Source organism: Colletotrichum chrysophilum (genome assembly GCF_026319265.1).
Source record: "Colletotrichum chrysophilum strain AFK26 chromosome Unknown scaffold_130, whole genome shotgun sequence".
In the NCBI taxonomy this organism is placed as follows: Eukaryota; Fungi; Ascomycota; class Sordariomycetes; order Glomerellales; family Glomerellaceae; genus Colletotrichum; species Colletotrichum chrysophilum.
The window spans coordinates 1-129,676 of NW_026517417.1; the positions used below are offsets into that span (position 1 = coordinate 1).

The following is a 129,676-nucleotide window of genomic DNA, read 5'->3' on the forward strand; positions in this document are numbered from 1 at the left end:
ACAAGGGTAGGCACCTAACAGCGGTGAAGCAGGCCGGGTTAGGCGGCGTACTGCGGCAGAATAGTGGGTCCAACGGAGCCGGATCTCGGTAACTGCTCCGGCGAAGCCGGAGATATCAATCCGGGCTCTAGCCCGTGACACATATTTATAATACATAGGAAGACCAGATAAAGGAAAAACACACAATAATATCCATCATATCTTCATCTCGCTTAAATGACAAAGACAGCCAGCGCCGCGGCCATCATGAACGCGCCTGAGCTAAGCTTGCCTGCGCCGGCCTGAACGGGGCCGGTGGTAGTAGCAGGGCAAGCAGAGCCGATGCAGGGAGCGGCAGTGCCGGTGGGGAAGAGACCGGTGGGCAGAGTACCGTTGTAAGGAGAAGAGGGGGCAACGACGAGAGTCGTGGGCATCGCGGTGTCAACGGGTGTCTCAGCCACGGGCTTCTCGGCGGAGTTGGTCTGGCCGGCGGCAGGAACGCTGGCGGTGGTGGCGCCGGTTCCAGGGACCACCGGGGCAGTGGTGGCGGGGGACTCGGCGCCGGGAACAGCGGGCGTCTCAGAGCCGGGGACAGCGGGGTTCTGGGGGACGTTGGTGACGGGAACACCGGCAGCGGGGGCAGTGGTGGTGATGACGGCGCTGGTCACGATGGTGGTCTCCTTACCAACAGGGCAGTTGGTGACGGTAGGAGCGCATGAGGTGATAGTGTGGACCTCGGTCTTGTAGGTGGTCAGGACGATGGGGACGTCAGGGGCCTGAGTGGTGACGGGGACGGGCTTCTCGCCCTCGACGGTGGTGGCAGGGATGACCTCGCTGGTGACGATGGTGGTCTCCTTGCCGACGGGGCAGTTGGTGACGGTAGGAGGGCAGGAGGTGATGGTGACGATGTTGGTCTTGTAGGTGGTGATCTGGCCGGCGGGGGGCTGCACGGTGATGACGGGCTTCTCAGCCTGGGTGGTGGTGCCGGCGGCGGGCTTGGTGTAGCTCTCGACGGGGATGGCGGCGGTGGTGGAGATGACCTCCTCCTTGGTGATGGTGGTCTTGGAGCCAACGGGGCAGTTGGTGACCGTGGGTGCGCAGGAAGTGATGGTGTGGACTTCGGTCTTGGACACGGTCATCGTGGTGGGGACGTCGACGACGGGGCAGATGGTCGTGGTCAGGGGGACGACCTCGGTGACGATCTGAGGAGTCTCGCGGGCGGGGCAGTTGGTAACAGTGGGAGCGCACGAGGTGATTGTCTTGACGTTGGTCTGGTAGACAGTGGAGGTGGCCAGGCGGGTGGGCAGATCGGCGATCGGGGTCTCGGCGGGGCCGGCGGAAGCGGGGACGGAGTGGGTCTCGGCGCCGGACTCGGTGGCGATGCCGGTAGCAGCGGCAGTACTCGACACAACGATATCGGACGCAACAGCAGTGCTGGCGACGGCAGTGGAAGAGGCGACTTGGCTGGTGGAAAGAGTAGTGTTGCTGGCCTCTCCCATCTGGTAGATCTTGATGGAGCTGAGCTTGAAGTAGACGTCAGCAAAGGCGGTCGGGTTGTTGGCGACCCATTCCTTGCAAGTGAGACCAGTCTGAGCCTCGCAACTATTGTCAGATCCTGACCAAATACCTTCGTTTGAAGCTACGCCGCACAGGTTGATATTCATGATCAGCTTCGCCTCGCCAAAGACCTTGGAGGCTTCGCAGACGCTGGTGGTGAAGCTGGGGGTTCCCCAGTTGTCGGGGTTGGGGTTGTTGGCAATGTCGGCGGGGACGTTGGCATGCGTGAAGCCCCACACCTTTATGGCAGTGTCGGTCCATTCCATGGCGTAAACTCCGCCCTCAGCAGAGCCAAAAGGAGCGGAAGAGTCCAGGCCGGCGCAGCCCTCATTGTCAGACTGACCCGCGGCATAGTTGGCGCAGTTGGGCTTGCTGACGGTGCCAGTCATGCCAGTGCCGTCTATACGGCACTCACCAATGTCGCCGTCGGTATGGAGGACAACCTTGTTGACATTGTCCAGGTTCCAGGTCTCGACAATATCGATTTCACCGGCAGCAGGCCAGGGGTTGCCGACGGTCCAGCTTGGATGATACCGTTAGCACACTCATGAAGCACGATTATATGGCATCCTTTGACTTACAAAGCAGGCCAGGCACCACAGGTAGGCTTGGGGAAGTGAGAAAAGTCGGCGACGAAGAGACCCTTCTGGTACTGGCTCTTACTCTCGATACGGACAGAGTTACGGCCGACGCCAGCGGGATCCAGGGTTGTCGTGGAGTCGACGCCGAGGTAGAGGTCATCGTCGACGATCTTCAGAAGGCCCTGAGCCTGAGCGTTCTCAGCAGACTGGTAGTTGACGTATCCGCTCGTGGGGTCGACATCGTTGTAATCGCCGGTGGAGTAGTCGCTCTGGGGAGAGAAAGGGATCGTCAGTATATGCCGATCACATCATCGACTATCATGAGCCTGTATTGTGGGTTTTCTTCTTGGTACTTACGGTGAAGAAACCAAACTTGTCCAGAAAGTTTGTAGAATCGTAGGTGTCCACCAGCTGATATGACTGGGTGGCAGAGACAGTAGTGCCCAGAATGAGGGCGGAAGAGAGCGTGGAGAGAAGCGAAGGCGCCATTTTGGGCAAGAAACAATGGACACTAATAACAACAAGAATTAACTATTCAAAAACACGCGACACACAAAAGCGACTGAATTCGATCTTCAAACTTAGAGAATGAAAGAATGAAGGTCGTGTTTAAAGAAAGGAGTGACTAAGATACCAAAGAGGAAATCTCGAAGAGGATAAGAGGGAAAAGGCCTAGATGCCCAAGGCGTGTGTCCCATGGGGTCGCCCATCCATCTTATACCGAGCCGACTATACGGTCGACCCAGAACTGGTCCTGGCCTGTCGATTTACCTGCAGGGCCATGAGATGAAATCCCTCAGGGGTTCAGCCCGCTCGTCCGTTTTCTCCAGCATTCCCACTCATTGGGTCTGCGGGTTCCATCAAGAATAGCCAGAGCCTTGGTAGGCGGGCAAGGCAACTTCACAAACGGTGGTTCTCGTCTTGGTTGGAAGAGGGGCCGTAAGCGAACCGGGAGGAAACCAAGAAGAGAGACTAGAACACAGCCCCCCTGACAAGCCTGCCATTTCTGGAGATATCCAAGGAGTTTTCCGCTCCAGCTGGTCTCATGGTGTGGCCGCTAGGTGGTCCCACCGATGAACATCTGGGAGTCTCTGCGTGAAGACTGGAGAGGCGTGGGAAGTGTGAGTGGGAACTCTGGTTTCTCCTGCACAATCCAGGCAAGAAACAGACGGCAAACAATGCGCCAATACAGATTCAGGCTAGCAAGTTTTCATCCCAACCTGAAAGGACGCCCAGGACAGGAACGGGACGGCGGTTGGCTGGCGGTTCAGGCACCGTCCGGGCGTGAAGAAGAGCGGGTGGTGGTCGTCGTTCCCGAGGCCAATCGAGTTGTGAGGACCACATGCGTCCGAACCTCACACCCTTGTCGGTCATGCCAGGAACAGACCCTGATGTGGGTGCTGGCGGGCCAAGATTCCGCGGTTCCCCTATTTTCTGCCCGGAGCGCATTCATGGCATTTCGGCGCTAGGCCATGCGGCTTGTAGGGGTTTGCTGATGCGCTCTCTGCTCAAGCCGCCGAGATCTTGATGGCGCTGTCACTGTTTCGGACATGATTGGCACAGAGATCTCCTGCACCGTTGCATCGAGCCCTCTAGACCAGCGGCTGTTCTTTTTATACCAACCAGAGGACTCGAAAAATAGACGCAAGAAGCCATGGGAAAATGTTGGCACGAATGGACGTCTGACGCGCCGTCGCTTTTTTAGTTGCGTTACACCAGAGCGACGGGCCGTACATAAGTCTGGCTTATCACTTTTTTTCCTGCACATCCCGCGGTGCATGCCAAGCTCCAACCGTTTTAATCCACGCACACCAAGAAAACGTGGTTCTCATTTTTTTTTTCTCTTTCGCGGTTTTCATCCGTCAACGTCCCGCTCAGGGGCTCGCTCCCGTTTCGGAGGACAAGGTCCAATCGGGACGGCTGCAGGGCTGGAATTCGCGGCGTAGCGGCGGAGGTTTCGTTCAAATGCGTTCTAGCGGAGGGTTTCCGGTGGAGCACGGAAAGCGGCACGGATTGAGGGTGGGTATTGTCTTTAGTCGTTGACGCCGCGTATTTGGGGGCAAAAGTCCACGCACGACCGAGGTCGATGGAATGGATTCGTATGGGCTATGGAGCCTATCCATCACGTAGGGTCGAATCTGCACAAAATGCACGAGATCCTCCAGAAAGGCCCCTCACGCTCACGAACATGCCTTGTCTTCAGCTGCGATACTGAACGGATCATGTCTCGCTTGACGAATACGTGCTCCGCTTTGGTGCTCGCTTGTTCTTCTTGGGTCCTGTATCAAATTGATCGAGCTGGATTGGGGGACAACAGTACCATGGGCCGGGCAAACTATTCTTGGTATTCCCTTCATCTCCTTCACCTTCGCTGACCGACTTTACGGCACTGACTCACCGTCCGATGGATGGCCTCTGGTATTTATTGTAATTTTACTGAGCTGCGCCTCGCCAAGATGGTACGTTAGTGCGCCGTCATTTGCGTGTTGGTAGTTGGACACCGGACATGAGTTGCGACAGGACGATATCTTGCCAACCGTTGCCTGCATTGTCAGCATTGTTATGCGCAAAGGCATTTTGTTTACTTCCCAGTCACGTTCATTTGAAGTCCTGATCATTGCAAGCTAGACGCTGGAATTCCATATCGACGCCCTTCCACGCAAGCTTCATCAGTTCATAGGCCCAAAACGCTGTCGACTGGGCAGCTTGAGGATAGCGCTAAAAAGATCCCACATGCCGTGAGGCTCGATTATCGCGCAATGAAGATCGCATAGGCGCACCGACGCAGAGATCGTCGCTGGTCGATTCTGCACGGGCGAACCGGTTGCTAAACGTCTAGACCGCGCATCGCCGCAGTGGAGACATCAGGCTCCTCCGCCTAAGTAGATTCCCCTGTAACGGCACTGCTTCGGATGTCGACGGTTCTGGAATTGATCGTCTCTTGCCTTGTTTTCAGCTGTTTTCACATTACATTCTTTCCCTTGACGACCAGTATTTTCCTTGGCAAATGGTGACGATGCATAAGGCTTGGACAAGCTGCCATGATTAGGATGACAGGTCAACCAGACAGGACTTCTGTTTTTACGTCACACTTTAGTTTGTGTAAAGTGCTGCCAGCTTATGGATGTTTTAGGAAGTTCTAGACATGGGCATGAACAGTCGCAAGCGGTCCGGTGGGCCACATAAATACATTCGCGTGGCTCAGGGTATCCACATGGATCGGAATCGCTTCAAGTCCTACACAGATGAACTTAAGGCCTAATCACTACACCTGGTCGAAAAATAGGTGACTTTCGTTCGTTTTGTTTCAACAGTTCATTGCGTTTGTCTCCACGTTTTTCACGCATGTTTCCAGACGTTGAAATAAGACTGCTGTCACAGATGAACCGAAACTCTAATTTATTGCAAGCCAAGTCGTTTGACTCGCTCCCACCACTGGCCGAATAGTGCCACCGCGCATCGTCAGATGAGTGGAAATTATTCTAGATTGAACTTCATCGTTTTCAACTAGTATTTCGATGTTACCTCACAACATTTAGTAGTTGGGTGAAGTTTTACAAGCCGGGTAATGTCTACACACACGCTTGTAATCCGGATATCCTACACTGAAGTGATCATGTTTCCTGTGTACTTGCTTTCGTTGTCGTCATTGTAGTCGTCGTTAACGCTGTCGCTGTCGCTATCGTCATTTCTATCGTCGTCTATTATCGTTGTCTATTGTCGTCATCTATTGTCATTATTAATTGGCGTTATCATTATCACTAGCACTATCGTTTTCTCCACTGCTGACGTCCTTACAGAAGATTTAGGTGTGCTACAATACTGCCCGGTTAGTAAAACTGTTTAGGCAAGTAGGCAAATCCTCAGAATTTTTGCCTCATCCAAGCGTACCCCTTGCCCTCATTGGTATCTTACCTATGCTCCTCAGAAGGTTGCTAGGTTGGATTCTGCCCTGCATCCTCAAGGTACTCTTAAGGACTAAGCCTTCGATAACCTCTTCAAATCTTGCACGTGCCCTCAACCGTGCTTCCACCAAGGTCCCCAAGAACCTTGTGAAATGACCAATATTGTCACATATAAATAGTCGGTTGCCTCACCGAACCAGGCAGATCATTCCCTTATTCCTCCGGCCTAGCTACACCCTCTTGAGCAATTTTTGAGTAACGGAGCAGTTTCATCATGACAACTACAAACAATTCTACAGCACGCCTGAAGTACGGTCAAGACTGGCCCAAATGGTTTTTGCAGCTCCAACTCCGGGCGCATGAACAGAACGTTTGGGAGCATATCAACCCAAAGGCAACCAATTCCAATGTTCCTATGCATCGTTCGCCGCTGGACGAGGCAATTACGACGGGTCAGACGCAACGCACCGGATCAGACGTTCACCAGGAGTATCCAGATTGCTTCGCAGAGGATTTCATGGCTGCTAACGAAAGTGAGGAAGTTCGAAGGGGTTGCCTTGTCTTGCGGAGATGGATTCACTCAACAGTCGACACCAGGGTTCTGTACGCCGCACAAGAGATAGCCGCCGGAGAGGGTGGCAGCCTGCAGGCTGTCGTGCGGGCTTTACCAGGCCAACTTGCTCTCCCCAAGAGGAAAGTGATGCAATCGTTTTTCTCATTGAAAACGAAAAGTCCACAAGAATTGGCTTTGTTGATGAAGAATACAAATTTGGAAGCTTCACACACAAATGAGGCCTCGGTCGGTGGAGCTGATTCAAACTCTCTCCAGAATACGACTTCGCACAAAACACATTGTAACCCAAGATCAATCTTGTCGCTGTTGAAGCGAACTAAGGCAAACACAAAATCGAGCCTTCTGAAGCTGCCGAACGGATTGCTGCTGAATATCGTCAAGTGCCTCGAGCTACATGACGAATTTATTCTTGGCCAGACTTGCAAAGCATTTCGGACCATCGTCCAAAAAGATTGGAACGTTGTTTTCAACTGCCTTTCATTAGCTCGTAAACAAAGCTTTTTGACTGGAGTTGCCTTCATCTCACCTGACCACTGGATTTATGGGGTTTGTGACAAGCTTCATCGTCTTGAGAAAGGCGATGTACCTTGGCAAAAGCCCTGGAGAAAAGCTCGATCTCACTGTCTATTTGACAGAAAAGGTTCATTTGACAGAAACGGGGCGAGCTTTGGCGCTTTAGGCTTTGAAATTGAAGAGAGGCATTTTCAGCTTGCTCTGAAGTTGACACGACTCAAGAATGTCAACCAGAAATACCTGAACAAGATTATGGCACCTTTCAGCGACGAGTTCAACTCCGACAGAAGTCAAAAGAGCGAGTACTTCCGAGCTTCGCCCAAGATTATTCGGGAAAGATTCATCCTATATACTCAGCGCGACATCGTCTATGAAGCCGGCCTTACTCTGGACAGTTGCGACAGGCAGGAAATCTGTCCACATATGGTGGTTTACTCCAACGACGACATTCACGACTGGTTCTCTGGCCCCAAGAATTTCAGTAACGACGTCAGAACGGCACTTTCACAACTCTACAACGAAATTACCGGCCATTGCCCACGTTGCCCAACTGATTATGCAATTACTGCCGGCCCTAATGGTATAAGAATTCAAGCGTGGAAGGATTTTGGATCATACAAGTCTCCAAAGGATGAGTCGTGGACGGTACATGTTTGGAGCCAGCAGAACTCGAGGACAAAAGGTCCGATCATGCATCATGATCCTGGCAGTATTCGGAAGCTGTACGTCACGGGCACTGGGGAAAATAAGACAACAATAGAAAACAGCGACGGGCGATGACTACCACAGACGACAATCACAGACAACGACGGCAGACGACGAAAACAACGACACTGATAGTGGCAATAGTAAGAGTTCTTTATTTCTAAAAGGCTATACTAATCACATTCATAGAGATGCTCGCAAACTACGAAGGGAAGGAACGTACCTTGTCATGGTTGTCTCCTCTTGGTTTCACCTCTCGAGAGAGGCTACTCAGCCCAGCAGCCACGTCAAGGCGGGAGACTTCTGCTGGATGCCGACCACCCACCCCCCGGTCTAATATTTTATGGCCCGACCGGGAAAAGCCCCCCCTGATCCTCGTCAGCTTCCATCTCAAGATCAGCAGCCATCTCCTCACGGAAGGCAGCAAACTTCATTTCAAGCTGGAACAGCTTCTCACTGTGCCTGTTGAGCTCTTGTTGTACGTACAAAAATACGCAGAAGGCCATAGCGGCCACAGTGGGCGGTGCCAATGCGATCATCCAATCAGTAATAGAAGACATGATGTTGGTATTCGTTGCAGTGGGCTTGAAGGAGAGAAAAGAAGGAGAAGGAAAAAGTCCGAAAAGATGCAAGAACGAGAGATTAAATACCAGAGTCATGAGCCTGCGTATACAGTCAGAGGAGTTTAATCCGGAAAAGAAAATTGTCTTTCAAGGTGTTTTACAAGAAGGGGTTATTTAGGAAGTGAAAAGTGACTCTCGAGGAACCCTTATGAGAGGAAGCCTTGCAAGGCAACCATTGCCTATACGTGAGCATTCACATAGACAATAGTAATAGCGGACGGTAAGGATCGGGGGACGACGAGGATGACGGACGACGAAGGGGACATCGGCGGGAGCGGCGAAGAACATAAGAGTTGTAATGAATAAAGGGGAAAAGGGATAATCATTGGACTCAGGATAGAATTATTAGAGTAAAACGATACTAACGGTCCAGTCACTAGGTGGGTAGTACACCGCTCAGATGGCATAAGTCTTTAATTTCGATGTTTATATCGTGTATCCATAAGCTTCCTTAGAATTAGAGATTTTGCCTAACTCTGGCAAAGCCTAACTGGGAAGATAGGCAACGTACAGCAAGGGAAAAGCGCCTTTATCTCAGCTTCCATTACGGCACCATTTCTCCACAGCGACTCAGTGAAGGAGCGGGATCGTGGAAAGAGTGTCTTCACACGTAGCGTGACCCAAGATACGTAGATCACGAGTAGTAATCCTACATTTCTTAACCGTGTTGCAGCGGTTCTCTTTCCTCTCACCGAATCTACGGACGGATGGATGTATATAGCCCCGGAGATTGATGATTCAGTAACCCCTGTCTTCTTTTCTTTGCCTTTGGTTTGTTGGGATAATGGTACATACATCCCTTCTCTAAAGCCAAAGTAGTCACGGACATGAGAGAGATCTAGTCGCGCATGATCTCAAAGGTATATGTCGGTCACCAAAAACGCGGACGGGGCAACCATAAGGCAACGTGTGACATAAAGCTTAAATCAAAAACCGGGAATCGGGTCGACAAGTTTTATTTCTACTGACAAATCCATACCCCCATACTGCAAGCGATTTCTAGAAATGTCAACGACCGAAAAGGTAACCGGTCCATCTCCAAATCGTCCAGGTCGCACATCGCGAACAATGAGGGTATCTCATGCAAAAAGTACGACACGCTCGCTCAAAATCAAACCACGTTCCTCAAACAAGTATGGAGTTATGCCTCTCGAGAGGCAGCCGTCGCCTACATCTAGACGGGCTGGGAAGCCATCGGGACACCGGGAGAGTAGCCGCTAGTGATCAAAGACGATGACAGGACAAAAGCAGGGTCAGCGACAGTAATCGTGTTTGGAGCAACCATGGATGCGTTGAACCTTGATTTTGTTGCTTGCTTCTAGCAAAGCCTATCAGGGAAGATAAGCAACGTACATCAGGTCCTCGGGGAAGAGGCGTCTTCATCTCAGCTTTCCCCAAGGCAGGATCTCCTCCCAACAATCGAGTGAAGTGATTAGATCACGGAATGCATCTTAGATTTTCAAACTATTCTCAGCCCTCGTAGTCTCATATACATCTAGCGGAGGTTCATTATGAGCACCTCACGAGTTGCTTCTCACTTTGCTAGGAAAACTCGGGAACTCACTATCAGAATAGCAGAAAATATGACCTTGGAATAATCGTATGGCTAGCATACTATTTCAAAGGGACATCGTGAAAAGACTACCTTGGTGTCTTTAAGAGCTTCTTTAAAAGTTGAACACTACCTATGGGGTGAAAACATATATGTTATGGGTGAGAACTTTATTAGCTAGTAAGTTCTATAGATGACCGTTGTGAAACGGCCTAGACGTCCATACTTAGCTTACGAAAACCTCGATCATCTGAGGTAGTGAGTAACATAGAGACACGCTTGGTGATTCGGACTACAACACAGGGCAGGAAGTAAGACTTATGGGGAGAGCCTGGCAAATCCAATTCCATGATCTCATGCTGTCTGAACAGTAGTCCCTAATCACACAAACTCCTCAGTAATCAAATTACGCACTCCTCTTATACACGGTCACAGGAACTTCCTTCCGGGTAACAACGCCCGCATGGTACTGATACTTCTCATCATCTTCCAGCCCCGTCCGCGCCGGCTCAAATTCATATCGCTCAAGCACCTCCTTCATCATGATGCAGATAGCCTCCTGTGTGAACCAACGTCCCGGACAAGTATGAGGCCCCTTGAGTCCCCAGGTGATGAACTCCTTGCTACCAATATCAGGGCCAGAGGTGAGGAACCTCTGCGGATTGTACTGCTTCGCATCGGGGCCATAGTTCTCAGGCATACGGTGCGAGTAGAAGGAGCTTAGTGTCGCAACTTGCCCTGGAGGCAGTTTAACGCTTGGGTCGGAGGCAAGGGCGAGGTCGTGGGTGGATGAGATGATGCGAGCTGGACCAGACGCGGGACCGCAGAGCCGGATCGACTCGAACATTGCTGCGCGAAGGAGGGCCCAAGGTGATGAATCCGTCCTGGTGAAGGTGTTGAGCGTGGAGAGGTCAGCTTTGACACCTCTGGCAGGTCTGGAAAGAGACAAGTTGATTTGGTCTGCAAGCCCTGGCACGTCGATGATATCAAGCAGCGTGGAGAGCAGGGTGATCTGCAGGTTGCGCAGGCCGATCCAGACGGTAATGGTGACAAGATCTGCGGCGCGCTTGTCGTCATCAACGATGTCGAGGATGAAGCTCTTAAAGTCGATGAAATCGTTCCCTGTTTCAGCACCAGCCGCAGCGCCGTTGAGCTGCTTCTTCTCTTCGAGCTCAGTGCGGCGCTTGGCGATAATAGGCAGAAAGACCTTTCGGAACTTGTTGTATCCTTTATTCATAGGAATATTCGCAATAAAGCTCATCCACGACGGCAGCAATGAGCCCAGTCCAATGACTTTGTCGACCTCCTCGTTAAACTCGAGAAACATGTTAATAAGCTCTGGGTGCTCATATGCTTCAGGACCGACCATGCATCTTGCGCAAACACTCGTGATGTACTGGTTGATGTAGGCCGTTAGACCTTCCGAGTACACGTGTGAGTTGGAAGTTGCGGGAACAAGAGGATTAATCTCCAGGAATCGAGTTGCAGCGGCTTGCATTGTGCGTCCAATCTGCTTTACTGTTGCGGGATCGCCGAGATGGGTGCGTATCAGGTTCGTGTGCTATTGGGACAACGTGAGTAGGTTGCAAAGCTTGTCAGGGAACCTCCATCCTGGAACCCATGAACTTACCAAGTTGCTAGCAAAGTTCACCTTGCGTAAGATAATGGGCATATTGACAGCCTCGAAAAGCTTGCTGAGGGTGAACTTCATCTCATAAGGAGCATCGTCAATCATGCTCTGAACGTCCTGGGGATTGGAGATGACATAGTGCGTCAGCGATGCAAGATGTATGCCAAAGACGCTCGGGACTGAGCGGTCGCCAAACTTCCGAAATCCTTCAAGGACGACCGCCTTGGCATCTTTCTGGAAATCAAGCGCCTTGCCCAAGAATGGCAGACCACCGAGAACCTTGGGGTATCCTCTTGCTGCGGCGTTGACCTTGTTGTACAGCCAAACAGTGATGATCACGGCGGCAATTGTAGCAATGATCTCTACGTAGTGAGTCTTGATCAGCGATAGCGTCACTTCGACACCGGTCGATGCCAAAAGCCTGATGTCGACGCCGCTCTCGGGGAGAGCGCAGAGAAGCGGGTTGGTCTTCTCATCCAATGGGAACAGAGGGTTCTTCTGAAGACAGTTGATCTCGCTGTTCTCTGTGACGAGGCGCCAGAGCAAGTTTTGGCCATGAGCCTGGAAATCGAGCTCGGCCATCCAATAGTCATCGTAGAAGCGAGCATTGGGGAAAGCCTCGTTCTCGATAGGCTTCCAGAGGAGCTCCTCAAGCGCATTGCTTGGGTGGCAGTCCCAGGGTTTATCCACAAGTAGGCAACGCATCGCGGCGAACCCAATCGAGAAGCGGTCCGAGTTACCCATGCTGATCAGACTGAACAAGCTGATGATCAGGGATGAGGTGGGTATAGTGGCGTGCGGAAACATGGTCTCGTCGAGCTGGCAGCCGACCACGAGATCAACCTCGTCAGGGTTCTTATAGAGTCTCTTGAGCTCTGCAACCATCTTTGGGTCTGATGAAAAGTCTTCGAATCTCTTTCGGATGGGCACCTGGACTTCTGGCGGCTCTTGGCCTGGGTTGCCCTTGTTGTATGCGGCAAAGTACTCATTGAAAGTGGGCAATCCCTGCTCGCGTTCGTGGACAATGGACCAGACCACGATGTCGAAAGGAGATCCTTTGTACTTGCCTGCAGATCGGAAGTCTTCTTCAACTCCACTCTTGAAGTTGGGGATGGAGGAAGCGACAGTGCCACGCATGATGTTCTCCAGCCCAGCATCGATGAATCCTGTCGCATTGAAGGCCGTGGCGAAAAGATTCTGGTCCCACATTGTGTTGTTGAGCGCATCTTTGATGGGGAATGTCTTGACGATGAACTCATGGAAGCGGTAGACGACAGCCATCTCAGCGCTCACAACCGTAGGCTTCCCCTCTTTCGTGACGAGGGGCCAGGGGTAGTTGTTGGCTGGATTGATCTCTAACCAGCTGCTACCAGACATCTCGCGGTACAGAGGGAAACCGTCATCGTTTGGCCATGGCATGTCCTTGAAGTAAGCCATCTGATAGGCATTCCCGATCAGTGAGAATTTGGCAGACATGAGCAGGCGGACCGTCTGGTAAATCTCCTCGTCATCGTACGCAGGTTTCTTAGCCTTCAGCAGGCCACACATGCGGTTGTGTTCGCGCAAAAGCAGAGTATGGACACCGAGCATGATCCAGTCTTCGTTGGTGCGAGGGTCGCCACCTGCGAAGAGGGCCTCTGGGCCGACTCCAGGTCTGGTCTGCACTGGCACGCCCATGCTATTGAATGGTAGATATGAGGCAGCCTTCTTCGTGCCTTGGACTTTGACCTCTTGTGTGAGAAGCTTACCATCCTTGAAACTGCGCAGCTTCATAGCGACCTCGTGCGTGCTGCCGTACAACGACGAGAGATCGAGCCATGTGGTGGCACGATTGATGTTCTCGCGCGGGTTCTCTCTGGAAGTGCCCGTCTCGGGGGCAGCTTCGGTGCGATGGACTCGGAAAGTCGTGTTGAGTGGGAAGTCCTTCTCGTCATCGGGCACGGGCACATCAATGTACTCATCTCGGGAATCGGAAGACCACGTGATGTCGTGCATGATGAACTCGACAAGTCCAAGGAGGAATGGGGTGTGTTCATAGTACAAAACCTCCTTGCGCTTGAAGAAGGCGTTGCTCACAGCTCGCGGGTTGGGGCCCTCACGAGGCATGGATATGCCATCTGCGTAATGGTGCTGGCCGTAATCTCGCGACTTGGCTACACCGTACATGCCCTCGTTCATCTCGCCGTTCTTCAGCCAGTTGCAAGAGCCGTCATATGTGCGATACCACCTATTGCACGCATCATGAAAGTTAGTCTCTCGAATATTCCCTCTGCCAAGTTCGCCTGATTCTCCAGAAGCTTACCACTGATCCTTGGACGCAGTACATCGCTGATCCAGAGGCCATGGTAGATGACCTAGAAGGGCTTCCGCTTCATTCTGGGGCCAAGTAGCCTTGTAGCTGGGTGGGCGTGTCGCATGAGTTGCGTTGGGGGGAACCTCTGGCGTTTTGATATTCTCCCAGATATCGTCGAATGACGGGTGCTTGGGAAGACTGCCGTCTGTGAATATCTCCTGCAGGCCAGCGACAGTTCCCTGGTTGACGAGACGTCCAAGCCATTCGCCAAACTGATTACCTGGGCCGCTGTCCTGATCGCCGAACTCCGGCTGCGCCTTATCGGCTACAGGGTCGCCTTGCTTGTTTGTCTTTGGATAGTAACGCTCATACGGCCACTGGTTTGCCAGCACCTGGCCAGTGAAGCAGCCCAAGCCGATGACCGTGGCAGCAGACAGCTTCATGGTCACCAACGCGGTCAACCAATCGTCTAAGAAGATAAAGAACGTCGATTGCGATCCGGTGCACAAAGTGACCAACGCAAGTCATGCAGCAAGTAAGGGTCGAAAAGCTTGGGGCACTGCGTTTGTAGGTCTTGGCCTCTTATTGATGACATGGCGCTGAAATCGTCCTCCAGTGGTACCTTATATGTGTAGTTACCTCGCCTCACAGCTCATCGTAGCCAAGATATTATTTTGGCAATAATCTACAGGCGCTTGGTAGCTTGATAGACAGCTGACGTGAGTCCCAGCTGAAGGCATTGCATCGGCAGCGACTCAGCCGTGATCGAGTTGCCTTGAACCCGTGCCGCCTTCACGCCACAGTGAAGTGGAATGCTGGTGGCTGCAGGTTCACATTTGTCTGGTCAATGAGCAGGGCAGTGATCCCAAGGATTCAATAATATCCCCCAATATAAAACGAGTCCTCGCATAAGTTCAGGTAGTCTTGCCGGTTGCATTGTCAGCCAGCCTCCAACGCTACCTTATGCACACAGCTATAGGCTGAGATGCGTAACCCAAAGTGGCATAGCGCTATAGGGAATAGACCCTTTACTTCGTTCATTAGCCAACGATGAGTGAGTCGAGACATTTGCCTTGCACCAATGAAGGACTTCGCATTTTGTTTCGGTAAGCATGCATGTCTTGTGACGAATGAAGACCGAGGTTCGCGCGCCCAGGGCGGCTGCCTGGACTGGTCAGCCTCGCAGGCCTCACTTTAGCTACACACCACATATGTCTCAAATGAAGGAGTGGCTCCACTGCTACAGGGCGGCAATTTTCATGGTCGGTCTGCCTGCTGTAGTACTTTGCGTTGTTTCTGCATTTTTTGTCTAAGGTTCTACACCTGTCTAAGCGTCTGAAAGGTCAGCGCGGGTTAACTATTTCAGAAGTACTTATTATACTTAGTTAACCTCTTGGTAATCTTATTTATTCTAATCTATAAAGCACTACGGTAAACTTTCAGATGCTCAGAGAGGAATATATCCCGTGCTGCAGGAAGGGAGAAGATGGTGGCATAGTCCTGCAGCTTACGGGCGGAACTCGCGTACCCGTGGTCCCATGGTCCTTGACCCTAGTCGCGAACAAGGGCTTATTTCAAAAGCTTGGCAGGGCTGAGAAAGGATACATGGGTTGGTGAGACTGGCTGACTGTATTTCAAGCTATAGCCATGGGCGTCTTGCATAAGGTCACATCGGGTGCTGCCTCGGCGTAAACGTTCTGTAGTCAGTCTCCAGAGTTCCTCATTGGGCACTTCACGAGGCAGTGAAGGTCTCTTAGACAGAAGTCGTGTCGTAGGAGATGCACAGCACGTAGTGAAGTATGGAATGAAGTATACCAATACGAAATGAATTATTACAGTTTTCTTTCGGTAAGAACGGCAATGGTGTGCACCCATGCCACGCCACGCTGCGCCCGTGTTCGTGGTATGTTCGGTAGCAACGCAGTCACGCTCCAGTCCGCTTCGAGTATCTTGTCGTCTTTTGTTTTGCGTAAGCACAGCACTCGATAGCACGCTTCTGCACGTTGAAGGTATCATTGGGCCCATGAGCCCCCCCCCCCCCGGACAGTGGCAGTGCTAATGTGATCCATGTAGTGCAGCAGTATCCAACATTGCCTGGCAAGCTAGGTAACACGAGCAAACACAATTGCAAGACGAGCAGCTGGATTCCGTCTCGACATGATCCAAAATCCCGCCGAGCCCTGAACTTGCTCGCTTTCTCACGTTTTGGCCAGTTCTTGAGGACTTGACGTTTCAATATTCCACCCATCCATTCATCCATCAATCCGCAAAAGGAAATATTATCATGTTCTCCTTTCCCGTCCTCATCTTCACAGCCCTGGCGGGGGCAGGAACAGGAGCAGCATCTTCCACTCCGCCATCACTTCGCGAGTGTCTTGACGGGGCTGGTATCCAGGACTACGCTTTCCCAAGCCACCCGCTGTACTCGCTTCTCAAGGTCAAGCGTTGGAATCTGGACATTGATGTGACTCCCGCCGTGGTTACGGTGCCCGAGACGGCCGAGCAGATAGCCGCTATAGTGGCCTGCGCGCAGGAGAGGGGTCTGAAGGTACAGCCCAAGAGCGGAGGGCATAGCTTTGGTAACTACGGTGAGTGAAGGCTTGGGGTATTCCTTTGATGCTAGTTTTCCACAATGCTTCGCCTGCGTGGCTACTGATTGGGGAAACCATGTTGTGAAAACAATCACGATGCTTACTCTCTGAGGTTCGTGAGCAGGTCTCGGCGGACACGACGGCGCGGTAGTCGTCGACCTCAAAAAGTTCCAACACTTTTCCATGGACGAGAACACCCATATCGCCACCATCGGCGCGGGCACTCGCCTCGGCGACGTGACGAAGAAGCTGCACTCGCACGGCGGCCGGGCCATGAGCCATGGGACCTGCCCGTCTGTCGGCATCGGCGGGCATGCCACGATCGGCGGCCTGGGTCCGACCTCGCGCCAGTTCGGCTCGGCGCTGGACCACGTCGAGGCCGTCATCGTCGTTCTCGCGGACGGCACCATCACGCGCGCCTCGTGGACAGAGAACAAGGACCTGTTCTGGGCGCTCAAGGGAGCCGGCGCTAGCTTTGGCATCATCACTGAGTTTGTCGTCCGCACGGAGCCCGCGCCCGGCAACCTCGTGCAGTACTCTTTTGCGCTCCACCACGACGATAAATACGCCGACATGGCCGATGAATTCAAGGCGTGGCAGCGTATGATAGCGGACCCGGCGCTGCCGCGCAAGCTGGCTAGCCAGGTTGTTGTGAACCAGCTCGGGATGATTGTGTCGGGCACATACTATGGCACGCAGGAGGAGTGGGAGTCACTCGCGGCCGAGCATGATTTCTTCCGCCGGCACAACCGCAAGGACGAGTACTTTGTGCTCAACGACTGGCTGGGCCACATGGCGCACCTCGCAGATGAGGCTGTGCTGCTCTTGGGCACCGGGCAGCCGACGCCCATCTACTGCAAGTCCCTGGCCTTCACGAATCAGACTCTCATCCCGGATGACACCATCGACGACCTGTTCAAGTACTTTGACGACGCGCACAAAGGCAGCCCGCTGTGGTTCGCGTACTTTGACCTCGAGGGCGGTGCCGTCAACGACGTACCCCCCGATGCGACGGCATATGCCCACAGAGACGCCCTGTTCTACATGCAGAGCTACGTAATTGGCCTTGACTGGGGTCGAGTGTCGCCCACGAGCAAGAAATTCATTCGTGGCATCGCAGACACGATCCAAAAGGGATATCCCAAGGGTGAGGAATTCGGAGTATATGCAGGTTACGTCGACCCAGAGCTGGAGAATGGGCAGAGGAGGTACTGGGGCAAAAACCTGCCGCGGTTGGAGCAGGTCAAGCTCAAGTACGACCCTGAGGATGTATTTTCCAACCCGCAAAGCGTGCATCCGGCGGCGGTTAAGATTGAGGGGATGGCGGAGGGTCGGACAGATGGTGCGAGTGCGTCGGTCAGTCACGACGAACTGTAGTGAGTTAGCTATCAGGCACACAAACATGCAGGCACAGCCATGATTTCCATATTTCATGGTGATGAAAGAATACTCTCATTCTCATTGGAGTCGCGGTTGAACTTTAGATGCAACCCTTCGAAGAATCAAAAACTCTTTTGCTTACCAAGTCTGCCCTCAGTCGAAGCCATAATGCCCTCCCGCAGCACCCAGGCCAAGCAGAGTCCAGCACCAGGGCCTAGAACTGCACCGGCTGCAAGACTTAGAACCGCAAGCCGCCACCCAGCCTCTGCGAACATCCAGTAGGCCACGCTCAGCCCGATGGCAGTGAAGTCCGCGATAATGAAACCCAGGGCAGCCCTGGTGGTGTGTGATCTGTCATCGGGGACAAAAGCAATGTTGTAGAGAAGCAACCAATGTGCGACCACGGACCACAGCATAGGGACTAGATATAGCCAGAGGATCGCAGCACGGCTGGATTCTGGGTGCAAGTTGCTACCTGCAACAGCGCCAGGTGGGTTGGCGGCTCTGAGCAGCCCACGCACAGCAATGCGGACAACAGAGCTGTAGGCGGGGAAGAACAGCCACGCCAGGATAGAGACGGTACCCGGGGCGAGGACAAAAAGCATGCACGGGACAAAGTATCCCAGGACCACCCCGGCCGAGATGGCAGGCAGCTCGACAGGGTCCAGATGGCGGTGCATGTGTTCATGCTGCTGTTGCTGCTCCTGGCCCTGTGGTCCAAGTAGTGCCTGCTGCTCCTCCGAGGATTGTCGCTGACGCTTCCTCTCGTGCGATAGAAATGTGGGAATGATGACGAGTTGCCAGACAACAGCGCCGCCCGCAAGGTTGAAAAGCAGCCAGGACGGAGTCGGATTGCGGATGAGCGAGGATGACTGATTGCATGCCCGAGCGGATTCGAGTGTGGTCACCGTCAGGAGGGCGCCGACATATGAGAGGATCTCGCCCATGATGATGGCAGAGCGGTGGGAGTCGAGCGCGGCGCGAAAGAAGGAGACGAGGCAGCAAACGGGTGGGCCGACGATGGGGATAGTGGCGAGGAAGGGCGTCGTCGTCTCACCATCGCTACCATCGCCTGCCCCATCACCGTCAGCAAGTGGGAAACATTTGGTGAAGACGGCGCTGACACTGGGGTCGGAGTTGACGAAGAGGATCCAGGCAGTGCCAAGCCCCAGCAGTACAAGAGGCAGCACGAGACTGGGTAGACTGTGCTTGTCGACAGCACGACGCTCGCTACCTTTGGCGATAAAGCTGCGAACAGGCATAGTGGTCATCTGTGTAGAATTTTGTCAAGTGTCGATGTCTGAGTAAGATGGGCGGGCATCAGGGAGTGGTAACTGCTTTGGCGGGAGGATCGACACTTAAGAGGACCGCCGCAGGGATGCAGGCAGCAGCTCAGGTCCTAATTTATCGGTGGAGGCTAGACATTCATTCATAGCGACCTAAGCAAATGGAACATAGTATATAGTTATAATTAATTGTTATAAACTAAGTATAATATGCATAGTATTTTTATGAAAAAAATAGAGATTAATTAGTTAGAATATTATTAGGTTAGAAAAGTAAGTTAGAGGTAAGTTAGTATATACTTTCTTCTAAGCGTAAAGCTACCTTAGATACTTAAGGGTATCACAATAGTACTAGGTATCTCATACAAAAAGTACAACACGCTCGCTTAAAACCAAAAGCCTCCCTCAAATAAGAGCCCAAACCAGCACCAAGGCAACCGCAGCCTTACCAACCCAGTGCCTCCCCAGCGTCGCCGCGCCACTGCCCGTCCGATCGCCGCCCCTGGCCGCCGCAAAGTCGTTGGGCAGCACGAGACTAGGCAGCGTCCTGAAAGAAGGCGTCTCGAACACCGTCACGGGCGTGGTCGAGCTCTCCACCGTCGGCGTGACCTCTGGCTCCGGCGTCGTCGCGGCAGCAGGCGGTGGTTGCGTTGAGGTCGGGGCATCTTGTGGCGGCGGTGGTGGTGGTGGTGCCGTTGAGGATGTTGATGAAGTCGAGGACGTAGACGGTCCCGCGGGCGCTAATGCCGGGGGCACTAACGTCGAGAATCCGCCCTGGGCTGGGTTCGCGGCCGGAGGGTCCGTAAGAATCGCCGGCGGTGGTGATGTTGTCGTTGTCGTAGTAAACAAAGAAGAAGTGGCCGGAGGCGGTGGAGGAGCAAACCCGCAGTCGGCCATGATCTCCCTGATATCTACCTCCCAAGTCAGCCTCTGCATCAACACCCTCCCTCAACCAGGCAAACTCACCTTCATTCGCCTCCACGGCCGTCACATTCGCCGCAATACATCCCGCGCACCCATTCATCGCTCCAAACACATCAAACGACGTATCCTGACACACGCACTCCTTCTCCTCCCTTTCCGCCGCCGCCACAACCTGCGGCGGCGCCTCGTCGCCGCTCGAGTCGGAGTCGCTGTCCGACTGCACCTGCCGCCTCCGCATCCTCTCCTCCAGTCGTTGCCTCCTCCTCCGCACCCTCTCCGGCGCCAAAACGTGTCTGCGCCGCGCCTCAAAGTCCACCGTTCCGTCGTGGAGAAGCCGCTTGTCAATGTCCCCGAACCGCTGCTTCGTCTGCGCCTCGCACCGCGCCGTGAGCGCCACGATCGACGCGCAGACTGGCACGCACTCGGGCGGCACGTCCTCCGCGTCGAGGTCCTCGGCCCCGACGAGGATGGGCAGCTGCGCGACGGAGGAGAGCGCGGCGAGGGCCGTGAGATGCAGCGCCAGGCTGTTCCGGCGCGTCATTGTCGATGGTGGACCATGCAATCAGCGGTTTGCAGGATAGGAATAAAGTAAATGCCGTTGTGAAAATAGTCGCCGGTAGGTTTTCGTCCAATGTTTTGTCCCTTTACACACTCAAGCGCAGTCGTGACATCTGTCATCCAAACTCTGCATCACCAACTCTAAAAAATCCGTGACGTCCCCTTCCCAACACCAAACATGAAGAAAAGCTCACCCCAATCCCGCCCGCGCGCCCGGGGGCTCTACCACGTTTTATTCGCCCTCTACCGGCTTTATCCCGAAGTGATCTTTAATTTTTCCCTGGCGCCCTCAACAGTAAGACGGAAACAAAAAAAAAATCCCCTAAAACACATCCGCGTCCCCCATAATCCCACCATCCCCAAACACTTCACGTATCACGACTACCCTCACCCCACAACCCGAGCGTCCAACCACACATCTGACAGGTCGACAGCGCGGCTACCGTTGATAAGGTCCGACGCAGTGACCTCCTTCTCGAGAACCCATCCGATTTGATCGTCGACCGGGATACCAGGGTTCTTTTCTTCTAAAGCTCCTACAGCTGCATCGTTGTAAACCATCGAGTCATTCGTCATCGCCAACCGAGAAACTCTAATCCCTAAAGACCGACTCTATCGTACGCATCGTCAGCATTCTAGACAACTTCGAAAAAGCCAAGATCTATGCCAGCGGGTCCGAACCCTCAGCCGTCTTCTCCGCGGTCCGTAAGATCTGTCACTGCCTTCCCGGCCGAGCCCTCCTCGACGTCGGTACTCAACACGCATACACAATCCAACACACAACCTGCCACACGCCAAGTCGTCTCGCCAAAGATGCTTATAATCCCCCCCTCCCTGGCCTTCTTTCCACTTGGCTTCCCATGCCTCGCTTGCGTTCGCTTGCTGACTTGACTGCCCTTGGCGGACCTTCTCACGCATCGCAGCCGTCTTGGCTCGTTCGTCTGCCGGCCTCCCGAGGTTTTGGCCTGCTCTGTCGCTTCCCGATCAACATGCCCAAGAACACAAGCAATGCCTGCCCCTCTTGGCTGCAAATGCTTACTTACTGGTAGAGCTGTCCCAAAAAGTCTGGGCATTGACAAATCTTCACGGTCGTCGAGTCACAACGTCATCTAGAAATAGCCGCGTCATGTCTTGCCTCTGTGGGGGGTATATTTCTCTAAACTATAACAACAATGTGAAGACAGCGCCAATCCATCCGATCTACACGCACACATTCCCCTCTCCTTCCTTCTCTCAGCAACGGGAAAGGGGAAAAGGACAGGATGATTAACCCCAGGTACCGCCACCGCCGCCGCCACGTCCAGCCTTCCTCTGCGCGCTGAGCCTCCAGTCGTCCTCGCCGGCGTACTTATTATGCAGCGGCTGGATCCTCTCCGCCTTCTTCCTCTTGGACAGCCGGTCCGTCGGCGCGACCTTGAAGAACGTCGGCGCCGCGTCAACGAGCCACTTGGGCTCGATGCTCGTCGTGCAGTGCATGTACTCCTTGGTCGTGAGCACCAGCGTGTGGTAGATGACCCACTCGGCCTGCTTGCCGAACAGCGCCGAGCTCGGGTGCAGGTACACCGGCGTGCCCTCGATGAGCGTCTTGTAGCCCTCCTGCGGGTCCTTGCGCGCGGCGTTGCGGAAGAAGCCCGAGCAGAGCGCCTGCCGCACGATCTGCGTGTTGCGCCCACAGGATGCGACGGGGTGGCGGTAGCGGTCCATGATCTTGACGAGCTGGTCGTGCACGTCCTTGGCGCGCTTCATGGAGCGCGCCTGGATGAAGTTCTCGAAGCACCACGGCGCCGAGTAGCCGCTCTGCTTCCATGAGTTGTAGACGTTGAGGAGGGTGAGGTGGTCGCCGTGGGGATCGTGGAACTTTGCCTTCTTCTGGTCCGCCTGGGATTGTTTCTCCTTGGGACGGTAAAAGACGTTGGGGAGGTTGAGCATGGCGACGATGATGAGCATTTCCGCTGAGCAGTGCATGTCGACGGAGATGATGAGGACCTTTGCCAGGGATGGCTCCATGGGGAAGTCTGCCATTTTTCGACCGAGACGGGTCAGCAGGCCTTCGTCGTCGAGAGCGCTGAGAGCGTAGAGTTCTTCGAGTGCCGTAAGCATTGTGTTAATTGGGGGAGGATCCATGAAGTCGAAGTGCAGCAGGTCGTTGATGCCCATGGCCTTGAGCATAAGAATAACGTGGGACAGGTTTTGACGCTGGATCTCGGGAATGGTTGTAGGCAGCATCTCAGATTGATACGCGGCTTCGGTATACAGACGGAAACACTTTCCAGGTCCCGTACGACCGGCTCGTCCGGCACGCTGGTTTGCTTGTGCCTGGGAGATAGGCGTGACGACCAAGGAGTCCATACCCAACTTAGGATCATAGGCGTTTTGCTTGACGAAGCCGGGATCGACAACGAAGTAAATATTGTCAATGGTGATGGAGGTTTCGGCGATATTGGTTGCGATGACTACCTTTCGGCAGCCAGGCGGCGCAGGGTCGAAAATGCGACTCTGCATTTCGTTCGGAAGGGCGGAATACACGGGCAGGATGATGAGCTCTGGGACATTTGGCCCTAGAGCTTTCATGCGCTCGTATAAAATCTCGCATGACGTGTCAATCTCTTCCTGGCCTGTCAAGAACAATAGGATATCTCCGGGAGGTTCTGTCAGGTGAATCTGCATGACGGTGACCAGTGCGGCGTCCAGGTAGTCAGATTCTGGCTCGCGAGAGTAGAGGACCTCGACAGGGAACGTTCGACCCGGAATAGTGAAAATAGGGCAGCCGTCGAAGTAGGATGAGAATTTGTCCGCATCCAGGGTTGCCGAGGTGGCGATCACCTTCAGGTCCTTGCGGCGCTTCATCGTCTTCTTCAACAGCGCAAACAACACGTCCGTAGAGATGGTACGTTCGTGAGCCTCGTCCAGCATAATGACCGAGTACCGCTTCAGATCCGGGTCCACCAGAATCTCACGCTGAAGCATACCATCCGTCATATACTTGATCTTGGTCGCAGGACTAGTACGGTCCTCGAATCTGATGGTGTAACCAACGGCCTCACCCAGCGGTGTGCCGACTTCCTCGGCTACACGCTTCGCAACGGACATGGCCGCCACACGACGAGGCTGGGTGCAGCCGATGACACCGTTGTTGGCGAAGCCATCTTCTGCAAGATACTGCGTAAGCTGAGTCGTTTTGCCTGAGCCAGTCTCTCCAATGACGACCATAACCTGGTGGTCCCGGACGGCATCCAAGAACTTTTGCCTGAAAGCATACACTGGAAGCGTCTCTCTCTGCTCCTTGATGCTCAAGTTTGTCCGCCTGCCGAAGGATTGGTCCTTGGGTGCTACAGCACGCTTCCACTCCGGCACGGCGTCGGGCTTGTTCTGATTCATCTGCGACTTGGCGTTGCGTAGATCGCTGGCGAACTTGCGCTTGTCGGGGTCCGCCATGGGGTCGTTCCACTGAGCGGAGAGATCGACCTTGGATTCCTCTGCCGCCGCAGCTTCCGCTTCTTGCTGTTTCAGCTCCTTTCTCTCCTTGGCCAGCGCTGTGCCCGACATCGCAGCACGGTTCATCGACCCATCAGGCGCTTTCACGACTCGGATGGGCGACAGTTCGAGAGATTGCTTCGTCTGACCAGCCAGGAATGGCGGCTCCTCCTCGCGCACTTCGATATCAACATCCTCTTCCAGCTCCAGCTCGGCCTCTCCCCTAAGTGTCGCATTGTAGTCCTCTTCCAAGTCAGGGTAATCCGAAGCCTTCGCAACACCCGAAGCAATCAGCTGGCGGATCTCCCATCGCTCAGGCGATGTCATCCGCTTCTTTTGCCGGCGCTGTCCGGCCTGGTGTTGTGGCGGTGGCATAACTCCGTTGTCGAACATGTTTCCATCCCGGCCACCGCCAAGAGCCTCCATGTTTGCGCCTGACGATATCCTGTCCTGTGGATGGAGGTCCATGCCGGTTTCTTGGTCGACCTCCTTCATCGACAGCCCTATCCTGTTGCCCTCAATGTTGACAACCTTGACCTTGACATCCTGGCCCCTCGTCAACAGGTCGGAGGGGTGGTTCACACGCTGGCCCTCGACCAGTCTCGAGATATGCACCAAGCCATCCACCTTGCCACGCACGCCATGCAGGTTGACGAACGCGCCAAAGTCCTTGATGCCAGTGACATGACCACTGTAAACCTTGTGAAGTTGTGGCGCATCGTCGACCTCGGGTTCTGGAGCTCTCCTAAAGCGGCTGTCGTCTTCGTCGTCGTAGTTGCGCCTTCCCCTGCGTTGCTTCAGGGAGGGCCCGTTCTCGTAGTCGTCGACAGATCTCGACCGCGACCGGTACTTGTCTCGTTTCCTGCGGTCCCTCGACCTCGATCGATCCCTCCTCTTCCGCCTCGACTCCCGACCATCGTTCGGACTGCGACTGCGTTTGCGCGAAGACACCTTCTCGCCCCGGGCCTTGCCCTCCAGCCCCTCCAGCAGCGCCAGTGTATCGTCGATCGCGTCGCCGTCGCCGATGCTGTCGTACGCGACGGCCTTGTCGGGAACCGCGAGGCCCTTGAAGATCTGCTGGTTCTCTTCCGCGCTGCGGTGGTGGTGGTCCTCGCTGCTGTCGCCGTTCTTTTGCGCCTTGCCCTTGAGCTTCGGGTGCATCGTGAGCACGAGGCGGTCGACGCTGTCGACTAGACTCGGGGGGAACTCGGCGCCGATGGCGGCGAGCTTCTTCTTGAAGGCATCGTAGTCCTCGGCGTCGACTCGCTGGGCGATGATGAACTCGGCGAGGGTCTTGTCGGAGACGCCTAAATGGTTCTGCAGCTCGGAGGTGACCTTGGAAACGAGCGACAAGAGCTCGAGATTCAAAAGGTCATCCATCGTCGCGATATTGTTGTGGAGAAAAAGAGCAGTTGCCAGGACCTCGTTGATGGTCACTCAGGCCTCAAAAAAGTTCCCAGCTTAGTTACACGCTGCGCGACGCCGGGAGGCATGACGGATTGGCTGACTGGCGTTGTCGGAGGAAATAGCCGCCGCGTTCCGGCAGCACCTGGGGCACGGACCCGGTTTCTCAGCGGCTTTCAGCAAAACTGCAGAAGTACTCCAAGTACCTTGCCAACAGCTGCAGATGTGGAGAGTTGAAGATATCCACTGCCGGAATAAAAGAGTCAAGATTCTGCATGTGAATCTTTGCGTGGTCGCACTAGCCCTTTAGTCATGGTTGTTTGAACACTGATATGCTGCAATTTAAAGAACTCTAAAGTTATCGACTTCTGAGGAACATATCCCTTCAAGCTTCAAAAGCACTTTGAATACTTGCCGTTTGAAATCCCACCATGTCACCCCCGTCTCTACATAGGTCGAGCAACTAGAGTAACCTCCCCGTTGCTTTGGTCCATGTGGGGTTTCCCGCGACCTAACGAGATGGCCGTCCGTTCATCTGCATCCTGCATTGGCTTCATGCAGGTCCATCGGTGATGTCAGGTAACTTTAAGCTTCCCTGCCTGCCAGAGATCATACAATCGAGCACATCGACAAAGACATAAGGCGAATGGAAACGTATGCTATGTGGTATTGAAAGAGACCCCGACGCCGGGTGTAATGATATCCTTGGGTCATTATCATGGATGCTAGCCTACTGTCCACTGAGGAGCGACTTCTATTCGCACTCATATCCGCGCAACTGTATTTGGGTATTTTGATTGCGAGCAAACCGTGCTCGTCTGATGCCTGCTGATGGTCCTCTTGATCGCACAAATCATGAACAGTAAAACTTTTGTGTCGCGCCACGTGAGCTGGGTCCGTCGTGCCTCTCTGCTCCCGTGTTCTATCGAACCAAAACGTATCGTGAGGATCGGTGTCTTATTGCACCAGCTTCTCGAAAATGTCAATCAGGCTTCGTACGCCCTTGAGGACGTTCTCGTCAGGGCCCTGGCCAGGCACCCACTGCGCATGGGCAAAGTCGATGAGCTTCAGCGAGTAGATCTTGGGCAGGGCAGGGCCGTCGTCCTCGTCATCGTCGTCTTCGGCATCGAGGTTCGCGTCTCCCTCAATCAGCTCAATACCACTGTCCACTCTGGCCGCATTTCCACTGGGCTTCTTGCCCTGCGCGGCCTCGTAGCTGTCGGCGGCCGCGTTGTTCTGCGCGATGGCTTCCTTCAACTTGTCGCCGTCACCCTCAAAGACGAACAGCAGACTGGCAGAGTACATGCGACTCTCTTCGGCGGCGAGGACGCGCTCAACGTTGCGCAGGTCGCGCAAGAAGACCTGAGCGACGGCGTTGCCAAGGTCGTCGTCGATACCGGCGGTCTTGTTGAAGATGAACTTGCGGAAGTTCTCGACAATGTTGTCGGCGTTGACGTGGATGCGGCCGTAGTCCTTGTCATAGATCTTGTAGTCCTCGGCATCCAGCTCAGACTTCATGGAGGACCCGCGGTAGACCTTCATGCCGGCGATTCTGAAGCCCAGGGGACCGTGGGTGGTCTTGGAGGTGATGTCGTCGAAGCGCTTCTTCTTCTCAGCAGGGGCATCGTCGGCCCACAGGCGCACACCGAGCTTGACGTCGAGGATGTTGGGAGAGGTGAAGCCAGCTCCCGAGTTCTCGAGCACGATAGCCTGGTCCGTCTTGATCTTCTTTGACTTGTTCTGCACCCACTTGTCCTTGTCCTGCTCGGCGGGAGCCTCACCGGTGACAGCCTGTGTCAGTTCCTCTTTGGCGGCTTGTGTCGCGACGGGGCCAGGGGCACCGTCTTCAATGGAGCTGAGCTCTGCGCTGTCGTTGAGCTGGAGGGTGCCCATGTACAAGGGCATCAGCTCGGCGAATTCTGGGTGTGCTTCGTTGGCGGAGTTGTAGAAGTCGACCTCTGCGGTCGTGCAAGGCTTGATGAAGAGCTCGCCAGACTCGTCGCACATGGTTCCTGCACTACATTCGAGGCAACGTTAGAGACACGTCCCAAGTGATGTTGCCCAGCCGGCGCATGGTGAATCGCGAATAGGGGCAGCATTATGGCGACTCACTGTCCAGCAACGGTGTGACCGTAGTCGACGAGCTCGGCTTTTGTGGGAAGCGCCTTCTTGCCCATTGTGTCTGCGCTGTTGACGAAGGTTGGAAAACAAAAAAGAGTGGTGTTCAAAGTCGAAGTCGAGTCAACCTCAAAGGTAGTCAGGGGGGATCCTAGGATTGTCTCGCGCGCGCGCAGGTAGAAGTTGGGGTAGCGGGCTGATTTGTATCGGATTTGTTGCAAGCGGCAGCGGCAGCAGCAACGGCGTGCAATGGAAAGGATTTGGGGGCAAAATGCACAGAGCAAATGTCCAAGAAATCAGTTTCCGGCAAACGGCAGTGTGAAGGCTTGGCGACGGGAGCGAAACGAGGCACAGGAGGAGCGGATCGACAGTCTGAACAGACGAGACGAGGACGAGGAGGGAGGGGGGATCTTTAAGGTGCAGCAAGACGGGGACAAGGTTATCTGAGAGAGAGGGAGAAGACTAGGGACAGAGAGAGAACGAGGCGTAGTCACGATGGATGGAGGGATCGATGGAAGCTGGCCGGGAATTCGAGGGAAAATGAAAATGGCATTTGGGCTGGGTCTGATTGATTGCGCTCCGCATTGCAGATACAACTGCTGCAGGGCACTTTAAGCGTCCCCAAGTTACTTTTACAGTGGACACCGCTGTGACTCTGGTCGCAGCTGCCAATAAACGTGTGGAACTGCTTCAGATTTGATGGATGCCCGCGCATGCGCGCTTCTGCGCAGGCGGCGTGTGGGCGGCATCACCCTCACCTCACCCACCTGCCCAACCGCCTCAGGGCCTCCTCCAGTGTTCCTGGCCCAGCCAGTAACCGCCAGGCGTGGCCGCGGGAGGGTGGCAGGGAAGGAGCCCTGAGGGAGGGAGCAAGAGGGGGGCACAAGCGTTCTTTCCCACCTTCTCCCAGGGATCTCCGCCTGCGAAACGACGCTATTTTTCTGGAGACCCCTGTCCGACGCGTCCCTCGTTTCTGTGCCTCCCTCCCGCGCTTTTTCCACTGCGGCCTGTTCAAGCGGTCGTGCAGAGGCAAGAGAAAAAAAAAAGGTGGCGGATGTCACTCAGCCACCAGCGAACCTCGTTACGTCTTACTCGCGCGAGCTCTCGACCTCCTCTTCGACCCCTCGTTCGCTCAGCTGCCCTGTCGATCCTCTCTCCGGTTCTCCTCCCAGTCCGCCTTGTCCAGCTGTTGGCCCTTGTTGATTCGTGTCCAAGGCGCACACGCTCTCGCAGAGGTGAACCATTGGCCTCCGACTCTCGGGGAGTGGCTCGAGAGCCACTCCCTGAGCAATGGGGCAAATAACCCAACGTTGAAAGCCGCAGTTCGCTTTCGCTGTCGGCCGAGTCGGAATACTCTAATTCTTATTATTGCGTTGCATCGACAGTCTACCAAGGTGCCTTACTCAACCTTGCCCCGCCTAAGTCGACATCTTCTGAAATTTCAAGGACATTAGTACATAAGGATGCTTTCGCAAACGAGAGATCGCCAGGGGTGTCGAAAGCGCCCTGTTCGGACTCCAAGGAAGGATACAGATACGTAGGGTGGTGATGTGCAGCCTGCAGGTGATGCGTCAGACCCAATGATACCGTCGACAAACACGCTCAGCCGGCCACGATCTGACGCAGAACAGAGCCTATCCGAGGTGCCTTCCACTCTCCCACTTTCCCTTGCTCTTGGTCATTCGTCGATGGTGGCATGACCGCATGCGATCGATGACGGGGAATCTCGAGACGGCGACTTTTGTCGACGAAACGTTACTGTCCAGCTTCGCTTTCGCCGGATTCTGGGACGAGAAGCACGTTGGACAGGTGTATCGCGACACTATCCGCAGTGCGTTTCATCGCCACTTCCAAGATGACCGAAAAAACTCTATTGGACCATCGCAGTGATCTCTGATGGTTCTAGAAGCAGGCCGTGAATGGGAATTCTCTTCTCACCGCCATCGGCAACGACTCCCACATCAAGTGATGGACAGCCCGCCAGAGGATCTAGCAGTTCAGCCATGGATTTTCTTGCGTATGCGAGCCAGGTGAGCTGCCTGGCGTGCTGCGCGCCTTCGTCAGCCGTCATCCACTCCTGCGGCGCGTTACGAAGTGCATCCATCTGCACCGCACCAGAGACTCCGCCCCAGCTTCCGCCTCAGGAATGAGTTGGCAAAGCCGTCTTGCAGACTGCAGCTCGCTTTCTTCCCGTCGCGTCCCACAAACTTCCAATATCTCAAGAAACCTGCATCTGTGCCTCCTAAGCGAATCCCATGCTGCTGGTTTTCATTGGATTGCTGCGAGCGTTTGCCTGGCGATCACTTACACCCGATAGTGGGAAGCCACGATGCGATTGGATCGCATGAAATCCCAAGATGGAAGCCTTGGGTCCGATCTACGACCAACACCGAAATTCCCGTTTGGCATTTGCTACAACGTAGAGATGCGGGAAACTTTCGACTGGTGTTTTCAGACAACGTCAAAACCGCACTCACTGGCATGCTTGTTGCTTGCCAGTGTGGTTCGCTACAGATTCTTGGCAAACGGAAAAGCCGTATGTGGTTTACCATCGTGATATCAGTCTATGGACTTTCTTAAGCTCTTCATCTTATTAGTAGAATAACTTGCAAAAGAATCAAGACTTCGTTAGGAAGTCGCTCCCCCGAGTCAGGTTTGCTTCTTACCTTGCCTAAAGTTGGTAAGGAAAGTGCGCAGATATACGCGACTTCCTTCTAGTTCTTAAATTCTGGCTTCATTGTCCGTGATCTTTACTTAACGACAGGATCCTCTGGTATCCTCCACTTCACCTCGAGCTTCTTTGAGCAGTCACCTACAAAAGGGACTTCTAGGTCATCGAACGGTCCAACTTCTCCAACCCACACCACCCACCAACAGCCAACCTTCACCATGGGCGGCAAGACCACGGTTAGCCGCGGGCCTACGGCTCTTCCCAAATCCCGTGGCACCGGATTTGAGGGTAATTGCTGTTCCGAATATCACCACCAGTATTACTACGGCTGACTGTTTCCAGAGTATTTTGCCGATCCCCCCATGACACCTGCCGAGGCTAAGGAGGAAAGAGAAAACATCTACACCCCGTGAGTATCCTCGAATACTTCCGTTTCGGACCTCATACTAATCATTCTCAGTCTTATACCCTTCGTCGAGTAAGAATCATCCTCAGCACCTTCCTGGACGGGAACTCTTGACGTTGTGACTTCTGACAAACGCAACAGCCGCATCCAGTCATGCATCCAGCGCTTCCGCTCCCGTCGCCGCATCACCGGCACCGAGCCAACCCAGCTGTTCAACCAATACCTCTTTCTCGGCGGCGTTGACACCTCACCCCGCCTGTTCGGCGGCAACATCGACGCAGATACCGAGGGCATGACCCCCGACGAGCGCCGAACTGCAACCGCAACTGACGTCGTCTACACCTCCGGCGGTGGCAGCCGCTTCTACAACGCAGATGAGCCTGAGGGCTGGGACGTCGACTTCGCCGGCGTGGCCGCGGGCTTCTTGTCGGAGAACCTTCCTGCCATGGCTAACTGGGACTACTTGCGAATGGGCAAGGCGATCGGAATCATTGAGAACTTCCTTACCTACATCCTGCAGCACGATGTCTGCCCCGAGTACACCGCCAACATCAAGGAGGCCATGGCCCTTTGCAACTTGGCCAAGATCGATCTGCCTCTGGCGCACCAGGCTCTCATCCACTTCCCCGGACAGTTCAACCTGGCGCTGTCTGAGCTGTTTTGCGAGGGTTTCGACTACATCCATGACGACGACACCGCTGGGTTCGCCCGCCCCAAGGACTTTGACCCTACTGCGGTGGTGAAGCTGGCGATGGGAGTCGGCATGATCTGCATGGGCGTCGACAAGACCAAGGCAACGTCTCTGATCCATGCGGTCAACAATCCCAAGACGAGCAAGGTCAAGATGATCTACGAGGAAGAAATCAGCATGGAGGTAGTCAACATTCACCGCGCCAGCTCCTCTGTCCGCGAAATTATCGCTGGCGTTCGAACCAACGGAGGCATGCCTAACGGATTCGCCCCCATGGGCAAGCTTGTGCTTAAGCCATGCATCATTGAGGATGGCTATGATCATGGAAACTACGCAGACGCGTCCGACGACGAAACTCACACTTTCCTTGTGGATGACGACATCCTGGCTCGCATGATGCCCGGCTTCAAGCTGCAGCTGTGCGTTGTCCATCTCAACAATGGCGTGTCGTTCATCAAGCAGGTCAAGGCTGTTCTGGTATCGTGGCACACGTACCTCCCCCAGAACCTCATGACGCACTTCAAGGAGCCCGTTGAGAATGATCGACCTGCTCCGACGGTGAAGAACCCCAACGCCGAGGATTACAATGACTCGTTCGACAAGAGCTTGTCCGACGAGTAGGCTGTCTACATGTCACTGACTGGAGGAGAACTCTATGATATAGCCAGGGACGGGAAATGGACAAAAGGATGGAAGCATGGTACTGGGGAAAATCAAAACTTACAACAGGGTTGCATGGGTGGCGTTCAGGGACTATCTAGATACCCCATCAATTAACTGACGACGGCGATATTCAGGATGAAGACGAAAGAAGCGATGCAGCCATTGCTTGCAGTGTATTAAAATCCATAACTCGTACACAGCGTGATAACTCATAAATCCATAACGCCAAAAACCCGGCGGAGAAGTTTCACCAAGAAAGTCCACCCCACCTTCAAAACTCGAGATCAATTTACACAAGTCAGCCCGTCTATGACATGTCCAGGACACCCCACATTCGACGCTTCAAACCCAAGAAACAGTGACGGATGCAGCCAGCAGATGTATAGACCAACACCCTGCGTCTAGTGTCCACGACCGAGCGCCTCTAATCTCTCGTCTGAATCTTGTTGTCGCCCGCAACGGCCTGGGCGTAGCTGGGCGGCACGGCGCCGTCGCTGCTGCCCTCGCCGGCGCCGCCCTGGGGCTGCTGTCTGGAGCCGCCGGCGTTGTTGTTGTTCGTGGTGCCGTAGGTGACGTTGGCGCCCTGCTGGTGGTGCGAGGGCCGCGGCTGCTGCTGGGGCTGGCGGGTGTGCGGGGCGTTTCCGTTGCCGTTGCCGTGGACGAAGACGTACGTCACGCGGCCGCCCTCGCGGTCCTGCTGGGGAACGGACTCGTACTCGTAGTCTGGCTCGGGGAACTTGGCGATGATGTACCAGGCGTGGATGAGGCCGGGGATCTGGGACGGGGTGTTAGTTTCGGGGGAGTTGGGTGATTGGGAGGATTGAAGACGTACGTAGCCGAGGAGGCAGAGGAGGATGTTGATCATGGAGTCGGCGGAGCAGATGCCGCGCTTCACCCAGACTGCAGATTCATTGTTAGCTAGCTGTTCCTCTGGTGCAAGCATCGTCTGATGCGGGGAGAAAACGTACCGGGTAGAGGGGGGAAGAGCAGGGCCAAGAGGCCGAGGAAGATGTCTGCGGAACACATTTCAGACGTTCGCAACTGTCTTTCGAGATGTGGTGTGAAGATTTGGTGTTGTTGAAGGTTGTATGTTGTATTCGAGAGTCTGCGCGGAGTTTGCGAAGGCGATAAAGGGTTCGGAGGCGCGGGCGAAATAAGGTAGGTAAGGTGACGTCTGGGGCCTCCGGCGTCCGAGTGGCCGTCGCAAGGTCAGCAGGTGAGCAGCGCATATGGCCGGTCGCAGAGCGCCACTGAGGAGGCAAGGCAAGGCAGGCCAGGCAGCGAGGAACCGGTGGGCGTGGCGGAGCTTGGAGGGGACGTGGGGGCTTGCGTAATTGGCAAAGAGACGCAGGTGAGAGGCGCTATGATTGGTTGGCGCGGGGGAATGTGAGACCGAGACGGAGCTTTCCGAGCTGCTTGACGCGGGAGCGAGGGTGCACCCTTGGAGATGTGCTGGATTCTAGACTTTTGCTGCGATTCAGTGGATTGGATTTTGCCCGTCACCAGTCATTGACTTACTTTGAGTTGGTATTGTTGGCTGGGATGTTATGTCAAGATACCTATAGGAGTGATATCTCAGGTACGGAGTCTTATCTTATCTTTGACTACAGAGAATGCGCTGATGCAGGAACGCTAGCGCCCTGAAAATCGGAGGAGCCCCGCCAAATAAACCCCCGCTGAAGCTCCCGCACGGGCCAGCCTGAAAGGAAACTTGTGATGTCAAGCAGCTCCCAGCAGTGTGTGGGTGCGTCCAGAACAGTTCCACGCGACTCGTTGATTCTCCATCCAACTTGCACCTTGCACGTCGAAACCGCTCCGTCACCGACGACCACCACAGCTAATACCAGCATCCCCTCGATGACCGTCAGATAGTCCAGCATGTCGATTCCGGGTCTGGGCCAGCTGGCAGCGCCGGTACGGTCCCTTTTCACACACCCTCTCTAAAGCCTGAATACAAAGGCACGAACCCATACTGACGGAGGCAACACCACGAACAGCAGCCGGCCAACGCATCCCAAACCCGCACAATCAGACTCCAGCCCTTTTGGGAATGGCGCTTCGAAGTCTCCTTCGGCACCGACCTCACCTTCAAACTCCTCTCCGGCACCGCAGAGAAGGACGGCACCGAGCTGGCCCTGCACCATCTCTACACCTTCTCCGGCACGAAATCCAAGATCCTCACGCTGCAAGGATGCGAGTTCGAGATCGAGGGCAGCAGCCCCGCCGCCGAGTTCCTCGCCGAGTATCACCAGCCGCAAGACAACCCCGCGAACGCGTACCTGAACCTGCACTTCCAGCTCACCGCCATGCGCCAGCGCGCCGCCGCCGAGCGCCGCGAGGGCCCCCGCATCGCCGTCTGCGGCGCCCCGACGGCGGGCAAGACGACGTTGTGCAGGACGCTGGCGAGCTACGCGACGAGGGTCGGCGCGCAGCCGATCGTGGTGAACACGGACCCCAAGGAGGGCATGCTGAGCCTGCCGGGGACGCTGAGCGCCGCCGTTGTGGGGAGCGTGCTGGACGTCGAGGCTGTTGATGGGTGGGGGACCACGCCGACGAGCGGGCCGAGTCAGGTGCCGGTCAAGCTGCCGCTGGTCTACTACTACGGACACGCGAGGGCGGAGGAGGATCCGAGGAAATATAAGCAGCTCGTCAGCAAGATGGCGGCTACTGTTACCTCGCGTTTCGCGCAGGATCCCGAGGCTAAGAGCGCGGGGATGATTATCGATACGTTTGGGATCAGTGAGAAGAGCACCTCTGGCTTGGATTTGTTTGCTCATGTTGTGGAGGAGTTGTCAGGTATGCAAAGAAGAAATATCACGCGAGGTGGGGTTTGGATCGAGCTAACGGCATCCAGCGAACATCATCCTTGTGTTGGGATCGGCTTCGTTGAATGCAGAAGTCCAAAAGAGATTTGCATCCGAGAAGACGAGTCTGGGCGAACCGTACAGCATTGTGCTCCTGGACAAGTCCGAAGGTGTAGCCGAGAGAGATGAGGGTTTCATGCAGCAAGTCTGCGAGGCATCGATCAAGGAGTACTTTTTCGGCACAGTCGGTCGGACATTGAGTCCTGCGACGCAGCAAGTCGACTTTGATAGCCTGACGATATACCGCCTAGGCGACAGTGAGTTTGCTTCAAGATCCGGCGGTAATGCAAAGGTTCAACTGACACTTTGCAGACTCTACGTACGGTGGTGCGGACGACGGCCTCACGCGGGTGGACTCGTCCCAGCTAATGGCGCATTGGACGCTGCCCGTCGTGTACGCCTCAGTTAGGGACAGCCCCGAGACGATTCGGACGTCGAACATCATGGGCTACGTCTACGTCGCCGACATTGACAAGGAGAAGCGCAAGTTGAGGATTCTGGCGCCGGTGGGCGGACGCCTGGGAGACCGGCCGTTACTGATGGGCAAGTGGCCTGAGCCGTACATTAACTTGTTAGGATGAGATAGAAATGATACCACGAATTCTTTTTTTACAGCACACCACGGAAGGATCAATCACACTGCCCTTTCGGAGTTCCGACGACTTTAGAATCACGAACTGAGGCGAAGGAAATCCATCTCTACGACCCTGTGCCCAGGTGCCTGAAGCAGCCTGCCGTGGCGATGTCAGCAATGATGACTGAACCAAAGCAGGGATCCAGGGATGAGCGAGAGAGTGACAGAGAGACCCTGAGTCTCGTAAGGCTGAGTGTCGCATTCCAAGGACGTGTGATGCGATGGAAATCAGGGGGTGTCAGCACTACTCTGTACGAGCTTTCCAATCAAGCGGGATGCGAAGAGTCATGTCTCTCTCTCTACAGTGTCTAGAGAACAAAGGAAACCGTCCTTCTTCTCTCCCAAAGTCCTGGGAGCTGGAAGATCTTGGTGTAACGTGATGGGCGAAAAGAAATGCATGCGATTCGATGCAGCTACGCGCGATGCTGCCTGGCCAGTCCAGGCGGGCCCCTCCATGATGCATCCCACCATCCCCATTCCCAGCACCGCCGCCTTGGGTAAAGTACTGTAAGCCTGGAGCGAGTCTGAGTGGGTGGTGATCGGCCGCTGGGAATGACCCAGAAAAAGACCAGAGTGTGTGACATTGGAACCCTACGTCAGCTTACTACAGGATTCCACCGAACTGGATATTCCAGGCACCGCTAGGCTGATAGCGACATCATCTGTCTGCGTCTGTCACGGCCGAAAGTCCAAGGGCCGGAGAGAGGCAGCGACACTTTTTGTTCTCTCCCGCCGTCGGACTTTCCACCGGTCTGCCGTGCCTCTCCGTGCCTCTGCGGCATCGCTAGCCCACGGCTCTTGAGACAATGTCTTTATCTCATCATTCCGCCTCCCCCCCGCCCGCGCGGCGATAGGCGAAATCCCCCGTTTAGGCAAACCGAAGCGGCGCAAGAGGCGCGGAAAGCCAAGCGACACGGAGACGTGCCCGCGACATTTGAAGGAAGGAATGATGACCCCGACGAAGCCAATGAGGACGCCGAGGGCCGCACACCACTCACTACACACCACAAGCGCTCGCCAGGTCCTCGTAAGGCTGAGCGGCCGGTGAGTCGGGATGGAGCCGTTATTGATTGTCGACAGGGAGGCGGAGGAGGGGAGGGGTAAGGTAGGGACCCGATTCCTTCTTCAGCGGCAGCATCGCCTCGCTGCCAATGAACATTTCTCGGGCATGCGCTCGTCATCCGCTTTCTCACTCATCCGCTCTCTGTTTCTGGGCGCAACAGTGTTCCCCACGTGCACTCACACTCACCGGAAACGGCCCCCCCCCCAGCAAGCCTCATTTATCGACTTCTGTTTTTTTTCGGCTCGGCGCTGTCAAAAGATGGCTTGAGCCGCAGCACCGGCAGGCAGCGAAAACGGTTCCCCCGGCCGGTAGCCCAGGCGTCAGGACGATGTCAACGGGGAAAAGGCGCATGGTGGTTGTGGGAATTTGGGAATCAGACCCCGGCGAGCGAAACCCCACTCCTCCATCTTTCTCATCCTCATCGCAAGGGTCAAGTTAGCTGAGGAATCATTCGCAGTGCCATTCCTGCCTATGAACGAGAGGGGACTGCTTCGTGTGTTTCCTCATTAGGAAAATGCACTCCCCATCCCACCCTACCACCAAGGCCTCTCTCTCAATAGCCTTCCGCTCTATCAAAAAACCCAAGAGAGTCGTGCCGCAGTGGAATCCGGAGCTAGGCACCTGTTCCATCACCGCCTCCACACCCGCGCGCTGGCTGTGGCAGGGGGATGGATGGAGGGCAGGGAAGGGTGTGTGTAACGCAGCCTTGCGACCAATGGGGCTCCACGGCGGCCATCTCGACATTTCTGTGATTCTCGCAGGAGGATGAGGCTTTCCAAGCCAATTGGCGTTGTGACGAGGAACCAACAGCGTTTTTTCTTGCGTGCGAGATAGCCCAAAAACGATAATTACGTCCGTAAAGAGTGTAGGCCCAACCCCAAAACCCACACACATTCTGCATTCTCGGTATGATTGCCTTCTTTTCGAGAAGGTACCTGGATCCTCCTGGCCACTGGTTTCCTGCTTCGCAACGGCGCAAGTTCTCTCGGCCGTCCTTTTGTTCTTCATCGGCTGAGCCGTACGGAAGGACCCTCCACCTCCACCATACATACGCCTCACACGCACCTTGAGTCACAGACCCCCAAATCCTGACTACCTACCTACCTGCCTCAGCTCATGTGTCTTCTTCTCGCTTGAGGCCACTTTTGAGATAGGCCTCTTCCCCGAATTACCGAACCTGCGAAGGTTTGTGATGGGACTCCGCTAAGATACGCCTGGTGCCGCGCCGTGGCTGGCTGGACCATGTGGATGTGGCATGGGGGAGGAGGGTGGCCGGGGGTAGAGGCGCTCCTCCCGTTCGTTCACGCAACGACGCAGTTACCGTTTACGGCAAACGCATATCTACCACTAAGAAGAGTCTGGTACTTGGAGGAGGAGTCCAAGATGTGATGGCCCCCAAACATCACATCCTATCTAGACCAAGACGAGCGATGATGGTGCCGGGAATGGGCGGAGGAACGCTGTCACTGGCACTGATGCTAACACCGCCTCCACGGTGATGGCGGCGCAGGATGGGGAGGGGCGAGGAAGGAAGGCAGCCATCTGACGGGAAGGAATTTGGTTCCCATCCCCGAGGTGAGAACCATATATGACTCCCTCGAGGCCGACGTGTAAGTAGGATGTCTGAAGGATGTAGACAAGAATCCATTGCTCTCCTCGATTCTTTGATTCCCCCCAAGAAGAAGCATTCTCTCTTGCTCTCTCACATATCTCCTACACTGTCACATCTTCGTGTAAGGATACTACACTACCATCAACCATGGCGAGGGTAGAAGTGCACCACCTCCACCCTACCAACTGGGAATCAGACCCAGAAGAAGAAATCTTCCCCCTCTCCACGCTGGACTACCTCTCGGGCCAGATCTGGTGCAACTACGTCCTCTTCTTCAAGCTCCCGTCCGCCACCACAGACTCCCAGTCCGAGCTCATCACAGTCCTCAAGGCCGGCCTCGAGAGGACCCTCTCCCAGGTCCGCCAGCTGCCCGGCGTCCTCACAAAACACCCCTCCGGCTCCGGGCTGTGCTGGCACAAGAAGAGAGAAGACGCGGTCGAGTTTCACGTCCAATGGCTTGACAACATCGCCGCCACCGGCAAGAACAAGAAGTATCCCACCTTCGCGGACCTCGAGAGGCAACACTTCTCCTCAAAGGCCCTCGGCGACCCCAAGACGTGGTCCGTCCACCCCTTCAAGGGCGGCCAGTGCCCCGAGTCCCACTGGACGAGCCGGCCCAAGGCCGCCGCCTACAAGGCCACCTTCATCCCCGGCGGCATGGTCTTCATGATGCACCACCACCACTTCTCGGGCGACATCATGGCCTGGTCCGGCCAGCTGCACCAGCTCGCCGAGAACTGCAACGCCATCTGGACCGCCCGCGGCACCGGCTCCGCGCCTAAGTTCCCCGCCTGGGACCCCGCCTGCCTCGACTTCTCCCTCACCACGAAGCCCGACCTCCCGGAGTCGCAACAGGTCGACGGCCCCAGCGCGGCGCCCGAGCGGAACGCCGCGTACCGCCCGTCGAAGCGGCTGCTCTTCCACCTGCCCAAGAGCAAGATGGCGAAGCTCAAGAAGCTCGCCGCCCCGCCGGATGAGGACGGCGAGGAGGGCAGGTGGATCTCGAGCTACGACGCGTACACGGCGCACATCTGGCGCGTGCTCTCGAAGCACAAGGCGGCGCTGTACGAGCCGGACCTGAAGGAGGCGCTGATCTGGGGCGAGGCGGTAAATATGCGCCCGCGGTTCCGGGACCCGGTCGTGCCGGCGCGGATCCAGAGTAACTTTATGTCGGTGGCCGTCAGCTTCCAGAGCGTGGTGCCGACGATGAGCGGCGAGGAGGTGATTTCCTCGGCGCCGTTTTGGAAGTTGGCATGGTACGTTCTTCTTTCCCTCTGTCTGATGTTTGAAAGATTTGCTAATAATGCGATTTCAGGTACATCCGCCAGCTCACCAACACGGTGACCCAGGACTACGTCAACGCGATGCTGGCCTCCCTCGCGCCGATCCGCGACAAGACGACGCTCTTCATCCGCGGCGACGCCTTCCACCCGATGACGACGCTCTTCACGGACTGGCGCGACACGCGCCCCTGCGAGGCGGACTTCGGCTTCGGCGCGCCGTACGCGTTCCGCTGGCTCTTCGAGAGCGTGCAGACGGGCATGTTCGTGACGTACCCCGCGCGCGTCAACGGGGCGCCCGCGGGCGCGGACGAGGGCACCGAGTTCAGCCTGCCGGTCGAGCGGGAGGTGGCCGCGGCGCTGCTGGCGGACCCGGAGTGGAGCGAGTACTTTGAGTACCGCGGGGTTGAGAACGATGTCGATGATGTGGAGGGCCCGCAGGAGACGGAGAAGGAAGAGGAGGAGGAGGCGGTGGCGGAGGTGGTGAGGGACAGGTTGAGCAAGGTGGAGAGGGATACGGTGGTGGTGGTCAGGGGCGTGGCGGCGCGGTGTCGCAATGCTTCTGTCCGCGTGCGGGATGTTTGTGGCTGGCTGGTTACGGTGTTCAGGAGGGTCATGACGAAAGGATTATGAGCGGGCCTGGTTTCTTCGTCTTTTGTGTAGGATACCTATCTGGTGTGGTCTTTTGTCTGATTTTCATATGTAGAATAAGCAGGCGGTTGGAATTAACAAACAATAATGACTATCAACAAGACTTACACCACTCAAAAATGTGGAAGAAGAGCGTGATACTTGGACCTGAAGACTCAGACTGACAAAAAGAAAGCAGGAGGGAGGAATTGAGCCTCACGCGGGGGTCGAACCCGCAACCTTGAGATTAAGAGTCTCACGCTCTACCGATTGAGCTAGCAAGGCCTGCGAGATATTGATTGTTGACGATGGCAGGCGTGCGAGGGACCAAGAGCCAAGTGGAGCGGTAGGGCTAGAGCTGGGTGAGTGGGAAAAAACTTCATCGTGAAATCGCTTCTTGTTAAAATTCCTCTCGTGAACTAGTGGGTTGGCCCCGAAAGCATGGGCCCGTCCGGGAAGGAGAACTCCACCCGGCCCCGTCTCCCGGCTCGGCGGATCCTCACTACGGCTTCCTGCCGTACACCACGATCCTGCTAAAGTCAGCACCAACCACCATAACAAGGGAGACACACTCACATGGGCCAGTACGCATGAATGCTCCGATCCCCAACATCCTTCCTCGTCTGCGCGGCGAGCACATTCACTTCATCCGCCTTCCACGCGAGGCCCCTCGTCAGGAACGCCATCAGGAACCCCTGCAGCCCGGTGGTGATGTTGTCGTAGTTCCACGCGCCGAGCTCCTTGAACTTTGCGTGGCGCGGCCAGGTGTTGCTGGGCCACTTGAAGCAGATCTCGGCGACGTCGACAAAGCCCGCGGCCTCCATCATGGGCTTGAGGGTGCTGAGCTCGATGAAGGCGTGGTCCATCTTTGCCGCGGCCTCGCCCAGCAGGGCCATCGACTTGTGGAGGGCGTGGTCCGGGGTCAGGGTGCCGTCGTCGGAGAGGGGCAGGCCGAATTCCTGGAGCTCGAGGTAGCCGCCCGGGTTGAGGTTTCTGCGGGGGCCGTGTGAGATTTTGGGGGTCAGATGTTGGAGACAGGGAGGGGGGGCATTTACTCGTAGCATTGGCGCAGGTATTCTTCCCATTTAGAGATGGACGAGTTCATCATCCGGGAGTGGATGTAGTCAAAGGGGCGGGAGTAGGTCCAGCTGTCTTCGATATCGTCGATCTCGAACTTGACGTTTGGCGGGACGCTGGAAGATGTTAGCGGAGACCGGAAAGTGAGGTCTCAATAGCACATACAACTTCGGCTGCGTCGGAGAGAGATCGACACCAATGACCTACAAACTCGGGTCAGATCGTATTGAAGAGGGCGCTGCTGGATTGCCCACCTCGGAGCCTGGATGCTCATCCCCGTAGTCCATGGCCCAGATACCCGTCCCCGTTCCAAGGTCAAGAACGCGTCCTGGATTGGCTTCGGCTTTATTGGGAGGGGACAGGCCAAGAAGACCGTCAAAAGAGAGGTAGAAGATGTGATGTTGAAGGTCTCAAGACGATGTCAATACGCTGCCTTGCAACAGGCTCGAGGCGGGATCGTCAATACCTAGTCGCTCGTTCTCTTCTTCATCATTGGGGAAGTGGTACTCTCGATCACAATCAGCTGACTCCTTGCCCATCCTGCTGGACTACTCACTTCCATCTCGGAACCTGTGATAGGTGCGGCCGTTCTCCTTGCGATAGTCCAGGATCGAGCTGTTCAAGCTCGCCGTTGTCGAGGTCCCGTCCTGTCCCACCCGTCAGTACCTTCGCCGAGCGCACAGGCAGTGAGATTCGCACATTGGTATCGCCCACGGCCGAGTCGTTGTCGTTGAAGTCGTCGGGCTCTACAACATCAGCCTGAAGCGCCGCCATGTCGACAAGCTTCCGAGTCTCGCAATTACAGCAACGCGTGTAGGTAAAGAGGTGCCGTTGTACGCAGGTCTAGTCAGGTCCAGGTGTGACGGACTGCGGCTCTGGTCTGGCGATCGGTGAGGTGAGCAGAAATATCACGCTATCGACATCTCTTTCTTCCCCGCACAGCCATGTCTTTGATTAGACAGTTGGCCGGGGCCGGGAGGACCCTTTCCTGAGCGACTCATGAAGAGGGGCCGATGGGAGGAACAGGCGGTGATTGATCACCACCCCGGGCTGTCATCTGCAGGCATTGCGGTCCCAGGAGCCAGGTCACTGACACAAATGATTTGCAGATGACAGCGGAAAAGGTCCAGGGCGAGCCCCATCTCGGACCGGTGAGTTTGGACGGTGGCAGAAGTGGCGGTCGATAGTCTGGCCCAGTGAGGTGTCTGCAAGACAGAGAAGGATCGCGACGAACAAGTGTTCTGAGCTCCAACAGCTCCAACAGTAGCGATGTGACAGGTTGATAGGATTGGAGAAGTCGCAAGCAGGTGAGGACGGAAGCGGCATAGTATGGCCTGCTCGATGTGCGTGGTGGCCAATCGTGAGATGTCTGCCAGCAGTTGGAATGCAGCAGAGACATGGCATGATTCCACCGAGCGCGCACATCGGCACTAATTGGCGCATGTCTTGAACCTTGTCAGTTGCGCGCCGCAAGCCTCCACGGCCGGCTCAATCGCTCGATCGAGACCGTCGCCTGGGCGGGCATCCAATGGCGGGGTCCTGTTGGACATTGCAATGGCGGGGTCCTGTTGGACATTGCAATGGCGGAAGAAGCTCCGGGCAAACTAGCTTGAAGAGGAATCAGTTTCGACGACGGGACGGCGTCGGAAGACACGGACATTGGCAGTCCGTGTGCAAGACCTCGCCAGTACGGTCACCAATTGATTCATTTCGAGAAGGGTTTCCATCATAATTCTTTCGACAGAGACTCAGTAGAGCCATGCCTTCGCAAGATGCCCGGTCGGAGATGGGGCCGAACTGACCTCACCGCCTAGTCGCTGGCTACGGAGCGCTGAGTTCTTGAGATCGAGGTATCGGCACCGATGCGTCCTCACACAGCATCTAATACGATCAGCTGTTAGAGCTTAAGTGCGATCTCGTAGACGCTCAGCCAGCATTTCTGCGTTCCCCGGGAGTTCCAAAGGCAGCCGGCGGTATTGGAACTGCGGCTGCTGCTTGCTTTCCGGATCTCCGGACGACGAAGAAGCGACAAGCGAAAGCGGGCACTCCGACGAGAGAAAACACATTGATTCGAATAGATTGTTGGAAATGAGGCTGGTTCTGATGGCATCGCGCTGCCAGACCCAAGCATTTCGATTGCTGTCGATAAGTGTTGGTGGTGTTCACTTGAACCCAGCTGAACATACTGCCTGTCCCGATTGCTTCGTGGCCGTGGGCCTGTCATCAACCGGCCGCAGTCAATTTGTGGACTTCGCTGAGTTGTACAGCTTGATCATGATTACCTTCAAGGCAGATGCTGCATCCATGTGTGTTTGGTTCCTTGGCGTGTTGGCATCTTCGGCGATGGCTTCACTCGATGCATCGCTTGGCCGTCCTCAGTGAAACCGCGACAGTAAATGAGCTGACTTGGGCCACATTGAATGAGCAGAGGCTGCGGGATGAAGCGAAGAGTACGTCAGCTGCAGGTGGCCCCTGGGAGAATGCGACTTTGCCCATTCATCCATGTCCAACACGCAGGATTGTCGTGGTTGGTGTCGCAGACTGTCGCCTCCCAGCGGTGTCTTTCGTCCCAACACATAGCGACAATTCCCGCATCGCTGGTGTTAGGTGAAGATTGCGAAGTCTTCATGATCGACATGTCGTGCAAAGAGGCGTTTAGGATGCAACATGGCGAGTCACGTCGAGAAACATGTTTCTGTCGATGAAGTTGTCAGAGTCAGTCGCTGCTCAGTTGTTGCTCTGTGTCTTGGTCACTCAGGGGCTGATTAGATGAGATAAGCAGCCGCAAAAGCCAATCAGTGATCTCCCGGCCAAGAAGACAGGGCATCCATCCCCTGGAGCTGCCAGCTTTTTCTGCTCAGGGCCCCTGTTGCTGCGAGAAAGTCAATTCTGCGCTCACAGGGCACTGCTTGGTCTTTTTTTCTGATTTTCTCCGAGTCGCCGAAACTCTGCTGAACTTTTGGAGGATTGACGTTTGATCAACTTCATGATTCGCATTTCTTCATCGAGCTTCTCGGAGCAAACATCTTCACGATCGTTCTGGCAAGCAAACACGGCACAATCGTTGCGCCGAACGGCAGATCCTCCCCTGTGCCATCATCCCCGACTGCTGCCCGCCACCTCCCAGGATATCTCAAACCATCAACACAGGCATCGTGGGCATCAAAGCCGACCTCAGTGGAGCGTCCAGCGCGATCCTGTTGGCTATGACCGGCAATTTCACCCCTTTTCAGCGAAGGATCCTCAAGGACATTCATGCTGCGAGGCGGACCAGACATGAACCAACCCGCACCATCTCCTCAAACATACATCACAGCCTCCCTCCCACATTCCCCCTTGGGCCATGGATGGAACTCGGCTGAAGTCGCCTGCCAATTCGGCCCAACTCCAGCGCAGGATGGATCTCGCGAATAGGGGCAACTCCAGTTCAAACGAACTAACATCGGACAGACGGCACACCGAAGGCTGACAGCCATGACAGCGGCCCTGCGGTTTCGCAATGCTTGGGCCCGGGCCCCCAAACACAGCGCCGCAGACGAATGGCGAGCCGTCGTCGCGATGTCGCTCTGCACATCTGCGAAAATGGGGAAACCTAGGCCGTCGGAAGATCTGTAGCAAGGTCGACCGTCCTATCTCTTTTCTTCAATCGTTGACTAACAATTTCTTCTTCAGCTCGTCTGAGCCAGGGGCTCCTCGACCGTGTTTGGGCCTGTTTGCCGTTCTCCGATGTTTTGGGGAGCATGGTCTCATCCGAAACATTGGCCCGACAGGGACGGCCTCGTCTGCGACTTTAACCCCCCCGTCATCAGCCTCAACGACCTCACTGGCTGATTTGCTACCTTGCGCTATGTTCTCCATCTTAATTGTTACTGCCCGTGGTATCGTGCAGGTCAAACGGCAGAAGATCGCCGTGGTGGCGGTACGCATATTCGGTCGGATTTTCACACACAACGGCGCGCAGGCTGGGTGAGCTCTGCTTCGTCTCTGTCGCTCAGCCTCAGATCCAGAAACGTGCCCCTGTGACAGAACTGCGTCGCATCTCCAGCTGGATCTTCGTGACATGGCGGGAAGGACATCAGCAAGCGCTGAGGGAGGGGCTTTGACAAGCTTACTTCAATGTTCAGACCATTTCGTGGGGATGGATCGATGCTATTTAAGATGGCAGGTGTCCTCGATTGAGTTGATCGAGGAGCTAACCAGAAGCATCGAGTACAAGGCTGCAGTCGTCTAAACATATCTTTTTCTAGTAATTTGAGGGTATTTTGAAAATACTCCTTCCCTTCTCTAACTTTGATCATGGTTCGTTTCTCAGTTGCCGCAGCACTTTGTAAGTCTTCTCCCGACCCAAAACCTCTCTGTCTCACACTGACATCCTTCAGTCGCTGCTTCAGTCCTTGCTGCCCCAAGCCCTCTTTCCCCAGACCCAGCTGGCGCAAAGAACGTCGGCAACGGTCAAGGTGCCCAGTTCATCGGCGGAGCCTGCCTGAGCAGCAAAGACTGCGCCTCCACATGCTGTGCCACCCTCAACGGCGCCGGCATCTGCTCCGGTCTTGGAGCGCAGTTCCAAGCAGGCAAGACCGGATGTGGCTTCGGTGACGGCGGAGCTGCCGCCGCTGCTCCTGCTGCCGCACCATCAATGGCCGCCGCCGCAGCCCCCGCTGATACTGGAAACACAGCTGCCGCGGCAGACACGGGAGCCGCGGGCTCGCAGAACGTCGGCAAAGGCAACGGCCAGCAGTTCATCACAGGGCAGTGTCTCACAGACGCGGACTGCGCGTCGGCTTGCTGTGCAGGTCTCAATGGCAAGGGCACATGTTCTGCTGTGGCCGTGGCCAACGCGAACGGCAAGACGGGGTGTGGCTTCGGCGGTGCCGCGGCTGGTGCGGGATCAGGGACCGGCGCCGAAGCGGCCGCGCCCTCTGCGCCTGCTCAGGCTGCCCCGGCTGCTGGTGGCGACACGGGCGCGGCTGGATCGCAGAATGTAGGGAAGGGTAACGGGCAGCAGTTCATCACGGGGCAGTGCCTCTCGGATGCGGACTGCGCCTCGGGGTGCTGCGCTGGGCCCAAGGGGGCATGCTCTGCGAGGGCTGTGGCTGAGGAGCAGGGCAAGACTGGTTGCGGGTTCACGGCGGCTGCACGATTCTGATAGTTGAATTCTTGGCATGCATTCATACAGTAGCGAGCATTTAATGACGTGGATTTTGGCGTAAAATGGAGGGGCATAAGAGCGATGTCAGGCACATATGGATTTTAATAGAGACGAAATGGATAAAACTTGATGCACTTCGCAAGGCAGAGATCACTCGTCATTATGAGCTGCAAGGGCGATCATTCAGACTAGAATAGACAGCAGGATGGGCGGAATTAGGCCCGTTCGTCTACCATCTCAACATGATGTCCTGATTGAGACAGCTGAAAGGCGCTTGTGCATTAGGCTGGACAGGGGGGCCAGGAGCTGAAAAGTCAGATGCCGCCTTGTTTTCTGGTGGCATTTTGTCTGACTTGCAACACGTTCTTTCCAAAGCTAGAGTAAGGTTCAAGTCTGAGCGATGAACCCATACCAGTATCGGGCTTTGGGGCCGGGTGAGATTCGGCTGCTCCGTCTCCACCCGGCACCGGACCCGCGCCGAGACGTCACCGGGACCATTCTCCACCATGAGCTGTCCAACCCAGCATTTCGGTGGGCGTCAGACGGACCGTACCTAGAGCACAAGCTACCATACGAAGCCGTATCCTATCACTGGGGAGGCAACACCAAGACACCCTTCAAGCTTCTCGTGAACGACGAGAACGCCGACAGCAGCACCCCCGCATCTATCATTCCATTAACCGCATCTCTACATACCCTCCTCCGCCAGATTGCTTACACTGGCAGAGACCGCGTAGTCTGGGTCGACGCAATCTGCATCAACCAAGTCCGCAGCGCCGACAACGTCGAGAAGGGCGCGCAGATCCGCATGATGCCCGACATCTACGGCACCGCCGCGCGCGTACTAGTGTACCTCGGCCCGTCCGCAGACAATAGCGACCTCGCCATAGCCTTCCTAGAGCACATCTCCGACTTTGCAGACTACCTCGACGAAGTCCTCCCGACGGCTAACTTCGCGGCCGCCCTAGCCGGGGGCTTCGTGATGCCGCCGCCGGGCGCGCCCGAGTGGCCGGCGCTCCGCGCCTTCTGGCGCCGGCCGTGGTTCCGCCGCGTCTGGGTCATCCAGGAGTTCGTCAACGCCACGGAGCTGACGGTCCTCTGCGGCGCGGGGGAGATCGACTGGCGTAGACTGTTCCTGGCGACGCGGGCCTACATCGACAACCTCCGCCTCGCGCATCAGGGGTTCAGATCGAACTGGCTGGTTCCGCTGGAGCTTCTGGTGCCGTGGTACCGCAGGCGCAGGCTCGATCGGTGGAGACTCGCGCACGAGGGGGCGAGCGCGATGCACACGATTGGGGACTTCCGTCTGAGGCGCGGGGGATACATGAGTCCCGCGTACATGTGGTTCAACTACCGGGAGGACACGGAAAACGATAGGTGGAAGGAGCCGTTGCCTGTGAAGCGGGATTTTGCGGCGATTTGCGAGTATGAACGCTTGGCAAGGCCGAGGATGTTGGAACACAGGGCGGAGGGGAGGGTGTTTCCTTTTGGGAGGAGAGGGTTGCTCGAGTTGTTTATGATGACTGGTACCTTTCTGGCGACGCAGCCTGTGGATAGGATCTATGCGTTGTTGGGACTGGCTGGGGATGTTGACGGCGAGGAGTTTGCGCCCATTTACTCGAAAGAACAGACCCTTGCAGTGGTTAGCAAGCGGTTCGCGATTGGCAAGATTGAGCAGGGCCAGGGAGCCGAGGTTCTCGCTCGTTCGGGGCTGAGGTCGAAGAAGTCTAAGAAACGCGGTGGTGACAATGACGAAGCGCCGTCGTGGGTGCCCGAATGGACTTCCGTCACGTATGCCCAAGACAAAAGACCTGGATTCACCCTGCGATCTCACGGCAAGCAGAACGAAGAGGCCGAGCCGATGGAGAATAAGAATCAAGAACCTGACGAAGATGGCTCGACCTTGGCACCCCCAACGGACGGGGGGAATGATAAGCCACTCGAGGATTCAATGCGCTTGTACACAGCCTGCGGCGACACAAACTTCTACCACCATTTCGACGAAACGCGCAACATTCTGTACGTCAAATCCATTGGTGTCGACAGCATAGCCGCTATCATACCTGGAAGAATGAGGCTAGGGGCCTTCATGAACGAGTTCCTGATCATGGCCACGTTCAATATCGCGGGTAGGGAGTACCCGACGGGGGAGAGGCTCGAGGATGTCATTTGGAGAACTCAAATTGGCAACCGAACGTCGCAGGGCGAGGTCCCGGGGCCGGAATTCTTTGAGTTGTACCAAATGGTGAAGAAGCGAGACCGCGATATGTTCGCCTTTGTCGTCTTCACCATGGCGATAGCGTGCGTCCTGGCGTCGCCATTCGCACTCGCCATCCTGCGGCGACTGCCGCTGTATCTGGAGATCTTCATCGTGGCCATGGCCTTCCTCAAGGGGAAGCTGCCTTTGAAGTATGCCAGGCTGTCTGTGGTAAGTATTCTCCTCCTACGATGGCTGTATTGGGTGTTTGCCATACCGCTATTGTTGTATTCTCTCTATGTTGGAGTATGCAACGTCTGGCAGACGGAATTTCTGGTGGCGGTCTCACAGTTCGGGGTGACCTCGGCTTCAGACGTGGGCTCCCTTCCTCCGGAGTGCGCCATGTACACAAACCAGCTGTCGAATATCGCCAACAAATATGAGCTTGCTGTCACCAAGCAAGGGCTGATAGGGTTGGTGCCGCTGTGCACGGAGGTGGGGGACAGGGTTGGTGTGATCCACGGCTGTGACGCACCATTTGTTCTGCGCCTAGATGAACAGAGGGGGCTTCTCAGAGTTGTTGGAGAAAGCTATATCCACGGCATAATGAATGGAGAGCTGGCTGAGGGGCTTGTTGAAGAAGTTGGCTTGTACTGAGTATTGAACGGCCAGGGCAGGGATGGATGTCGTCGAAGAACACTCGCTATTCAATAGGCTTGAAAGTCCCATGACCCGGTTGCCCATGGATACCCACGGGAGCCTACGGGCGCTGGGTAATACCTATTTACTCAAGGATATGGATATGGGTTACCATGGGTATTATAAAGCCAACTCACCCAAGCACAAATTACAATCTGTGCGTACGTCTCAGTTCATAAATGCTTGAGCACAATGATTGAAAAAAATTGTAATATTTGCTTCCAACAACTCGCTATGATTGCCTATGAAGAAGTATTATCATTACCAATTAATCGTAAATATGGAAGGTTTATGGAATCTTGCGTCACAACTTCTTGAAACATTTGTCGCCAAGCCATCGCCCGATCTTGACTGTTGGTACATCCACCACGCGGTTGAAGATGTCACTAACCCACAACAGAACCAACGTATTAAGGATAAAGCTTCCCCAAAACGAGAAAGCATACGCGCTCCAAGCCGTTTCGAACATCGAACCAGTCATCTTCAGAGGAAGGTTCTCGAGGGGCGCGGATGCAAGAGAGTGACTCTTCATCAAGGCGGCGTTGGCGGGAACCAACCACCGTGTGCCCACTGCGTGGTTGATGAACCCGTGCCACAGGTAGATGGAGTAAGAGATGCGCCCAAGGTATTGGGCAATGTCTGTGGTGAAGAGCCGTTGGAGCAGTGGCTCGCCCTGATCGTAAGTGGTGGTCGGCGCCGATTCTTCTTCCAGCTTTTCCTTCTCGCTTGTGTGCAAGACCGTGTTATTCTTGTGCCAGGGTGATCGGGTTCTGAAACCGCACACAATATTTGCCAAAAAGCGTCGGATGTTGGTTTGGGGTGAGTACATCAAGGCAATGATGAAAAGAATGGAACCAATGGCGTTCCAGTGAAGCTGTACTTGAGCGTCCGAGCCACGATAGCATAACAAGACGTGCGATGACAGCCAGTAAAATCCTGGAGACGAAGCTCCGTTTGTCTCTGGGTAGGACATGAGATGAAGGCCATATACAAACAGGGCAATCGTCCACACATGGCGGAAAGTACCCGTCAAGTACGCAAACGCACGCCGGCTGGTTGAGGTGTTGCATCGCGGGAGGACGTCGTGCAAAGCGTTGGGAGGGGCAGCGAGAGAGAACTCGGCCAGCAGAAGTCCGGCGGGGAAAAGAGCTTTATCCCAGTCACCTAGGTGAACTAGCCAGCCGGTGAGAAGCATCGTTCCGGTAACGCGGATAGACTTGTGCACCAGTGAAGAAGCAAGGAGAACCACCAAGACGAGCAGCGAGCCCTTGATGGCAACGTGAACGGTCCAGAGGTGTCCATTATAGGCCATAACTCCACCGTCATCTTGGTGAGCAACGGGCTTGAACGGATTCATCAGACCGACAAAGTCCCCGAGCCAATGCTGCATTTGGCCGGCGAAAGTGTCCACGACTGGTGGAGCCGGCGCGGGTGTTGGGTCCCTGATGTAGAAGCCGAAGTGTACCATAATAGCGATGATGGCGGTAGAGATGGCGACGGGGCCGTACAGACGGATTGGTCGACGCAAGATAGACGAAGCAATGCTTCGATGTAGATGCTCGTCTTTATGCTTGTAAATCATTGTCAGGGCTCTGATGGAGAGAACGTAGCCGGATATGACGAAGAGAATGGTCACGGCGGACCGGCTGGAGTGTATAATCCTGACGATTGATTTCTGCCAGACGATTGAGCCATCGTCGGCCGAACCGTATCCCTGGCCCAATTCGGGGTACCAGAGGTGAGAGTAGTGAGAAATGTAAATAATGAATGAAGCCAAGCCACGAAGACCATCGAGGTAGGCCGTAGAGTCGTAGACTTGCGATGTTGAACTTCTTCGGAACTCGGCAAAGGGGTTCTTCATCGGGCTGAACATGAAGGACGGGAGTATCAGGCATAGTATCGACATTAGATAGCCATTTCTGCGAGGGCGGCTGGTGGCATCGCTGTGGTTGTCGCTGAAGAATGAGGAGACAGAGCTTCTCGCAGATCTGATGGATACCAGGATAGGGCGTTCGTCCTTCTTGAAATCTCGGTAGCAGCCGTTTTCGAGGGAACTGCGCGACCACGGGGACGCGTCTTGACCCTCGACGAAAGGATTGACGAATCGCATGGTAGAGACAGTGGATGAGCGACGTCTTGGCTGGGACGCCGACGAGGACTTCCGGCGAGGACGGAGGAAAGAGGCACTGGCGCGACCCATACGTCGTGGCACCTGTTGGACGAGTACTGCAAGTTTCTTCCAGGCCGGAGAGTTGTTGTCTTCCATGTTGAGCCTCAGCAGGTGAGCGGTGCGGAGGATATAGACGCAGTTTAGTAGAAAGATATTTGTAGATTTGGGGGTCAGCCCCTCTTTACGTTCTGCGGGATTGGGGCTGTCAACAAAACGATGTCGTTACGATGATGTTGATCCTACTTCACACCGATGCCGCTTCCGGCTGAGTGGTAAGGCCGGACCCATTGAGGAACGGTATCGAAAAGACATCATCGGCAGCCTATCCTGATGGTGATGTGAGAGGCCCAGACAAATGACTGACAAGCTGTCACTCCCCGACTTGTCGGAAGCATAACGAAGATCTTTTCAAAATCGGGAGAAAATCGCAGCGGCTGGAATGGTGCCAAGATCAACAACACCCTAAAGCCGAATGTCTCAGTTTCTCTCCCCCGCATCTTGCAGTAGACCGGGCCTCGGCCTCGAAGGCGACCCAATACCATCCGCAGCGTAGACCAAATGCGGAAGCTTGAATCAAATCGGTCGGCTAAGTGATGGTTCGTCAACGATTATGAAGTCATTCCTTCATGTCTCAGGTGGGAGACGAGGTTCTGTGTAGGGCCACGAGGATGAGAGCCGCGCCTATTCAAAGTATGTTTGCGGCTACGAAAGTTGATGTCTATCGAGGATCGTCATCGAAAGAACTTGAGCAATGTCAGACCACGGGAGAAAGAAGTTATCAAGAGGAAAGAAGCTTGACAACGAGATGAGGGGCCGTTTACGAACACAGATGTTCGTCTGTTCTTCAAAATGGCTTGACGAGGGTTGTTTCAGTTGTCATCTCATCACCCAATATACAACCCACTTGCTGTTCGGTTTTAATTAGGCGTAGTATATGTAAGTCTCTTCCGATTCTTGCATCTTCGAATACTTAAGGAAGACCATCTGACATTACGAGACATCGTCTCGCGTGGAAACGTGACTGAATCCAAGAGAACCTGGAGAGCTAAGCTTTCAAGGAAAATACAACGTTCTAGGCAACATCGTTAATCCTTGCCAGTAGAAGCACGAAACCATACGTGGTACACCAGGGTCGACCAATGGAGTGGGATATTGACCAACTGGCAGCTGCCAGGAGCTAGCGGAACGCGTCATTCGTCGGTTGCTGATCAGGGCTATCGTTGAACGCACTGAACGAGACGCGAAGAACTGCAGTTTTGATCTTCTATGACGATGGTTATGAATACACAAACTAAACCTAGGTTGCAGATCTTTCTCGTCCTCAACTTCCAGTCGCGTTCATGTCTCAGCCAGCGCTCTCATGTCGCAGATCGATGGGTGACGGGTCGGATCGGGTGGCACCTCGTGCCGTAGATCAGAGGCCGACCAAGATTATGAGCAAACCATCAGGCCGGATTCAGCACATTTACATAAGGCTTTTTTGACAGGAGGGGAGAATGATTTGCGGGTAGGTTCGATGGTTGTTCGATCTTAGCGACGTTAGACTAGCCCAATCCGGCCGACGTTCTAAGAGTCTTGGCCATTCACATCCGGCGAGTGATTGAATGCGGTCATTATTGTTAATTGGATTGGCATCATCATGCGGCCCGAGGTCAATTACCCGACGGAAAGGCTCCAGGGCAAATGTGTTGTTCTGGTGGGGATGTTTATCGTTCGACGGAAGGCTCGAAAGCTTGGGGCTCCTTGTTGGACACTGTGACACAGTAGCAATGAGCTACGTGCCTCTCGCGAGCAACGTGTCAATCCGTAGAGAGGATGTCAAAAGTAAGACAGTGGAAGAAAGATATGAAATTCAATAATCGTGCGCTCAAGTCAGCATGTTCAAGGAACGATGCTTGACCATTGTGTTCTTCGAGTACACACGTTGCCTTTGAAGCCTTTGAAGGGTGAAGTGCCTGGATTTCCCTGATGATCAACGGTTTTTATTGTTGAGCCTTTGAGAATTTACCCGCTGCCACAACCTCGCATTCGCTTCTTATTGGATCTCTCCTCAAGTTCTCCAATTTACATATTGGAAAACATGCGACGAGTATGCAACTCACGACGAACATCTAGCATTTATGAACGATTCTTTAGTTGGCATCTAGCATGCTGAAGTACCTAGAGTTATGAAATGCCGCTGTAGCTGTCATTGTAATGGATTATAAACCGGGCTTGAGACGAAACCCATAGGAGAGGTTAGACGTCTTCCAGTTGATCTTTTGTGTGGCATTCCATGCATATCGGGCTGTCACATCTTTCTCATTTGCGCATGTGATATTGACGATCTTCTTGCAGCGTGCCAATAGCTGTGGCTGTCCCCGCCCTATCTAGACTGCCCCTCTCGAATGCCCTGCTGCATGACAGCTGAGATCTCATCAGCCAAGAGCAATCAATATGTACGAGCCAATCGAGAACAAGAAATCAGAATCATGTGCCTAATGAGGGAGCATTGAACAGCAGCCAAAGTATTCCCATTTGTTTTCTCTTGTTGTTCATTGTGCGTGAACCGTAACCTACATGTAACCAAAGCGATCTCCTGTTCAAACATTCGTCACGGGTAACTAGTACAACCACTGCTCGACTGAATACACATCCGCTCTATTGCTGCATTTTGTTACTGTGTTGCTCTTCCACCACAGAGATCCATGGGTTAGGGCATTGACCCACCCGTCACCACTCACAAGGCTGTCTCGTTGTGGTCAATCTGCCCCGTTGCTGTCCGATGCATCATGCACGAAGGTGCATGTGTCTGGAAAGATCATCGCAGAATTCACCACATTCGAGCAGATGACTGCATCAACCTCATTCTTTTTGGATAGCAACTCATGCGTTACCTCATAGACCCCACGTGGACATTAAGCAATCCGACCTTGCATCCGTCTCGATTCCCCCCTCTCTCGCATTTCAAGTCTTTTGTGGTGAAATTGTTTGGAGCCCTGAGTGCCGACAAAAGGACGCTGCATGGTGTCACTTGAGGATTCCACGCAGCCGCTGCCCGCAGTACATGCTAGAATGTCTGGACATTGTCACCTACTGATTTCTTATTTATCGATGGATCACATTGTGAATTTCTGTATGAAGTAAAAACATTGCCTTTACTTCATAGTTGGGTCCTCAGATAACCCGAAAATGCGCGTTCGTAACTCCTTCCTTTCTCTGACTCTTGTGCTTTTCGCCGTTCGTGCCCTCTCCGCACCGATCTTTAACGATGAATTTGCTGCGGCATTACAGAGCATTGGGATCTCGCTATTAAACCCTATCCTGTCGGCTGTAAAAGCCATTCTCTCGGGCCAGGGTCTAGTGCAAGGTGTGCTTGGTGTCGTTGAAGGCGCCCTTGGAACCGAAGCCACATACGACTATGTGGTGGTAGGAGGCGGCACGGCTGGCAACGCTATCGGCTACAGACTTGCAGAAGCCGGCCACTCAGTCGCCATCATCGAAGCAGGTATTTACTATGAGATTGCTAAGCCTGTCTTGGGGACGACACCCGCTGGCGACATCATTGGCATCGGGTCGAGCATTTATGACACCGTCCCTACGGTTGACTGGGCATTTCAGACGGAGCCCCAAGTAGGCGCTAACAACCGCAAAATTCACTATGCCCGAGGCAAGTGCTTAGGTGGCAGCTCGGCCCTGCATTTTATGATCCATCACAGAGGTAGCAAGGGCTCTTACGATATGTGGGCTTCAGAAGTTGGGGATGACAGCTATAAGTGAGCTTGACACGGGTCTTTCAAAAATGTACACAAATTGCTAATGCGCCAAAGATTTGACAACTTTCTACCCTATTTTGAGAAGTCAACAAACTTTACGCCTCCTGATACCACTAAACGCCGATCAAATGCGTCGACACAATATGACCCCGATGTATTCAGCTCACCCGGAGGCCCTGTGCAAGTCGGCTACACAAACTGGGTGTCAGCTTGGGCGACATGGTTAGAAAAGGGCATGCAAGCAATTGGTATGGAACGCACCACCGGTTTCAGCAGCGGAAACCTCTTAGGATATCACTACTCGCAGTCCACAGTGCGTAGCTCGGATCAAACCCGCAGCTCCTCCGCGGAGTACATATACAAGGCCGTCAACGAGAACCTGGACAAACTCAAGGTCTATACCCAGACCATGGCCAAACGCATCGTCATTAACCAGAACAATACCGCTACAGGGGTTGAGGTCAAGTCTCTGGGCGTAGGCTACACTATTCACGCCTCAAAGGAAGTGATCGTCTCCGCAGGTGCCTTCCAGTCTCCACAGCTTTTGATGGTCTCAGGTATTGGACCAGCTGTTACTCTCGCCGAGAACAACATTCCTCTCCGAGTAAATCTCCCGGGGGTTGGACAGAACATGTGGGACCATGTCATGTTTGGACCCGCCTACGAGGTCAACTTTGACACTCTCAACCGTGTTCTTCATAACCCGGTGGTGCTCGCCCGCAGCCTCGTTGACTACATCAACGATGGTACAGGGCCCCTGTCCTCCAATGTCGTTGAGTTCATCGGTTGGGAAAAGCTGCCGCAGAAGTACCGCGACACTTGGTCTGCCAATACCCAAGAAGCTTTGTCTCAATTTCCTGATGACTGGCCCGAGGTTGAACATATCAGTGGTAACGGCTACATCGGCAACTTTCGCTTTCCAGCGCTACAACAACCGCTCAATGGAAAACAGTACGCAACGATCCTGGGTGCTATGGTTGCCCCAGTCAGCCGGGGCAACGTAACGATCAAGTCCTCCGACACTGCTGTTCTGCCGCTCGTCAATCCAAATTGGTTATATGCCAAGGCTGACCAGGAAGTTGCTATTAGCTGGTGGCGTCGGATGCGGGAGGTTTGGAATACAGACGTGGTGCAAGAAATTGTCATTGGCGAGGAATACTGGCCAGGCCTGGACAAGATTACCGATGAGGAAATCTTGGCTGTAATCCAGGATAGTCTGATGACTGTGTGGCACGCTGCCGGTACCTGCAAGATGGGGAAGAGGAGCGACGATATGGCGGTTATTGATAACGAGGCCAAGGTTTTCGGTGTTCAGGGCTTGCGAGTTGTTGATGCATCCAGCTTTCCTATTCTGCCTCCTGGCCACCCTCAGAGTACAGTTTACGCGCTGGCCGAGAAGATTGCGGCAAGGATCATAGGTGAAGGAACTATTTAAGCAGAAGCAAGAATCGTCAGAGAGCCTTGAATAACAGGCAATCATTCTATCTCAGTGGTGATATTATTAAAGTTCATCTCAAGTCTTTCTTCAGCCTATTGAGCACGAGTCCATGTTGATTTGACCGAGGCGCCAGCGCCTCCACAAGGGCAAGTAAATTGACAACGCAAATAACCTAACCAAGCAAAGTGAGGCCATCACCACTACCCAATCGATCAATCCGACACCCCTCGATTGAATTGAAATATTTGATGTCTTATACTCTAGCCAATAGGAGGCCTTATATAGGCCATCGCCCCACTTATAGGTATGCCCAGCCTATAGGCATACGTGAGGGCATACGTGAGGGGCCCCCTTAGGGGGGGGGGCTTGAGGGTCCCTCCAAAGAGCCCTCCAAGGGGCCTTCTAAGGGGCACTCTAAGGGGCCCTCTGAGGGCCTACAAGAGGGCTTATGAGGCTGTAGATATCCTCAAAATTACCCGATTAAGTAGTCTATATGACGTCATTTCATATAGTGATTGATTTGTTTTATTTGCAAGTTAGCTAAGTAATCAAAAACACAAAAACAAAGAGCCAAGTTAACAAGTATGGGGGTCAAAATTGCTTTGATTGCCCTTGTGGAGGCGCTGCGAGGCGCATCACTAGGGCACCGGCATATGTGAAGGCTTGAATTCCTACTACGATGAAAAATTGAGGACTTTTCATAAACCAGTTACTGTCGAGGAAGCTTGCATTCACTGCGGTTTGAAATTGTATACTCAAACTGGACTTTTTTCGACCTTCCGTTGCACCGTTTCTGGAAATCTGCGCTGTTACTATGGCTTTTGGAATATCCTCAAAAAGTGCCTATAATGTCATCTGCAATCTTTTCGGCCAGTGCATACACAGCAGACTGTGGGTGTCCAGGAACTGCAAAAGGGAAGGTGCTTGCATCCACAACCCTCAGCCCCTGAACGCCAAATACCCTCCCATGACTGTCAACGACTGCCTTGCCGGACTGGACGTCCTCTTCCTTGCCCATGGCACATGTTGATACAGGATGCCACACTTGGCCGACATTGGCTTTGACGTACTCCAAAATCTCTTCGTCGGTCTGCACCGCGTCTCCAGGAAGTCCTTCTGGGCCAGCTTTAAAGCCTGGGGTGTTGGCGAAGTCTGAAGCCCATGCTGTGCGAAGTCGCTTGACGGCCGTTACGGCAAGCTCGACATCTGCTGGATCAGAGAGCCAGTTCAGGTTGATTTTGGGTGGGGTCTTCAGTACTGAAGGCGATGAGATGGTGACATTGCCTCGGGAGAAGACTAGGGGAAGGTACGCGGCGAGGGTACCGCTGGTTTGTCCTAGACCTGTAGAGAAAGAGCCCACGATAAATGACAGCTGCGGCCAATCTGAAGGAACGGACGCGAGTTTATCGCGTGCATCCTGCGAGAGTTTGGCGAGCGTTGAGTTCGAGAGGCGCTCGTGGGCCAAGAAGCCTGCAGCCGAGCTGTACGGCCCACTTCCAGATCTGAGATACTCTTCAATGAATATCGAGTTTAACGTTGGATCCGCAGCCAGGGATTGCGCTGAGGTCGTGCTAACAGGGTACGCGACGAAGATCTGGATAGGATCTTGGAGGTTCTGTCCTACTCCGGGGACATCGGCTACCACTGTAATCGATAAAGCCTCAAGGTGTTCCCGGGAGCCAATGCCCGATACTTGGAGAAGTTGTGGAGAGTGAAACGTCCCTGCGGAAAGAATGACCTCCTTGCGCGCTGATAGGGTGTAGTCAACACCTTGTGAGTTGACGCTGGCCCCAGTGGCTTGAGTGCCGTTAAACAGAATTCTGGTGGCTTGAGTATGGGTGTACACAATCATGCCCGTATCTTTGATTGCCTGCCGTAAGAATGTGCTCTCGCTGGTTGACCTGTGGGCTTTCTCGGGCTCAATTGTCGATGGAACCCAAGCGCCGTGACCGACAAGCTCGCCACTGCTGAAACCTTTTGGGCTAATTGTCAAGCCAAGGCTCAAAATGACTTTCGCAAGCCATGTCAAAGTCGGATCAACCCAATTGTTCCACGAAACTTGCAAAGGTCCACCGTCCCCGCTGTAATCAGAAGCATCAAACACAACGGTCGCGTTGGTATTCTGCCGTTTCTCCTCATTCGGCGGTGTGAGATGGACAGATCGTTTGAAGTACTTCAGCATGTTCTCCCATTTGAACGAGTCGTCGCCGACAGTTTCGGCCCAGAGACTGTACGAGCCCTTTGTACCACGGATGTACGACATTGTGTTGATCGCGGACGAACCGCCGAGAGTTTTGCCTTGTGCGTAGTGGACCCTCCGGCCACCCACGCCGGGGATCGGTTCCGAGACGAGCGACCAGTCCATCAAAGGCTGTGGGGTGAATTCGGGTGTGGGATCGATGAAGGCAATGCCGGTGAGAGAGAGAAGAGGAACAACGCTATTGTTACCGTTTTCAACCTCGTAGAAGCCGCCAGCCTCGACGACGGCGACGGATGCGGATGTTGCGGCGAGACGGGACGCTATCGTGAGGCCTGCGGTGCCGCCGCCGATGACGACGTAGTCATAGCTGGCATCCCGACCGGGGTAGCCAAACGCTGACGAGAAAAGTCGATCTTGGGCAGCCGCGAGTCCTACGAGACTGGAGAGAAGACATTGCGTCAGCTTCATCTTGATGATCGCTTCGCCGACGGAGGCGCGCTCTTCGTAGCGGACGAAAGCGAGAAGCGTTGAGAAGAAAACATCGTAGAATACAACGGTGGGTGACTCGCATTAAATAAGACTGTTCGTGATGCACGATGATGGCGCGAATGACATGGGCAGTTGTCCTAGGATGATTTCCTCGTATGCTACAGCTGCACGCTCAGGTGAGCGAACCCCGGATAAAAGATCACTGAAGGCGGGCAGCAGGGCCCTGGATGGTTGTCCCCGCGCTGTCTTAGGTCGGTTCGGATTCTGTCGTTGCATTGAACCAACCTACAACTTCGATAGTCTCAGGGGGCCCTGGTCGGCTGTCACCACGGGACGGAGTTCTGCTCGGGCGTTGTCATTTTCGGACACACAAAGAGTGTTGTATTGCGTGCTGACCGGATCCGTGGAGAGCAATAAATTGTGCGCGAAAGCCGGGCAAATGTTTGCGAGGGATGCAGGGGTCTCGTTGATACCAGTACAGCCATTGTCAACGCAGCGCAGGAAAAGTCTGTTCCACCTTGTGTCTGTTCTATTTAAAAGCAAATAATGGATTTCTAACAGTTTGGACTTGTATTTGAGAATGAGTGCAACCTGAGATAAAGGTACTCGTGGCGCATGCTCCGACGAACAGTGAAATTGAGCCGTCTTACATGCATGGTAGGCGCAGCCAACCATTCCAGGGCTGAAATGCACGTCGGCTAAATTGTCGTCATATCCAGTTCAGAAGACGGAGAACACACCACATAAGTCGCCCTCCATTTGTACGCACGACTGAAGAGTTCCTCAATTTAGGATTGCGAAATCGACACCCCCTTCGACCTCGAGACCCGGCCGACTACACAAACACCCGACGCAACCTCGACACTGTTGTCTCAACCGGTGCGCCGTTGTGGAGCTGCGGACCCTCCGGCCTACGGCGGCCTGACGTGCTTCTCTCTCCCTTCAACCGACAGTTCACGCCGCATACGCAAGCTTCATACGCTGCCAGCGACAGACTTCAAATATGCCATTTCCTCGTGTCAGATTCCACAATGCTACGAGAGTTGTGCTGTGGGGGTCGATCTCCCTGGCAATCCTTGCTGGAGGCGTGATCGCCTGGACGCTCCTCTGCGACTGCTCCGGGCCCCCGGGGTCAGTCCCCCCCGAAAAGATACAGCTCGAATGCAAAGTAAGAGAAAAATTGATGAGAGCCTTCAAAGTGTGGCGGCCGTGGTTTTCAACGTCAAGGGGAGTCATTACCATCATCTCCAGGTTCTGCCTCAGCGCGTGGGGAGGGCAGCATCTCGTTGCCGAAGGCCTCCGGTCTGTTGTACATCTTTCACCGCAGGACTCTCTTGCCAGAAAAATACATAATGATGAAGCTGTCACAAAATGGCTGGCTCTTATCGCCTTCGCCATTTATCCAACTGCCTTATCCGTTGGGATGGCCATCATCTCCCCTGACGGTTACTGCGACCCACAATACAATATCCACCGCTTCTGGCCGCCTCATACTCGCGATGACATCAAAGACATACTGGAAAGCTGGACCGGGCTTATAGTAATTCACGCACGAACGGGAATGAGTTTACATCAAATGAACAGATGGCGCCTGACCGTTGGGAAAGCCGTGGTCTGGGGACTGGGAATAGCAGCATGGGTAACTATCGAGATATACATGGGACCTTGCTGGTACTTCTCGCGAGTTTGGAAAGTGTGGTTTACTGTTATTTGCGCATCATTCGCGACATGGTTCATCGCCCATGCGCAAGAATTGATCGTGAGAAGCTGGAGGTCAGTTGGAACGGCACATCTAGAGTTGCTATTTTATATTGGGGTCGTTCACATTGTGAGGCGGGTTGATGTGGATGGATTCTGCGTCAAGCCAACATGTTGGTAGGGCAATTAGCGAGTCAAATGCTCAGCCGAGGAGGGTGTAACTTGGCGAGCATCACCGGGATATTAAGACGATCCAAGGATGTTGCCTGATGAACGACATTGAACTGCTATCGAAATAGAAAGATATTCAACACATGGTGACGGCCCAATCAAGAGTTGAAATGATCTTGCGCCTTGATGGCGTCCCCATCATCAATGAAGTCGAGCTTTGCAATTGAAAATCAGCACTCTCAGAGTCGACGCAAGTTTCCGTGACGAAGACGATTTAATGAACGGCCGGTGAAGCTTAACTTACCAGAATGACGTTGGGTATCTTTCCCCACTTCGCCTTGCAAAGCTTGACTTGTCGACTGATTGAGTCCATCGAGTTGGTAATATTTGCCGCGAGTCTGGTGGGAATCTTGACAGTCTCTCCCTCAAACCTCGCACCCATGGCTATGTTCCAGACATGGTTGATCAGGTACATATACTTTGATTCATCGATGTCCCGTTGTGGCCGGTCGCGCTTGCAGTGAGGGAAGTTGCTGTCCAGTTCGCCATATGGTGTCTCCCAGGAGTAGCTGAACCAGTCCATAATCCACTTCTCGCGCCTAGGCTTTTCGGGGTAATCTGCTAAAGTAAGAATGTTTATCACTTTAAAAACAAATACCCCAATGTTATGTGGGATCTTGATGATTTGTACCTACCCATGAAGACAACAAGTCTGTTTTTATTATCAATTAGCTGGCCGAGCGTGGGCCACGAATTGACGGTAAGTTTCTTGTTTGGCGTGAAAGCAATTTTATCCATTCCGACTTTCCGAAAGGCTGCGGCAAAGTCTCTCCCGCGGATGGAAGTCGGATTCGTCAACAGTAAGGTCACCACGTCGCTTGGGTGTTTCTTCATCCAGCGGCTGACCTCTAACAAGAAGTCCTCCAACTTTCCCACGTCAAGAAGCCAACACTTGGAGTGGCACATTCTGATCTCGCCGTCCTTCCAGTGTGTTTGAATAGTTAGAAATCGGACGCCTATGTCAAGCTGTCGAGTGACAGGGACATTCTGATTGTGAGTTATTCTATCGCCAATGAAGTTGGCGTTGTGCGAACCGACGAAAGTGACGTTTGAGTATTTCCTATTGCAGAGATGTTTGTGGCCGTTGCATTTGCGGGCATCGGCTAGCCCTAAAGCCACGAGGCAGACTAGCAGATGAATGATACGCATGACACTCAGAGGGGGAAAAGAAGAAACACAGGTGGAAGCTAGAACTGATGAGGAATTTGGGGGGAAGGAATAGCAAATCCGAGAATACATTTTAATCGTGAGCGCCAGATATGGACATGTCCCTCCATGGGCCTCCAAGGTTCTGGTATGGAAGTGAGAACGTTGTGGCGTGCGGCGGACGTTTTTTAATATTACTGGCACGCCACGGCCACTATCAGCGAGGCTGGAGTTTAAAATCGTTGATGCGGCACATATGAAAATGATATGAGCTGGTTCAAGAAATGAAGCTCAAAATAAATGACAAGTTTATGTGGCTTGATCAAAGTTGAAGAGAAGCGTCCATCTTTGACAACCTTTGTACACAAATAAAGAGACTTTGGAGACACTAACTCTGTACGTAATTTGCACAACATTACTGATGTCAAGAGTATCTCTTCGATTGCGATGGGACTACAGTACTTACATGTAGCATCGGCGAATGCTCCCGGCTTTCTCTAAATCTGCTCAACCACAATTTTCGCTATTAGCCCGATAGAAATTTCGATTATTTTGAAGGCTGCCTGGTTTTTGTTTGGTCTTCTGACTTTTCATTTATACTTCTGTGTGGCATGTTTTTTGCTTGCGGGCAAACCTTTCTGGCTGCTGTAAGAGGGGAAATACCCGAGAAGTCACAGAGTGATATTTCTTCGTGAATGGAAGCACGTCTGCCTTCTTCCATGATTTTGGGTCGGTCTGCGTATCGAAGACCCCATCCAGAGCCTTTTGCAACTTAGGAACAACAATAGAGGACCCGTCCTCCTGGCCAGCGGAAATGAGACTGATAATGCCATGCACATACCCCTGCCACACTTGGGGGGCGGGGGAATTTAGTTGACACGGGGCCAGGGAGCACGAGAAGGCTTGTCTTTCCGGCTGGGGAAAGTAATGTTGAAGAACCGAATAAAACAAGAAGCTCTTCGGTACCCCAGATCTTTTGTAAAGCATCTAGGACTCCGGGATCCTGGCGTCCTTCTCAGAAAATGCCCTTGTGGGCTGCAGCATATTTCTCGAAAGAACTGTTATCTGACTACACTGGTAATTTCTCATCAATCCAGGTCGACGGATCTTATAGGATGTGAGCGGATTCCATGTGGGTTAGGAAGACCAGGAGAAGCTGGGCTGAGGTGCTTTTTGGCCAAGTTCTATGATCCGTGAAGTGTATAGTAGTTTGCAAGACACCTTCAGTCTCGGCTTTTGCGGAATAATAGATGGATGAAGTCACTGGCGCGAGAATCACTCTTAACTTGTTCCGTTCACTACATGGATTGGGGGATTGCCAAGTCTCAACCATATGAATGGAAATTGTGTCTAGTCAACATGTCTGTCGGAAACATCGTTCTTGTCATGACTAATCCACTATCCAATACCATTGTTCTCGCATAGATCATTCAAAGACTTTCTTGCCATTGCAAACCGGAAGCTTGGTGGCATGTCTCAAGACCAGAAAGGTTGACGTGAGTGCAGAGGCACGTTTCAGACCAACTCACGCGCTGACGTTGGTCTCTTCGCGCTCGACTTTGGAGTTCGCTCCATTGGCATAAAAGATACCGTACGCAGCGTCAGCATCATCACGCTTAACCTTCGACGCGCCGCTGTTGGCATAGAAAATGCCATAGGCTGCGTCAGCGTCATCACGCTTAGCCTTCGAGGCACCGCTATTGGCGTAAAAAATGCCGTAGGCGGCGTCAGCATCGTCACGTCGGGCTTTGGTTCCCGCACTATTGGCGTAGAAGATTCCGTAGGCTGCGTCGGCATCGTCCCGCTTGGTTTTGGTGCCTGCACCGTTGGCGTAGAAGATACCATACGCAGCATCGGCATCATCACGCTTAGCCTTGATACCAGCTCCGTTGGCGTAGAAGATGCCATAAGCGGCATCGGCGTCATCCGGCGCACGCTTGTCGTTGACCTCTCGGGCCACAGCTGTATTGTTTGCAAAAATTAGTTTAGCGCGTTTACAGAATGGCTTATCATTTTAACTTACCTGCACCGCCATTATCAACAGGCAGGGCTTGCAGAACAGGTGCCAGAGCCGCGAGGATCGCGAATTGGGTCTTGAATTGCATTTTGCACAATGAGTACTCGAATCCAAAGATGATAAGATGTAATGAAAAGGTTTTGGGACGGAGAAGAACGGAGTAAGTAGACTGAGAGTGGCTGTGAGGATATGAAAGAGTCTAGCAGGTCAAGGAAGCTCGTTCCAGCTGTACTTGTACTCCTCAGCTCCTGCCGCTCAATTCTTCGCTGACGCGAACCTCTCGGTCTTCCGGCTTTTCGACTACTTTTTCTCACAAGTCGTTCATTCACCCTTCCTGTTTCCATGGTATCGTCGACGGCTGATAGAGTATGTAGTAAATACAAACCTATGGTGAGTTATTTGGCCAAGGGCGTGTTTCTAAACTTCCCCTGGTCATCGCCATCGTCTCATCGAAAATGGGTCCAAGTCTTACAGCACACCGATGGAACTTTTGTCAGTCTTGGTGACCTAGTGGAACTCAAGAAGCATTGCGATCTGAGTCAAAGCTGGTGTGCTTGCCTCTGCGGCCGCAAGTCGGATGTGTCGACGAGCCAGAGTGGAAGCTACTGGTAGCCGCTTTCAATTTGATGGCGGATTTGACGAGGACTGTGCCGTATGCACGTATCAGCTTGCAGAACAAGTCGCATGAACACGCAATCAGGACTGGTATGTTGGAAGACGAGAAGTGAATGGCTTGGAACTCCGCAGGCGTGCGATTCCTCCGTTGGGAAGGTGCTCTTGCCCCAAACAAATGCAGGCCCTTCTGGCCAGACTGTGCCTCTTTCAAGTCCACGTAGAGGGTGCAGGATGCAACCTCTCATGAAAGGAGGAGATATTTCACTCACCAACAGCCCAACGTGAGTTTGATACCCCGTTTATTTGGCTTGGCGGTATGGCGTCTTGCATATGCGTATGCGCCCAGTTTTACCCGGCAAGCGGCGGTCCTTGAGTAACAGGGGCCAATGATAAGCATAGCAGCATTTTGCTATTCTTTTCGTTTCTTTGCTATCATATTCAGCGGGACTCAGAATTTTGGCCTTCCTTATACCAAGCATCTTTTCCACTGTCGCTGGACGCCTACGTAAAGTCTATTCCCCAAGCAATTCGGTATCCAGGTCTTAGTATCCAGCGCAACTGATCATGTCCTTCCAACTTCCGAGAGATTCTCCGTGGTGGAAGCAGGTCGTCTCACGATTTCGCTCAAACTCGACGTTCAATGCTGTTCCGTCTGACGATGGGTCAGAAGACGAACTCTTGGAAGAGCATGAAGCAAAGTTACCTCGCACCCTCGCAAGACACGATCGAAGTTTCGGATTCCAGCCTTTGTTTATCCATCTAGTTCTGTTCATAATCTACACCGGTGTATTTCTGGCAGCTGTCATCCATGTCGGAAGTTGCAAAGATATTCGAAAAAGCATTGTGCATTGTAAGTGCAATCGTTGTTTTACGTTGCTCTCACCATCGGAAGAACAATCTTTCCCAACCACCATCCTGGCATGTCCTTCTAATTCCACGAACAACAAACAGCGCCAGCGAACTCTGTGATTGAGTACGAGCCGGTGGTATATGATCCAAGTCTTTGTCTTAAGAACCCATTTACAGGAGAGCCATCCCCTGAATCTGATCAAGCATGGTCGGATCTAGTAGAGCGTAAGTAATTTCCTGTTTCCACAGTTCGTGGACGTGCCACTCGGCAACCCTTTGGCTAAAATACGCAGATGCCCATGTGCGAGTGTCAGGCGAAGATCTACGACGGATCAACAAGACCTCGATTCCTCTTCCTGGTGAAGACGACACGTACTGGGGGACACTTGGAGTTGTCCATGAGCTTCACTGCCTCGTAAATACCGGCATTCTAACCAATATGTGGGCACGACTGACGGTTACATTAGAAACGTATTCGCCAGTACATCTACAAGGACCACTACTTTCCGAATCTAACCTCTCACCAAGAAATGCTGAACCACTGGCACACAAGTATGTAACTACCCTGTCATTACTGGCTCGCGAACCACAACATACCGAAGAGGGACTGACGTATTGTCAGGACACTGCATTGAGATTCTCCGTCAGTCCGCAATGTGCCGAGGCGATGTTTCTCTAATCACCATGTTTTGGAAGGAAGATACTGCAATTCCTATCGCAGACTTCGATGTGCCCCATTCGTGTGTCAATTTTGATGCCATCCAGAATTGGGCTAAGGAAAGATCATTCAACCCTATGAAACCTGGGTATTTGAAACACCCGAAGCTAGGTACTGTCACAATGCGTCACTTATGAATGAGCTTTGGGTGCTGACTGTGCCCAGGCGCCTCGTTCCCCGATGGACATAACCACGACATTGGAGTAGCAGAACATGAGCAGCACGACGGTTCTATGTCAACGGAATCCCTTCCTGATGACTGTCGCAGCTGATTCGTATCCTTTCTATTACAACCTAACCTTGCAGAGCATCGGCAGATTGGGATACATGAAACACCGGTCAGGCGTCATTAAAGCATGTACATTTGAATGAAGAACGTTGGACAGACAATGTTCAAGACAGATATGCTACTCCAAATTGATTTATTACGAGGCAATTAAGCCAACCAATTATGTCCGCTTATCTCTCAATCAAAGTGACACTAATGTTCATTCAGGAGTGATATCGATTCGTGTGCTCCTTCTTGAGAATGTCGCCTGTTTGTTCCCGATCTGAAAGTCCAATCACCGTTCTCTTCGTTGATAACGGGCCTCTGACTGGATGGATACCTATGGTTGGTCACAAGCGTCAAAGGCCCCTCGCGAAATGCGTCGGTATGGTCGGACGCATCTGCTCCTTGTGAGTATTCGGAAATTAGTGTAACGTGCTCTGAAGTTTCGGGCCGCATGTTGCTTGAAGCGACCCGTTGGCACCGTCGAGATATGCAATACAACCCTGTAATGGTTCTAAAGTCGGAGTGTCTTGCTAGCGCCGCCCCGGCCCGGGCCCCAACCGCATGCTGCCATCACGAACCGAACTGCCTAATTCGGGTTCGCCAACGCAACCACCTTGTGGAGCTAAGCGATGACATGGATAAGAGAAGTGAGTCAATTTCGACTACCCAGAACCTTTCAGCTCCCAAAGACGTTGAGGAGCTGGTACACTAGCTTGGCGAATGCACTGTGCCTCTGTTAACGAGGTGGCAAGGCCAATGCTGTCCTTCTTGCGCCCGCACATGTCTCCAGAGCCAAAACGTGCCAGCGGCTCAGCTGGACTGACATGATGCGACGCGTTCTCGCGGCTCAGCACTCTTGCGTCTCGCATTTTTGACGTTCCGAAATGACGCGTAAGCGGTTAACCGACTTTTTGATGTGCTTACATCTGGTAAGCATATATATCCCTATTGGCGGAGAATTGAATCCGTGTGCCTAGGTAGGGGTCCGCAAGAGTATGCAGATGCTCTCGCCGACCCCCGGGCAGCAGACTCCGAGGAAACACCGTTTCCGTGCCGCTCGAGTTGGCACAGTTCCATGTACCCTTTGAGATCTAGACAAGATAATGCTTGGCTTTGTGAATCTTGTCTCCCGAATGTTGTAAGACGAATGCCTCATTCAGTGAGATGAACGCAATGTTGTTTTCGTCGTTGAAAGGAAATTCTTGAACAGCGTTCAGGTAGTAGCTTATGTACAAACTTTGACCAAGAAACAGATTTAGATAGAGCGATTGACGACTAATTCATAGAGTCTACCGTAAGGCCCCCTGCGCTACGCCCACAAAGTATTTTCCTTGTTGCCCGACCTCTTCCTACTTGCATGTATCGACGGGGAAGTCTGCGCAGCAGTTACCCTGAGCTCTGATGAAACCTCTCGTCATCTGGGACTGGGACAAAGGGTAAAGTCTTAGGCACGTTCCATTCTTCAATAAGACGGTGTCCATTGGGGTAAGAAGGCCCTGATTCAAAAGATTAGTTCAAAGTGTAGGCGGAGACCGAACAGAACAGTTGGCTGCGTACCGTAGACTGGATGATTCAGTTCACCTTCTGCGTAAATGTCCACACGCCTGTCTTCTAACCACCTCTCAACCATATCCCAGTTGGCGCACTCGTGATTCGTGGCAAAGTCGGTCTCTGGTACGCGGCTGTTCGGTGTCCAGAAAAAGGTCATAGGAGACATATCAGCTCGACACATTATGCTCTGACGAACAACATCCATGCAATGATCTGGTAGTATTTCCCGTAAGCTTGGAACTTTGCGCGGGTTTCGCGTATCAACTGGCGAAGGAATTGCGGCGCCAAACTTACTAATGTGAGTTTGCAGCTCCGCATGGTCACGGATGCCAAACCAGTGTCCATATCGCGTGATGTTCGAAGACCATCTGATCATTTTCTTGACATGAATCTCAGCAAATGAATGTCTTGGAGGGGAGAATTGAATAACTACCAGACAATGAAGTTCATGGAAGACAGTGGCCATCCCTAAATACCCCCCTCGCCCCAATGCCACTGATGATCTGTTCAATTTGACGAGATCATCGTCCGTCAATCGAAAGCTGGTATCTATGTTACATGGGCATCAGTAGAGCTTTACACTTGTCTGTGGTTGACCTACGCTCCATGAGCTTGTGCCAGGCCTCGTCAGAGGCATCTGATATACCCATGTACGGATTCGGATCGTCCTCGCGAGTGTACATCTCCGTTACCTGATACTGTAAAGCATCTCTGGCGGGGACTGCAAAGTTGTCAGTCCGCTCCAAGTTCCAATGCATCCTAGCGATGACTGACTGTGTATTAGGGCCGGAAGTCTGGGTGGAATAGCGATTTTGACCCAGGCTGTAATCAGGATGAGATACGTTGTTGCGACAGCTAAATGCAGAATGATGGATCTAATGGAGGTCGTCGTAAGCTGAGGCATCCTCGACCAGATAGACAGCCGCCTGCTCAAAATGCCGATCTCTATATCGTCCTCTATATATTGCACGTTTGACTTCTTCTCGCTGAAGTCTGTCATGATGTGCAAAAGTAAGAGGGTCAGAAGTGAATGGTCTTGTTGTGGTTGTAATTTAAAGTCACAGTGGATGGTGGTGGGGGATTCGAAGTAAGACGAATATGGTACGCAGTCGAACTTTTCATCATCTAGAGCCCGGAAATAGAGTGCAGCCTGCGTTGAACGAATATCAGCATGGGGCAATCCTGATCATGAAAACAATTCTTCCAGACTCTAGCAAGGTAAAGTAGATGACAAGAGTGGAGCTAGACTCACAGGCTGCGCCCATGGCTGCATCTGGCAGAAATGGACACAAATAGAGGGGCGTTTAGGGATGCATGGTTGTGGGCCCCGCCTTTTCTTGCATCTGGCTTCCTCACCCTCGCCCCCGGCCTGTCTAGAACCCAGTATGCATCTAAGAGCCTCCAAGTACCAGATACTCCGTCTTCAAGGCAGCTTTCAGGTTCTATGCCAGAGGTCACCCAGATCTCTATTGACCATGGGGGTATGTGTATCATGATATGCAGTCGTGGAGCGTTGGGGCAGAGGTGATCATGGCTGAACAGGTTTTGTTTAAGCTGGAGCTGTCCAGGCCATGCACGTCGGGTTCATTACGCCGGAGAAGAAACAGAGGAACATCGATGAATCTGGAGGATAGCGTTCAATTTCAATGGCAAGTCCCCGCCATCAGGTCAATTCAGGCTGACGTCGCTCTTCAAACTTTCTTCATGATCTTTAGAACAACCGTCGTTTTCTCCCTGCTTAGTTTGACACGAATACCTGTATGCCTTCTACTATGGCAAATGGCAGATACCGGTCGCTGTCATCGTCGGACCCCGAGCTTTCCGGCTCTGACATGGCGTCGGAAAGGATACGTTCGATGCCGTCCAGTGAAAGACCTTGGAAGCGTTTCGGTCGCGTTTTCGCTGTCGTGTTAGGGGTCTTCATGTCCTTCCTTGCAGCATTCACTTTAGGACGACATCTGGGTTACACTGATGCAACGAATCTTCATCAATACCTTCAAGAGCAATCGTGCAACCTTCACGGCGATGCTCCCCCGAGCTCTGAACCACCACCAGATTGGAAAGCGGACTCTTCAGCATCCTCTGCAGAAATTCGCTGCTCTGACCCGTATTTCAGAAATGAATGGAGAATGCTGTCTAAGCAGGAAAAGCTTGACTACATCAAAGCTGCCCGATGCCTCACCAACACTCCATCTGTTATAAGGCAGAATGGCACAATTCACGATGATTTTGCTTTTGTTCACAACATGCACGCTCATAGTAGTACGTTATGTCACCCTACGCATGGGAGTTTTGTTAACATGAACCGAAAGCCCATGGAAAAGCCGCCTTCTTTTCTTGGCACCGGAGGTTTATCTCAGTCTATGAGCAATACCTACAAGAGAAATGCTCATACCACGGATCACTTCCGTACGTTTCCCATGTAGCACGCTCCACGCTAACAGAACCTTCGCTAACCTGAGTCACCCTAGGTATTGGGACTGGACGCTTGACTGGGAAAATCTCGCAGAATCTCCGATATTTTCGGCCACGATAGGATTTGGTGGCAACGGAAACGAAAGCGCACCAAGTAGCGTTGGCGAAGGGCATTGTGTGACTGAAGGGCCATTCGCAGACCTCCAGCCTCTCTTTTATGGCCCACACGTCCGACCACATTGCCTCTCGCGTGGCTTCACCGACTTTCCCGGCCGGAACGCAAGCCCAGCTGTTGTGCAGACCATTCTAGAGGAGAAAGACTACGAGTCCTTCTTTCTAGGCGTGGAGAACGGACCTCATAATGTTGCCCCTAACGGCATACGAGGCGACTTCTACAGCTTCACAGCTCCCTACGGTAAGCATTCGTTCTTCGCGTGGCTACATGCAGACAGTCATCATCTAACTTAGGTGGCAGACCCAATCTTCTATTTGCACCATGCACAGCTGGACCGACTTTGGTTCATTTGGCAGCAAAAAGATCAGAAACGCATGGCTGAATATTCAGGAAGGGCTGACTCAGACGAAGGTGCTAGCCTCAATGATCTACTTTCCATGGGTGGCTTGGAGCATGATGTGCGCGTATCTCAGGTTATGGACACTCAAAGCGGTGGTCTCTGCTACCGCTACGCGCTGACTTAATTCCTAATAAATCATCTCATGGCGCTGATATAATCTCGAATCATTCGTACTTCCCCACTGTGTTCATTCTCCTACGCGTTTCCTTCCGATCGTGGGAAGCTACCAACACGCATAACACAATAACTCACCGCTTTGCCGGCAACTAAGACCGACTTGTAACCTGTAATCGCTGACAGGCGACTGTGATGGGTTGACCTGTTGCCCAGACGTTGATATCCCCGCCTTTTTTGCCATTCAACCAATTGGGATGGAAGGCTTCCGCGTGTACCTGTGCAAGACCTCGTCACACACAATCAAGGTCACTGGCCTTCGACGAAAGATAACTTCATTTCTGTGCCACGATCCTGCCTCAGCTTGATTAGATAGTCAAGTTGGCAAGATAGTTCCCACTGAATAAGGCAGGTGAACAGAGTCTAGCCGCAGCGGCAAGTGGGGGCTGCCCCTGGTATCCAATGCGGCCAAGGCAGATAACAGCGAGGCACATTCAACCGACTGGGTAGGCGAACTTCGCTAGAAGGCCGCTGAGGTGACATCTTCTGGCATGCGCCGCACGCGTAAGCCTGCTACAGTCATATGTTGAATTTTGCCTAAGCATTTACACTGACCAGACGGCATGCAGCTACCTGCGAAAGGATGGCGCAGGTCTTGCGGACCCAGGTCTCGATCCTCAACCATGCGAATTGCATGCTCCTCACATTCCGCCCACATGGCGTCAATTGCTTGCCCAATGATAGGTTGTGATAGAGGTAGGATCGAGCAACACCTCCCTGTTTGACGATTGAAAGAAGAAGACTCCCCCTACCATGTCAGGCCGTTGGTAACCGCTTGTCCGCGGATGCTGCCGGATAATACAAAGTGGCCCAGGTTAGGCATCACCGTCGATCGTCGTGTGCAGGTTGTGCATGTTCTTGACACCCTCTCAATGAGGCAGGTCTTTGAAGGGTCGCAACCAAAGCTTCTTGGATGAAATCTTGGCTCACGGAACAAACGGCCTTGGAACCAACATACCCTAGCTAGCCATCAACTTAAAATGCAGGCGCTGGTAAGTCGCGCTTGGCCTGCATCTCCTTACCGGGAATCATCCCACGTGACCTTTGATTTGGACTAATGTTTGAGCGGTATCCGACAGCACTGCCAGCACATGCCACCATCACCTAATTACACCACTTTGCAGGACTCAGTCAGAGTCCGCCGAGCATCATCTTGACAGCCCGAAAATCATATCAACATTCATAATGGGACAACTGGTCGTATTTCAAGAAGACAAGCATGGTAGTTTTGACTTCACGCTTCAATTCGAAAGGAGCGTAATGGCGATTATCCCGTCGTCGGTGGTGCTCCTTTTGGCGCTTATTCGTCTTCAGATGTTGCATGCGAAGCCACGGATCATTGAGGGGAGCCACTTGAAATATCTCAAACTGGTAAGCATGTGTCAGGCACTTCCAGTAACTACTTACCAATCAAAAGTAAAATTGTAGAGCACGATCGCGATTTACGGATGTCTTCAACTAGCCTCTTTGACTCTGTGGATCCGCCTGCACAAAACACCCCTCACAGTTGCTGCTGCAGCGCTGGCCGTCTTTGATGCATTCCTCTTGTGTCCACTCTCATGGTTCGAACATACTCGATCTCGGCAACCATCTGCGATACTTATTTTGTACTTCACTTCCTCATTGTTTTTTGACATCTTGCAGCTCCGCACCTTATGGCTGGCAGGTTATGCGCCGTTACTGCTAGGGACTGCAATGGCATGCCTGGTCATAAAGTTTTCCATCTTATCGTTGGAATCCTTTGAGAAACAAAAGTTCAGCCAAGATGGGAGCAGTTCTTCTTGTAGCCCTGAGGAATGGAGCGGATTGTGGAACCGAGGATTCTGTTACTGGCTCAATCCGCTTCTTTGGTTAGGATATCGCCATGACCTTTCCATCGATGGCCTGTATCCCTTGACCACAGACCTCTGTTCAAAAGATCTTCAAATCAAAGGGCTTCATAACTCCAGCCTTTGGGGTATGTGCAGAGCCATTTGGGAATCGCTAGGGTGGTCGGCGATCTATCCTATGGCGCCACGGCTGTGCCTCATTGGCTTTACACTCAGTCAGCCATTACTGATCAAGGCTATTTTGATGTATTTGCAAAATGCAAGAACGGAAGATGGATCACATGGAACTGACAACTTCATGATCCTGGGCGCTGTTGTGGTCTATACGGGCATCGCCGTTGCTGGAAGCATCTACTGGCAACTTCACCTCAGAAACCTGGCAAAGATTCGTGGTCTCCTTGTCGGTGCTGTCTACCAGAAGCTCACTACAGTCGCCACTGCGCAGCATGAGAATGCTGCAGTCACATTGATGAGCACTGATGTGGAAAGGGTCACTCAGGGACTCCGAGTATTTCATGAAGCCTGGGCAAATGTAGTTGAAGTTGGCATAGCTGTCTGGCTCTTGCAGCGAGAACTTCAGACGGGCTCAATTGCGCCAGTTGCGATTGCCATTGGTAAGCAACCTGAAGTCTTGAGAACTTTGACAGCAACCTTACTAACTTCTCACAGCATGCTTTCTGGTCACTCTGTGCGTCAACAAGTTCACAATGCCTCGTCAGAATCGGTGGATGGAAGCTCTCCAGGCGCGAATCAGTAAGCTCTCGTAATATTCTGTGGGTGATGAATTGTGAATGATGTCTAAGACGAATGCAGACCGCACAGTCTCTGTACTTTCGCAGATCAAGAGCATCAAGATGATAGGGTTAGGCGAACAGTCTGAAAAAGTATTGGACGCACTTCGTGTTAAAGAGCTACAATTTGCCAACGGGTTTAGGATGATCATGGTCTTATCTTTTTGCATCGGTTAGTAGGCTCACAATTATCTAGCGTGAACCTCCGCCCTATTACTAATTCATTTGGTAGCTTTTGCGCCCATCTTCATCGTTCCAGTTGTGTGCTTCGCCATCTATCTATCAGCTTCTCCGAATGGTAGTGGAGACAACACGTTCGACGTTGCCAAAGCCTTTACATCTCTGTCGTTGGTAGTCATTTTGACTCAGCCACTTTCAAGTCTCTTCCAATACGTTCCGATGTTTGCCGGGGCTGCCAACTGTCTTCAACGTATCATTGACTTTATCCACTCTCCTTCACATCGTGACCGAAGAGAGGGAAAGTCAGATGTCACGAGGGAGCGCGGTGGTCGTCGAGATAATGCTTCGGGAGCAGAAAAGTCTACAGCTGTAGTGGACATCGTTGGAAGAAACACTACAACGGGAGACGTTCTATCCATCTATGACGGCGCTTTTGGCTGGAGCGAAAATCAATGGGATCTTCACAACGTCAACATCAGCATACCCAAGTCTCAGCTGACAGTAATTACCGGGCCAGTTGCCAGTGGTAAATCGACACTTTGCAAGGCATTTCTTGGTGAAGTGCCTTACGTTAAAGGTATCGTCGAGATATCTTCTGGGGCGGGCATTGGATTCTGTGACCAAACGCCATACCTGACCAACACGACCATCTACGAAAATATCATTGGGGGAAGTGTCGTTGACAACGCTTGGTACAAGACGGTTGTTAGGGCAGTGGACCTGGAGACTGACTTTGAAAGGCTTTCGAGTGGAGACCGCACCTACGTTGGGAACAACGGAGATGCACTGAGCACAGGACAGAAACAGCGCGTTGCAATCGCTCGAGCGGTTTACGCAAGAACGCCCCTTATCATTCTGGACGACGTCTTCAGCGGGATGGACAACGTGACCAAGGCCTACATCTATGAGCGACTTTTGAGCCCTGGCGGGCTGTTGCGCCACTTAGAGATGACTGCGATCTTGGCTTGCTCTGATCAGGATATGTGTCTTGCTGCAGACTTGGTGGTGGACCTTGCACCTGGCGAGCCTCCTGTTTCCAGCCACCCCGGCCGCAGAGAACAGCCCAAGTATCACCCGATGGATGAACGAAAAGAAGACAATATTTCAGATACTGCAGATTCTCCTGCCACTACATACACCGAACGTGATCAGAGCACTGCAACTCCAGCCCCACAGAAACAAGCGTCTAAGAGACCCAGTGATTGGGCAACTTACGGCTACTTCGCCCGAGCTGTGGGAAGCCCGAACACGGCGTTACTAATATTCCTCGGTGGAGTATTCGGAACACTATACACGTTTCCCTCTGTTTGGTTGAACTGGTGGACTACGGATCCTACAGCCAGAGACAGTTTCTATCTTGGCATCTATGCCTTACTTCAGGCCACTGGTCTTATCTGTTGGTTTCTCTTCACTCGCCATTGCCTGACGACGGTAGTGTCTAGGTCGGGAAAGAAGCTGCACAACAGCCTTCTGTCAACGGTCATGTCAGCATCATTTTCTTACCTCAGCACCAAAGACTCAGGGACCATCATCAATCGATTCTCTCAGGATCTTCAGTCGGTCGATGGCGAACTGCCGGCTGCTCTGCTCAACACGGTAGCAACAACATTCATCGCCTTAGCCCAAGTCGCTTTGGTCGCCACCGCAAGTCCGTGGCTGGCGATTTCATACCCGCTCCTGGTGTTGGTCTTTTACGGTATTCAACGGTTCTATCTTCGAACATCACAGCAACTTCGGCCCCTCGATCTTGAACTCAAAAGCCCTCTGTAGTAAGTGAGGCTTATTTTGTGTCTGGACATGGCACGACGAAATCTCTGACACCACTTCCCCGTAGTACACATTTCTTAGATACCTTACGAGGCATCACCACAGTCCGAGCTTTTGGATGGTCTCAGCATTACGTCGAACGCAACCAGCAGCTTCTCGATGCATCCCAGCGTCCCAATTACCTGCTTCAGATGATTCAGCAATGGCTTTCATTGGTTTTGAACATGGTGGTCGTGGTCATAGTCACGCTTCTCGTGACCCTTAGTCTGAAGCTTCGATCAAGCCTTGGGCTTACTGCAGTTGCTCTGGTCAATCTGATGTCTCTTAGTCAGATGTTGCGATCGGTTGTGATTGGGTGGACGCTTATGGAGACATCAATTACTGCAGTTGCACGAATCAAGGAGTTTGAGCAGACGACACCAAGAGAGAATGACTCAAACTCGGATGGAGTCATCATTCGCGAACCAGATTCAGGCAGGATTGAGTACAAGAACCTGACAGTGTCGTATGGGTAAGTAGAAGCCTCATGCTAACCTTGATTCTGAATGCTGACCGAGTCTGCCAGCCTGAGTAATGAGAACCTCGCACTCAAAAATGTCAACTTGGTAATCGAGGCAGGGCAGAAAGTCGGCATATGCGGCCGGAGTGGAAGGTGAGTGATACCGTGCAAGTACCTGTCGAAAAGGCCAGGCCTCGAGTTAACAAATCTACAGCGGAAAGTCATCATTGGTTGCATCTCTCTTCCGATTGCTGGATGTTCGACGAGGGAAGATTGTCATCGATACAAACGACATCAAGGATTATTCCTTATCGAACCTTCGATCAAGCATCAACGCCATTCCGCAAGATCCCTTCGTCACCGGTGGAACATTCCGCGAGGTTCTTGATCCTTATGGAGCATCGCCAGATCATGCAATTGAAGAAGCCCTCCGCAAGATAAAGCTAATCGAACACGTGCAAGACCATGGAGGCCTCGGAGGTAGTTTGAAGCCTGAGTCACTCAGTCAGGGGCAAAAGCAGCTGCTATCTCTCGCAAGAGCCATCCTGAGGCGTTGCAGGATCGTCGTTCTGGACGAAGTCACCAGCAGGTGAGTATTGAGAATAGAGACTACAATTAGCTTTCTTGTAGCCTGCGGTTCCTGGTTTCAAGGCTAACTCGATTCGCCAACAACAGCTTGGACCTAGAGACGGAGCAGCTCATATGGGGCGTCTTGCAGGAAGAATTCAGGGGATGCACCATCATTGCTATTGCGCACAGACTCGAAACAATTGTTGGCTTCGATCGGGTTGCTGTCATGGACGAGGGGAACATCATTGAATTCGACGATCCTCGTGTCTTGTTGGAGGATGCTAACTCGGCTTTTTCCAAGATGCGTAGAACGGGCAAAGCACACTAATGAAATTGTGGCGATTTAAGACAGAATACACGAGACCGGTGATTGAGATAAATGAGGCCAGCTTCAATGGAGGCCGATTCTCGGCGGAATTTACATGTTGATTTGGACGAAGATGAAGTAGGCCACGTTGAAAAGACCTTTTCGTCTCTCTCTCGCATATCTCTCGCTTTGTGATTTTCAGCACTAAACACTACGTCCAGAATGAATATTAACCAGTACAGCTTTGTCGGAATGCAACGTTCGCGTTTAACTTTACGATGCTCTAGCCATTGCAAAAATGCTGATTGGCCGGTGTGGGCAATCAGGGCTTCCTAAACCGGGGAAGCATCGAGCCTGGCTTCTCGGTAACACAGCTGGCTGGCTACTTTCAATCCATGATGACCGGGCGGGCGGGGCGTCCGGCCGATGCGGCCTCGGGCATGGCACCCGGTGCGGGGTTGGTTGGGTCGCCGTGTCGGATGATGGTCCCAGGTGAATAGCATCAATGCCACTTGTTATTCAGAAAACACGTTGGACGTAAGTTGTTCCTAAGAAGGCACCGTATCTCACATCCGTCCCGCTGTTAATCTTGGTTCGATCTCCGGCCTGACTCGAGGTGGGTGATTGCCTCTTTCGCAGGCAGCGGCGCCTTTCGACCATTATTTGCTCGAGCCAAGCTGATGTCATGTGCTGATCAAACTGGGAGTCTCTTGCCTGATGAAGTTGATCGCGGGGATCTATCCTATTGGGCCGCTTGGAATGGGCTGCCTTACATGGCATGGTGTTCCGACCACGTGTAGTTCTCAAGGACAGGGCGCTCCTCGTATCCCGTTTCATTCTTCCCCGCGAATGACGACCAGGGATGATCCGCTACCCCGGATCTACCGGTATGGGGGAGCGTATAACAGTGAATGAAAGAGCTTGTATGCAGGTGGTTTTAGCCGTTGGTAGATGATCAGTTGGTGTGTCGAACTTTGAAATAAGAGTCAATTCGTGGCCACGAATCCCCATCTGACTCTTTATCTTCTCGCTTGCAAATTTCCTTCTTCAAGTAATCTGACTTGCAAACCGTCGCAACTGAACATGGCCGTTGAAAAGGTTGTCCCGACAGCGAGGGAACTTGAGCAATTCGATCTCAATGATGCCCACACTGTCGAGCTTATTAATCGTGCCCAAGAGGGAGATGCCGCCGATCGCAAGCTCACCGTCCGTCAGGCTCTAGTCAAGTACAAGAAGGCAGTTTTCTGGGCCTTGTTCTTGTCTACCAGTCTTATTATGGAAGGATACGACCTTGTCATTGTGGGACCCCCCAAGGTCTTTGCACTAGTTGTTTCGCACTCGGCTGACATATGACAAATAGATCACTTCCTTCTATGGACAGACACAATTCAAGAATCGCTTTGGTGTGTATGATGAGGGAAGCGGCGAGAAGCTCATCCCTCCTGAGTGGCAATCCGGACTTTCGAACTCGGCACTGGTTGGGCAGCTCGCAGGCCTGGTTGTGAATGCCTGGTGTCAAGACAGATTCGGGGCGAGACACACAATGATGTTTTTCATGGCATGGATGGCAGTGATGATATCAATTCCTTGCTTCGCGCCATCCTTACCCGTGCTGGCCTGGGGCGAAGCCATGTGCGGTGTCTCGTGGGGTGTTTTTCAGGTATTTGAATCGTGTTTTCTTACCACTGATACTCATTACTAATCTTCGGGCTCCAGACACTAAGTACAACATACGCTTGTGAGGTCGTCCCAACCGTACTTCGGCCGTATGTCACAGCCTACGTCTGCATGTGTTGGGGCGCCGGTATCTTACTATCAGCTGGAGTTGTCCGAGCAGTCGCTAGCATCGACGGCGATATGGGCTGGCGGCTCCCATTCCTTCTTCAGTGGGTATGGCCCGTCCCTCTTTTCATTGGAGCTTACTTTGCACCCGAGTCTCCGTGGAACGCTGTGAGGCGTGGCAAATTCGACACAGCTCGGGAAAGTCTTGTTCGTCTTCGAGAAGACACCACGGAACGCGAAGCTGAAGTCGATGCTTCGCTGGCATACATCAGACACACGACAGCACTCGAGGAGGCCGAGACTCACGGCGCCTCGTTCATTGAGTGTTTCAAAGGAACCAATCTGTGGCGGACTGAGATTGTGAGTTTATACTAAATACCCTGATATCGGTGTTATAATTCTGACATAGATTCTCCTGGAGAACTGCGTCGTCTGGGCTGCCCAAATCCTAGGGGGCAATGCTCTAGTAGCTTATGGAGTGACCTTCCTCCAAGCCGCAGGCTTTTCGGAGATACAGTCTCTCAACTTGAACATCTCATTGTCTGCATGCTACGTTATCGGTGGCATTATCTGCTGGTTTCTGTTTCCTCATGTTGGACGTGCAACGCTCTACATGAGTGGTTTGACATTCCTATTTTTCTGCAACATTGTAATCGGAGGACTCGGATTCACGAATGATGCCAAAGGTCAGATTGCGATTGGCGTCATTCTGGTTGTCTCAACTCTGGTCAATATGGTCACGGTCGGACCTGTCTGCTACCCTATCGTTGCGGAAACCCCGTCCGGGAGACTCCGTTACAAAACCATCGTGATCGGTCGCTTCGTCTACAATGTTACAGGCATTGTGGAACACACCCTCACCCCTCGAATGATCTCGCCGATTGGTAAGTCAAACAGTCGTCAAAAAAGCCCCAGAGTCTTCAGCTAATCGATATCAGGATGGAACTGGGGAGCGAAGGCTGGTTTGTTTTACGCTGGAACTAATCTCGTTTGCAACACGTGGTGTTATTTCCGTCTCCCGGAAACAAAAGACCGAACGTTTGGTGAACTTGATATTCTCTTCGAAAACAAGATTCCCGCAAGAAAGTTCAAGTATACCACTGTTGACCGTCAGTGAAACGCCTTCCGGAGAAGTTGACGACGAAGCTAATGTGTTGTAGAATTCGCCGGAAGAAATGAGATCGTTGGCAAGGAGGAAGACATGGCCTAAGGTTGATCCCGATTGCAGTCCGGCAGGTTACAAAGAAGACTTTCAGGATGGAACTTGGTGTCGCCTTTAAGTAAGTTTCTTTTGTCTGGTGTTTCCCAGGTTGCGGGTTCCACAAGCAGAATTGGTATTTGAGAATATCCGGCGATGACTTCTGCTTGCAGATCAAATCATTTTTCTTGACTCCTACGTTAGTCCCGATATGAAAAGCCTGTCTGGTTTGTCAAATGTTGACGATGCGCTCGGGAATGCTCCGGTAATTGTCCCGATCCCGTCAGCCCACGCTGTGCCTGGCCTCGGCACACATCAGCTTCGGTGATAATCCCGTAATGGCTCCTTGGCCTAGAGCGGGGCGCTCCGCATTTTACTCCGTCAGTTGCAATGAGACTACACATCTCGATCGTCCATATGAGTTTCTGTTGACTTCAGAACCGAAAACCTTTGCTCTGACACGCGACGCTTATTAGGAACACAAGAACTCGAATGCTTAGTTTTTCTTACCCTTTCGGCTTTCCTCACAACACCTCAACAATTGGGGATGGCTTCGCGCTCAGCTTTCAGGGTCTATGGCAGCCCGTCAGGCGTATCCATTCGCGACGAGTTCGTGGTGGAAGTCCGTCCCACATCGCCTGGCAGCACTGAGAAGCAGCAATGGACTCGCGTGCCAGCATACGCCATTGAGGTCGCCAACGCCAACATTACACGAAACGACTTCAAGAGACATACAGTGGCCTTAGCCTCATTTGATATCAGCGGTCCTGTCGATATCAAAGTAACATACACGGCTTGCCCCGTTAAAGAGGCAATCATTCGCCCGGTTTCTCTCGGCATCGATACTCAAGTTCATGAGGGAGAGATCACGTTCACACTCAACGAGTCTCGCGATGTTATGCTTGAGATCAACAATAACAAGTGGAAGGCTTTGCACTTGCTTACCAACGAGATTGACGCAAACGCGCCGACGCAAGATACCGATGATATTTGGTACTTCGGGCCCGGGATCAATCAAGGGACCGCTTACTCAAATATCACTGACGGAGTCAACTTGATGGTGCCGTCAGGCAAGACCGTCTATCTCGCTGGCGGTGCATTCATCACCTGCAGACTCAACTTCGTCGGCGTTTCCAACAGTGCTGTCAAAGGCCATGGCTTCATTCTCGGCCCGAAAGACGGATACGTCCATAGGGAGCTTGGCGGGGCGATTCACATGAGCAACGCAAACAACATCCTGGTGGAAAAGGTCACATCAATCGGGGCCAACGGCTTCAGTCTGTCGGCCGGAGAATGTGACGGTGTTCGCGTTGACGGCTACCGGTCATTTTCTTTTGCTGGAAACGGCGATGGAATCGACTTCTTCTGCTCATCAAACATCATCATTGAAAACTGCTTCCTGCGAAACTCAGATGATACCATTGCTCTCTATTCCCATCGATGGGACTGGTACGGCGACTCGAAAAACATTACGATCCGAAAATGTGTGCTACTGCCAGAGATTGCGCACGCCATCAATATGGGCACGCACGGGAATCCTGCCAAACCAGAGACGACAAGCAACATTTGCATAAGCAATATCGATATCTTGGATCACGAGGAGAATCAGCTGTGGTATCAAGGGTGCATCGCCATCAACGCTGCTGATGAGAACCTCTTTCATGATATCCACATAGAGAATGTCAGGGTTGAGCGAATCACGAAGGGTCAATTGTTCAATCTCCGTGTCATGCAAAACGCGATGTGGACGACGGCGCCAGGTAGGGGAATTCGTGATGTGGTCTTCAAGAACGTGTCACTCGACATGGGACACTCCAAAATTGTCAACCCTTCACAGATCCTGGGTTACGATCAGCAGCGACAGATAGAGAACGTCAAATTTCAGGGCCTCAGAATCGAGGGTCGAGAAATCCATGAGGGTATGGAGAAGCCCAGGTGGTACATGGTCGCCGACTTGGTTCCTGTTTTTGCCAATGAGCATGTCAAAGGCTTATCGTTTGAGGATTTGACGTCTTAGAATGGACTTCGAGCATCACACATTACAGTTTGCCACAAAGTATGTTTTCTCATCCATTGGCTAGTCTCAATATCTAGAGTAGATCTTCCGAGCCAGCTGTTCCCAATACATGAAGTAATGACCTACACACATCTAAACGATGATGCGACATTTGGATCGCCCCCTAAATAATGTTGGATACCGGGGTACATGCAGATATCTCTCTCCACGTGAACGCCGAGGCCATTTGCTCCAGAGGCTCGCAGCGTGTCTGGGGCCACACCATCTTCTACCCAGTGAATGATTGGATCCATGGAGAAAGGCGGGCTTGGTCCGCAGTTGAAGCAGTGTCCAGCACCTGGAGCCACAAAGAGCCGATAATAATCGTGAGCCTCTGGGTCCTTGGCCAACACACGATCATAATAGTCGGTACTGCCATTGAATGGTATCGCAGCGTCCACAGTTCCGTGCCAGTTGATCATTTTGCCGCCCCTTCGTTTGAATGCTGATAGATCAGGGTCTGAGGTTCCGATGATGGAGTCGAATTCGTTTATGGAGAGGTGTACAAGGTCGTCCCATTCTTGGTGTGCTATTTTGCTGATGTCAAAGGACGGTTCTTTCTTGACCCAGTACCGTACCCAGACAGGATTGCCCTCAGCCTTACAGGAGTCCTCGTTGCATTTGACTTGGATAGGCCCGGTGATTGCTTGGGTCAAGTCGGTCCCCTTTCCGTATCCGTACCACTGAAACTCGCCCATAGAGCTTCGAGGCCCATCCCATGTTGCCTGGGTGATATCCGCTGCCGCCGAGGAGACAGCGACCTCAGTACCGTCGCAGTCAATGATTTTGCCCACGACTTTGTGAGGATCGAAGTTGCAGAGATCAAGTCGAGAAATGATACCGTCTTCCACCCCGTCTAGCTTATCACAAGCAGACATGACTGCAGCTGTGATAGCCTCAAACTCGCATGGTTTGGGGTACGCACCCATTTTATCCATGACAAACTTCGGCCAGTAGCTAGCCCAGAAGAACTTTACCCAGTTCGTGGCTGGGAACAGAGCAATAATTCCATCGTACTCCTGGGGGTACCTTTGTGCGAGCATATGACCTTGTCTACCACCTGTAGAGCCGCCAAAGAAGTATGAATGTTTTGGTGACGTGCTGTAGAACGCTTTGGTGACGGCTTTGCCAATGGTTGCCGTATCGTGCAGTGCGACCGAGGCGAAGTCCATGAGAAGAGGCCAGTTGACATTTCCAGGGCTAGTCAGGGCCCATGAAGGATCGTTGGCTTCGGGGCCAAGAACGTCGGACGAGTGTCCGCCGTCGGTGGTAGCGGTTGCATGGCCTGACGCCATGATTGGCATCATCAAAAACCCTGCTACCTCCCCGCCCCCGGTGGCAAGATTGCCTCCACCGACTCCCGTGAATCTGCCGTTCCAATCATTGGTAGGAAGTAAGGTGTTCACATTGATGGTATCGTGCCAGCCGGGGTGCGTGTATGTGACGGTGACGTTACAGAAATTCAGATCTGGGATGGGCTTAGAGCCCGGCAGGCCTGCTCCGAATATCCCCGGAACGTATGTGTAATTGCGCTCTTCGTAGGCTTCGATCGACAATACCTTGATTCCGGTGAGATCAGGGAGCGATATTCCGGACGGGCTGCATTTAGCATTGGAACCCAGAGACACCTGGGGAAGCCATTGGCTAGCCCACCCAGATGGGTCCCATCCGCCTCCAAGCAGTTCCCACGCCATTTTGAAAATGCGATATCTGACCAAGAAAAAGCTTCAACAAGAAAAAGTGTTTGGAGATGTGTTCACGGTACGACAACCGTGTCAACCATAAATACTTCGCTGTCTATTTGTCAAGGAGGGCTTCTCCGCAGCAAATTATGCCTCAAAAGGAGCAAATAGAGGTACAGCGAGCATCACGTGCGCTGACATTGTGCCACAGTGTAGGCTGGCCAGACCATGAGACATTATGATTCATTTCTGTGGCGCCTCATTGGAATGGATCATTGATGATTCATACTGATAGTGAGACCAGCTCAGGCCTTCAGCCATGGATCAACACGCGAAGTCTGCAGTTGCAAGAAGGGGACTTAAAACTATGTGAGAGTAGACCTAGCTCTTACATGTTGAAAGGTATCCCTGGTTTCGGAGGGAAACATCGAGCGGAACTGTTCATTGTTCTTGGGGAAATGAGCGGGGTCGCCGGACGATCGGGGGAATGCTCGGCCTCTTCCGGGCCAGCTCTCGGGGATTGCGACCCTGCGGGCCGAACCGCGTTGTCGGTCCCGGGGTATTAGCGGGGAAACATGGGGTAGATGGCAGATGAATGCACATCTTGCCAGGCCTCATGCAGGCTCGAAACGAATACAACGATGAAGAAAGGCATTAAATGACTCCAGTCCGCTACTGGGTTTCATGCTAGAGCCCAGAGGTGAAGTCTCTCTTGATTCGTTCCGCAGAGATCAAGCTGCATTTCCATCAAATTTAGTCATGAGAGTTGATAAACTTCTTGTTATTACGGTTGTTAGTCAGGCCTTCGCCTGTTGGGCCTCTCCAGTTGCTGGAACAAACCCAGCACCTGTCGGGTTCGCCCATCCCGGAGCTCTGCACAGCGCCGAGGATTTCCACCGGATCAAGAAGCATGTCCAAGCTCAGGATCAGCCGTGGTACCGGGCTTGGCAACATCTCGAATCATCGAAACTCGCGCAAACGACTTGGGTACCAACTCCTCAGCCTGTTCTCGTTCGAGGATCAAACGCGACGTTCACCGAGCCAAAGGTCAACTACGGATACGCATATCGCGACGCTCATTCAGCATATCAGCTAGCTCTCCGCTGGCACATCGGGGGAAATGTCTCTTATGCCGACCACGCCAGAAAGATTTTAGATGGTTGGAGTTCAACCCTGACCGACATCAACGGTACCGAGGACAAGTATCTTGCCGCGGGCTTGTACGGGTACCAGTTCGCGAATGCTGCAGAACTACTGCGCACATACTCGGGCTGGCCTAAGATCAGCCAGGATGCCTTTGGCGATATGCTCAGCAACATCTTTGCGAAGTACAACCACGACTTTCTCAAGCACCACTACAACAAACCAAACTTCTACTATGCCAACTGGGATCTTTGCAACATCGCGTCTCTGATGTCGATTGGCATTTTCACTGAAAATCGGACGATGTACGATTATGCCGTGAACTACTTCAAGAACGGTCTACCCGGGCAACCCGAGGTCGTCGCGAATGGTGCACTTCCTTACTTCTCAATCGCCAACTTTGCCGAGGAGGCCTCTGGAAAGACCTTGATGCAGATGCAAGAGTCAGGTCGTGACCAAGCCCATGCCCTCTTGTGTATCTCACTGCTTGGCGTCATTGGCCAGCAGGGTTGGAATCAAGGAGTTGACCTGTACTCGACTTACGACCACCAGATTTTGAACGCGTAAGTGATCTCCAACTTATTAAACACAAAGAGACGGGTTTGGCTGATCTTCTCATCAAAAAGGGCTGAATATGTGGCCAAGTACAACACAAATCACTCCGTGCCGTATACTACCTACACAAGCTGGGAAGGGGTCTTGGAGGTTGTCGCAGAAAAGGCTCGTTTCGACATCCGGCCAGGATATGAAGCTCTGTATTCACACTATGCAGAGCTGAAGGGTATGAATGCATCTTGGTCATTGGAGTATCGAGAATTTGTCAACGGCAACATCAGCGCTCAGATTGAAGGCGGTGGCGGCGACTACAGCCCAAACTCAGGCGGTTACGACAGCTTGGGTCACGGGACATTGATGTATCGACTGGCCAAGGAGGACGAGGTCTAGATTATTTCTGTAAGGGGTATTTGTCTAGTGTCTAGATGCTGATTATACAGGGTCTATATGATGCCTCTCTTGGGCGAATCGAAAACCTTGGTGTATTACTCGTTATCAGTAACATTGATAACGGTAGACTTGAACTTCCTGGCAGAGATCTTGCGGTTGAACAAGATATCAGTCTCGCGGTAAGAGCGGTGCTTGAGCTCAGGAAGGCCGAAGTAGGCCAGGACCCAGCAGACGATGGCAGTTCCTCCCCAGACGTAGCCGCACTTTCCAGCGACGTTCCATCCGGTAGGGTTCAGGAGCTGGGAAGCCAGGTAAATCATGGGGATCTCGGCAACGTAGTAGGCAGCGCGGCCGACGGCAGTAGACAGCGCACGGAGACGGACGGCGGAGGTCTCGGCAATGATGGTGTAGGAGATGGGGCCAAGAGTACCGGCGAAGACGAAGGAGATCAAGATGCCCAAGACGGCCTGGGCGTAGTTGGTAGCGCTGGTTTGCTCGATGGAAGCGCAAATGCCCAGGACGATGAGGAGGGTAACGTTGGTGGCGGTACCCCAGAGGTAGATGGTGCGACGACCGAACCAGGCAGTGAGGGGCCACGAGAGAACGTTGGCGATGAACTGCAGGCAAGAGTTGATAAGGTTCAGGTCGAAGGCGCGGTCGTGGCCCATGCCAGCTTGCTCAAAGAAGAAAGTAGCTTGGTTGGCAATCAGGTTACCGGCGAAGTTCTGCGAGGCGTACATCAAGCAAGTGATGGTGGTACGTCTGAGGTCGACGCCCTTGAACAAGTCGAGAAGGGTGGGAGAGCCGCCCAATTGAGACTCAATCTCGACGGTACGCTCGATCATAGCATATTTCTGCTGGTTCTGCTGAATAGTAGCATTAGAAGGACCAAGGCGCTTGATGGAGCGAAGTGCCTCGTCCTTGCGGCCGCGGCGGATGAGCCACCATGGTGATTCAGGAGCGAAGAAGAGGATGACCATGAGGGGAGTCTGCATGAAAGTAATGTCAGCTTCGGTAGATCAACGGCGGACGGGCTGGGCGGCTTACAGGGAAGATCCACTGCAGGGCGAGAGGCGCACGCCAAGCCCATTCATCATCACGCTTGTTGTAGCCAAGAGTAGCGCCAGCAACGACGATAGAGCCAATGGACCAGGACATCTGCAGAGTAGCAGTGCAGGCACCTCGAAGGGCGAGAGGAACGATCTCGGATGCGTAGGCGGGACCAATGGCAATGAAGAATCCCCAAGGGATACCCTCCAATGCCTGTCCAACGGTGAGAACCTCGAGTGATTGGGCCTGGATAGCATGTTGTTAGTCAACAGAACGGAAGAAACATCGTTGTGGCGCGACTTACGAAGAAAGAGATGAAGATGGTGACGTTCATGAGGATCAGTGCAAAGATGGTGGTCCATCGGTAGCCGAACTTGTTGACGACAGGGCCAGCCAAGAAAACACCGACAAATGCACCACATTGACCAGCCTGGAAGAGAGCACTCTGCCACTTGGTCTCAATAGCATAGCCATCAGCAACCTGCACACCGTATCTCTTCTGGAAAGCCGCCTGCGCGACGAAGTTGCCGTTCAAGAACATGTCGAAGGACTCCATGACCTGTACGAGATCCGTCAGTAATTGCCCAGGGCGAGTGTCGCGTAGCGAGTCATGTCAGAGGACTTACGATGGTGAAGCACATGATAAAGGCCCAGAAGCAAGCTTTCGGGTGGGTCTTGACGGCCTCCCAAAGACCCTGCTGGTGCTCCTGGTTTTCGCCATCAAAGGCATCGTTCATGAGGTCGTTGTCAGCCAGGACTTTGGAGTTGGCAACGTCGACGTGGTGCGCGCCATGGCCGGCGTCGTGCTTCTCGTCGATGCGAGCATCTTCGCTGCTGCTGTTGACGCGGGGGGCGTTGTGCCCGTCGTCAGTGACACCCGTTGACATCTTGGAGTCTCGAGCGGTTGTGCTGGGCAAAATAGTAGCCAAGGGAACGCCAAGAGTGATTCACAAGCCAAGAGGAAACAAGAAGAGGCCAAGAAGAGCGGCGTAGCCAAGAAATACTGAGAATTGGGGGAGAATTGGGGTAAGAGTCTTATACTGCCATTGGCGCAGCTGCGGGTCAAGTCCATTGTCAGAGCATCAACATGGCGTCTTCTATTGGTGCGCATAATGTGTGTTTAGGAATGGTCCGGATGTCAGGTGGAGTAAGAGTCAGATCCCTGTTGTTGTCTGGGGTTGCTGAAGCGTTATGATAGGTGGGAGATTTCTAGCGTGCGGAGGCGGGGAATGGAGGTTGGGGAACAGAGGGGAAATTGAGGAGGACTGGAGCCTTTGCGGCTCCGCCGGGTTCCTTGGCGTTGGGGTTTGGGGTTCGGCCTCCTCTTGTTGTGCGTGTGAGAGAGCGAATTCTCTGCATCGCCGTGGGCCGGGAACGCGGTGTGGAACTTCATCCCGTAGTTTGAGAAATCGGCTCGGAGCATCGCACCCAAATCAGGAGAAACTAGCAATCGCAGACAGGTTTCGGGCTCAACACGTGGCCAAGGACATGTGACTGAGCTGCTGAAGATAGGGCCGATAGGACCGTTTCTGCAGGCTTGACAGTTGGAATTTTAGGTTCAGATTCGCATAAGAGAAGTATTGCTCAAGACATGCGGTTATGGCATTGTGCCTTCTGATGGCCCGAGTGCGCCTCTTGAACTTCGGTCTCACCCCCAATTGATCAGCCTATTCACCTTTTCCTCTCAGCCGGAAGGCCGGGAGCAAGCCATGTGGCTTTAGCCACTAATCCGATTACCGGCCGAATGAGAATCTCACACTACCCGCCGTTGCCAGACTTAGATAGATGAGCGTGAGGCCAGGCGCGAATCGGCGCGAACGGCCAATGCGGGGTTTGAAGAACTAGACCGCTGATGGCTGAGGGAGCGGTGTTGATCAGCAGCTGATACACAGACGCAAGCCAAATGGGTCATGTTGAAGACGCGGTTGTTGCCAAGGGCAGAGGCATAGAGGCAACTCCGATTTTGCTTGTACAATGACGACACGCAGTGACCGAAGAGCGATGAAGCTAGTGTAGCGGGTCTACTAGTGGCGTCTCGGAAAAGATGTCAGGAATCCAGATTCTGAGCCCCTGCTCGTAGCCAACCATCGTGTTGATGACACCAACAACGATAACCATAACCCCTGCAATCACGAATACCTCGGCTGTCCAGGAGTGAGATGTGGAGTTTTTCATTCAAGAAAAAGGAAAAACAGGATGTTGATCGGCGCGTACCTCGGTACACCTTTTTTTTCAGTCGCTTGATTCTGGAATCAAGCGCGAGGACCCGGAAGAATGTAATCGCTTCTGGTTCGCAGTGCGTGTCTCGTCTCGAAAATTCATTTCAGAAGTTCTTCGTTCGCGATCCTGCGGCGAAATCAAAGTTTCTCAATTTTCCGACAGTGTTGAATGGTGGTTGTCTATTGGCATAACGTTGTCTGCAGCTCGCCATATCGGGGTCCAAAGCTTTGTGTTTAAAGTGGAACCTCTCTCACTCAACACCTGCACGCAAGTCTTGTCTTGTTCATGCTGGTTTCCAATGGGCACCAATAGGGAGAATGACATCTTGTCCCAAAATCCATCGAGAGCAAGTAACAGTGACATGGGAATCAACGAAAATCTACGTGGAGGGCGTCACGGGCGTAAGGGAGCATCTTCGGGTAGATGTTGAAAAAGCGTAGCAGTCACATGCACCTCAAAGCCTCGCGAACTTCTTGTTCGGATAGTGAACTCCCAGCCAACACGTAAAATACGCACATAAATGAAAATGCGAAGCCATTTTGGTCATCATCATCGATGACGAAAGGGGGACGTGGTCTAGACCAGGCGAGCAAGCATCCAGCCGGAGGGTGATAATTACTCGGGAGATTACGATCTCGCTTCCAATCGATCGGTAGGCATGGTCCTTATGCAGCTTCATGAGCGTGTCAAACATCACAATTCCACCTATAAGAGCCCAATTTTGACAGGTCAGGATAGTGTTGGGAGATCCGGCCTGTTGGCGTCATCGTCGCTTCCCGCACCACGCGAAACCGGTTAAATACCCCGAGTAGGGTACGCATGCAGGTTCGATACCACGATGGCAACCCCATGGTGGCACTTTCCTGTTTCATCGCAGGCCACGTGCATCAGTGATTTCAACGAACCGACCCAAGGGTTCAAAGCTAGTGGGGGCGAGGAGACCATTCAAGCGAAGAACAGCGATACCTTGTGCATCTTAGCCCTACGGAAACTTCACCACCTTTCATTCGCAACCTGCTCCATTCGTTTATTTGAATAACAATATGAATGGCGGGGATAAGTTTGTTGTGGATGAAGCCGGTTATGAATCAGAGGCGGTCGTAGCCAGGTTTATCTGCACCCCACAGGAAACTGAGACGTTCACATAACAGGGATATCGATTGAAACGGAAGATCTGGGATGAAGGTGAAGACTTCATGCTACTTGAATACAAAAGTCCGACGCCAGCTGCTTCATCTGTTACCGGTTGGATACTATATGTATGTCGATGTTTGACATTCGTGGTAGTTAAGAGATAGGACTTTGATTTTTGCCAGGCGGCAGAGATGGATTCAAGGAGTCGGCTTTGGGGAATGCAGAATGCTGGGTGTTTATAGGCAGTAGTTCATGTGTGAAAATTGGTTGCATCCAAACTCTCACATGATAAGATTGATCACTCGACAGATATGAACAATGACGTTGGTTGCAAATATCCATGACGGCATCCGGGTGGCGCTATATAACCTCAAGGCGAAGGTTCATGTTTCCCTTGACTATCAACTTAACGGCAAACCTAATCACTGGCTGAACAATGTCCGTATAACTACGGGTAGTAACAGAATGCGAAGAATGGATTGGCAAAGCATCCATGGAGTTGAGCCATAAAGGCATCCAAATCTGAAAGCTTTCAAATTACTCTAAGATAAGTATGCAGCCTGAAGTTGATGACCCGGATGTGATGGGGCCCTTAGAAGACAGGCTGCATATCGATGTCTTTTCGTTAGGCTATCAAAGACGTAATGAGCAGACACTAAGATATGTCTATGCCTTCGACTTGGTCTTAAAGTCGGCGTCGATGTTGACATCGTCATAGACCACTTCATTCCTCTTGCCAGCAGCGATTTTCATCTTCTTCAGATGCCTGGTCTGCCTCTCTGTCTCCCGGGTAATCCACCATGTCCAGGCAGTCGCCACAATGCAAAGTCCACTCATTCCCATTGCGACACCAAAGGGAGTTGAGTACTTAGGTGCGTAGGCGGATCGGAAGAGCTGGGGTCCGATGAGCGTTCCGATTTGACCGAGTGAGTTGGAGAACGCAATGGCAAACGCGGATCCTGTCGCCTTGGAGGTAGTCTGAAGACGCCAAGGCCACATGGTCGAGAACCAAGCATTCGAGGCAGAGGCAGCAATGACCGTCGCAGCGTAAACACCTCCGTTGTTCGGATATGTGTACATGACAGCATAGCACGCCAGTGTGGCCACCAGGTAAAAGAGTGCTACGACAGGATATGGCACACCCTTCCTATCCGTCAACCAGCTGCTGAGGATGATGCAGAAGATGGGTAAAACAGCGGAGGGGATCGTGAGAAGTTGGCTTTCGGCAATCGAGCTGTGGGTGATGTCAGGTTTCTGTGATTTCTCTGCCTTCGGGTAGGATGAAGGGAGACAACTTACGCAAGTCCCAGGTCAGCAACGATGGTAGGCAGGTAGAAGGAAAGACCCGAGCCTCCGACAGTCTTCGTTGCCCAGACCAGTGTGAACCACCAGAGTCTTTGGTCCTTCAAACTTTCCAGAATCTCGCGAATGTTGAAGTGCGCCTCACTTGACCGGGGAGAGTTTGCAGGAAGTCGAGCTTGCAGGAACCTCTTTTCGGTATCGGTAAGCCATGAAGCTTGCTCGGGAACTAACCACAGATCCTTCGTTAGTCTTTGTTCTTGTTGTCTCTGTTGGAAATGACAACGGATTAACTTACAGTCAGGGAAGATCCACCAAAGCGATGTTCCGAATGCAATGGTGATTACACCCTCGACCAAGAAGAACCTACAAATTTGGGTTAGTTATGCAATTGTCGCGACCGCGATGGGGTGGTGACTAACCACTGCCAACCAGACAAGCCATATCGCCCGGAAATGCCATCAAATGCGAACGCCAGTACAGCACTGACGACATTTGCGAAGAATTCGAAAGAGTCTGTTGACAAGCCACATCAGTTGGTGTCGGAGAAGTATCAGTGATAGAGGTGGTCACTTACAGAAAATCAAAAGACGAATGGTCATCTCATCAGCACGGTACCAGTATGTCAATTGCAGAATGATACCAGGGAACATTCCAGCTTCGCACTTCAAAGAGTTAGTTTTGAAAGAAGCATAGCTCAGAGAAGCTAAGTACTCACGAGACCAAGGAAGAAGCGAGCGACCCAGAGTCCCTCCTTTGACTTGACCGCGGCATGGCATGCCAGAGTGATGCCCCAAGTTACCTATTGGCTTAGCTCATTACTGTTCAAAGGAGTCGGAGTAATTACCATGATTCGCGCCTGGAACCTCGATGGGAGCATTTTCTTCATGATCAGGTTGGACGGGATCTCGAAAATAATGAACGGTATCTAGTAGACGTGTTAGATCAGGATCATGGAAACCAATAGCTTTTGAGGTGACGTACATAATACAATGTGCTGACGAAGTTGTAGTCGTCGCCGGTCATCTTCAGTTCAGTGAGGATGTTCCGGGGTGTTCCACGATTCATGATGCGCGCGTGCGCAGCCTAAGCCGAATAAGCCTCTACCTTCAACAACACTTGTCGAATCGAACCCATTGGCTTCTAAGACTCACATTGTTCGCATCGACATTTTTGACCATGAAAATGAGAGCGCATAGAACCATGAGGTGCCAATCGACACGGCGCAACAACTTCTTTTCCTCTTCATAAGACAGGAGACTGCGATCCTTCATGCGCTGGTGGTCATATCCGGGGATCTCGGCGGCGGCCTCGCCATCAATAGGGGCGGCCCTGGGCTGGACGTGTAAGTCACCCTCCGCCGGAGAGACCTCCGTCGAAAGGGTAGGGTCTGTCTTCTCAGTGGCCTGGGCTGCCATGGCGAAGATGCGAATCAACAAACAGGATAAGCGATGGAGTGAAAGTGAATGAATGGACCGTGAGTACCCGGAGAGCTAGACTACATGACGTTCTTCATATAAGCGCTTCTGGTCTGAGTACCCAGTGGGTATTGGGGCAAATCTTTTGGAATGGGCAGAGCAGTTCATCACACATCCCATGTTCTATGGACATCAGCCAGCCGTAGTCAACATGCCTGCCCGTCCTACTGAATTGTCACCATGGTGTGTGGATAGAAGAATCTGTTGGAACGAGTTCTCTCCTTGCAAATTTTCTATCAGATGAACCATGAACTATAATATGATTGTCTAATTAGGAAGGCGCCGGATCAGCTCCTGTTGCAGGGTGTTGAGGTGGTAAAGCTGCGTCCTCGTCATCTTAGACGAAAGCTCGGCCACCGAGGCAAATTTCTTCGGCCGAGCTGGAAGGCTCTGTTGGACCAGGGTGCTACGCTACCCGGATGGGCGGCGACTGCGACGTTACTTACAGGCGATGTACATGCAAGTATCTTGAACCTGCACATGCACTGGCCGCACCACAACACTACGAGCGCCTTGATGATCCCAAGTAGATCGTGCGGACAATGTGTAATCAGATTCATTGATTGATAAGATGCATTTCTCTCACAGTGATAAGATTCAACAGACTCAGGCCATTGGCCGTTGTACACGCAACTCACAACCCCCACCACTCCCCCAGGATATTCCACAAAAACGGCGCATCCCCACATCCGTATGCTTAATCGTAAGCATCCATTATTGGCATGTCTTGGAAACTCTTAGCGTTCAAATCTTATTCGAGAACCCTTTTGACCGGTGCCCACCAACTTCACTCCTTACACACATTTTCCACTCCCCTCAGGTTTGCCCTTGCTTTGCGACGCGAATCGGCGGTCTCGATCGCCGTGTTCCCTTAGACGCTAACATGGAAATAGGAGTCAACTCAGGTTTCGATCTGGTCATGTCATCCGAGCACGGCTCCATCGTCGGACACCAAAAGAAACACATTTACTTCAGTCAGAAGAGGCACAGCACTAGTGACAAAAGAGCTACCCAGTTTTAATGCATGAATATTCACTAAAATTCTCCTAATGTAACATTATTCGCTCGCATAGCTCTCTCACCTCACCCTGACTAGTGGGTGACAGAGCTCACGGACTGCCCCTGGTAACCTTGAAAGAGCGGCTGCCCGCAGGGATCCTCCAGCTGCAAGCCCACCTCACGCATAGCCCGAATCCCGCCGTTCATACTGTCTGCAGCGTATCCCTTGGCTCGCAGAACACTGGTGGCAACGCGAGCAGAGTCTCCATCGTAGCAAATGATGAGCGAACGCTTGTCGCGGAGCTGAGAGCAGATGTCGTCATTCTCGGAGCTAAGCTTGGCCTCAAGCTCTCGCCAAAGCGATGCCAAGACCTTTGGATCTGAGAAGGGGCTTGGAGTACCCGCTTCGATGAGCGGGAAGTTGACAGACCCCGGGAGACTGAACTGGTCGAAGTCCTCGGGCTGACGCAAGTCGACCACAATGGTGTCTGGTGACGGGGCTACAATCTTCTCCCAGCCTTGTCGCTCATCTGACCGTCTCTTCGACACGAAGAAAAGAAGATCTCTTGTCAGTATCTTGTCCAAGTGGTAAAAGTCGCTGAGGGCCACCAGAGGGTCCTTTTCCCAGGCCGAGTCGTATCGGTAGAGGTCAACACCACTCAATTCCTAGGCGCCCCGTATTTAGCGAGATCCACCATACCACAGTGACAATGAACACCAACGACTTACGGAGTTTCTGATCGGAGGGAACTGCTCGGAGTCTAGTTTGTCGAAATATTCGTCCATGTATTGGTACGGGAGATCGCAACACAAAAAGACGCAGTGAATTTGACCGTCTTGCCCTGCAAGCTCATCCAATGTCCCATTCTGCTTTCTTTTCTCGATGAGCTGGAAAAGTCCTTGGAGGTTGAATCCGGATGAGGGACCGCAGACAATGCCGCTGCGGCACAGCTCCAGGGAAAGCGAGAATGAGGGGTGGGATGCGACCTCCTCAATATGGTCGACAGCTGACTTCCAGGGGAAATTGACAGGAGCCAGGAGAGCCAGGGACCGTGGCCCTGGAACTCTGTCACCTGCAGCAGTACACACGCTGCGGATGCTGTTAGAAATCACTGCGAAGCTGATCCGTTGAATTTCTTACCCCAAACGGAAAACAGACGGGCTATTCTCCTTGAAAAAGGTGCCTAATCCTGACATTGTACCTGTGCACAACAGTGTTAGGGCCGCAGTCTTCAAAAGAAGCTGAAAGTCTTTGAAGACAAGACGTACCAGAGGTTCCCATTCCTGCGCAAATCAGGCTAATTTCGGGCAATTGTTCCAGAATCTGCGGGCCTGTCCATCGCATATGAGATTTCCAGTTCTTGTTGGCTCGATCAGTAGCTGTAACAACACGCCCATAACGCTTGACAAGATGTCTCACCAGATCGTTGTTGTATTGGTCGGGGTTGACAACAGATTCGGATTCCTGTGCCCAGCGGTATGCTGCTCGAATTCCGCCACGCTCGTCGTTCGGTTCCGGTTGGGAAGGACCGCCAAATAAAGTACTGTTACAAGGCCATAGTGAGCAAAGTTATGTCCCGGGAACCTTTCAATCAAACTCGAGAACAGCCCCACTTACAGTTTAAGACCAAAGAATTGCATCAATTTCAACTTTGCCGATGTCGTCTTATTGCTCAGGAAGGCGTGCACATCTCCTAAGTCGTAGAGCACGCGTGACATCAAAGCCATGGAAATGACAGTTGAACCAGAGCTGTATTCAACCACGGTCTTGGTCTTGTCGGGAGCAACCCCATGCTCAAGAAGATTGAGGGCTGTTGATGAATCAGACATTAGCAATTCGGTTTCGACTTCCCATGATATCATTCCGACGCAATTACCTGGCATAGCTTTGACATTGTTTGCGGGGTGCATAGTCATCATCTTGGCGTAGATACGGATGCCATCTTGTCGGTATGGATTGAGGGCGTCGGGAAGCTCCACAAGCGGCAATGGTGGTGCCTTGTCAGGATTGAAGTAATCCTTGACAGAGTCAGGGCCCTTATAAACGTTGAGATTGTTTCGTGCCGGCATCTCGAAGTTGTAACAATAAGAAAAGGATGTGTTGTTGGGAGATTATGTCGAGGAAGGTAGAGTTCGGAAGCATTCAGCTGCAGCTGCAGAAATGATAGACAATAATCTTTTGCTCCTGTGGAAGGACGTTGCACTCAGGACAACAGATCTCAAACGTTCAAAGTGAAGCGACTGCCCTTGATATTATTGCATGTTCCCAGCTAGACCACAGACAATTAAGCATAACCACGGACGATAGGTCTGAACAATACGTCCGCTTACATGCCCAATGGAATTACATCACGTCTTCACCACGCTCTACACTTGTCAATCGCGCGCGGCAGGGGTATGGGAAGCTACGAGTGATTCTCGCCGACAGAAACCGATCACACAAAACAAATGGCTCAATGGATCAAACATGACTCAACTAAGAACCTGTCACCTGTGGGAAGTTCATGATGAAGCTTTCCATACACGAAAGGTTTGTGATCGAATGGGTCCTGAACTGCATACCCCAGTCCCGAATTGACATTCCGCCGCCCCCCTGTGACCTATGAACGCTGTGGCCGGCATGTCCGATAACACCGAAGGGATCCTCTCTTCGCCGAGTGCGACCTGCTATTGCTTGTTTTGCATGATGATCTGCATAACCACAGAAGGCCCGTCCCATAGACCTACTAAAATCTCAGGGTGTGCAACTATAAGGCAAAGACCTTCATGAACATGCGCCGTTGAGCGGCGTCCCTGGCGATGGAGGCAGAGTCGCAGCAGGCACCCCCACTCTCACGACACATGCCGCGTGGAACAAGGTCCGCCCATGACAGCAAAATCGATGAATAGCGGTAAAGCTCTTCATTAAACTCAAAAAAGGAAAAGACGGCAAGCTCAGCGCAACATCATTAGCAAATACTTTTGACAGTTCTAATATTGATCGTAACGCTGCGCATGCTACGGCGAAATTCTACACTGCTAGTCTACCAAGGGTCCGCCAAGACCTTCTCAATGATCTGCCACGTCATTTCAAGCTGTCTACAGAACTTCACGTTCGTCCCTTGAAGTTCTCCGAGGTATAATTTGGTCCCAGATATCGTGTAAAGGCAGCATCTAGGTAGTGAGCGAAAGGATAGACTCCAGCTTCTACCGCATCTTTGTTGGAAACCCGAATTTGCACGTCGTACCGACTTTCCTCTCTAGCTATGAACGAGAAACATAATTCAGCTGACAGCAGCCCTCGGGAGGCTGGGGGCATCATTACCAATACCCCCGAGAGCTCCCAGACGACGGAGACTGTGATGGAATCGCCAACGTCCACAGACAAAAAATCAGAGGCGCACACGTTCAACGAGCAGACAAATTACGTGTCGAAGGTCAAGGTCATCACGGTAGGTTGCACCGCCTCAGAGGATTCGACTTTATCCCCCTGCTTGCTCTCGCGACAAATACTCACAAGAAAAGATTTTCCTGGCATGCGCCAGCGTGGACCTGGTAGCGCTCATGGACCAGACCACCCTGGCAGCTAGCTTGTCTATTGTTGGCAATTACCTTCATGCAGGACAACAGCTATCCTGGCTCGCTAATGGTTACTTCATGTAAGTTTTGTTCGGTTGACGATAACTCTCGCTGATTGATGCATCCGCATAGCACATCCACAGTCGGGCAGCTTTTGTACGGGCGTCTCTCGGACATATGGTCGCGTAAGGTGATCCTAATGGTCGGACTGGCCATTTTCGGCCTCGGTTCGCTGGCATCCTCTCTGGCGCAGACAGCTACCCAACTCATTATTTTCCGTTGTTTTACGGGTCTCGGCGGTGGCGGACTCATGACAGTTGCCCAGATGATCGTCAGCGATGTGGTCCCTTTACGCGAAAGAGGGAAATACCAGGGTATTCTGGCAAGTTCCTCCGGTCACGATTCCACTTCCACCCCAGACTCCCTTCCCCGCCACGGTATCAGATTTGATCAGATATCTTTTCTTCCGAACAGATGAACATCCACACCCCCCTCCCCTGCACAGGCGACCCTCCTACTAACACCTCGGTTCCCTCAGGGCGCCGTCACTGCACTAGCTAACGGAATAGGTCCCGTCATCGGCGGCACACTATCCTCCAAAGGCGGCGACTCATGGCGCTGGATCTTTCGCCTCAATCTGCCCCTGACGGCACTGTCTGCAGTATGCGCCCTGTTTTTCATGCCACTGAGGAAGGTCACTGGGGACTGGAAAGTGTAAGTAGTCTCCTGTCAGTGGCTGACGTGAAACGAAATCTGAGCGGAGCTCCGCTCGGTTGAAGCCCCTCGTGAAGTGGCACTCAAGCTGACCACCGGCGTCCCAATGTAGGAAGACGCGAGCCATCGATTTCGTAGGCATCTTGCTTGCATTGGCTGGCACCACCAGCTTGATGCTTGGTTTGACTTGGGGTGGTGGCGAGTATCCCTGGGCTTCTGCAGCTGTCCTTACTACTCTCCTCGTGGGGTTCTTCATCTGCGTCGTCTTTGTCTTGTGGCAGTGGAAGGGGCCGAGATACCCGCTCGTACCTCGTAAGATCCCATGTTCCCCCTGACCACGCCTATAGGACTAATCTTTATCCCTTCAAATTCCACAGTGGACATTTTTCGCGCTCGCATGACCATCGGTGCATGCATCACCATGGCCATTAACGGGTGGAACTTTGTCGTTCAGGTCTACTACATTCCCACCTTCTACCAGCTGGTCTACAACTATGGGGCGACTAGATCCGGTGTCATGCTGCTTCCTATCACCCTCGTGCAGACTGCGAGCAGTACCCTCTCCGGACTCATAGTCCACTGGGTGGGACGTTACCGCGAGTGCATCTTGTTCGGGTGGTTCTGCTGGTCGGCTGGTCTAGGCCTCATGTCCACCCTCGACGAGACTTCTGGTCTAGGAAAGCAGATCGGCTATTCCCTGCTTATTGGTGTGGGTGTGGGAAACACCCTTCAGCCGTAAGCATCAGTGCTTCGCCCGATCACTATGCTGTGTACTGACGCGGTCCTCGGCAGAGCTCTGGTTGCCATCCAGGCGGGCGTTCCAAGAAAGGACATGGCCGTTGTCACATCCTTCCGCAAGTATGTCATCCCTTGGCTATGAGATGAAGATGTACTGGTGATACTGATACCGGTGGGATAGCTTTGTGAGGAACTTGGGGGCTACGTTTGGGCTTGCCATCTGCGGCACAATTTTGTTTGTCACCTTCCCAGAGGCGTACACAGTCCGTTCGATGACACTATATACTGACAATTCCAAGGAATAACATCGTCAAGGGCTCGGTCAATGGTCTAGATCTGGGTATGGAACAACGCGATTCGCTTCTCAGTAACCCACAGCAGTACATATCGTCGCTTTCTGATGAAGATGCGCAACGTATCAGAGCCGTTCTCGCGCCCGCGTACCAGAAGTCTTTCAAGGTCATTTTCGAGCTTGGTTCTGGCTTAGCAGCAGCAGCATTCTTCGTAGCATGGTTCTTGATGCCACACATTGACTTGTCCCGCCCCGACGATCACAAGTTGAAAGAAGAGGGTCATCAGGCACAACTGAAAGAAAACGCTGACGCCGCAGAGAAGTCTCCGTGATCGGCGAGATTGAACAACGTTGAGCTACATTTTCAACAATGACCAGGATCGTCGGAAGGAGGGCTTCGGCGATAGGAGGCTGGTTAAGACTTTTGGAGTAGAGCGGAGTTGTGTTGAGTTTTTCGACTCAGCGGGCAAGTTTGTACCAAAGCTCATTAGTAGCGCTAGAATGGGCTTGGCTTGAAAATCTACAATATTGCCGAAGTACGTTGCGTCCACGTGTGTTAGTGGAGGGGCAGGCTGAAAGAATACGTCTGGTCTCTGGTACCTCAGCTGAACATGAAGCCATATCCCACCGGCTGCCACATCACTTACCAGTAAGATCGACGCTGATGCTGCGGCAACACCACGGCCTTGATTCGTGACAAAAATGCTCGGAAACTATCACTGTGCTAAACCTGCTGACACAAGACCCTTGTTAGTTTATGATTAGATTGATAAGCCTTTTAGCCGCGATGTGCTCCATCGGCCTAATGCACTCCGCGGACCACAAGCTTGAATTCGGTCCCCACGGTGTGTGGTGTGGTGGTTTAAACACACGCCTTGTGGTATCGCCGAACTGCCCTGTCCGACTATCCGCGTCGTTTACATAATGCGACCGAATCCGAAGGCATTCCCTGCGTAGAACATGCAATGCTACGCAGCCCCAGTCATTTGAACATCAGAGTGGGCCAACACCAGTACCTAGTCTGTAAGTATTCACCAGTACTGCAGATCCGTGGCAAGATCGTGTCATCAAGGTTGTCTTCAACAATCATCTCATGGAACTTCAACGACTAGCGTGCGCGATCAGTTTAATCACTCAGTCACATTGAATGTCCGACTCGGATTCGGAGGTAATTTCGAGCTCGGGATGCAGCTGCAAAGCCAAACCTTTATGGCCAATGTCGTCAATTCGGTAGTTGTATCAATAGCGCGATCAAAAAACCTGTAGATGACTCCATTTCCACGACATCATCGTGGAGATATAAGCAATTGGGCTCCGATTCCGGATGGAAAGATTCAACATCGTCTTTCCTCCAAGTCTTTGAGGCCCCCGTGGCGAAGGAAATTGTTCTCACGGAAACATCGCAACTCACGATTCATCGGTTCATTCATTTCCCAAAGATGATTCCTCGCACAGGCTCAATCCTACTGGCCGCCCTGTATGCTGGCTCTAGCTTTGCAGCAGCCGACTCTCAGCGGCCATTACTGAAGGACTTTGACGCCCTCGGCGCCTGGTTCGAAGAAGTAGCCGCCATCAATGCCACGGGACCTCAAGATGTCGAACAAGCCAAGAACACCACCATTGCCATCGTTGGCGCGGGCATCACTGGCCTAGCTACGGCTCTCATGCTTGATAGCGTTGGCGTACACAACTGGGAGATCCTCGAGGCTAGTCACCAAATCGGTGGACGTCTGCGGACTATCTATGTTGGAGGCACCCAAGAATGGGCGGAAATGGGCCCCATGCGTCTTCCCTACAAGATCAAGTACAAGAGCGACAATGAGACGCTTGAGTACTCCGACCATGCCATGACGTTTCAGTTGGCAGACTGGCTCAATGAGATGAACCAAGGCAGCCAATCCGACCTGAACATCAGTTTCATCCCCTGGATTCAGCACTCGCCTAATGAGTTGCTGGCACTTGGCACCGGGAGACATCCCGACGGAAGCATCCCCACGCGGGCCGAGATTGCCGCAAACTCCAGCCTTGGCAAGCCGGCACCGATGGATACGCAGGAGTACAAGGACATCAAGGCGAAGATGAGCAACATTCTCCTCGACGAAGCTACAGTCAGAGAGATCCAGAAGGACGTATGGAGAGTACATGGCCGCATTATGAAGAGTGGTCTCGACGATGTCAGCCAGCAGAGCATGATGCGCAACGTTTGGAACGCGAGCGCTGAGGTGGTGGATGCTATCCACGGCGCCACTGATTACGACGTCTTCTGGGACGAGATGCATCACAATTCGAACCTGGCGCAGGATGGTAGCAAGGGCACCTTGGGTGAGACGGAATGGCGGTGCGTCGACGGCGGCTTCAGCCGCTTCTCGGACGCAATCCTACCACATGTTCAGGATCGTCTCGTCCTGAACCGTCAGGTCCGGGCGATTGAGGCCGTCAAGGATGATCAGAACGCGGTCACAGGCACGAAGATCTCTTGGGTCGATGTTGATGCCAACAGAACCCAGACGAAGCCGACAGCTGAGCAGAGCAAGACCTACGATTACACCATGCTCGCGGTTCCTTTCACCATGACGCGGATGATGCGCCTGCCATCCTTCTCACCCACCCTCTCGCGAGCCATGGCTGAACGCGGTGTTCGCTTCAAGGACGCCTGCAAAGTTGGCCTGCTCTTCAGCGAACGCTTCTGGGAGAAGGGTGACCGCCCTATCTTTGGCGGTTACTCGACGCCCCCCGATGCAGCTGTTGGCGCTCTCTACTACCCAGTCTATGGCCACAACGAGTCGGGGCGTCCAGGCCTCATTCTGCACTACCGCGGAGGTGACTGGAGTAGCCGCTTCGCCAGCCTCAGCGAGGAGCAGCACGTGGGAATGGTCCTCGACGCCATTGCTTCACTCCATGGAGAGCACGTTCGGGACCTGTACACGGGCGCCTACGAGCGGTTGTGCTGGTTGGACGAGCCTTTCATCGCCACGGCCTGGACACGCCCGGATGTGGCTCAGCACGCGTTGTACATCCCGTCATACCACCAGACTGAGTCGAACGTCATTGTTCTCGGCGAGCACACCGCCCCCACGCACGCATGGATTAGCTCTTCACTTTACTCCGCCGTTCGTGGTGCTGTTCAACTCTTGCTAGAGATTGGTTTGGTCGACGAGGCCAAGCAGTTGAACCAACAGTGGATGGGACGATGGATCAACATGCAGTAGAACACGTGTGTGGGTCAAGATGGGAAGATTCAAGAAGTCGCGCATGAAAAGTTATGTTTTAGAGGAACATCACAAGGGCAAAATCAGCGATGAAGTTCTAGGGTAATCTAGAAAGCCACCGACACGCTTCTAATTCTGCAGATGTAATGAGATTATGATTCAACCCATGAAGTTTTGCAGCAAGTGACACGCTGGAATAATCAACGTGACAGGGTCACTCATTTTCAATTCCTAACTTTCATAGACCGTGCTTTTGCTAGAGATGCGCTGTCCGTATCATACTAGGTTGGTAATGGTGAAATAAATATTCAATTTATCTACACAAGAATTGGACCACCACTAAGAGTACCGCCAGCTTCCGGCACTTTCAAGATACCTTCATTCACCAGATCGATTGCCAGCCGGCTCAAAAGTCCATCACAGCCCTTCGCTGCCAATATTCCCACAGCCACCGGCAGCTTCTCATCGTGGTTGGTTAGGGCGCTGAAGCTAGAAACCTCGCCCACTGGATAGATCAAGTCTGGGCATCCCGAAAAAACAGACATTCGGGCGGCCGAGAAGCCAGTAAAGGGCGCTGGGAGGGCTATGTCGTATCGATTCCTCGGAGACTGCGTTCCTGTCTTCCCAGCATACAAAATGAGGCCGGATGAGCATTGCAGGCTGTCATTGACTGGAGGTAGGATCTGATCATTGAACCAGTCCATGAACATTGTCTTGTTCTGCATGGCCTCATCCCAAGAGTAGTTGGCAGCCCAGGCCCATCGTGCCAACGGGGAAGGGTTGACAAAAGGCCGACGTCCGTCGAATTGCTTCGCATAGTCTGCGTAGAACGGCTGGACCACCGCATCGTCCTGGCCCTTCCCAGTGAGCACTGGGTAGGTAATGTTGAAAGTCTCGGTGAAGTTAAGATCGGCGTTAGGGTTTGTTTCGCGTATGCCCCAACTCTGGGCCACATTCAGGGTGCTCACGTTACCACCCACGAACTTGGCCAGAGCGGTTGCGAAGTTGTTCAGAAGCACGCCTGCTTCGGTGCTGGAGTTCGGGTATGACACAGTCATGATCTTGGTCGGATACTTTGGCTGCAACGTTGCCAGAGAAGTGTAGTTGGAGCCATATGTTACAGCCTGGAGTTTGTCCCACAGCTTTGGGTCTCGAACAAGGAAGCCGACAGTATCCAGAGGCTCTGATAGCGGCATGATATGATCGGAGCTCACAGCACCGTGCGATGCTCTATTCCCAAAGACGCCATTCACTCCTGCAGGACTGCGGATGCTGCCACCCGTGTCGGTTCCGACAGCGGCATCAAGCCAGCTGTAGGAACCAACAGAAGCACCTGCGCCGGAGCTCGAAGAGGACGGGTCTTGATAACCATCTCCCCTGGGGTTGAAGGGAGAATGGTAGTCAACCCAGTCGACGGTAGCAACCTCGCTCGTCGCAAACTGGGACAGCTTCTGTGTGCCCACAATGATAGCGCCGGCGTCGATAAGCCTTGAGATGGCCGTTCCAGTGACGTTGTTGGCCGGGTATAAATGGTACCATGCACGGTTCCCGTTCGACTGTTTGACTCCGGCCAGCGAGAAAATGTCTTTCACGGCAATGCGGACACCAGCCAACGGCTTGGAGTCTGAAGGCTCGTAATACAAGCGCGAAGGTACGCCAATCGTGAACGTAGCTGAACCGGCAATCTTGGCTGGCAAGACTTGAAAAGTGCCATCGTCGTTGCCTAGTAAGGCCTCGGTGAACGCACCGGCGGTATCATCATACAGCCGGTACGCTTGATGTAGGTCTCCTGTGGCTTTGCGCAGAAAGTACGGTCCCTTCGGCACATTGACACTTGATGTGAAGCTGACCACTGTAGAGGGTGTCTCGCTAATATTATGGATAGCTTTAGCTGTCGAGGTCTCCGAGTTATTTGTTCCATCGAGGAGAAGCTGTGCAAACCCAGATTGAAACACGTCGTCGGCTTTGGTCCAAGCAGTGAAAACGTCGGAAAGATTATCGTGCGCCGTAGGCAAGACGGCGACCGGAACGAAATCCAAGACACCATCGATATCTGCGGGAACGTCTGATTGGAGGGAGATGTTTGCGGCGACGTGGGGGCTAATCAAGTATGGGATCCCATTCAGAAGAAGAGTTGAACCAGTTGAGATGATCTGGGACGCCGCAAATGGCAGTACAGCCACGGCGAAGATCTGCGCCGGATGCATCTTCATTGCGTGGTATGAAGGGCAGTCTCACTATGAGACTGTGCTCGTGAGCAAAATCAAAAACAAATTGAAGGTCTACAAGACAGCCGAGAGCACTCTCAACGTGGACCTAGGTGAGTGTTTATTGACTCGAGCTATCTGTATGATTAGTGGGTGATTGCCCGAGAACCATCTAACCAAACCTCCACTATCTTAGTACCTGAGAACATGAGTCCTTGCATCCTAATCCTACGGATTCCCAAAGGCCCCCCACGGATGGATTTTGACGACCAAGCATGCGTCAGTTTGCAGGGATTAGTTTAGAGCCGGCTTTTACTCAATTGTTGAAGAAACACACGCCCACCATGTGGAGTTCCGGAAAGAATATGCATCCATGGATGTGCATCTGCGGAGGGAGCTTTGCCGAATTCTGCGCTCAAGGCAATCTCAATCTTGAGTGTTGTCCGACCCTGCAGGGGTCCATTCCGCCAGCACCATCAGGGTGCATGTATCCATGTGACCTACTCGCAAACTAACGGGCAGGCATCCCCATGCAATGTTCGATCTCCGAGCACATTCTCGGCGGAACTCTACAAGCTTCTCAAATTCGCTCGCTGACGTTGCATTTGCAAGTGCGTAGAATGTTTATCAGATTATCAATTGCCTAGGCGCACAATGGGACCCGTAGCAGAAGCTACCTTGTTGGCTGCATGCAATGTAAGGTCGAGCGCTGCGGGAGTAGTCAAGCTCCGCGGTTCATAGCGAGAGCGCGGAAAAATAAAAAAGAGAGACAGACTTACCAAGCTTTCAGAGCAATTCATGGCGATTTCTTATCTGATTGTTAATATCCGGATGGATCCGCAAGATGTTTGAGCAGACGTGGTGGAGCTGATGCACAAGACTACCTACCTAGTCCCAGTACCTACCTTAAAGTAGGTTGAGAAAGCACATGGGCCATGTGAAGTGTGCACCAAATGAAACTTGCCATCTATCGCGCTCGTTTTGATGTTTCCTTAACTTGACTTGCGCTTTCTCTTCGAACATGACTCTACTGCAACAAAATTAGTGTCTCTGCATTAAATTTAGGAGCCCTTCATTCATTAACAATGGAGTTTGTAAGGACTTCGGAGCTACAAGATTCGAGCCCCTTGCGAAATACTTTATTGACACATACTACACCATCTTCTTTTTGACGTCCTCAAAAGCACTGTCTAGGCTCGTAATAAGAAGACCGCAGGTTTTACCATGGGCGTTGCTGATACAAGTTTTCGACATAAAGTTATTCGTATTGCATCAGAGGACCCTTTGCTATTTTCACTGCAGTCCGGTGGTAGTCCTGGCGCTAGGGTGCGTATTGGGGGGAATTTAATAATAATTAGATGATTTAGACTGGCTCAATGCCTGATTGATACATCATCCACCTATTAAGAGATGTATTGCTTGAAAAAGTCTAGGTTTCCCCACACATGAAGTGAAAGGTCGAAAAGTAAAACAACAGCAATAACAATGAGCGTTTTTTAGCTATGTTTTCAAGAAACTCTTTTAAAAGACTTCAATGTCTAAGATGAACACCTTGGAAATAGCGGTAAATACTTTTGATCTCCTTGATAGCACGCGTCTCATTGGGCACCCGACATACTGGCATAAGTCAGAAATGTCGTGGGATAGAGATGGTTGGGAGACCGGAGTTTGACCGTATGGTCGTTTTGGCATTTTGTTCTTTTCCTAGTATACTCCCCGTTATCACCCGCCCGAAGTCTGACTGTCTGAGGGTGGGTGATAAGATAGTTTTATGCATAAGCTTCCAATGAAAGTAGCAAGCTCAAGGTAGCGTTTCAAAACATACTAGTGGGCGTAAACGTATTGAGTTTGGAGTTAAACTACTCTTCAATGTCAATGTCATTGGTAGGAGATTGAGCCTATGAAGTGGTAAATGGCGAAGAGGAACCGCGGTAACAGCATATCAAGCATCAAGATATGCGTAGAGGCGGTATGGAAGACCAGAGGAAACACAAATAAGATATGTAAGTCTGAGAGTCACGACTTATCGCACCCCATGCTCCAAGTAGTTCCAGCTTTTTCTGTTTTATTTCCAGGCTCCAACGAGCGTTGACGAGAAGCTCACAAGATCCAGTCTGGATTGTTGTCTTACAGATTCGTCAGAGATAGACACAGGGAATGTCTGTCCTCCGTCTCATCCCCATGGACATGCCTAATGACATCTGAGGAATATCAATAGCTGAATGTGTTGTCATATCAATAAACAGTGAATATCATGTGTGGGAGACGAGGATGCAACTTGAGTAAGAGATATCACTGGTCTCAAAGGAAGCACGCCAGGGCTACACAACGCAAAGTTTTACTCTGACTCCCACGTCGGCACCAACCAATACAAGAGGTATGAGGTCTAGCGTCTCACATTATGTTTGAACGTTCGCAAGTTGGTCACATTGAATCACGCGCTCTCATGCGGAAGAATTCAGCCATCGAAATAGAATGGCTTCTGAAATCCCGGTACACTCGATCAGCTGGGTGCTTGCTGCTTCATGCCCAAAAGCTGATATGAGATATCATATAATCATGAGTGTACAAAGATAGTTGAAAATGCCACAACTTATCTCAGCTAGGTGAGCCACCATGACGATGCAAGTTGCCGTTGGCGTGTCTCGGCCATCGACTAGCTTCGATCGCGGCTCGACAGCCACAACTCCGGATACTGCAATTATATGTGACCTCAGATAGCTGAGGTCAACACAGCGATGGTCAAGGCGCATGCCGGAGTTGTAATATGTTTAGAGGCGGATATAGGAACAGGGAAAACAGGTAACTACCTGTAAAGGCCGCCGTTACAGACAATAGTTCAAATCGGCCATATTGCCCTTGGACGCACGATTGGGTGATGCAAGCCTCAGGATAGTATTTCTCCGGCATGTGAAGAAAAGAAAAGCTCTCACCGTAGTTGGTGGCTAGATACTTTGGTAGCGATTGAAGGAAGCTTAATTCAAGAACTCAAAAGTGCTTTGTAATACTGTGAAGCCATTTCAACACGGGCCGTGCCCGTTCAGAATTACCGGAGTTAGTGCTCTTCTGTAGCGGAATATTGAAGCCACAAAATTTATTAACAGAGAACTAGACAGGCAAGTGATGCAAACGTAGTCCTCTTAATCATGAGGCCATCTGACAATATTGCAACACCGAGTAATTTTGGGGATGGTCAATAGACTCCGTGTGATGCTTCCCAATTGACGGCGGTGTCATATTCAAGTCGCAGCGCGTACTCCAGATATGTAACAATACCGAAGTCTGAGACGAGGAAGAACGAGCCCCACTTGTGGCCGCGGCCCGGGCAACTCGAAACGGTCGAAGAGCCAAATTTTAAGCAGCGGCGTCTATGAGAGCTCGTCGAACTGGGACCAAACATTAAGGCACTATCTGAACTGTTTAGTAACATGCCTCTAGCCTGCCCGAAACTCATCGACACAGCCTGAAGTCTTGTGAATTCTGCTTCTCCTGATTCTGGTCATCTCCCCTCCGGCATCCAGACGCGCACTCAACCCCTTTATCATTCATCAAGAACCGTCAACTGAGAGCGATGTCGGAGGCCTCGAACGTTCCGCCTCCTTTGTGAAGTTTTTCATGTCTCACCGCTTCACGATAATCGCGGTTGGGCAGCCCCTCATCTCGCGTAGCACAACATGACAGGAACATATGACTATTGTCGTGATTTGGCGCGCTCCCAACGGCAAAGCAAATTCCGCGTATGCTTTCCAGGGTTCAGTCAATTTCAAAAGTTTTCAGTCACGAGCTCACGGGGCGAAACTCAAAAGTAGCTTAGCTCTCCATGCCCGATCCCAGGGCTGTTTACCCCACCAAACCTCGTGGGTGGCAAACGACCCTGTGCAGCTCTGTGAAACTACGAGCGGTCAGGTTCGTGAGTTCAGAAAGTGCAAATCCCTGCGTGCCTCCCTCAAGTGCTACTTGAAGTTCGAACAGCTAACCTGCCAGCTTGTGCATGGATCACTTGAAACAAGAAGAGCTTCTGCTGAGTGCATTGCATATGTTGGACGGAAACATTTTTCCTTCTGGTGTGACAAAGTGGGTCATCCAAAGTCTGCGTGAACCCCTTTGAACAATACAACGCTGAGACTCGAGCTTGAACCAAATCTTGATCACGGCCAAGCGACATGATTTTTGTGGCTGTGAGGCAAAATTTGATCTGATGACCAAGGAATGAGAAGATGGCAGCCAAGCAGAGGAGGACTCCCGTTGACGAGAAAAGGGGTGTTTGTGAAAGCTATGGCCAACAACAACGTGTGGGTGCTGCACGTGGTTCTGGCCAAGCCGATCCAGGAGTCATGAATCAAGTACTCGGATACCGGGAAGGGGGTTGACGATCCAAAAACTCCGCCATAGAGTCCAGACTTTGAAAAGCCACACAAGGCCGTGCAAAAGGTGTTCCAAAAATTGAAATGGGTGGTTCTGAAAGCCGGTGAGTTGGTGACACTGAGCATGGAGTTTGCGGGAAGACCCTTGATGTGCCCCTGACGATGCTTGATATTTATGGTAACAGAATGCTCTGGCCGCGCTCTGGTTGGCTATGTTCGGATGACAGTCTTGCAGGACAAATCGGGTCCTTCCGCGCGGGGGGTTCACTTCGAGCCACACCAGTCTTATGCACCATGCCGGGATCGGGCCTAAGGGAGAGTCCAACGGCTCTAGCTGCGGCTCTTGGGCGCATCGACACTATTGTGTCATCTCAACTGATCTGTTGTCCATCACCACTTCACACGTCGCCAGCTCATCAGCCGACAACGCGTCAAAGAGAATTGGGAAAGCCAATGACGCCATTACACCAGTTTCAAGTGTGCACACAGCCAAGAACAGTGGCCGCACAGGGACGCACAGGGAGAACCCCTGACGAATGACGAAAGGCAGCTCCGATGTTATTAGGTAACAGAGTGCCGGAGCCCGGCTTCTGCCCTAATGAACCCGCGCCAAATATGGTGTGCTAGTACCAGCCAGGAAATTCGATCTGCTGTCATGTCCAGTTGTTTCGGCCCAAGTGGAGATATATGGATACGAGATGGCACTTCCGGTGAGAACCCTTTTTTCCAGAATTTCGCAGATGCCGGTGGCTCCGCGGGCTTCAACTTTGCCGCGTCACGAACCACCGGACCGGTTCGCTCATAAGAAAGAAGACGCTCCCCAGATTTTGCTCCCCCCCACGATCCACTCTGGCCTCCCACAGCAAACCTTTTGTGGCATTATTTAATATTTTGCTCTGCAACCTCTTTGTCAACGGCTCCATCCCGCTCCGCCGCCAACCAGAAGAGTCGTGCTGACCCTCGATGCAATGGTCGAAAACTCACCCGCCTCTCAAGATGACGACCCCGGCCCCGAGCCCGGCGGCGGCATCTCTCCCGGGTTTGCATCCGGCAGCGCTTCCGGAAGCACAACTCCCGAGAATGCCGCAGTCACGCCTAACCCCGATCCGGCCGAACAATCGACTAGCAACGCCGAGGCCGCAGCTGCAGCCGCCCTGAAGAAGGAAAAAGGCCGTGTACGCTTCAATAGCAGAGCGGCCGTGACCCAGCCCCCAACTTCACCACCACCCAACGCAACTCTGCCTGTTCCCACTCCGGCAAACCCGCCGAGACCGTCCATCTTGCGAGGCAGTTCCGGAAGCTCTATTCCCACTGTTGCAACACTTGCCCAGGACAACCCGCGTCCCTCGGTTGATAGCGAGCGCCAGGAGGCCAAGTCTGCCGCTGCCGCTGCTCAGGAACGTGCACGCCAGGTTGCCGCAAACATCCAGCTCGGATCTCCTACCCGAGAGTTCCGAGTATCCGTTGAATCCGCCGGTACGACTACTGCAAGCGAGTATGAACCGCCCAGCAGAGAGGGAGCCTACATTCCCCTTCAAGACCTCAACTCTGACCAACCCTTGACCGGAAAGGCCAAAGAAGAGGAAGAGAAGCATGAACACCAGGCACAACTCAACTCGGAAGCTTACCGAATCGTCCGGGCCCACACTTGGCGTACTGCCGACAAGACTGAGAGCGAGGCCGGCCCGTCGAATGCTCAAGATGCTGAAAAGACTGAGCAAACCGACCACCTCCTCCCTGAAGTCAATGACGGCAACTATGACGGTGTTTACGTCGTCCCTCCGCCGAAGCAGTATCGCGGCAGCGTCTTGTCTCAGCTTCTCAAGCTGTACAAGCCTGCAGAGGGTCCTGTGCAGCCGCCCAACAACCGCAACTCTGTCGCCTCTTTCTCTAATTTCGGAGGACCTCTATCAACCGGCACTCCTGGCTCCGAGTCCGGCACTACTACTCCCACCGGCACCGCAACTCCTAGCCGTAAGAAATGGTACCAGGCCAACAGGTCCCAGGAGACCCTCGTCAACTTGATTGAGGCTTCTGCACGCCTCGCCAACCCCAACCAGCAGGGCGAGGGCCCAGGATCGCCAAAAGATGGCAAGGCCGCGAAGAAGCAGCGTCCCAAACACAAGCGCACTACCAGCAACTCTCGCATCAGCGCATACCTTGCGAGAGAAGAGGAGGAAGCCAAGATCACAGTTCACATTGCAGAGACCCTCGCCCGTCAGGAGTACATCATCACTCTCTGCCGCGCGTTGATGCTCTTTGGTGCTCCTACTCATCGTCTGGAAGAGTATCTCTCTACCACCGCCAAGGTCCTTGAGATTGATGGCCAATTCTTGTATCTGTAAGTCTCATTTCACTACACGAAACATTGAACGAGCATACGCTAACACCGTCAAGTCCTGGCTGCATGGTCATCAGCTTCGACGACAGATCTGTACACACGACTGAAGTTCGAATGGTTCGCGCAGCACAGGGAATCGACCTTGGCAAACTTCGCGACACCCACCATGTCTACAAGGAAGTTATCCACGACGTTGTCTCAGTGAACGAGGGAATCGAACGCCTGGATGCACTCATCAAGTCCAAGGACAAGTTCCACGTCTGGATCAGAGTCCTCGTCTTCGGCCTCACCAGTGTCACTGCTGCACCTTTCTCCTTCGGCGCCCGCCTTATTGATCTACCGCTCGCATTCTGTTTCGGCTGCCTCGTCGGATTCCTCCAGCTCATAGTAGCTGCCCAATCCAAGCTCTACAGCAATGTTCTTGAGGTCACGGCAACCGTCCTGGTAAGTTTCTTGGCCCGAGCCTTCGGCAGCATTAGAGGTGGAAACCTCTTCTGCTTCTCGGCAATAGCCCAAGGAGGCATCGTCATGCTTCTACCAGGATACATGGTTTGTAAGTCATCTCTCTCCGAACTCTGTCATTCCACCTTCCCCCTCGCCTCTTGTTGGTTGTATCCCCCTTGATTGGGGCTCTACTAGCCTACGGGCACCCATTAGGACATCTCGCGTGCCGCCGGTCGATCGGTGCCAGGCTTCCAAGCAACCTGGTGCCAGACTCGAGCGTGCCATCTCCAGCAAAAGCCAGCGCGGCTGCTATCGTAGCGTCGCGCCGCCGCAGGAAACTGAGGACAGCCGCTGATGGACCAGTGTGTTCCGCCCTCGAGCTCCAATCCCGCGCCATCGTCCCCGGATCGATCCGAATCGTCTACGCCGTCATATACAGTCTCTTCCTCGGTTTCGGTATCACCATCGGCACTGCGATATACGGTCTCATAGACGAAAACGCCGTTTCGACGACCACCTGCGAGAACCAGATCCCCACCTACCTGACATTCATCTTCGTCCCCCTGTTCGTTGTCTGCATTGCCATCCTTTACCAAGCCAAATGGCGACAAATGCCCGTCATGTTGGTCGTCGCTTTTGCAGGTAAGCATTCAACACTTGAATTGTTTTACTGTAACACCTCGGATCTAACGTTGGGCCCAAGGTTACATGGTAAACTACTTCTCCGGTCTCAGATTCAGCGCAGCTCCCCAGGTCGCCAACACCCTTGGCGCTCTTACCGTCGGAGTCCTCGCCAACCTCTACTCACGTGTCCGCCATGGAGTCGCCGCCGCAACTCTCATCCCTGCCATCTTCACCCAGGTGCCAGGAGGTCTCGCATCCACCGGCGGTCTTCTGAGCGGTCTAACTACAGCCAACAAAATCACAAACTCGACGCACTCGGTCAACGGCACGAGCTCCGTCACGTACGACAGTACCGAGATGAACTCGGTTGTCTTCAACGTCGCCGCATCCATGATCCAGATCGCCATCGGCATCGCCGTTGGCCTGTTCCTCAGCTCTCTTATTATCTACCCGCTCGGCAAGCGTCGCAGTGGTCTGTTTAGCTTCTAATCGTAGGTAGCGTGCACTTGCCCAGCATTTGCCATCTTTCCTATTTTACGTAGGGCTTTTATCCTGTTCATTTCCATGCAAAGTCATGTCCATCATATCCATCCAGATAGGATCTTCCCATGTAATTCAGCACTCGGTAGGGATGGTCGACGCAGGCCTAGCCGGTCAGTCTCCCACGCCGCATCAATCGTCCATAGTCATGCCATGGCAAGCAAGCCGGCAGGCGATCAAGAGCAACAGCCAATCATACATTGTAGTAGTATCTTTGTACGTACCTAGGTTCCAAAACATTGAGGAATTTAAGGAAGCGAGGGAGTTTGGGGCTAGGGAGAGGAGAAAAAAAGAGGAAGAAATCACTGTCGTTACTGGGTCGGAATAGTATCATTTACTGAAACATGATCAAGCTCCATCATTGTGACCAATCGGATTGAGACTCTTTTATCAAACGGGCATAAGCCGATGGTAGGTTGTCCAAAAAGGGCAGCATTGACAAACCGGCGATCTCGCAATTAACTTATTCGCCGGGTCCTCAGGACTTGAGCGTGCATATGACCGAATGCCGTACTGGCGTTCGTGATCTCGGCAGTAACGTAGGCGAGGTGCTCCGCATCCTTAATGTCGGATAGCTCCGTCCATTACTGTTTCGGGATGTATGCTAACACACCATGACTACCAACCTATCTATTTGGGCTGTTCGGTTCCAAATCGCCCGAGATCGCTGCCTCAATACTCGAGCACACTATCAGAAGACTATGACTCAAGACAACGAACTCTTACAATGCATTGCGTTTGTGCCTGTACCGTATGTTACAGAAAATTGCCTGTCTTCTCGGTGATTTAGCTGAACCCCTGCTATTTCGGCGATCGGTATAACCCCGAGTCTCATTTTGGGCATCTCTTATATCTAGCCAATGGTCACAACATCTACATGGGATTCTCGATTTCTTCACGCCTTGGTTCACCCACAAGTAACTCGCCATGTATGCAGCAACCTTTATGCATGTTCTTGCACTCGCTGCCGCCGTTACCGCAGCCCAGATCAGCATCGCATCCGTTACGGTCAATGATCTTGTGACCCCGTTGGGTGTCGATAATGCAGCGCCTACCTTCGGTTGGATCATCGGGAGTGTGGCGGCTCGTGGAGCGTCTTTCACGGCTGCACAAGTTCAAGTCTTGCCAGCTACCGGAACATCTCCCCTTTGGGACTCCGGCACTGTGGCAACAAACGTAACCCGTCTGGTTTACTCTGGAAAGAGTCTGCCCTCGCGAACCAACTTCAACTTTCAAGTCCGACTGCTGGATAACTCCGGAGGTTGGACAAAATGGTCCACAAGTACCTTTGCAACCGGTTTAGTCGCTGATGAAGACTGGGAGTCTGCGCAGTGGATAGGGGCCGCGAATCCATCTGTGGACCAGCCAATTCTACGCACCGACTTTGACGTCTCCCGGGAGATTGCCAGCGCAAAGCTATTCATCACTGCGATTGGCGGCTATGAGGCGTACCTCAACGGCCAGAGAGTCGGCGACCTGTATCTCGCATCTTCTTGGACACAGTACGCCAAGCGGTCCTCCTATGACACACACGATGTTACCAAGCAGATCATCGAGGGCTAGAATGCGATTGGCATCGCAGTAGGCCAAGTCTGGTCTACCCTTGGCTCTTGGGGCGCGGAGGCGAATCGTGGCGCTTGGGACGGGAAAATGCGTACCAAGGCCCAGCTCTATATCACCTTCAAGGACAATACGACGGAAACAATTGTAACGGACAGCCCTTGGAGAGGAAAGCTTGGCGGCTCGACCCGCACTGGCGCCATTCCCAACAACGAGCTCTTTGATTCACGCATCGAGTCGCAAGCCTGGAAGAAGGCTGGCTTTAATGCTTCGACCTGGCCAAATGCTATCGTTCAAACGCTGCCAAGTACCGAGATTCAGTCCTCTCCTGTAGAGCCCGTGCGAATCAAGGAAAGTATCAAGGCCGTATCCATCACCAACCCGGAATCTGGGGTATGGGTATACGACTTTGGTCGAAACATCGCATGAGTCGGGGCTTTGACTGTCAACGAGGCCTACAACGCCTCAATCCGGATGCACTATGGGGAAAAGCTCAGATCGACGGGACGAATTCAGGATACGGGCGGTAACTGGCAACACAGCACGTACATTCATGACGGAACGGGCTCCGTCACTTGGATCCCCCGACACTCGTACTACGGCTTCCGATACATCGAATTGACAGGCGTCGCGGGAACACCCAACGCCGGCACCGTTGTAGCTCAGCGCCTACACAGCGATGTGAGAGGCATTGGGTGGTTCACTGCCTCTGACGACACATTGACATGGATCCATGACACCACCTGGCAGTCCATGCTTAACAATATCGTTGGTGTTCCCACCGACGGCGCGTATCTTGAAAAGCAGCCATGGCTATCTGACGCGGCGGTCATGTCCGAAACAATACTCAGTTCTCTCAACGTCAAATCACTGTACACTAAGTGGGCGCAAGACATCGCGGACTCGGCACTTGCTGATGGCAACCTTCCACCTTGGGCTCCATCACCGTTGGAAATGGACCCCTTCCCGAGTCCCACCTGGGGTAACGCTTTTTCCGAGGTTGTGTGGCAATTGTACCAGCACTCCGGCGACGTCAATTTGCTCTCACGTTTCTACGAATCGATGAAGTCATACTTATCCTACGAACTAAACCATCGCAACAGCAGTGGCCTGATCGGGCTAGAGTCTTGGGGCGACTGGGTGACACCTTCCATCAATGACAAGGGTATTGTGGGAACAGCGCATCTGTAATGCAGCATTACGAGAGTCATTCAGATGGCTACCATACTGGGCTACAGTGCCGATGTAGAGTCTTACACGTCGCATGCAGCAGCTGTCAACTCATCATTCCATGACGCGTATTACCAGCCTGCGACAGAGACTATCGCAGTTCTTCTACGGGGGGATTTGCTCAGACCAATAACTTGCTTCCGGTTGCCTTCAAGATGACAAGCCCCACAAGGCGTCAGGCTGTCATTGACAAGGTGGCTGCAGATGTGGTTTCGAGGGACAACCATTTGGGAACCGGTGTGGCCGGCACCAAGTGGCTGTTACCGTTGCTGACAGAATATGGATACATCGATCTGGCCTACAGTGTTGCAACACAGACTACATACCCTAGCTGGGGCTATTGGAAGAGTCTTGGAGCAACCAGCTTGTGGGAAGAATGGGCTGGTAGTTCGCGATCCCAGAACCACCCGTTCCTTGGCACTGTGGTTGACTGGTTCTACCAGCATCTTGCAGGTATCAAGATAACGACGGCAGGGTATAAGAGCATTGAGATTGCGCCATTTGTCCCTGCCGACTTGGCAAGTGCCCAAGGATCTATCCAAACACCTCTTGGGAAAGTGATCAGTTCATGGACAAACAGCACCGCCCAGTTCGCTCTTACCCTGTCGATACCCGCTGGATCATATGCCCTGGTCACCCTACCAGTGCCTGATGGGAAATTGGTATATGAAAATGACAAGAATGCGGTTGATTCTGAGGGAGTTGAGTTCGCTGAGAGTAGTAGCGGAAAGTCGTCATACAACGTGGCATCTGGAACGTACAATTTTGTTGTAAAATAGCCGGGCTTTCAATTGGACTCGTTATAAATCATGACCAAGAAGGTGCATGGACCTGCAACCTAAGTGAAAAGGGTTGACATGAGTTTTGAGGACCTTTCTGTATGGCAGTGCATCTCCGGAATGTTGCTGATTGTGGCGCGGGACAGCCAAAAGTCAAAGTACAGATGTGTTCTAGTGACTCACAGCCTCGGTATTCATTTAAAGCTAAAATCCATCCGACTGCCCTTTGGCAAACTTCGTTTTCCTCACGCCCCAAATATCATTTCTCTCTAGAGCTCTCTCACACGGCCTCTGAATTATTGTCCCAATGTCAGAAAGCATGATTCAACATCGCGACAGTATGGCCGAGTCCAACCCAGCAAGACTTGGAGCCAATCTCGATTTACAAGACGTAACGACGTGTACAAAAAGACCAGCTGGACATATGCTGACGATACTCGACTTGCCGGTAGAAATAATCTTCAATATTGTTGATGAAATTTTCAATTTATACCCCGAAGATTTATGGCGTGGTTACGGCAAGCCCTGGACGCATTGGGTTGCTGAACTGGACTATCTGGGTGTAAGGGACTGGCCCCATTTTGACGTCTGGAGGGATGTCATCCGTCTGATGTACACCTGCAAGACTCTCTACAATGCTATCTGGCCAGTCCTTTACCAGAAAGACGCTATATATAACGAATCCTTCGCCCTGATTCTGTCGGCAATGAAGGGTAATTCAGCTGGCGTTGCGAAGTCTCTTATGAAAGGAGGGGATGTATTCGCCGCATACCGAGAGTTTGATGACGAGGAATACTTTGCCCATGATGATCCATGGATGTGTTGCGGGACTACCGAGCGGACTACTGTATGGCATCACGAGGTGTCCGCTGTTCACTGGGCGGCATTCAATAGAGATTTACAATCTCTTCGCTACATAGATGACAACGCTTTCATCGACTTCGGACAATCCACCGTCGATTCCTTCACGGCGGACAACAGGCTCATTTGCCAATCGCTCGATGCCGTCTTAAATCAGTTCGAACCAACCATCAATCAGCTCCAGGTACCAAGCTCTTAAGCATGGGATAGGTCTCGCATGATCAACTACTTAAAGTCGATCCTAAAGAAGGGTCCCAATGTTTTTTACTTCGCACTCATCAATGTCTCCGCCAAGAAGTTCCAGGAGAACTGGGTTTCGACTTCTTCTAAAGACACTATTGAGATGCTGGTAGAAGCCCTACGCCTGGAGCACTGGATTTCAAATAATTTCAGAGGCACTTTTGACGTGCTGGTAGATCCAGACGTCTCCCTGATAACCCACCTCGGTACCAAGCTCCACGCGCTTCATCAAGCCTGTGGTGGAAGAGATGTCGATACTTCTAGGTTTATCCTAAATGAGACCACGACGAGTGTTGACATACGCGATGCATTCGACAACACACCAATGCATCATGTCGCGATGTGCAAGAGGTCAGAGGAAGACACAGATGATCCTCTGACGACAGACCCTCGATCCATCATACAACTACTGCTAGAACATGGCGCGGATATCAATGCGGGTAACACTGCGGGTCACACACCACTTCAATAATGCTTCACTCCCCCAGGCTACCCTAACGTTGATGTCGCAGTGGTTCTGCTCTATGAAGGTGCAAGAACACCAGCAAGTCTCGACGACTTGATTGAAGGAGTCGACATTAAATATGAGGATGAGCAAAAGCTCGCTGATGCCTGGCCCATGTCGATTGGATCGCCCAGCAGTAGCACGTCGTTGGAAACTTTAGATACGGACAGACACGAGAAAAGTACAAACTGGCTTTACAAGCTCACATGTTGCACCAAATATCTCGACGGGGTCGATTACTCAAAATTCGAGGCAAACAAGCCAAAGACTTGGTCTCAGTGGTACGCCTGGCTGGCTGACTCACCCTCGGAGTATGGGGACCCATTTGTTCCAAAGTGAGGGATGCGGCCAGTAGACCATCCAGCGGACGGAACCAGCTGAAGGGCAGGTGTTGCAAATAATGGTCCACATAGATACTATCCATGTCATAGGAAGAATGTTATGACTTGTTCTTGCCGGAGCCACAAACCCACTTACTCCCTTTATTTGCATGATGATTGATAATATGACTCACCACAGTCTGACAGAACGTGTTGGTCAGCTCGAACGACAAACGAAGAACATATTTATGTTGGCCATAATGCCCATTCTCTTGTTAAATATCGTACGCTGTGGCTGTAGACTACATTCGAATGCCCAATATCAATTAGTCTTGTCGTTTAATCAACAAAGAATAACCCCCGACGCCATACCGAATCGCATTGTTGCTGAAGTTTGCAAGCCTGAAACGGTGTCCTTCGTTCGCTACCCATAGCATTTTGTAAGAGACGGGCAAGCATGGAAACTCGACATGGACAGTGATCTCCCGACAGAAGTAAATGTATGAGATTGATACGCAAGTTCTGTGCATGCAAGAAAAGTAAAATATCTCGTCGTCGGCGTCTCTGATTGCATGTCTATGGCCCAGTGATGTAATCTAGCCCCAGAGCGTCCCGACGGCCGGTACTATTTGGGTCGAGGTAGGGCGCCTCGCCGATTCCAACCGCTCTGTTACCGAACCTCTCTCCCTGGTCATCGTAGTCAAAGGTCGCGGTGTGGAAAGTACTGCGGTTGTCCCAAATCGCTGCATTTTTTGTTAGCCTGATTCGTATGTGTTGTGGAGCAAGCTCACCAATGTCGTTGTTATTTTGCCACTTCAGACGAACTTGAAGATCGTGATTCTTTTGCAGAATATCAAGAAACCAATCGAGGAGGTGCTTGCTCTCCTCAGCGGTGACACTGTTGATGTGCTTTACATGGCCTCCAACAGGGAAGATGCTCTTCCAGCCAGAGACTGGGTTGGTTCTGACGATAGGGTGCACCGCCTTGAGGATACTGCCGATGTTCTTGGGATTTCCGCGAGGCTTGTCGTAGAGAGTGAAGCCGCCACGCTCTGCTGCCGCGGCGAAGCCGGGCTGCTCGAAGGTCACAGTCAGACTCTCCAGGAATTTCTGGTACGGAGCGCTAAGGCGATCGTAGATCTCATATCCAGAAGCCCACAAAGTGTCTAAACTCGCAGGTCAGTGATTACTGATAACGAAGCGGAGTGGGCGGATCATTTACCTCCACCAGTCTTGGGCAATTGAACCAGACGAAGGGATGAGTAGTCTGCCGGCACAGGCTCAAAGGCGATGTCGCTGTGCCACTGAGCGGTTGACTGTTTCTTGGGACTGAGTTCCTCGCCCTCCAGAGGCTTGCGGTAGATCTTCTTGTGCTGCACTGAGCTGATAGTGCTGATCTCCGGGTCAGACCCACCAAGCTCCCGCTCCGAATTGAGGACCGGGTGGATGTGGAGTCCGGACTCCTTCGGGCGGCCGGTGAGCTCGCCGAGCCGGAGAATTAGCTGCTTTTGCAGATCATTGGTCAAGTTGTCTTGAGCTCGGAAAAAGACCACTCCGCGTTGGGAAACTTTGCACTCATCAGTTTTCCATAGTGTCAGGACATGCTGTTATGGCTTACTGGTAATAGCGAGGTCTCTGATAAGTTCATCAGCATTCGGAGCGTTCAGCCACTCCACAAGGTTGGCCTTCGGGAACTCGCGACCAATGACAGGGGTCACATCAAACGACTCGTAGCTGTCGAGCGACGAGGAAAGCTTCAAGGGCCCCGGATACGCCGGCGCCTTTGTGCTGGTGTGAATAGGGAGTTCTGATTCAATTGCTGTAGGAGCCATGGTTGTCTGATGCGTTGATTTAATAGCACTGATCTTGGATGTTCAACAGAAATTCTTGTGTGAATTGCTCGCCACCTGAGAGAATGGACTTATTTTATAACTCGAGCGGCTCTTGATACCGGCTCGCGTCTTGCGCTGGCTGACTGCACATGTCGCGACATCGTCGGCTACGGGATGGTGTCGTAATGAAGCGACATCCGGTAGGATTGGATGTCCTGGGGAACCCCGCAATCTTCAGACGGAAAGCTGATTGAGCTCGGCGGGATGGTGAAAGCGGGTGAGCCTATTTCGTGATTGACCAGCCCCTTGACACTATTGCGTGGATCTAGGGTGGATGATGTGATCAGCCGGCCTCGTTGGTTTGGCCAATCATGCTTCGGATATTTGATCTACCCATGCACGCATACCTAACAGACATCATCATTGAAATGGTAAATCTATTGAACTTGGTGTTCTTATCGACCAAAATGATATATGAATTTTTGTTCGTGACACTAGTCGCGACTGCTAAAGAAAGAGGTCCATCAGCATGTCTACACCCAACGACTTGGCAGCACTCACTTGTACCGAGAGAGACGAATTTTTGGTGCTTTTCAGCTGGCTTCCAATCACAAGGTCTGGATCAAGCCTAACTGATAAGAAGACGTGGTGGTGGCTTGCGTCAGAATGATAGTTTATTGCGAGAAGCTGCAAAGCAAGGGTGGCAGAACCACCAACATGCTCACCCCGTGAGCATTACCAAACGGCATGCGATAATGGATTTCACAAATTTCCCAGCAAAAGTACAGCGGTATTCTATGTCCAATGAATTAAGAGGCTACTCGACACACCAAAAAAATGACACCGGAGCCGGGTGGATGCCGGCCTCTCTCCGAGCGGCAAAGCTAGCTGCAGGGTCCGGAAGAAAACCTCGTAACGCGTATCTTGCATATTCATAATATTGGAATTAAGAGATACGGAATTCAAGCCGTGGATTACGAGAGAAACTTGGATAGCTTCAGAGAGGAAGGCTTGTGTTGGGTGCAAACGCTGCTTGGCCGTGTCTGCAATATTTCTCACGTTCATCTCATCTCGGGGTTAAAGTGTACAATGCACGCTGGCTTCGAACGCGCAATGAAAGTTCTTTACGTAGACCATTCAGTAAAGATAACCCTTTTTGCGTAAATAGACAACTTTCGTATGGAAACATCTTGCACCAATATTCAACCCCCCGAGTGATCGAAAGGTGCGTCAGCTGCGACGGCATATCCGTCATCCAAGGTCCGTCGGCAACTTTCGATCAAAACTTTGCTCAATTGCGAAACATGAAGATAAGAGATGGGGAATTGAGACACTGCTGACCCAGCTCGACTCCTTTTTCTTTACCGAGTACAGCCAGGCTCAGCTCCATTCAGCTCCGACATCCCACGCGGGCGTGATATTGTGGATCCAACTCGCCATCGCAGCGTGGAAACACAACCTTGTAAGAAGGGTCCCTGTCTGCCGTGGTGACCTGGCGAGATCCGGCGAACCGTACTACTTCCTTCAATTCTCTTTAAGTAGTAGGGGAATTCTTCTCCGAGGAGATATCTCATCAGATGGTCATCGTTCAGCCTCAACTTCAACGACATTCGAAGCCCGTGCCATAACCTCTTTGCGATCATGGCAACGGTTCTGGCGAAAGACCCTCTGCAAAAGGGAGAGGGGGCGGAATCTACCGCATCTCTAGAGGGGATCCCTCCCCTAGGTGCACCCAAAGAGGAAAAGAGATTCTTCTTCCAACGAGACAAATACTACGATCCGTTTGCCATTGCCACCCAGGTATGTTGGATGCCGATAAATGCATTTCTAGAGATGTTGAAACGGTTCTGATAAGCCAAAGCCAAGCGTATTCGATGACCCCGATACAGCAGAAAAATACCACCCTCGACCAGACTGGTGAGTATTTCCATCTTGGGTTGTCCTTGCAAGCGCGCGCAGGTCTGACGTAAAACTCAGGGAGAATGTCCACAGATTTGATCCATTGGCTAGATGGACTTGGGCGGAGGAATATGCCCTGATCCGGAAGGTCGACTTTCGAATCATGGCAAGTAACACCAAATCACTCAATCATCTCACGTGCTAATACACAGTCACAGGTTTGGGCCTGCATCATGTTCATGGCACTCGAGCTAGATCGTGCCAACATCAGCCAAGGTTCGAACTTATCACGCGAGGAGTATCAGCGCTGATAGAGATGTGCTAACATACTTGAAACCATTCAGCAAATACCGACAACATGCTGGGCGATCTCAAAATGACCACCAATGGTATAGATACTCCGACATTGATGTAATATTTTAGTGAGGGAGCTGACCTGCTGTGCAGACTTCAACCTAGGAAACACCGTCTTCAAGCTAGCCTTCCTTTGCGCTGAGTTGCCATCACAACTCGTCTCAAAGTGGGTTGGGCCTGACCGGTGGATTCCTGCACAGATGGTGCTGTGGAGTATTGTGGCGAGCTGCCAGTTCTGGCTCTCTGGAAGAGACTCTTTTCTCGCCTGCCGTGCGCTTCTTGGTTTGCTACAGGGTGGTTTCATCCCAGATGTAATTTCTACCTACTATTTTGACGTCCGATACCGGAACATTTGCTAACATATTTGTAGGTTATCCTGTACCTCTCATATTTCTACAAGCACCACGAGCTATCTCTCCGGCTTGGCTTCTTCTGGACTGCTATGAGCATTGCAGATATTCTGTCAGCCCTACTCGCTTATGGGCTACTACACATGCGGGGTCTGCAAGGACACGCGGGATGGAGATGGCTCTTTTTGATCGAAGGACTCCTGACTCTGGTCATTGGAATCTTTGGTTTCCTTTTGATGCCGGCGGGACCTTGCCAAACTGCCAGTTGGTTTCGTGGCCAGAAGGGTTGGTTTACAGAAAGGTAGACTTGTACACGGACATGTGATTACTGAGTCATTGCTGACTGCGATACAGGGAGGAAGCCATCCTCGTGAACAGAGTTCTTCGTGAAGACCCGAGCAAAAGCAGCATGCATAATCGAGAACCCATCACTCCGCGGTTATTGTGGGATAGTCTGCAGGATTACGACCTCTGGCCGCTCTATATCCTCGGTCTCACTTTCCAGATTCCGTCCACGCCGCCTCAACAGTATCTCACCTTGACATTGCGCAACCTAGGTTTCGATACGTTCCAAGCGAACTTGCTTTCTATCCCGAACACCGTGGGCCACAGTAGGTACTGTCCTAATGACTCTTGACCAGCGCTAACAGTTTTGTTAGTGATTACTATGCTTGCGATTACCTACCTAGCTGAGGTCTTCAAAGAGCTCACTTTCATCGCCATGTCTGGTCAATTTTGGACTCTCCCCTTCTTGATCTACCTCAACGTCGTGGACACCACTGAAGTCAACAGATGGGTGCTGTACACAGTCATCTCTCTGTTACTTATCTACCCCAACGGTAAGCTGCATGTTGAACTTGCATTTTGAATTCCCGCTAATCATTCTGTCACAGCTCACCCAATTCAAGTAAGTGACTTCTTACAAGAGCTGAGCCTCAAACGGCCCCTATTATTCAAAGATCTCCATCATCATCGCTTAGAGGCCTACTGACACACTTTGAAGGTTGGATGGAATAGCCGAAACTCCAACACTGTCCGGTCTCGAACCGTGTCTGCTGCGTGCTACAACATGTTCGTTCAGACCAGCGGCATCATCTCTTCGAATATCTATCGTTCCGGTGAGGGTCTCGCAGTCTCTTCATTTTCAATGAGCTCTAACTTCGTTCAAGATGACGCGCCTTTGTACAAGAGAGGAAACAGGGCTCTTCTCGGAATTGTCTGCATGAACTTGGTTCTCTATCCTTTGGTGAAGGCATACTATGTCTACCGTAATAAGCGACGCGACAAGATATGGGACGGCATGTCGGAAGAGCAGAGAGTCGCATACTTGGCAACCACCAAGGATGAAGGAAACAAGCGACTAGACTTCCGATTCAGTCACTAGGGGCGCAAAAGTTCTCAGGGGTAGCCGGAAGGCTAAGTAGATGGAGAGCATCACTATCACTTTGGTCTCTCCTCAAATAGCGACCGTGGGCAATGAAGGCAATACGTGGTGCGTGTTGTCCTGCATGATACGTGCTTCTCGGCCCATTCTGAGACGTGCTCTTTCGCACCAGGAACAGACAGATCGAAAAGATGTTTTGTAAATACATGTATGAAGCATTCCGCAATCCCTTCATGCAACTTAGCCGGGTGTGGAAATCCAGGCTAGTGAATAGCTCCGCCTAAGTAGAGGCTTCCGATCCCGTCGGCAATACATGCCAGTTTTTGGTGCCTACACGCTCGGTTCCTCTTATAATCGGTCGAGTATGAGCTTTTGACCATGATAGGCATGGGCCTACTACGATACGATGTACACGCTACAACACAGCCTCATGAAACACATTCTCCATGCGCGGAATGTCGTGGGCTTCTTCCAATGTTAACTCACATCTTCCGAGACTCCGTCCAAGTAATTCCCCTCTGCACTTTGATTGCGTCAAGCGGAATATCTTCATCACAACTTCCCAAAGTCTGAGATCTCTCCGCAATTGTGATTTGATCGTTGACATAACCTTCCGGCCACAAGACTGGTTCATCCGCTGAATCGTTATCATCGAGCCGCTTGAATGAACGGCCACTTTTCTGCCCCTTGCCTTTGGCTGACTGATTTGACCTGGTGCCACCAATTTTCACGAGGCCGGTGACATTGTTCTTTCCATCGGAAGAACCCCCGATGAACCGGCCAAAGAGGAAGTGCATGAGTGGCCGCATTGTGGGAAGACTTGCACAAAGCATCGCGATGGTGGGTTCAATGGTAGTCCAAATCCAGCATGGGCCTATTAGCTCTGTTCTTTCGGATCAGCTTGTTACGCACGAAAGGTTATGCTGGGACTCACGAGTAAAGTCTGCATCAGCTCCTGCATTGGACAAGTCGATGACCACTTTCAGACGTATGCAACTGATTACCACGACCCTTTGCCGGCAGAGTTAGTCGCATGAAAGGCGCAGTGTGGGGTTGAGTGTTTTAAAGTAACTCACAGGCCGCCCAAAAGGAACATTCCTCCAATAGCTACTTTCTGTGACCGACGGACCTGGAGTTTTGAAACCTCGAGAACCGGCAGACACAGAATGAGAGCATCAGTGATAATATTCGGAATTGAGTTCCCCAGGAAGAACTTATTAGTATCCAAGCATTTACCACCCTCCATGAGAGAATTCCAAGCTTTGTGAATCGGCGTGCACTGGAATGTCGAGACCAACACCACAGCCAACCACCAAGCCAGTTTCAACCCGCCGAGCACATATCCTCCCACTTTCATGCCTGTCGTAGGGAAAATACGATAATACATCAGGAGAACAGATGCTTTCACGGTACACAGAACAGTCCCGTATGTGTACTCGCCGATGAAGAGACACTTCGTGATACATTGTCAGCAAAACATATGCAGGCATATGTGGGGGGTTATGATGGGAGAAAGTATTCACGAGCATAGAACGACCAAAGATTGCCGGATCCTCCGCTAAAACAGCGTTCAAATGCCTCCCGACTCCTCCGTAGCAAACCGCTTTAGAATTGATGTCAATGGTTTCGTCCCCGTCACGAGAACTCGCGTACTCACCAGCAATGCCGAGAATGGCGACAGACCATAGCAATGGCTAGTAGTTGATTAGCATAGAGAAATCAAATAACGTTCGTAATTTACCCACCACAGACATGACAATCAACCAGTCGTCCCACTCTAGGGGCATTTTCATCCGTCGTCTTGCCCAGAGTCTGAGAGCGACCACGACAGCGGAACAGGGCATCATGGCGGCGCACAGCCCAATAATGGTTGGGCCCTCATCATATGCGATGAGATCAGGCGTCGAGATGGGTGTAGACATAATTACTGCGATTCCTTGCCAACCTAATGCGATTGAGGTTGCGGTGGGCTGAAAGATGACTGTGACTTCGGGTCGGCCAGTGTCTGCGCATTGACCTTTGCCGTGAGAAGATCTCAACGTGATGTTCTGACTGAAAGGTAGAAGTGCTGCTGGTTGACCCATTTACTTACTGCAAATATCATTATTACATGTGTGCCCATTCTTTCGTTGTGGGCCTAGCGCTTTTGAATCTTTCCAGCTGTTGATTCGAAACTACTGTGCCGCAATCATCTCTGTTGTTCTCTTCATGGATTGTTCTTGGCGAAGACCGTTGAGATGCGGAGCATCTAATCTCGCTGCTGAAGAAGCCAATAACCAACCACGTGATGGGATTGGGCCGTTTCCCTGACCCTTGCCGAGCCACCAACAACGCACTTCTGTCGCCCGTTGGATGTTTCTGGCGGGTTTCTACTAAAGAGACGGAAATGCCCAATCCTGATTCTTGGTTCCGCCAAGTAATCAGCTCCTACATTCAAATCACTATCAGCTACAAACATGGGTTCAATTGGCAAAAGTGAGCCCGTCTTCCTCGTCGTCACGGGAGCGTGGCACCCGCCTGCATGCTATGAGCCCTTGAAGACTGATCTCATTTCACTGGGATACGAATGCATTATCCCGCATATGCCATCGATGGGCCATGGCACCAACGGAGTTACATGGGAAGCCGACAAAGCAAAGATTATCGAGGAGGCGACATCTTGCTTCGACCAGGGGAGAGAGGTCATTCTCGTGGCACATTCTTATGGAGGAGTGCCGGCAACTGTTGCCATAGAAGGTCAAGGAACCCAGGAGAGAGCCGCACGAGGATTAAAAGGTGGTTTCAACTCCATCATCTTCGTTGCAGCTTTTGCCGTTCCTGTCAGAGGATGGGATCTTCTCACGACCTTTGGCGGGGCTTGGCCAGACTGGCAGGATACCTGCGAGTCCTACACGAAGGTGAACCCTATCTGATTGCAGTGAAACATGGTAGCTCGACTACTTACCAAACATATTGCGCGCAGAACAAACTTTCAACGGTGAATTTGAAGGGTTCGAAATTGTTGTACAATGACACTTCAGAGGAGGAAGCAACAAGGGTTTTTAGCATGTTGCTGCCGCACTCCCAAGATGCATTTGAGACCGGAATCAATTTCATTGCGTCGGATATCGTCATACCGAAGACGTATCTGATCTGTGAGAACGATCTGGTCTTTCCTCTGAGCCTTCAAGAGGCACTGGTAAAAGGTACCCCTGCCATGCAAGAAGGGAGAATTGCAGCTGGACATAGCCCTTTCCTGGGAAAGAGCGAGGAGCTGGCGCGTAAGCTAATCGGAATCTCCCAGAAGGCCGGTTCGGCTCAAGCCGCGTAATGGGTTTTAGGTCACCGCATTGTTAAATACGACAAAGAATTTGATCGAGGCTTTCGTTTGAACTAGATGCGGGCTAAGGCACATTCCACCCAAGCCACTACCCCGATCCAATCGCGTGCGACGGTGCAGTTGTGGCTGCAACCGGGCTGATCCGCATTTTGATTTCCGTGAATCCCACCTTGCCACACCAGGCCGATTGCCTGTTGAAGCGACACCGGTACTGCCAACCTCCAGGATCGGCCTCTGACGACGCCGTTGCCCAGCACCAACGTCAGCTGGATGTTTCGTATTACGAGCCAAAGCTAGGGGCATAATTTGGGGTTGAAAGGTTCTTGTCAAATAAATATCAGATCAAGATAGATGGCATGAGAACCGTCCGGTCATACCATTCATCCCGATTTATGTATGCCGCATAGCGGTAGGTAAAATGAGGAATTTTCTTTTGCATGTCACTCGCGCCTGGCGTTCGATCGGGTAAGCTAGTTCTTTGAGATGTCTCGGAATAATGATGTTTAGCCCCGGACAATTTCATCGGCGATCCAAGGGATGATTCTGGATCTTGGGACAGACAAGGGTTGGCAGCCTCTTCCTCCAGCTACAATGTGAGTGGTCTCAATAAAATAGCCCAGGAACATTGAAGTGCTCAAACTAGAAATATTTGAAGAGATCATGTTTCTCGCTTCCATATACGCAGCTGCTCAACCGCTTGGTTACGCTTGATCATCATCAGCGGACGCTACAAGTAGGTGCGGCTGACCCGGAACATTGGCCGGAAACACAGATTCCGATGCATATGACATCGCTACGGATTGATGATAAGGCATACACGTAGTCGTTTGCGTAATATCCGGAGCACTGTTTTGATAAGTGAGCGGACAGAAGATTGATCACGATCTTGATACCACCTCAACGAGGAGGTCGACGGTAACAGAGCCGCGAGGCCTACTTCTGCAGATTCTATCTCAAAGTGAGTCCACAAGAAAAATGAATGACAGCTGAAAGGCAGTGTGAAACCACATGAATCCAATAGTCCAAGATCCCCACGATAGCTGACCCCGCATCTTGGCAACCACGATGACGACGCTAAGAACCCGAGGATGCGGCCGGCCGGATCTAGTTACCATCCAATCGGCGGTGAACCGCAGGTACGACACTCATAAATCAGACCGACGCAAGCGGTTTATGATACTACCAGGATTGCGTCTCATGTCAGCGCAATTGATGCCACTCTGATCAAATCCGACGGGAGGGATGACATTGCTGCTATTAACTCAATACGGAGTCTCGAGCTTAGTGGGACTCCGTGGGGGACCGGACATGAGAAGCTTCTGGACAATCTGTATGGACTCCTAACCAGCGCTGCCGTTAAAGCCAATAAATTAAATAACGCCAAGATTTGACTGATTTGATTGCCCCTACGCCAGTATTGGTTGATTTGCCCTGTTGGCCAATATAACAAAGCAAATCCATAGAACACGTGACTCAAAGCCGCCA

General features: G+C 52.5%; 35 protein-coding genes and 1 non-coding gene across 36 annotated transcripts; 17 read left to right on the top strand and 19 right to left on the bottom strand.

Moving 5' to 3' along the window:
- Positions 1-212: 212 nt before the first annotated feature.
- On the bottom strand, positions 213-2,606 carry COL26b_011101 (uncharacterized protein; the record flags this gene model as incomplete). Its single annotated transcript, XM_053183776.1, has 3 exons — positions 213-2,058; positions 2,118-2,386; positions 2,475-2,606. The coding sequence occupies 3 exons, from the start codon at positions 2,604-2,606 to the stop codon at positions 213-215; spliced, it is 2,247 nt and encodes a 748-aa protein (XP_053032245.1).
- Positions 2,607-10,395: 7,789 nt separating this feature from the next.
- Positions 10,396-14,355, bottom strand: COL26b_011102 (uncharacterized protein; the record flags this gene model as incomplete). Its single annotated transcript, XM_053183777.1, has 3 exons — positions 10,396-11,550; positions 11,620-13,846; positions 13,922-14,355. The coding sequence occupies 3 exons, from the start codon at positions 14,353-14,355 to the stop codon at positions 10,396-10,398; spliced, it is 3,816 nt and encodes a 1,271-aa protein (XP_053032246.1).
- Positions 14,356-16,196: 1,841 nt separating this feature from the next.
- Positions 16,197-17,880, top strand: COL26b_011103 (uncharacterized protein; the record flags this gene model as incomplete). The annotated part of the gene is made up of 2 exons (XM_053183778.1): positions 16,197-16,500; positions 16,628-17,880. The coding sequence occupies 2 exons, from the start codon at positions 16,197-16,199 to the stop codon at positions 17,878-17,880; spliced, it is 1,557 nt and encodes a 518-aa protein (XP_053032247.1).
- Positions 17,881-18,005: 125 nt separating this feature from the next.
- Positions 18,006-19,145, bottom strand: COL26b_011104 (uncharacterized protein; the record flags this gene model as incomplete). The annotated part of the gene is made up of 1 exon (XM_053183779.1): positions 18,006-19,145. The coding sequence occupies one exon, from the start codon at positions 19,143-19,145 to the stop codon at positions 18,006-18,008; it is 1,140 nt and encodes a 379-aa protein (XP_053032248.1).
- Positions 19,146-19,704: 559 nt separating this feature from the next.
- On the bottom strand, positions 19,705-20,634 carry COL26b_011105 (uncharacterized protein; the record flags this gene model as incomplete). Its single annotated transcript, XM_053183780.1, has 2 exons — positions 19,705-20,069; positions 20,136-20,634. 2 exons carry the CDS (start codon positions 20,632-20,634, stop codon positions 19,705-19,707), a joined length of 864 nt encoding a protein of 287 aa, XP_053032249.1.
- A 1,283-nt stretch (positions 20,635-21,917) lies between these two features.
- COL26b_011106 (uncharacterized protein) lies at positions 21,918-25,505 on the bottom strand (the record flags this gene model as incomplete). The annotated part of the gene is made up of 1 exon (XM_053183781.1): positions 21,918-25,505. One exon carries the CDS (start codon positions 25,503-25,505, stop codon positions 21,918-21,920), a length of 3,588 nt encoding a protein of 1,195 aa, XP_053032250.1.
- Positions 25,506-26,486: 981 nt separating this feature from the next.
- On the bottom strand, positions 26,487-27,706 carry COL26b_011107 (uncharacterized protein; the record flags this gene model as incomplete). The annotated part of the gene is made up of 2 exons (XM_053183782.1): positions 26,487-27,546; positions 27,642-27,706. 2 exons carry the CDS (start codon positions 27,704-27,706, stop codon positions 26,487-26,489), a joined length of 1,125 nt encoding a protein of 374 aa, XP_053032251.1.
- Positions 27,707-30,536: 2,830 nt separating this feature from the next.
- COL26b_011108 (uncharacterized protein) lies at positions 30,537-32,036 on the top strand (the record flags this gene model as incomplete). The annotated part of the gene is made up of 3 exons (XM_053183783.1): positions 30,537-30,606; positions 30,661-30,727; positions 30,866-32,036. The coding sequence occupies 3 exons, from the start codon at positions 30,537-30,539 to the stop codon at positions 32,034-32,036; spliced, it is 1,308 nt and encodes a 435-aa protein (XP_053032252.1).
- Positions 32,037-32,502: 466 nt separating this feature from the next.
- Positions 32,503-33,104, bottom strand: COL26b_011109 (uncharacterized protein; the record flags this gene model as incomplete). Its single annotated transcript, XM_053183784.1, has 3 exons — positions 32,503-32,853; positions 32,911-32,978; positions 33,047-33,104. The coding sequence occupies 3 exons, from the start codon at positions 33,102-33,104 to the stop codon at positions 32,503-32,505; spliced, it is 477 nt and encodes a 158-aa protein (XP_053032253.1).
- An 852-nt stretch (positions 33,105-33,956) lies between these two features.
- On the top strand, positions 33,957-35,523 carry COL26b_011110 (uncharacterized protein; the record flags this gene model as incomplete). Its single annotated transcript, XM_053183785.1, has 4 exons — positions 33,957-33,992; positions 34,076-34,874; positions 34,933-35,199; positions 35,255-35,523. The coding sequence occupies 4 exons, from the start codon at positions 33,957-33,959 to the stop codon at positions 35,521-35,523; spliced, it is 1,371 nt and encodes a 456-aa protein (XP_053032254.1).
- A 2,875-nt stretch (positions 35,524-38,398) lies between these two features.
- On the top strand, positions 38,399-40,164 carry COL26b_011111 (uncharacterized protein; the record flags this gene model as incomplete). The annotated part of the gene is made up of 2 exons (XM_053183786.1): positions 38,399-39,507; positions 39,567-40,164. The coding sequence occupies 2 exons, from the start codon at positions 38,399-38,401 to the stop codon at positions 40,162-40,164; spliced, it is 1,707 nt and encodes a 568-aa protein (XP_053032255.1).
- Positions 40,165-40,373: 209 nt separating this feature from the next.
- Positions 40,374-40,446, bottom strand: COL26b_011112. The gene has a single exon. It is a non-coding gene; the product is annotated as a tRNA-Lys (tRNA).
- Positions 40,447-40,733: 287 nt separating this feature from the next.
- Positions 40,734-42,012, bottom strand: COL26b_011113 (uncharacterized protein; the record flags this gene model as incomplete). The annotated part of the gene is made up of 6 exons (XM_053183787.1): positions 40,734-41,154; positions 41,217-41,354; positions 41,404-41,441; positions 41,493-41,566; positions 41,795-41,885; positions 41,938-42,012. 6 exons carry the CDS (start codon positions 42,010-42,012, stop codon positions 40,734-40,736), a joined length of 837 nt encoding a protein of 278 aa, XP_053032256.1.
- A 3,522-nt stretch (positions 42,013-45,534) lies between these two features.
- COL26b_011114 (uncharacterized protein) lies at positions 45,535-46,384 on the top strand (the record flags this gene model as incomplete). The annotated part of the gene is made up of 2 exons (XM_053183788.1): positions 45,535-45,565; positions 45,618-46,384. The coding sequence occupies 2 exons, from the start codon at positions 45,535-45,537 to the stop codon at positions 46,382-46,384; spliced, it is 798 nt and encodes a 265-aa protein (XP_053032257.1).
- Positions 46,385-46,787: 403 nt separating this feature from the next.
- On the top strand, positions 46,788-49,191 carry COL26b_011115 (uncharacterized protein; the record flags this gene model as incomplete). The annotated part of the gene is made up of 2 exons (XM_053183789.1): positions 46,788-48,815; positions 49,138-49,191. The coding sequence occupies 2 exons, from the start codon at positions 46,788-46,790 to the stop codon at positions 49,189-49,191; spliced, it is 2,082 nt and encodes a 693-aa protein (XP_053032258.1).
- A 396-nt stretch (positions 49,192-49,587) lies between these two features.
- On the bottom strand, positions 49,588-51,549 carry COL26b_011116 (uncharacterized protein; the record flags this gene model as incomplete). The annotated part of the gene is made up of 1 exon (XM_053183790.1): positions 49,588-51,549. One exon carries the CDS (start codon positions 51,547-51,549, stop codon positions 49,588-49,590), a length of 1,962 nt encoding a protein of 653 aa, XP_053032259.1.
- A 3,075-nt stretch (positions 51,550-54,624) lies between these two features.
- COL26b_011117 (uncharacterized protein) lies at positions 54,625-56,643 on the top strand (the record flags this gene model as incomplete). Its single annotated transcript, XM_053183791.1, has 2 exons — positions 54,625-55,208; positions 55,263-56,643. 2 exons carry the CDS (start codon positions 54,625-54,627, stop codon positions 56,641-56,643), a joined length of 1,965 nt encoding a protein of 654 aa, XP_053032260.1.
- Positions 56,644-57,478: 835 nt separating this feature from the next.
- Positions 57,479-59,314, bottom strand: COL26b_011118 (uncharacterized protein; the record flags this gene model as incomplete). Its single annotated transcript, XM_053183792.1, has 1 exon — positions 57,479-59,314. The coding sequence occupies one exon, from the start codon at positions 59,312-59,314 to the stop codon at positions 57,479-57,481; it is 1,836 nt and encodes a 611-aa protein (XP_053032261.1).
- Positions 59,315-61,362: 2,048 nt separating this feature from the next.
- COL26b_011119 (uncharacterized protein) lies at positions 61,363-61,903 on the bottom strand (the record flags this gene model as incomplete). The annotated part of the gene is made up of 3 exons (XM_053183793.1): positions 61,363-61,419; positions 61,509-61,822; positions 61,900-61,903. 3 exons carry the CDS (start codon positions 61,901-61,903, stop codon positions 61,363-61,365), a joined length of 375 nt encoding a protein of 124 aa, XP_053032262.1.
- Positions 61,904-63,935: 2,032 nt separating this feature from the next.
- Positions 63,936-64,515, bottom strand: COL26b_011120 (uncharacterized protein; the record flags this gene model as incomplete). Its single annotated transcript, XM_053183794.1, has 2 exons — positions 63,936-64,372; positions 64,434-64,515. 2 exons carry the CDS (start codon positions 64,513-64,515, stop codon positions 63,936-63,938), a joined length of 519 nt encoding a protein of 172 aa, XP_053032263.1.
- Positions 64,516-76,530: 12,015 nt separating this feature from the next.
- On the top strand, positions 76,531-77,562 carry COL26b_011121 (uncharacterized protein; the record flags this gene model as incomplete). Its single annotated transcript, XM_053183795.1, has 4 exons — positions 76,531-76,676; positions 76,731-76,817; positions 76,879-77,253; positions 77,340-77,562. The coding sequence occupies 4 exons, from the start codon at positions 76,531-76,533 to the stop codon at positions 77,560-77,562; spliced, it is 831 nt and encodes a 276-aa protein (XP_053032264.1).
- Positions 77,563-78,624: 1,062 nt separating this feature from the next.
- Positions 78,625-80,533, top strand: COL26b_011122 (uncharacterized protein; the record flags this gene model as incomplete). The annotated part of the gene is made up of 5 exons (XM_053183796.1): positions 78,625-78,840; positions 78,902-78,944; positions 79,607-79,683; positions 79,733-80,207; positions 80,484-80,533. The coding sequence occupies 5 exons, from the start codon at positions 78,625-78,627 to the stop codon at positions 80,531-80,533; spliced, it is 861 nt and encodes a 286-aa protein (XP_053032265.1).
- Positions 80,534-81,068: 535 nt separating this feature from the next.
- Positions 81,069-82,538, top strand: COL26b_011123 (uncharacterized protein; the record flags this gene model as incomplete). Its single annotated transcript, XM_053183797.1, has 1 exon — positions 81,069-82,538. One exon carries the CDS (start codon positions 81,069-81,071, stop codon positions 82,536-82,538), a length of 1,470 nt encoding a protein of 489 aa, XP_053032266.1.
- Positions 82,539-82,660: 122 nt separating this feature from the next.
- Positions 82,661-83,872, bottom strand: COL26b_011124 (uncharacterized protein; the record flags this gene model as incomplete). The annotated part of the gene is made up of 1 exon (XM_053183798.1): positions 82,661-83,872. One exon carries the CDS (start codon positions 83,870-83,872, stop codon positions 82,661-82,663), a length of 1,212 nt encoding a protein of 403 aa, XP_053032267.1.
- A 1,146-nt stretch (positions 83,873-85,018) lies between these two features.
- COL26b_011125 (uncharacterized protein) lies at positions 85,019-86,347 on the top strand (the record flags this gene model as incomplete). Its single annotated transcript, XM_053183799.1, has 2 exons — positions 85,019-85,965; positions 86,029-86,347. 2 exons carry the CDS (start codon positions 85,019-85,021, stop codon positions 86,345-86,347), a joined length of 1,266 nt encoding a protein of 421 aa, XP_053032268.1.
- A 95-nt stretch (positions 86,348-86,442) lies between these two features.
- Positions 86,443-88,284, bottom strand: COL26b_011126 (uncharacterized protein; the record flags this gene model as incomplete). Its single annotated transcript, XM_053183800.1, has 4 exons — positions 86,443-87,336; positions 87,395-87,643; positions 87,702-87,956; positions 88,024-88,284. The coding sequence occupies 4 exons, from the start codon at positions 88,282-88,284 to the stop codon at positions 86,443-86,445; spliced, it is 1,659 nt and encodes a 552-aa protein (XP_053032269.1).
- Positions 88,285-91,417: 3,133 nt separating this feature from the next.
- On the bottom strand, positions 91,418-93,468 carry COL26b_011127 (uncharacterized protein; the record flags this gene model as incomplete). The annotated part of the gene is made up of 9 exons (XM_053183801.1): positions 91,418-91,985; positions 92,051-92,279; positions 92,349-92,416; positions 92,473-92,566; positions 92,628-92,715; positions 92,769-92,852; positions 92,898-92,978; positions 93,035-93,136; positions 93,205-93,468. 9 exons carry the CDS (start codon positions 93,466-93,468, stop codon positions 91,418-91,420), a joined length of 1,578 nt encoding a protein of 525 aa, XP_053032270.1.
- Positions 93,469-94,620: 1,152 nt separating this feature from the next.
- COL26b_011128 (uncharacterized protein) lies at positions 94,621-96,597 on the bottom strand (the record flags this gene model as incomplete). Its single annotated transcript, XM_053183802.1, has 5 exons — positions 94,621-95,193; positions 95,257-95,585; positions 95,797-96,071; positions 96,146-96,338; positions 96,405-96,597. The coding sequence occupies 5 exons, from the start codon at positions 96,595-96,597 to the stop codon at positions 94,621-94,623; spliced, it is 1,563 nt and encodes a 520-aa protein (XP_053032271.1).
- A 2,623-nt stretch (positions 96,598-99,220) lies between these two features.
- On the top strand, positions 99,221-100,161 carry COL26b_011129 (uncharacterized protein; the record flags this gene model as incomplete). The annotated part of the gene is made up of 3 exons (XM_053183803.1): positions 99,221-99,534; positions 99,592-99,657; positions 99,837-100,161. 3 exons carry the CDS (start codon positions 99,221-99,223, stop codon positions 100,159-100,161), a joined length of 705 nt encoding a protein of 234 aa, XP_053032272.1.
- A 1,107-nt stretch (positions 100,162-101,268) lies between these two features.
- Positions 101,269-103,038, top strand: COL26b_011130 (uncharacterized protein; the record flags this gene model as incomplete). The annotated part of the gene is made up of 1 exon (XM_053183804.1): positions 101,269-103,038. The coding sequence occupies one exon, from the start codon at positions 101,269-101,271 to the stop codon at positions 103,036-103,038; it is 1,770 nt and encodes a 589-aa protein (XP_053032273.1).
- Positions 103,039-103,355: 317 nt separating this feature from the next.
- On the bottom strand, positions 103,356-105,251 carry COL26b_011131 (uncharacterized protein; the record flags this gene model as incomplete). The annotated part of the gene is made up of 1 exon (XM_053183805.1): positions 103,356-105,251. The coding sequence occupies one exon, from the start codon at positions 105,249-105,251 to the stop codon at positions 103,356-103,358; it is 1,896 nt and encodes a 631-aa protein (XP_053032274.1).
- A 5,326-nt stretch (positions 105,252-110,577) lies between these two features.
- Positions 110,578-113,507, top strand: COL26b_011132 (uncharacterized protein; the record flags this gene model as incomplete). Its single annotated transcript, XM_053183806.1, has 4 exons — positions 110,578-111,950; positions 112,007-112,503; positions 112,590-113,036; positions 113,098-113,507. 4 exons carry the CDS (start codon positions 110,578-110,580, stop codon positions 113,505-113,507), a joined length of 2,727 nt encoding a protein of 908 aa, XP_053032275.1.
- Positions 113,508-114,485: 978 nt separating this feature from the next.
- On the top strand, positions 114,486-115,121 carry COL26b_011133 (uncharacterized protein; the record flags this gene model as incomplete). The annotated part of the gene is made up of 1 exon (XM_053183807.1): positions 114,486-115,121. The coding sequence occupies one exon, from the start codon at positions 114,486-114,488 to the stop codon at positions 115,119-115,121; it is 636 nt and encodes a 211-aa protein (XP_053032276.1).
- Positions 115,122-115,208: 87 nt separating this feature from the next.
- COL26b_011134 (uncharacterized protein) lies at positions 115,209-116,309 on the top strand (the record flags this gene model as incomplete). Its single annotated transcript, XM_053183808.1, has 2 exons — positions 115,209-115,511; positions 115,572-116,309. 2 exons carry the CDS (start codon positions 115,209-115,211, stop codon positions 116,307-116,309), a joined length of 1,041 nt encoding a protein of 346 aa, XP_053032277.1.
- Positions 116,310-119,629: 3,320 nt separating this feature from the next.
- Positions 119,630-120,885, bottom strand: COL26b_011135 (uncharacterized protein; the record flags this gene model as incomplete). Its single annotated transcript, XM_053183809.1, has 4 exons — positions 119,630-119,796; positions 119,845-120,219; positions 120,276-120,620; positions 120,672-120,885. 4 exons carry the CDS (start codon positions 120,883-120,885, stop codon positions 119,630-119,632), a joined length of 1,101 nt encoding a protein of 366 aa, XP_053032278.1.
- Positions 120,886-124,209: 3,324 nt separating this feature from the next.
- COL26b_011136 (uncharacterized protein) lies at positions 124,210-124,872 on the top strand (the record flags this gene model as incomplete). Its single annotated transcript, XM_053183810.1, has 4 exons — positions 124,210-124,327; positions 124,382-124,395; positions 124,570-124,606; positions 124,658-124,872. 4 exons carry the CDS (start codon positions 124,210-124,212, stop codon positions 124,870-124,872), a joined length of 384 nt encoding a protein of 127 aa, XP_053032279.1.
- Positions 124,873-129,676: the final 4,804 nt, after the last annotated feature.